General features: G+C 46.7%; 1 protein-coding gene across 1 annotated transcript; it reads left to right on the forward strand.

The window, feature by feature from the left end:
- The first annotated feature begins 6,661 nt into the window (after window positions 1–6,661).
- On the forward strand, window positions 6,662–115,584 carry LOC138293491 (voltage-gated potassium channel KCNC3-like). The gene is made up of 3 exons (XM_069232730.1): window positions 6,662–6,744; window positions 68,070–68,620; window positions 108,685–115,584. Exons 2-3 carry the CDS (start codon window positions 68,123–68,125, stop codon window positions 109,495–109,497), a joined length of 1,311 nt encoding a protein of 436 aa, XP_069088831.1. The 5' UTR covers window positions 6,662–6,744; window positions 68,070–68,122; the 3' UTR covers window positions 109,498–115,584.
- The last annotated feature ends 28,595 nt before the right edge of the window (window positions 115,585–144,179 follow it).

The raw sequence follows: 144,179 nt of genomic DNA on the forward strand, positions 1-144,179 counted from the left end.
CCGTCGCACAGCTGCAACACTGCCGGCTCCATTTGGAGCCGGCTCTTGTGTTGCGGCCGAGATCCCCGCTGGGCCGGTTTCTGCCCAGCGGGGATCTCATAATAGACCCCGCGGGAGTGCGGCTGCATTGGCGGCCGCCCGGCAGTTCAACCTTGGCGCGCGGCGGTTGCTGCCCGCCAAGGTTGTAATGAGGGCCTATGTCCTTTCCTCACACAAAGAGCTGCACAACCCCGTGTAGTGAGTCTGGAGCCAGGGCAGGAAGCGCAGGAACTGTGCGCACTTCAGAGACCTGTCTTTGAAGTCTTCTCCACTTCAAAGGCTCAACTGGCTATAAACATTGGACCTCTGACACCATCAATTCAGTACACCTTTGGATCTGTGAAGAATCTGTCAGGAATAAAAACTGTTGTGCTTCTGAAGGACTGCCACTCTGCTGGATTGCTGCTTTGCTCGACTCCTGCCTTGCTGTGTTGCCTGCTCCTTGTGACTCAAACCCCAGTCAACCAATAACCCAATTTCTAACAATCCAGAACACTCTTTAAGACCTTGCACCTTTTAAAAAGACATGCTCCCAGGTGCTTGATTTAAATGTGAAATCTATAGTATGAGAATAAACAAACCAACATAGAGCATAAAGTGGGTTTCAAAATATCTTTTAATCAGTGTAATGTAAGCTACTTTAAAAGCAGCTGCATTCAAAGTGTATGGCATTGTCTTTCTTGTAATGAACTGCTCCACTTAAATATATTGCCATTTATGTTACCTTATCAGTTACTGATTAAAATGTTTAGGTAAACAAATTGCTTATAAGTAAAATCTATTAAGCTAATTTCCCTTCCATTGTTAAACATATTTTAGTTCTGATGTGAGCCAGGAGCTTTTGACTTTTATATTTGGTGCTAGCCATGACCTTTTGATCCTAATACGATAATGTGTAAAGCATACTTACTTATAGGGATTTCTAGTAAACCCTCTTAATCCATTGGTCTGCTTTTGTGTCATTCACATGTTTCTTCGGACTACAACAGTACACAGCATGGGACAGTGGGTCAGCTCACTTCAGACACTGGCTAACGTCATTGTGAGTGAAGGGATTCTGCCCTTTTGAAGTGCACATCCACACAGAAAGTAGCTCCCTTCAGTGCCAGGGTCTGCTATAGAAACATGTGGTTTCTGAGACCAAAGATACGTTTGCTACTCAATGTTATTTTTTTTTACATTGATGAGGACTAGCAGCTTCCCAAACAATAACGATTTGCAAAAACCATGACACAACAAACAAGCATTGGCAAAGCCAAAAGACTGGCAGAAAAAGTCAAACCTATTGGCTTTGACAATGCTTGTTAATTTTGCTCGGTGGCCTGCCTTTCACACCTCTGTATGCCTGCTGATGACTTTGTGATGTCACAACTCATCTGTAGTAACTGATTGCAGTAGTGCTGTTATTTTCTTATTATAGGTGTCTGGAGATGTCATAACTGGGCTAATAAGAACATTAGAGACTGGTTACTATACACATATTGTAGACTTATTTGTATGATGCTTGTAGGCTTAATGTTCCTAATTTCAAATGCTCCACAATAGGGGTGGGAAGGGCACAGATCTTTTATGTGGTAGCTCCCAGATTGAGGAATGACATTTCTTTGTTGTTCAGAAGTGAATCTAGTGTGATTTGATTTAAGAAGTTGTCAAAACATGGTTGTTTGCATCCTGTGTTTAGATCACAGTAGAACCCATGGAATATAAGAGCTTAGACATTGTTGCTTACTATTATGGTATATGAATAATGTGCGCCTCTTGGAAGTAGCTTGTCTTTTGATCTGTAGAGGCTTGATACCATACAGTGATTGTGCCCTTCAAAAATATCCAAATAAATAACATAAAGAAATATAAAGAAATACATATTATTTGAAAGATTTTTTTTCATATAAAATTAGCCCTGGGTTGAAATTTTAGTGTATATTTTATTTTTACATTTAATATTGTACAAACTGTGTTAAACAAAGTACAGAAGACTTACCACAGCAAATTGTTATTGCAGGAGGAACAACTTAAACTTGAAGTGCTGGTTCAAAACTGTCCCAAAACATGCATGTGGGGTGTGATGTAAACAAGATTGTGTTATGGAGAGGGAAGCACCAGGGAAAGATGATCTTCCAGAATCACACATTTTTCCATTGAGTGTCGTTGATGTAGGTCTCCAGGTTAAATACAAACACAATATTTCATCGCTGGGCAAGCATGTCCATGTTTTTGGACAAATGTATATTTCTTCCAGTGTTATTAACACAAGGAAAGAGAGGCTGATTCAAGTGAAATGCCATTTTGGATGACCTTAAAAACACAATAGACCACAATAGGGTCGCTGCACTACATCCTTTGGACCTCTCAGCTGCGTTTGACACAGTTGACCATGACACTGTTATACAAAGACTATACAAAGCCAGCATAAAGGGGACTGTTGTTGTCCGGATCACATCCTACCTTCAAAATATAACAAATTTAACTATTTACTTCCCTATTCTCATTTAAACTGTATTTCAGAAAAGCAGGGGTCCCTCAAGGCTCAATCATCTCATTCATGAATTTTAACATCTACATGAAGTAATTACTGGCAATGATCAATGAATTTCAGCTCAAACGCTATAACTATGCAGATGACACACAAATACACCTTAAAATGGAAAGCCCCAAAGACATTGGAAATTCAAAAATCTTCAGTTTCCTCAGAGTTGTTCATCAGTTCCAAAACTGAAACACTCACATGTAGCGATTGGAAAAATGATGACCCACTTAGCACCTGGCTTGACAATCTGGGACCACCTCCTAAAGTATCTCAGGAAGTAAAAAACATTGGGAATACCAAGTTATCGATGAATACCCAAGAGAACAGATTGGCAAGATCAAGCTTCATTACTATGAAAACTCTGCAACGCATCTTCCCTCAGCCGAGATATCCACACAAGGGCCAGGCTAATATCTCTCTTGTACTGTCTAAACTGGATTACACCAATGGCCTCTACTATGGATAATAGCCATTAACTATGAAAAGACTATGAAGGATTCAGAACTCTGCTGCCAGACTACTCCTATATGCAAAGCCCACATCTCCCCTGCCTTGTGAGCCCTACATTGATTGTTGGTTGCTGCTTTGTATCACCCACAAAGCAATACATGGAACAGGACCACTTTTGATCAGGAATAAGATCACCAAATACATTCAACAAAGGAAACTTCGCTCCAAATTGCCGCCGCACCCCAAAATCCCACCGTACAAGAAAAAAAAAACATAGGTGGTGCATCTTTCTCTGTTTAAGCAGCCAAACTATGGAAGTCATTACCCCCAAACATAAGATCCACAGATAAATATCTTATCTTCAGAGGATTATTCAAGAGTTGGCTCTTTTTCTACAAAACCACCATACTCAAACACTAATGTTCAGCATATCCCTCTGTATATAAACATTTATAATTTGATTATATTCATGTTTCCATATAAATTCACTGAAAAAAACAAAGGTTACAGGGACGTTATAGTTAGCTCCTGAATTTACTGGTACAAAACCTTAGAAGTTCAGCATAACTTGTGCCCTAAGGCTAAGGTAACTATAACTCAAGCTCCTGCCATGCACATGTTTTTTCTTCAATAGTTTGACTGCTAATGATTCCTTGATATTTTTATTAATGTTATAAAGTTGTCATGATTGCTGTAATATCTGGAGTAATTATCAGTGCATGGCGATGGCACGAGTTACAGTTACCTTAGGGTACACAGGAGCCGGCATTGCTGGCACAGATAGGGAGTTGCTAATCTTGCAGCTCCCTCTCTGTGAGAACAATTGTTTCACCTGTTTCCCTTCCTTCATCTCTGCAGGCAGGGAATCAGGAAACCTCTGCTTCCAGCCAGCAAGAGCTGATTGACAGCTGGAACCAGAATGTTTGCTGTGACTTGGCAGGAACTGTCATAGTTCCCACCAAGTCACAGCAAACAGCTACGTCCCTGACATAGCAGGAGCCAACCTTGGGAGGTGGCAGTGCTCAGGGACATTATTGGCTCCTCGAGGGGGGCTGCACGGCCCCCCCTTCAATGATTGATTTATCCCCCGGGAGGTGATGGTCCCTGGGCCTGCAAGGGGGGCTGCACAGACCCCCCCCCATTAATTAATTTGTAGCCCCGGGGAGGTGGCAGTCCCTGTGGCTGCAAGGGGCCATCTGGCCCCCCTGCATGTAATTCAGCATTTGTCCTGGAGAGGTGGCGGTCTCTTGGGCTGTGGGGAAGCCCTACAGGCCCCCTGCATTATATTAATCTTTAGGCCCGCGGAGGTGGTGGTCCCCGAGGGTGTAATTTTGTTTAGCGGTTTGGGCTGTAGGCGTGTCTAAAGAACCTATAAAAAAATGAATGGGAAAAACACATTTTGGGACTCCCCCCTTTTTCTGGGGCCCTGCTTGTCGGATTCTGAAACATTCAAGACAGCAGCTGAAGTAAGTGTTGTATTCTTTTTGAAAATTTCGTTAAGATTCGTCAATCAGCCCCAAAATTATTAGCAACACAAAAACTGTTCTTCCTACAGAAACTAGGTCCTAACCATACCTACTGGCGACCCCAGTAGGTATTGTGTAGTTCTCTGTACAAATATTTCTAGTAATTATGTTTTTTAAAATAAAGAGATATTCTTAGGTCTGCTTAGAAAATGTATATATTACTTATGGTTAAATAATATATATATATATATATATATATAAATATATATATATATATATATATAGATATATATATAGATAGATATACATATATTATATATATAAATATATATATATTTTCTGTCCTTAACAAGTATACAGGTCACTGCACAGTTTTCATATATATATTTTATTTGATTAGATTAGATGCTTATGGTCCTCTATTTCATATATCTCCCACAATATGTAAATATTACCATAACTATTTTATCTATAAGTGCTTCATTATTGAAATATTGAGGAACATATCAAATAAAAAATAAAAAAAGTTATAAAATACACAAATAAATTAGCTGAAAGCACAGCAACACTTGAAAGTCTGAGTTGATAAAATACAGCTTTAAATCTCAATATGTTATCTTCCTTATACGTGTATACCCCCTCTATGTACTTATGGATCTATATATTTATTACTTTACCTCTATGTAAGAAGTAAAAAAAACTTTGACTGTCTCCAACGCACTACTCTGAGTCTCACTCTATACCTCTCTCAATATATCCTCTACCTTTACTCGCTGACTCACCCAAACCTCATTCAACTGCTATGATATCCAAAATAACCCTCTGTAGACCCTTACCTCCTCTATCCCTCCTTGGATCACCCCAAACCTAATTTTACTACTATGAACTCCCAAACCACCCTTTCTTAATTCCTCCCTCATGTATCCCTCCTTTGACTCATTCCAAACCTCATTTTATTACTGTGATGTCCCTAATACATTTCTAGAGGCTCTTCTCTCCTTTTACTTATTCCAAACCTCACCTTTCTACTCGCATCTCCTAAATAACACTTTTTAGACTTTTCCCTCTTCTATTCCTCCAATACCCTATTGAAAGTTTACAGGGAGAGGATGCGATGTAATGGCCAGAGCTGCTGACTTTTGAACTGGGAAGCCAGGTTCAGTTCTCAGCCTCAGCTCAACATCCTGTGATTCTGTGCAAATCACTTAATCTCCCTGTGCCTACCAAAAATAAATGTGTCCGTGTGTAACGTAACTGGTGCTTATGTCAATACCTTCGATCGACTTTGCGCTATATAAAACTTTAAAAAAAAAATTAAGCTAGCAGACTAGCATGTCCACCCTTAATTAACTCATATTTCCCTATCGTACCCCACCACTAATCCTTTTTCGGCTCTGAGGTAATGTGATACTTGCTGAAAAGCGCTTAGACTCCTCATCAGGGGTAGTAACTGGTATATATAAATACAATTACAATACAAAAACAAGCATTTACAATGCGAAGGGTCTCGCGTTTGCTCATGTTAGAGCTGATCGCGTTGTAAACTCTTAACCCGACTTTTCCCCTATCGGGCAAAAGTGCATTTATGTACAGAACCCGAAAAAGTGAATTCAAGTATGTAAAGCGCTCGACTTCTGCCAAGCGAGATCGCCCTCTAAATTAGAGAAAAAAAAAGTCCACGAGCCCGATGGAAAACAGCGAGCCTCGCATGTTTTCTCTACTTGGTCGCTGCGCTGGAGGAGGGCTTGCCATCGGAAAAGGCATGACATATGCGTGCCTTCGACTAATGAAAGCAAGCAGATTTTATTCGGGAAGCCCACGAACCAATAAAAAGCACTGACGTGAAGTTGACAGGGCTCCGAGCCCTTTTCTAAATACAAAAGAGTCTCCCTGCGATACGCATGCGCCAGCGCATGCAACGCAGGCTCGACCCTAATGAGAAAATGCAGGGCTAAGCGCCAGAGCACGTAAACCTGCACATAATTCTGTACCAAGATCCTAGTACTCTCACAGGACAAAATGTAGTTACGGCTTGAATGTTCTGTGGCTAAAACATCTGTTAACTCTTTTTTTCCTGGCTCCTCTTGTCACACTTTAGAAGTCAAGCCCTCTAACATCCTGTTTTCACTCTTCACTGAAACAGCTGCATTCTTACTCCGGCCCCTCACCCCACCCCTCCTCTGCACCCCGCTCTCTTTCTCCCTCGGCCCCTCTCCCCTCTCTGTCGCCTCACACTGCTACTTCTGCGCAGCTCGGAGAAAGGTAAGAAACTGAACCCTTTGAATGTAACGCGAGCATTACATGCAACGCAGTGGGGATGCATAAAAATTACAAATTTATCCTCCAGAATATAAACCAAACCCGAAGGCTCCCAAATTACTGTTGGGGGGACTTGGGGCGTAAGGGTTTTTCCTCTAAGGTCCCCACCTCTTCTCCCCAGAAGCTTTCGCTGCAGCTCCGCTCCGATTTGCGGAATGAAAAACAAGAGGCGTTTGTAACTTGTAAATGAGGTTGTGCGACGCTCAGAAATGGTGTGAGGGTAGTGCTGGAGTGTGTGGGAAGAGTCTAACTGCAACTATGTAAATAAGCTGTGTCCAAGCCAATAAGTCTGTCTTGCATTTTGAGCCCTGACTAAATCATTTCAAAAAGCCTTCAGTGAAAAAAAACACGCTTGCTTTCTAAATGCAGTGCGTCTGTCATATAACGAGTTTAATATCTGATGAGTCCGTCCACTTTTAAAATGTGAAAGTCAAGGATGTAGATATCAGAGGTGCATCCGGTGCAGTGGCACCGAAGCCCAACGGGGAGGTGGCTCCAGCATTCACTATAACAATTGCAATATATTTAGAAGGCTGCCTGCTCAGAATTTCTTGTGCGAGAACCTCCATAAGTCTGTCTCTTGTTTCTCTTTCATCAGGAAAGGATTGGGGCAGAGTCATTCTTATAGAGAGAGACATGCCCAATGCAGGCACTGAAATGAGCAGATCAGGACGCAGCTAAAGCGGAACAACCAGGCAAACGCTCAACTTCAGAAAAAAAGAATAAAACACCAAACAGCTACTGTCATGAAAAAAGAAAGTCACACACGTGTGGGCAATCCCATAGGCAGAATTATATTTTCAAAGGGGGCGTGGCTCTCAGCTATGACCAGATATTAAAGCTGTGTGCTATAAGTGCATTCTTTTCCAAATGCTTGTAGGGAAGCAGGTACAGTAAGTAAGGTCTTAAAGCACACAATGATTTTAGGTCGCTGCTGTGTGGCTTGCTAAAGACATCTTGGGGACTTTCAGAATCTTGACCTAGGAATGCATTCTGCTTATTGATTACCATTGGCCTTGTGGTCTGTAACTTGCATTTTCTGGCATTCTATTTACTGGCTTTTTTGCTTTAAGCTCGCCAGCTTCAGTTCTTCCCTCCCATTGCCTAAACCATTTTCGCTGTCTTCTTCCACAAACTCGCTTTCTGTAAACAGGGCTTTAAATATTGTTCTTTCTTGTCCCTTTGCTGTGCATTCAAAGACAGAGGTCAAATGTCAGGTTCTCTCTTCCAGGGAGCTTGGTGTTTATTTTTCTTTCTCTAACTTCAAAGTGAGAGAATGTATGTGACAATTCTGCTGAGTACCCATGTAAGACGAAAAGGGTTGTTCTTTTTTTCTTAGCACACAATAATGAGCTGTAATGATGCTTCAGAATATATCAGAATTAGTACAAATGAAGCACTTTTTTGTAATTCTGAAGTGTGGTGGAAACAAATATTTGAATATGATCAAAACACATCAATACAATCAGTGATGACATCTGCACACACTATGGTTTGTGTGCAGTAAACCCTTATTTGGGCGCAAATGTCACACCTTGCATACTCCACACTACACTACACCACTCAACTCCGCTCTATGCCCTACCACTCTATGTCACACCGTTCCATTCTATGAGACTCCACTCCACGCTTTGGTATTCCAGTCCACTCTATGCCCCTCCACTCTAAAACACTCTGGCCCAAAATATTTTACTTTTTGACGCAAATTTACCGCCGGCTAACACCATTCCAACGCGCCAGGAGGGCGCCTTATTTATGGAATGACTCTAACCAGGCAGCGCCGGCGTAGGGGAAAATGGGGGTTGTGCGTCAAAAAATGGTGCAAGTCAAGTTAGAGTAAAAAATCATGGCTCTAACCGGACTTGCGCCATTTTGTGACGCACAACCCCCATGGAAATGACTCCTGTCTTTGCTAACTTCTGTCCCCTGGGCATGGTCATTGGGCACAGTGGCATGTAGGGGAGCCCAAGTTAGGCCCCCCCTATGCCACTAAGTTAAAAAAAACAAAAAAAACTTACCTCAACATACCTGTACTTACCTGGGATGGGTCCCCCATCCATGGGTGTCCTCCAGGGGTGGCAGGGGGTGTCCCTGGGGGCAGGGAAGGGCACCTGAGGACTGCTTCCATGGTCAGAGACCATGGACATGAGCCCACAGGTCCCTTAACCCAGGCGTTAAAAAATGGGCCACAGCAGGCTGGGTGCCTTTTTTTAAGGCCCGCCCCCTCCTGTGCATCAAAATGACACAAGAGTATAAATAAGGCGCACAGGCCTTAAAGTCATTTTTTGCACGGGAACGCCTACCTTGCATGTCACTAACGCAAGGCGGTTTCCCGCATCCAGAAAATGACGCGCACGGAGGAATTTTGACGTTCGCGGGGTCGGGCGTTATAGTATAAATATGGTGCAAGGTTTGCACCGAATGTGCGTCAAAATGTTTGACGCACATTCGGTGCAAACAGAGTATAAATAGGCCCCTCTGAGTCACGCCACATCACTTAACTCTGCGCCACTCCTATCTATGCCACGCACTCCACAACATAACGTGCCACTCCATTCTATGCCCCTCCACTCCACACTACTTACGCCACTCCACTCTACCCCACTCCACTCCAATCCACTTCAATGTACCTCAATCTACCCAAGTCCACTCCACTTCACTACAATCTATCCCAATCTACTGCACTCCAGCCTACCCCAATCCTCTACACTCTACCCCATCCCACTCTAATGTACCACTCCAATTTACCCACAACACCTCAATCTACCCCACACCACTCCAATCTACCCCACACCACTTCAGTCGTCTCCACTCTAACCCAGTCTAACCCAATCTACCCCACTGTAAGCCAGTCTACCCCACTCCAACTCAGTCTACCCCACTCCAACTCATTCTACCCCAGTTCACTCCACAATGATCCAATCTACCCCATTCCACTACAATTTACCTCACTCCAATCTACCCCACTCCACCCCAATCCATTCCAATCTACCCAACTACAAACTACTCTAGTCCAGCCTACTCCGCTCCACTCAACTCATTCTAACCTAATCAATCCCACCCACTCAAATCTAATCTCCTTAACCCCAATCTACTGCACTCCACTCAAACCGACTCCACTCCAACCTACTCCAGACCAATCTATCCCAGTCCACCCCATTCCAATGTACCACAGTCCAACCCACTCCACTCCAATGTACCAGAATTCACTCCAATCTACTCCATTCCACTCTACCCCAGTACAATTTATCTCACTCTATTCCAATCTACCCCACTTCACTCCACTATATCCAACTCCTGTCCACTCTGTTCTACCCCATTCTGATCCAATCTACCAGAAACCACTCCAGTCTACTCCACTCCACCCTACTCAGTCCAGTTAACCCCACTTGTGTCCAATTTACCCCAATCCACTCCACTTCACTTCGATCTACCCCACTCCACTCCAATATACCACACTTCATTCCAATTTACACTATTCTAATCCACCCTAATCTAACTCACTTCCACTCCATTCTAGTCTACCCCACTCAATTCTACTCTCCCACACAATTTCCTAATCTGTCTCACTCCACTCCAGTCTATCCAACTCCACTCCGACCAACTGCACTCAAATCTACCTCGCTCCACTCTACCTCAATCTACCACACTCCATTCCGCTCTACCCAATATACCTCACTCCAATCTACCTCACTCCACTGTACACCAATCTGCTTCACACCATTCCACTCTACCTAATCTGCTCCACTCACTTGACGCTAGTCTACCACATGCAACTCAAACCTACCCCACTCCAGTCCACTCTCACCCACTCCACCCCAAATCACCCCACTCTAGTCTACCCTACCCCACCCCAACTACCCAGCTCCAATCTACCCCCATCCAATCCACCCACTCTAATCTACCCTGCTCCAATCTACCCCATACCACTCAATCCAACTCTGCCTCAACCTACTCCACTCCAATCTACTTCACTCAAATCCAATCTCCTCCAATCTACCTCACTCTGAACTATCCCACTCCTATCTATCTCACTTCATTCAACCCCACTCCACTCCAATCTACAGCATCATAATCCATAAAATCCATCCTACTCCATTCTAACCCAATTCATTCTACCCCACTCCACCCTAATCTACCCCACTCTACTCCATTCTATCCTACTCTTCCTCAAGCCACTTCAATCTACTCCTCTCCACTTCATTCTACCATGCTCCAATCTACCCCACTCCAATTTACCCCAATATATCTCACTCCACTATACCCTGATCTATCCCACTTCAATCTACCCCACTCCAATCTACCGTGCTTCACTCCACTCTATCCCACTCTACCCCAGTCAACCTCATCACAATCTAGCGCACATCATCTTAGTCTACCCCACACCACTTCAACCTACCCCACTGTCCCATTCTATCCCACTCCACTTTACCCAAATCTAACCCACTCCACTACAATCTAGCACAGTCCTCTCCAGTCTAACTCACTGCACCCAACTCTACCCCACTTCAATCTACCCCACCCCATTCGATCCAATCTATCTAGTCTACCCTAACCAAATCTACTCCACTCAAGCTATGCCGCTCCAGTCTATTCTACCCTATTCCACCCCACTCCAATCTATGCCATTCCATTCAAATCTACGCCACTCATCCCACTTCAGTCTACCTCACTCCAATCTACCCCACTCATCCCATTCTACCATACTCTAATCCACCCAATCTACCCCACTACACCCTAATCTACCCCACTCCTCCCCACTCTTCCACAATCTATCTCACTGCACTTCTATCTCAACTCCACTCCAATCTATCCAACTCCACTCCACTCTGCCCCACTCCAATCTAACCCACTCCACTCTACCCCAATCTACCACATTCCTCTCTACCCATTCCAATCTACCCCACTACTCCCTACCCCTGTCTACCACATTCCATTCTACTCTACACAATCTAACCTACTCCACTTCACTCCATACTACCACATCTACCCAACCCTAGCCAAATCTAACCCACTTCACCCAAACTACCCTGCTCCAATATACAGCATCCAATCTGTCCCACTCCATTCTATTCCAATCTACTCCACTCCACCCCACCCCACCCCACCCCATGCCACACTGGTGTACAACATGGCTAAACCACAATTGCATAGGCAAGCCTTGTAGACGTTGCAAGTGCTTGTTATGTAAATTTTTATTTTCATCACTGGTGTCAATCTATTTGAAGGAGTAAGTGGATTTTTGTAAGGTACATCTTAACGCACACTCAATCAACTTTTACAGTCCTACTTTAAATCCTATCAATTAGGCTGGATTTAAAGAAGAAGGGTATACATTTGTAAAGTCTGCGCACTGTCACCTTTCTGTTTTTTCTAAACTGTTCAAACTCTGTAAAATGCAAAGCTGGTAAAGTTCTTGAAAAAGTATACTAGTCTTATCTTGGGGTCCCCCTACTATACCTCTTTCCTGAGGTGGTGAATGCTCATCCTTCATACTCAACATTTTTTTGACAGAGAATGCCCAATCATCAGGAAATCATGACACCTGGAAGGGCAGAAGGGATAAACCTTTCCTCCACTGGTGTAACGTAACTTGAGGGGGCCCTCCTCCCCTTTGGCCCAGTGAGGGGCCCTCCCGCCCATGTGCTGTGTACTGTGCTGAGGGGACCCCCTGGTGCTCAGGGGCCTCCCGCACCACGGGGGCTGCAGGGGCCTTCATTACGTCACTGCTTACCTCTAGAGAAGTTAGGAAACTTCATCTGCTGAGTTTCCTAATATCCATCAACTTTGTAAGTGAAGTTTTAATTTAACTGCCACTAACTTAAAATAATTTTGTAGAGAGCTTGGATCAAATCCATCAAACATTTTGGGGAAACAGTGATGAACGGTGTGTTTTAAACATTTTAGGGTCACAACAATGGCAAGAACTGAATATAATTGAATTGTAATGTTACAGGGGAAGTTAGAAAGTTCCCACTATGAGTTTCACTGTAAGGCTGTGCCAAAAGGTGGACAGTTCATTTACATTTGTTCACAAGCACCAGTCAGAACTCCAGGGACTTGAAGCAGGCTCCCACATTGGCTCATAGATGCAGGCAGATTGTGTGAATGGTGCTGTACAAAAGGAGACCTTCTTCAGACATTGACCAGCCAGACAGGGAGGTATGGTAGAAGATAGATGAATCTGTGAGCCCAGGATGGGACCATTTGTGGCCTGTGGTCTGCCTGAGGAAATTAGTTCCATCTCCAGTTAGAGGAGCAATGGATGAGCAGGTAGCAGCACTGTCTCTAAGCACTGCATCTAGGATCCTGCTCTGTGATAATCATTCTTTCTGATGCTGCTTCCATGGGACCTTCCAATTGGATGGGTCAGATTCTTCCATTTCCAGGATTGTGGACATTCTCTTCTTTTTCATATGCAGTTGATTCCTTGCATATCATTCGTAAGATGGCATCCTCTATCTGCCAAACATTTCTTGGTTGAGCATGAACTTTTCTGATTGGTGAATATAAAAAGCTGAAAGCCTGGCATATGTACTAGAAACAGAAAATATTTACTTGTGGAGGGGTTGTTCAGGATTACTACAGGTGCAGATAAAAGTCATGCTTCATGTTATGAAATAGTTAAGAGACTGTCATGTTTGTGTTCACCTCCTTGGACTTCTCAGAAAGTATGGTGCACTTCCCAGTGCCAACAAATATATACATGGGTGATATAATTTAAGACAAGACATCAGTAGTGCTAAACAAGAGCGCATAGTAATGAATAACAATGGGTGCCAACAGCAATGTGGATCAAGTAACAATGGTTAGACCTTAATAGGGCTTCAAAGATCACTATACAAGTTGGTGATGTTTGGATCTTACATTAAGGTACCTTTTAAAAAATAAGTGCAAAATTGTGCATTAAAATAACATTGGGCCAGTACTAATGGCCAAAGCGTGATATACTATGAATTCCACTTAAAGCCTCCATTACCATTACTCTAAACTTATCGAACTCTCATTTTGCTCCTATAGGCTGTCTTTTACTTTCATCTTCTCTCCTCATCTCCTAATGTCTGCTACCACTGTCTCTCTCACCCTTTCTCCACTACTCCTTACTGTTTGCCACTGCATCTGTCTTTCCCTTCATGTCTCTCCTGTTAGGTGTAGCATTCTACCTCATCGTTCATTTGCCAACCATGCCACATCAGTTTAGACCTAGCCATATGGAATTCAGCTTTGATGCTGCTCCAGTAGGAACTGTTCAGTCTGAACTGCCAGACCGGGTCCTCCCTAAACCCAGAGTGATTTCCATTGGTTAGACTTATTGAAAGCATTCCTTTCATCATCTTACATGTGTTTCATGTAACACCCTAAAGGGCAAGAGTATATCCACATGTGGGTCCTGCGCTTTCTATGCCACTAGAACCACCTACAACTTACTGACGAGTACCAATTAGGGCAAAACTGATCTTGGGTTGCTTGTGTTCATTCGTGTTGGACTGTTCCTATTGGAGCAGGGTCAAGACTGATTCGCATATGGCTGTGTCCAAACTGATATGACCTGGTGGGCAAAAGAAGGTTGGGTTGGAAGGCTACCCTGAGCGATTGCCAATGGTTAGACATATTGCAAGCACTGTTCCCATCACATTCTGTGTGTTATATGTAAAAGATAATGGACCACTTTGACCATCATCTGAATCTGGGATTTGAAAGATAGCCTCTCATCAAAAATTATTCACAGGTTTTGGAATGTTTTGGGTCTGGCATAAGGATGATCCATTGAAATCGTTTAACTCAGGAGTCATTTTTATAAGTTTGAGCACAGAAACCTGACTTCCATTTTTCACTGCTTAAACAGTTTTCATCCAGGAATCAACTGGTGGTAGACAGTTCTCCAGCTGGGTTGACTCATCCGAATCCCCATCTATGTCCAGGAAAATATGGGTATCATCAATATACATCTGACACTACAGAACATAAAACAAGCTTCCCAATAAAATGAGAGCAGAGGACCATGCAGTGATTGAAAGGATAGTTAGAAAATACTGAGCCCTGAAAAACTATCTGAGCTGGCGGCATGATGGAAGATGTGAGAAGGCCCAAATGAACTTGTGGAACCCTACTTGTTAAAAAAGATGACAACTAGCTGAATTAAACCTGCTCATCCTTGCATGCAAAAAAAGATGTAGACTGCCTCTATCGAACTAGCAGACCCCTACATGTTAAAAAAGACAAGATTTGGCCCAACTGAACCTGCAGACTCCTATATGCTAAAAAAGATGTAACCTGGTCCAGGTGAACCTGCAGACCTCTCTATGCTAAACAAGCTTTGGCAAAGTCAGTGGGTCTCACTTACAGAAGGTATTAGCTTTGTCGATATTTTAGCAATGTTGGACAGCTGCAGTCTTCTAATTAGAATCTCATAGATAGAATGCCCGCTACATCTGTGGGGTTCAAGGATGAAAGTTCAGTATTCCATGCTACTTAAAGTGCACATTAATGTTTTTGAAGTGGGTATTATGATTGTGTCTGTCATTAATGCCTTACTGCGAATACGTTGTTACAAAAAAGAACTAACAAATGTGGCAACCCTGATTCCAGTTATGCCGGCCAGTTTCAAGTTTACCTGTGGTAGCAAGCTTGAAAAAGACTGAAGAGCAAAGAAACTGCTAATTCACATGGACAATGATTCCTTTTACTGATTTTCAATCAGGTGTTTGCCCAAGGAAAAGCTCAGAGATAACTGTTATGGCCACCAGTGAAATCTGTTAGGTCTGTGGGATAGAGGCAGAGTTATGGAGATCCATCATTTAGCGGCAGCATTTGACACTGTAGACCACTGGCTACAGATAGTCAAACCAAGAATTTCTCTCATTTCTTCAGCAACAAAATCAATGCCATTTAAAGAAACTTCAACCCAGATTAAGACCCAACAGACCTTGCCAGATGCCTCCTGATTTTATCCACAGAACTAACCACATGACCTGTCATCACTTGAGAGAAACTGCCCCTACCATGAAGTCCATAAATCTCAGTGGTCCCATCAGACTCCAGCCTCCACCATGCCTGCTACAAAGGACTGCAGCTCATCAGTGCCATGCTCACACCCATTCTGAATGCCTCTAATTTTTCTGCAACCTTCCCAGATGCATAGAAACGTACAACTCTTCTCACATTGCTAAGGAAACCCTCTATGGACACTTAAACACTTGCCAACCACAGATGGATTTTCCTAACCACAGATGGATTTTCCTACAACCATTCCCAGCTAAGGTCTTAGACAAAATCATCAACATAAACCTCACTGAAAATTTCAACGACCACCAACTCCTCAACACCACTCAATCTGGTTTCAGACCCAGCCACAGCACGGAAAAAGCCTTTAATGTAGCCATGAATGACAACAACATGGCCCAGGACAGAGGAAACACAGTGGACCTCATCCTCCTCGACCTCACCATAGCATTTGACACAGTTGCCCACCTTATCCACATCCAACACCTATCCAACATCGGAATCCAAGGACATGCAGTCCGATGGATCTGCTCCCTTATGACTGGATGGACTCAGTCAGTCAGCCTGGCACCATACATCTCGGACACCTATGACCTCATCTGCAGATTTCCACGAGGATCTTTCCTGAGCCCAACCCTTTTTAATGTATACATGATCCCTTTAGTCAGCAGCTTCAGCTCTCACACCATCAACCTCCTCACCTACAAGAAAAACACACAACTCATTCTCTCCCTCATGGACAAGACCCCTGGTACCCCGATCAAGTTCAATGCCAGCATGACTGAAATCGCCCACTGGATGAAGACCAACTCTCTAAAGCTGACCACGGACAAGACCGAAATTGAGATCTTTGCAAAGAGCACATCACTACACCTGCTGGCCAACAGAGGCAGGATGAACTCCCACACCTTCCTTCCACACCGAAATCCCGGGATCATCACCGGCAACCAACTCAACATGACCTCCCAAGTCAATGCTATTACCGCCTCATACTTCCATACCCAGAAGATGCTGAGAAAGATTTTCAAAGGGCTCGCAATAAGTACCCGGAAAACAATCACACACGCCCTGGTCACAAGCAAGCTAGACTATGAGAACTATGCAGAGAATTCACCTGCCAGAATCACTCTCAACCTCCTGCGCAACACTCACATCACACTACACGTGAAGGAGCTCCACTGGCTCCCCATTCAGAAACAAGCACAATTCAAACTCCTTATCCACACTTTCAAAGCACTACATAACACTGATCCAGCACACCTCAACAATTGTAGCTCCTTTCATAAATCTTCTAGACACCTCTGCTCCCTGTACTCCTTCTTGCACAAATCCCACTCATACTGAAAACAGTCACGGCTCTCTGCACAGTAAAGGGGTAGGGTGACATGCGGGTGGGACATAAAAACATTTAATTTTACAAAAAAAACAACTTACCTGCTCCACTGCTGTGCTGCTCCTCTTTTCTGGTCACTGCAGGCAGGCACAGGCTCCCAGCCTGCCCTGGGGCCAAACCTAATGCTGCATGAAAGTAGCCTTAGGATTGGCAGAAGTGCCCAGCCAGGGTGCTCCCAGGCAGACTGGGAGGCGGTGCCTGCTCTCTCCAGCCCGGCAACATAGTGCCGGGTTGGTGAGAGCACAGTGCGCATGTGTGTTTGGCCAGCCCGAGACGCACTACTCCTGTCATCCCCCATGGGCACGCCTCTTTAACAATGAAAATGGGCACTGTTAAAGGGTTGCAGCAGCTGCTGCTCGCACGGGGCGACACTCCTCCGCCACTTTTAGTTTCTGTCAGCCGCACCTTGTTGGAGGCTGTTAAAGTCAAGAATGAGGACCTGGGGTTGCAATCCCGGCACAATAACCTCCACATATTTGGTGTCCCGAATCAACAAATATTGACCAAATGGAATCCTTTGTGGAACACATGCTGTTTTCCTTGTTTGGGGAACCGCTGTCACTGGTTTTCATTGTCGAACATGCACATCATGCATTGGGCCCAGGCCCTCCGCCTGATGCACCAGTGAGACTCATTATCACTCGAATTCTTAAATATAGAGACAGAGGCACCATTCTGCATCTGGCCAGGGAATGCGAAACTATCCACCACTAGCGACACAAGGTCTCCTTTTACCCTGATTTCACCATCATTGTGCAGGCTTCCCGCCGGAAATTCCTCCCCATAAAATGTCTAGACGTCTGCAGTTGCATACTTGTTTCTCTACCCTGCCAAGCTGAGTATTCAAATCAAAGGGAGACAGCATTACTTCACTGACCCCAAGGCTGCAATGATGTTTTCTTGGAAGCTGGCACTTGCTGGACCACCTGCACTGCCGCTTCTGTGTTTGCTGCAGATGGCTGCCTCAGTGACAATGACCCACTGATTCTGTGCCGCTGCTGCGAGCTCCTAAATCCCCCTGCCTCACAGGGGGGGGCGGTTCCCATTGCTTTGGATATATACTATCCTGCATAAAGATATGAGCTCACTCCTTATGATTGTTGCCTGATTTGGGCATGTGTTGTTGATATTTTTTCATCATGTGTGTCCTTCTTCCTGTACCGACCCCTACTGGGGTATTGTTTTACCTTACTCGGCCACCCAGTCTGTGTCTTACTGAGGTGTTCACCTGGTTCTCTGATGCTTTGAGGGATGATTCCCATGTTACTTCACTGTTTTGGGGTATTTGGGTGGGTTGGGGAGGGGATGAGGGCCTTTCAACCAGTTATGTGGGTTGAAGTGAGTGGGGCATGTTATTTGTTTTTCTAGTTTCTGTTTTCAATCTACATGCCTCATGATTTGCTCTGGTGACCACTTCAGTTACGGTCAGGCACACTTGTTATATACCCTTCACAGCAGCAGCACTGTTTTCCTCTTTTGTTTTTCCTTGGTAGCAGATGGCTTCCATTAGATGCTTAACCAGGAATGTGTCCGCAGGTACCATGATAGGCGACCTTAACAGACATCATATAGTTAACTGCTTCCTCCAAGAACTCCACTTATCTCCGGCGACCACCCTCTGCCTACGGATGGGGTGGTCCACTGAAACCGATACTTCTCTTTACTCTAATTATGCTTGTGGCACTGCTATCTTACTTAATAGGGGGATCCGATGGCTCATTCTCCGAACCTTCTGCGATAAAAGTCTTTATAGTACATGGTGAGCTTCACAATTTAACGGTGACCTTGGCCTTGATCTTTGTCCCAACAAAACTGCCTGGAACTTTTTGCAGAGGTTTGACGCTAAATCATCATGATGAGCCCTGGCACTATACTCTGGAGGAGGGGAATTTTAATGGTATTCTGGACCCCTGTATCGACAGATACAGTGACACTAGACAGTTTCACTCGGCTGCAGGTGCTCAGCTGCATATAGTAATCCATGATAACTCTCTTCACAACATCTGACGCTTGCAACACATTGACTGCACAGAGGGTCTCTCCATCACTTCTACCCGTAACACCTGGTCCTGCATTGATTACAGGTTGATTACCCAGGGTGGTGTTACAGGGACCACTAATGTTGTTCATCTTTCTTGAACTGTCTGTCTCTACTCATGCACCAATACTGCTGGAGCATGCCCTCCCTTATGCCCTGCCTAGGTTCTTCACCTGCCAACTGGGTCCCAATGCCCTTCGAGATGCAGTCTTACGGGACAAAATCAGAATAGAGATCGTTGAGTTCTTTGCTCATAATGAAGGTTCAGTCACCTGTAAGTCTGTCCTATAGAAGGCTTTCACAGTAGTTATTTGGGGAGTTTGCATTGTGAAGCAGTTTGACACACTAGAAGCAATTTTCATATAAACAGTCGCTCTCGAAGCTGACATACGCACCTTAGAGCTTGACATTTCTGTCCCTAATAATGTGTGGGTGTAGGAGGCTGGCCTGGCTTGTAGTGGGTACCAAGGGGTACTTACACTCTGTGCCAGGTCCAGTTATCCCTTATTAGTGTAGAAGAGGTGTTTCTAGCAGCTTAGGCTGATAGAAGGTAGCTATAGCAGAGCAGCTTAGGCTGAACTAGGAGACATGCAAAGCTCCTACTATACCACTGGTGTCATATGCACAATATCATAAGAAAACACAATACACAAATATACAAAAAATAAAGGTACTTTATTTTTATGACAATATGCCAAAAGTATCTCAGTGAGTACCCTCAGTATGGGGATGCCAAGTATACACAAGATATATGTACACAATATAAAAAATATGCAGTAATAGCAAAAGGAAGTAATGCAAGCAATGTAAAGTTACAGTAGATTGCAATAGGAGCACATAGGTATAGGGGCAACACAAACCATATACTCCAAAAGTGGAATGCGAACCACGAATGGACCCCAAACCTATGTGAGCTTGTAGAGGGTCGCTGGGACTGTAAGAAAACAGTGAGGGTTAGAAAAATAGCCCACCCAAGACCTTGAAAAGTAGGTGTAAAGTGCACCTATATTCCCTAGAGAGCACAGAAGTCGTGATAGGGGAATTCTGCAAAGAAGACCAACACCAGCAATGCAACCAAAGTGGATTTCCGGACCTGAGTACCTGTGAAACAAGGGGACCAAGTCCAAGAGTCGCGACAATGTCGAGAGAGGGCAGATGCCCAGGAAATGCCAGCTGAGGGTACAAAGAAGCTGCCACCGGATGGTAGAAGCTGTGGATTCTGCAAGAACGAAGAGGACTAGGAACTTCCCCTTTGGAGGATGGATGTCCCACGTCGTGAAGAAGCTTGCAGAGGTGTTCCCACGCAGAAAGACTGCAAACAAGCCTTGCTAGCTGCAAGGGTCGCAGTTAGGGTTTTTGGATGCTACTGTGGCCCAGAAGGGACCAGGATGTCGCCACTTGGGTGAGGAGACAGAGGGGGTGCCCAGCAGTCAGGGAGCCCTCACAGAAGCAGGCAGCACCCTCAGAAGTACTGGAACAGGCACTTAGAAGAGGAGTGAACCGGAGTCCACGCGAAGTCACAAAAGGGAGTCCCACGACGCCGGAGGACAACTCAGAAGGTTGTGCACTGCAGGTTAGAGTGTCGGGGACCCAGGCTTGGCTGTGCACAAAGGAAATCCTGGAAGAGTGCACAGGAGCCGGAGCAGCTGCAAATCACGCGGTACCCAGCAATGCAGTCTAGCGTGGGGAGGCAAGGACTTACCTCCACCAAACTTGGACTGAAGAATCACTGGACTGTGGGAGTCACTTGGACAGAGTTGCTGAGTTCCAGGGACCACGCTCGTCGTGCTGAGAGGGGACTCAGAGGACCTTTGATGCAGTCTTTTGTTGCCTGCGGTTGCAGGGGGAGGATTCCCTCGTCCCACGGGAGATTTCTTCAGAGCTCCTGGTGCAGAGAGGAGGCAGGCTACCCCCAGAGCATGCACCACCAGGAAACAGGCGAGAAAGCCGGCAGGATGAAGCGATACAAGGTTGCAGTAGTCGTCTTTGTTACTTTGTTGCGGTTTTGCAGGCGTCCTGAGCAGTCAGCGGTCGATCCTTTGGCAGAAGGTGAAGAGAGAAGTGCAGAGGAACTCTGGTGAGCTCTTGCATTCGGTATCTGAAGAATTCCCCAAAGCAGAGACCCTAAATAGCCAGGAAAGAAGGTTTGGCTACCTAGGAAGGAGGATAGGCTAGTAACACAGGTAAGAGCCTATCAAAAAGAGTCTCTGATGACACCTGCTGGCACTGGCCACTCAGAGCAGTCCAGTGTGCCAGCACACCTCTGAATCCAAGATGGCAGAGGTCTGGGGCACGCTGGAGGAGCTCTGGGCACCTCCCCTGAGAGGTGCAGGTCAGGGGAATGGTCACTCCCCTTTCCTTTGTCCAGTTTCGCGCCAGAGCAGGGCTGGGGGATCCCTGAACCGGTGTAGACTGGCGTATGCAGAGATGGGCACCATCTGTGCCCATCAAAGCCTTTCCAGAGGCCGGGGGAGGCTACTCCTCCCCAGCCCTGACACCTTTTTCCAAAGGGAGAGGGTGTAACACCCTCTCTCTGAGGAAGTCCTTTGTTCTGCCTTCCTGGGCCAGGCCTGGCTGGACCCCAAGAGGGCAGAAACCTGTCTGAGGGGTTGGCAGCAGCAGCAGCTGCAGTGAAACCCCAGGAAAGGTAGTTTGGCAGTACCCGGGTCTGGGCTAGAGACTCGGGGGATCATGGAATTGTCACCCCAATGCCAGAATGGCATTGGGGTGACAATTCCATGATCTTAGACATGTTACATGGCCATGTTCGGAGTTACCATTGTGACGCCATACATACGTAGTGACCTATGTATAGTGCATGCGTGAAATGGTGTCCCCGCACTCACAAAGTCCGGGAAATTTGCCCTGAACGATGTGGGGGCACCTTGGCTAGTGCCAGGGTGCCCACACACTAAGTAACTTTGCACCCAACCTTCACCAGGTGAAGGTTAGACATATAGGTGACTTATAAGTTACTTAAGTACAGTGGTAAATGGCTGTGAAATAACGTGGGCGTTATTTCACTCAGGCTGCACTGGCAGGCCTGTGTAAGAATTGTCAAATCTCCCTATAGGTGGCAAAAGAAATGCTGCAGCCCATGGGGATCTCCTGGAACCCCAATACCCTGGGTACCTCAGTACCATATACTAGGGAATTATATGGGTGTACCAGTATGCGAATATGAATTGGTGAAATTGGTCACTAGCCTGTTAGTGACAATTTGTAAAGAGAGAGCATAACCACTGAGGTTCTGGTTAGCAGAGCCTCAGTGAGACAGTTAGGCATCACACAGGGAACACATACATATAGGCCACAAACTTATGAGCACTGGGGTCCTGGCTAGCAGGGTCCCAGTGACACATAACAAACATACTGAAAACATAGGGTCTTCACTATGAGCACTGGGCCCTGGTTAGCAGGATCCCAGTGAGACAGTGAAAACACCCTGACATATACTCACAAACAGGCCAAAAGTGGGGGTAACAAGGCTAGAAATAGGCTACTTTTTCACAGTGGGTGCTTACAGCACTCAGAGAGAAGGTTGCAGACTATGAGAAGAAGGTGACTTGGGAAGCCCACGGAAGTATACAGTGACGAGGAGGAGGTATGGAGAGGGTAATCGATCTTGTAGGATGCTTGTTGACCTGATCCATAAGCCAAGGACAGGTGATCAGCCTGTTGTTCATACGCAGCCTGACGAATTTATGCAGGTTATGAGATCTTTTCGTCCAACCTCTGCTCTACTACCATGCCTCCGGAGAACAAGGCACTTTTTTTGTAAATATTCCAACTTCTCAGGTTAGATAATGCCCATAAAGTGTACCTTGATGTCTTCCTCTTAGTTAAGGAAATAATTCCAGTAATTCAGAGCATGCCTGGCAATAAGATGCTGGAACTGGATGGATTAACCAAATTTTTATTTTTTTTTGCAAAGAATACACTTCCCTCCTAGCTCCTCATCTGTTAGCAATGTACGATGACTCCCTGTCCTAGGGCATTCTGCTTCCCTTCCTATCTGAGGCAGTCATTGTCACAGTCCTGAAGCCTAAAAAGCCTGCCATCCATTGCATTTTATATAGACCTTTGTCTATGATCAATGTTGATAACAAAATCTTTGCGAAATTGGTAGCCAATCGCCTCCTGCCCCTTCTGCCTGATATTGTTCGGCCGGACCAATCAGGGTTTGTCTGGGGGCACTTAACCGTTCACAACCCCCTTATGATGTTTGCCCTTATGCACACCTTAGATCCTCAATTGGAGGTGGCTGCAGTCCTTCTTGATGCCAAAAAAGGCATCTAACTCCTTGGAGTGGCCAAACCTATTCCTCCTACCACACCTCAGTTTCAATTCTCAATTTTTGCACTTGATTGGCCTTCTTTACACCTCTCACATGGTGCGATTACGCCTTAACAGTACCATTTCTGCCCCATTTGCAGTGACTAGGGCACTATAAAAGGATGCCCGCCGTCTCCCATTCTATTTGCAATAGCGATAGAGCCTTGCCTCCTCGGCTGAGTCAACTTCATGCTGGACAGAGTCTCAATTCCATGGCGTAGGTAGTACTGGTGGGGATTCAGGTAGATAACATTACTTTATATGTCCACGATCCATGAGAAAATCTCGTCCCCCATCATCCACCAATAATCTGTCCCCATCATTTGGGAAGTCATAAAGTTCGGTGGATTCTCTGGCATCCTAACCTATTGGCCCAATTCCTTCCAATTCCTTCTTATTCCCCCTTCCAGCAGTTACAGAGCAGTTTAAGGCAGAATTTACATTATAGCGGGCGAAGGAACTGATTTGTTACCTGCGCATATAGCTAAGGAGAGATGCAGATGAGTAATAGAAAACAAACTACAGGTGTGCTATGACCTGGCTTTAGGAGTGCCTACTAATGTGGTCCAGATTGCCATTGTCCATAGCCGGTAGGATAGCCATTGCCAAAATGGTTATGCCCCCTAAGTTCCTTTACATTTTCATCAATATACCGATCTCTCTCACCCAATCCTTCCTGAAGCAGCTTCACTACAATCTAGTGGCCCTGGCATGGGTGGGTAAGCAGCTGCAAGTGGTCTGGGAGACTTTAACACTGCCATTCCAGCATGCATTGCTAATGTAAATGCACACAAGCTCAATTTATACACTTCTCCATTTCAGTCACACACAGCTGTAGTGTCTGATCAAGCTGCTCCATGCCCCCCTGCTACCGACCTTTATCAGACATACAGATCACCTCGCACTGAGATCGACACAGTGACATGAGCTAGGTGGGCATGAGATGGCCTGTGGAAGCATGCCGGTCTCCCCTGCAACCAGGGTACCATTAACTAAGTATCATCTGCTCCCTGTGATGGTGGATGAGGGCACATGAAGGAGAGCCTGCTACTTGGGGCTGCATACATTTGGTGGCCTTTACCTGGCTGAGGATTTTTGTCCAGTATTTTGGGGATGCAAGCCTGCACTAAATTCTCTCAGTGCCCCTCCTATGCTTCATATCTTCGAACATTTGGGGCCATATTTATACTTTTTGGTGCAGTTGTGCGTCAAAAATGTTAACGCCGGCTAACGCCATTCCAAAGCGCCATGCGGGCGCCTTATTTATGGAATGACGTTAGCCGGCGGAGCTGACTGGTGTGCGTCAAAAAAAATGACCCACACCAGGCAGCGCCGGCATAGGGGAAAATGGAGCCTGGGCGTAAAAAAATGGGGCAAGTCGGTCTGAGGCAAAAAATCTGCCTCAACCCGATTTGCGCCATTTTTTTTTACTCCCACCCTCCAGTGACATGACTCCTGTCTTAGCAAAGACAGGAGTCATGCCGCCTTGCCCAATGGCCATGCCCAGGGGACTTATGTCCCCTGGGCATGGTCATTGGGCATAGTGGCATGTAGGGGGGCACAAATCAGGCCCCCCTATGCCACAAAAAAAAAAAAAAACAATATACTTACCTGAACTTCCCTTAAGTTCCCTGGGATGGGTCCCTCCATCCTTGGGCGTCCTCCTGGGGTGGGCAAGGGTGGCAGGGGGTGTCCCTGGGGGCATGGTAGGGCACCTCTGGGCTCCTTCCGAGCCCACAGGTCCCTTAACGCCTGCCCTGACCAGGCGTTAAAAAATGACGCAAAAGCGGCTGGACGTCATTTTTTTTTACCCGCCCACTCCCGTGCGTCATTTTTGCACGGGAGTTTAAATAAGGCGCACATGCCTTGGAGTCATTTTTTAGACTGGAACACCTACCTTGCATATCATTAACGCAAGGTAGGTGTCCACGCAAAAAAATGACGCAAACTCCAAGATCTTTGGCGCTAGACGGGTCTAACGCCAAAGTATAAATATGGAGTTAGCTTTGCGTCGGATTTGCGTAAAAAAAACCGACGCAATTCCGGCGCAAACAGAGTATAAATATGCCCCTTGATATCTAATCCTTCCCCCAGGAAGCTTATTACTTGTTTGTACAAGTGAATGCAAGTGAAGGCCCCTGTACAAGTCCCTGGGGCTTGGGCTGTATGGGAGCTGGATACTACGACGCTTATTACGGAGGCACAGTGCTCATAATCCAGTGATCGCTTACCCAACTATAGTCTACGACTTCTCCACTTTAAATTCCTCCACAAACTATATCACATCCCTGCTCAACTCTATCAGCTGGGGCTCATGGATGATGGCCACTGCTTGAAGTATGCTGCTCTGATAGCTACATTTCTCCCTCTGGCTTCAGAATGTCCAGCTGCTGCGTGCTTCTGGGCTGTAATCTTCTGAAAAGTGGCCCAGATTACTGGTCATCTCCATCAGCGGGTGCCACAGGTTGCTCTGTTGGGATATGTGAAGGATGTCTCTCCTGAATTGCGAAGACTCACCGCTATTTTACTCCTTTTGGCCAAATGAAGGATGGTGATTCACTGGGGATGGCCACCCACGCCCCAGGTTAAAAACTGGTTATGAGATGTTGCATACTGCCAGGAACAACAGGAAAAACCAGACCCAAGGACATTTGGAGGCCACTGGCTGGGCATTTACGGCTGAGGGATGTGGATGAGGCCTTAGAACCTATGAACGACCAGCAGCTCCTGGACCATACCTCTCTTCCGAGAGTGCTGCCTGTTGGGCCCCACTCGGGATTGGAGGATACTCCCTCCTGGTAAACTCCTCCACTATTAGGACTTTCATAGTTGCTGCTTTTGATGCATTGTTTATCATTATTCCTCTTTGAACTTCCCCACTGTTTTATCATTGCTATACCAAGATGCTATTAGGTTTGCAAGGCATGTACTTACTCTTCGCCCCTTCTCCCATTCCTATGTAATTTCTCTTCATGTCTTTTCTTTAAATGCAAATAAAAACAAAATATAAAAAAAATACTATGGGAATCTCTGACTGTTGCAGATTTCCAGGATACGTTGTGAAGCCCTTTCTGAATTCCTCGTTAGTTGTTAATTTATTTCAAACATAGGTGGGAATATACTGTAATACAATTCCGACTAATATATGTAAATTGGGTTGAAAGTAATTTGCTTTTCCACATGACTGGGATCGCTTGGCATTCTGAGTTGCAAATGGACAAGATCTCCCTTATAGAAGGATGAGGTCACTCAGAAGTGTTGCCATTTCGATTCGCCTGTGCTAGTGGGCAAGGATCTCCACACAGGCATGTGCTGACTAGGGGAATTTCATGCAACAAGTTTGGGAATCCGTGGTGAAGCAAACAAAGAAAATCTCCAGGCAGGGGAGCACTCCTTCATGCAGTTAGGGCCTAATGCAAACTCACCTGCACGTTGACGCAGGTTTTCAGGGTTGACCCTTTAGCTATGGGAGCTAACCGTTTAGGGGCATTTGAGGAGAAGAAGAACACTGTGGGGGTTGATGTCTTTTGCCGCCTGCCTATGGATTTTTAAACTGGGACAACTACAATCCTTTCCACACGACTCTCAGGGCAATGTGAGTGAGCAGCTAAAGGCTTTCCAGTGAGGTAGTGTGGGGGTAAAACCTCAGAACACAAACAGTCAAACCAGAGACACAAAGGCACTTTTATTCGTAAAAAGAGAAGAACGTTAGTCATGTACCAAAACCTAATGCTACACAGAGGGAATGTTAATCAGCTACAATGTTTTAAGACTGATGCCTTCGGGTTCTAAGCATACAGACATATTCAGGAGGAAATCTAGCATTCATGTGAGCTAACTGTAATATGATACAGCGAGCATCCCTGATTCTGGGCATATAAACTTCTCTGTATTTGTCTAAACTCCGCAGTTCTTTAGGGAGATTCAGTCCCTCTGGATTGAATAACTGGCTGGAGTCTTAGAAAAGTGAGTCGCAGTCAATATTCGAGTTCATGTGACTCATATTACCTGGTAGATTGGGCACCCGATAGGAAGCACACAGAGTTGATGAGTTAATGACTAGCGAACAGGCATGCTCCTAATAGTGTGGGCTGGCAGCTCTGCCTCCTCAGACTATTACTGTTGGTGCTTGGGTATGGTGGCTATGAGCAGGAACAGTGCAAGCCTGGTCGCAACCCCAAGGTCCCTTGCTGACAGTAATTCTTTTACGAGGAGATCTCGGCCTTGATCACAAATTCAGTGTAGCAGGAGAATCAGCATCTGCTTCTGGCAGAAGAGAGGTATGTTGTGGTTGCCCTGGCTAACTTGTACTATGGCAAAATAATTATTTGACTTGCGTGACTTGTTGTGGTAACATGTGGAAACTCACAGGGAAGGAGTGGTACTCTCCAGACAGAGGTCTTTACTGTTTACACTTCCAGGCACAGTGGATGGGCTTCTCCCCTTGGGCATTCTCTTCCTGCATGGTCAGGCATTCCTTCCACTCTCTTAGCAGGCCAAACCAAATGTAGACCTATAGCTCCCCAGTAAAATGCACAGATCTCAGTTGATGTATCCTCATCTCTGGGAGACTTGTTACCAAAGATACCAACTCTAGATCTCAGCAGTTCTTTGAGGTGACTGCTGAGCACCCCTTTCCCTCAGCAGTGAAGAATGTGGAACTGGACTTAAGTGGGATACATTGGGTCTCACTTTTTCCAGAAAGGGGTGATGATCAACAACCAATAACCAAATTGGTATGGTTCCTTTTCATCTTGCGTTTTCGTTCATTATTTGACAATGATGATGTAAGCAGGTAGTGAAGCACCCAAAGGATGAACACTACTATGTGTGAATACCCTGCACCTGGCTGTAGTGTCTGATCAAGCTGCTCCATGCCCCCCGGCTACCGACCTTTATCAGACATACAGATCACCTCGCACTGAGATCGACACAGTGACATGAGCTAGGTGGGCATGAGATGGCCTGTGGAAGCATGCCGGTCTCCCCTGCAACCAGGGTACCATTAACTAAGTATCATCTGCTCCCTGTGATGGTGGATGAGGGCACATGAAGGAGAGCCTGCTACTTGGGGCTGCATACATTTGGTGGCCTTTACCTGGCTGAGGATTTTTGTCCAGTATTTTGGGGATGCAAGCCTGCACTAAATTCTCTCAGTGCCCCTCCCATGCTTCATATCTTCGAACATTTGGGGCCATATTTATACTTTTTGGTGCAGTTGTGCGTCAAAAATTTTAACGCCGGCTAACGCCATTCCAAAGCGCCATGCGGGCGCCTTATTTATGGAATGACGTTAGCCGGCGGAGCTGACTGGTGTGCGTCAAAAAAAATGACCCACACCAGGCAGCGCCGGCATAGGGGAAAATGGAGCCTGGGCGTAAAAAAATGGGGCAAGTCGGTCTGAGGCAAAAAATCTGCCTCAACCCGATTTGCGCCATTTTTTTTTACTCCCACCCTCCATTGACATGACTCCTGTCTTTGCAAAGACAGGAGTCATGCCCCCTTGCCCAATGGCCATGCCCAGGGGACTTATGTCCCCTGGGCATGGTCATTGGGCATAGTGGCATGTAGGGGGGCACAAATCAGGCCCCCCTATGCCACAAAAAAAAAAAAAACAATATACTTACCTGAACTTCCCTTAAGTTCCCTGGGATGGGTCCCTCCATCCTTGGGCGTCCTCCTGGGGTGGGCAAGGGTGGCAGGGGGTGTCCCTGGGGGCATGGTAGGGCACCTCTGGGCTCCTTCCGAGCCCACAGGTCCCTTAACGCCTGCCCTGACTAGGCGTTAAAAAATGACGCAAAAGCGGCTGGACGTCATTTTCTTTTACCCGCCCACTCCCGTGCGTCATTTTTGCACGGGAGTTTAAATAAGGCGCACATGCCTTGGAGTCATTTTTTAGACTGGAACACCTACCTTGCATATCATTAACGCAAGGTAGGTGTCCACGCTAAAAAATGACGCAAACTCCAAGATCTTTGGCGCTAGACGGGTCTAACGCCAAAGTATAAATATGGAGTTAGCTTTGCGTCGGATTTGCGTAAAAAAAAACGACGCAATTCTGGCGCAAACAGAGTATAAATATGCCCCTTGATATCTAATCCTTCCCCCAGGAAGCTTATTACTTGTTTGTACAAGTGAATGCAAGTGAAGGCCCCTGTACAAGTCCCTGGGGCTTGGGCTGTATGGGAGCTGGATACTACGACGCTTATTACGGAGGCACAGTGCTCATAATCCAGTGATCGCTTACCCAACTATAGTCTACGACTTCTCCACTTTAAATTCCTCCACAAACTATATCACATCCCTGCTCAACTCTATCAGCTGGGGCTCATGGATGATGGCCACTGCTTGAAGTATGCTGCTCTGATAGCTACATTTCTCCCTCTGGCTTCAGAATGTCCAGCTGCTGCGTGCTTCTGGGCTGTAATCTTCTGAAAAGTGGCCCAGATTACTGGTCATCTCCATCAGCGGGTGCCACAGGTTGCTCTGTTGGGATATGTGAAGGATGTCCCTCCTGAATTGCGAAGACTCACCGCTATTTTACTCCTCTTGGCCAAATGAAGGATGGTGATTCACTGGGGATGGCCACCCACGCCCCAGGTTAAAAACTGGTTATGAGATGTTGCATGATAGTACACAAAGGGAGAGTATAAGGGAGCGGGAAAAAAACACCCACCGTACTCGACTCCCCAAACACAATACTAAGGGGGTCATTCTGACCTCGGCGGTAAAAGGCCCTTACCGCCGGTCAGAAGACCGCCATAACACCGCCGCGGCCGCGGTCAACCGCCACGGTCATTCTGACCCACAACGGCCAAACCTCCAAAATTCCGTCCTCCACTGCAGCCCGCCACATCAGCGGGCAGCGATAAACTGGAGATGACCAAACCTCCACCGTCACGCCAACAGAAATACGCCCATGCCATTACGACCCACGAATCCACACGGCGGTCATTCAAACGCGGTATTCCATTGGCGCTACACACCGCCGCGGTCAGAATACACACACAGCACCAAAACACAGCCACATTGGACAATTTGAAATACACACACCTGATACACATACACACACCACTCCCACACAATCAACCAACTATAAAACACACACCCACATCACCCACAAACCCCTGCGACCATAATTACTGAGAGAAGGAGAGAGAGACACAGCAGACAATCCAAAGCAAGACACACTGAGGCACACTACAACATCACACACACCACATAGTAGCACAAAGCACCACTGACCAACATACTCATCATCACATACACCACCCCACACCTCACCCACACCACCCCATGGCACCCCAAAGGCACCCACGCTTTTCGGACCAAGAACTCCGGGTCATGGTGGAGGAAATCCTAAGAGTGGAACCCCAGCTCTTCGGCTCGCAGGTGCAGCACACCAGTATAGCTAGGAAGGCGGAGCTATGGCAGCGGATCGTGGACAGGGTCAACGCGGTGGGACAGCATCCCAGGAATAGGGAGGACATACGCAAAAGATGGAACGACCTACGGGGGAAGGTCCGATCGATGGTCTCCAGGCACAACATCGCGGTCCAGAAGACTGGCGGCGGACCCCCACCCACCCCTCCCGAATTCACATCGTGGGAGCAAGACGTCTTGAACATCCTGCATCCTCAGGGCCTCGCAGGAGTAGCCGGAGGAATGGACTCTGGTAAGTCCAATCTCAACTACTATATCCCCCCCACCCCACCAGCATGCCAACCCACACCCCCACCCTCACCCCCAACCCCCCAGCACACATCCTCCCTGACAATGTCTCACCAGCACAACCCACCCATCCCAACACCAACTCCTGCATGCCAACACAAATCATGGGCACCCGACACCTAAGCATGACCACTGCACTAACCCCCCCCCCCACTAACTACCCTCACAACACCTCCCTCAAGGGAATGCCTGCACTGGGGGACAAGGGCACCCATAACACGCACGCTATTGTACACACAGAAACAATAACCAAACTCTCTTACCCCATGCAGGACCCGAACGACAACACACCAGCCAGGAGGGTCCAGAAGTGTCCATCCCACCACCGGAACAGGCCCACACTGAGGATAGCAGCTCTGTCGACAGTGAACCTGATGACCAGCCCGGACCATCGGGGACCTCTGGGCAGTCGGTTCCCCTCAGGCAGCCACAGGCCACACCAGACCCGACCCCCTCTGCCAACACCAGCACAGCTCCCACCCAGCGGGCCCATGCCTCTGTCTCTAGGACAGCTCAATCAGCGGTGTGTCTGCCACTACAGGGCACCCAGGCTAACCCAACACCCCAACAACAACAGGGACCTGGGGGCAGTGGTAGCGGGCACACCGTCCAGGGGACAGAGGCCGGGGGAAACCGGGCAGCTCGGAGGGCTGCTGTGCGACAGGGGGGGGAGGAGAGGCCCAGGGAACCCACTCTCCAAGAGGCCCTCACCACCATCATGGGGGCATACCACCACTCCCAAGAAACGATGGCGACGGTACTGGCCAGGTTCACTGAGATCCAGGCACAGCAGGAGGAACGCTACATGGGGTTCAGGGAGGAGCTGAGAATCATCGGGACCGCAATGGGGACCATCGTCCTGGCCCTCCACAGGATAGAGGACGCGTTGCGGGACCATGGTGCACCACACAGGGCCCCTGTCACTAGCCCGGACCAGGAACAGCCTACCACCTCCGCCGGCGCTAGTGGACAGGAGGTCCCAACACCTCGACAGCCCCCCAGAACCCCACCTCCTGCTGAAGAACAACCACCCCGTAAGAGGAGCCTGAGACCAAAAAAAAAGACAGAGTAGGATGTCAAGACCCCCGCCAGCAGGACATACCCCCTCAAGTCTTCCCACTGTCCCACATTGCCACCCTGTCCAACCATGAACTGCCTATGCTCCATCCTTCCACAGGCAAAAGGACAATGCACCTGTGAGACTGAGAACTGGACGCTGCCATGGATATTCCTCCACCCCCACCCATCACCCTTAGAATCACATGTACCGATATCTAGCACTGTAAATAAATCACATTTTGCACACATCTGTTTTGAGTCATGCTGTATTATTAACAAATGTATTACATATTACTGTTCGATTTCTGTTCTGTCAATTAGTCATGACAACATACCAATGTCAATACGCGGTATTTCATGGGCGAACCAAGCAGAAGTCAGGTACTGAGTCAGACAGCACTGAGAAGGGAAGGGAAAGGCAAAAATTAATGAAAAACATCTGTGGGGAACTACAGAAAGTACAGATGCAGGAGGCTATAAGCAATTGTGAAATGGCGTGGGTGATTCTTACCTGTGTGTTACTGGAAATACTGTTGTATCACTCTGTCCCTATTGTCTGTGTCGTCCTCAGAGTCTTCCTCCTCTTCACTCTCCACAGGCTCCACGGCTTCTACAACACCACCATCTGGACCATCCTCCTGCAGGAAAGGCACCTGGCGTCGCAAAGCCAGGTTGTGGAGCATACAGCACGCCACGATGATATGGCACACCTTCTTTGGTGAGTACATTAGGGATCCACCTGTCATATGCAGGCACCTAAACCTGGCCTTCAGGAGCCCAAAGGTTCGCTCAATCACCCTCCTAGTACGCCCATGGGCCTCATTGTACCGTTCCTCTGCCCTGGTCCTGGGATTCCTCACTGGGGTCAATAGCCACGGCAGGTTGGGGTAACCAGAGTCACCTATTAGCCACACACGCTGTCTCTGTAGCTGTTCCATCACATAGGGAATGCTGCTATTTCGCATAACATACGCGTCATGCACTGACCCTGGGAACTTGGCATTTACATGGGAGATGTACTGGTCAGCCAAACAGACCACCTGGATATTCATTGAATGGTAATTCTTCCTGTTCCTGTACACCTGTTAATCGTCATTTGGGGGGACTAAAGCCACATGGGTCCCATCAATTGCACCAATGATGTTGGGGATGTGTCCAAGGGCATAGAAATCAGCTTTCACTGTAGGCAAATCACCCTCCTCTGGGAAAATGATGTAGCTCCGCATGAGTTTCATCAGGGCAGACAACACTCTGGATAAGATCTTGGAAAACATAGGCTGAGACATCCCAGATGACATGGCCACTGTTGTCTGGAATGAGCCAGTTGCAAAGAAATGGAGGACAGACAGAACCTGCACTAGAGGGGGAATTCCTGTGGGTTGGCGGATGGGGGACATCAGGGCTGGCTCCAGCTGGGCACACAGTTCATGGATGGAGGCTCGGTCAAGTCGGTATCGTAGTATTATGTTGCTTTCTTCCATTGTGGACAGGTCCACCAGCGGCCGGTACACGCGAGGATTCCTCCTTCTCATCGCTAGTCCCAGCGGACGGTGCCTAGGAAGGAGAATATGGAGTACAGAGTCAATCCACTCACAGGTACGTACAACACAGCTTGCACAGTACAGGTAAATGTATGGTTTGATATGTTTGTATGTGTGCCATTGCAAGACCTAGGCCTGTGTGACGCATTAAAAATTAAGCCATGTGGGCCCTTGAAATGGCCGATGCCTGACCTGTGAAGTGGGACAATGGGATGTGAGGTCACTGCGCTGGCGGGGCACACCGTGGCGGTAGGCGGTCGAAGACCGCTGTGCGAAGACGCATTGGTTAACATTGAAGCCTATGGGTTTCAGGAGCCAATGACGATGTGCGCCGGCGGTCGTGGGACGCACCGCCGCGGTACGCACCGCCGCGGGCGTGACCGCCATTTTCTATCTGCTCAATCATTCGAGACCTGATCATCCACAGGAGAGGACCTATACTGCAAGTGCTGCTGTGAACTCGGTCTGGAAGTGACAATGGCTGCTGCTACTGGTGAAAGGGCCCCCGCATTCAGTTCAGAAGAGTTGGAGAAGCTCGTGGACGGGGTCCTCCCCCAGTATGCGCAACTCTACGGTCCTCTAGACCAACAGGTGAGTACACTCAGTGCACATTGAATGGGTTATGCCTGTGTGGAGGGGGGGGGATGTAAGTTGGTGGGGTGTGGAGGGAATGGGGAGTGCAACGCACGACAGATGAGAGAATGGGAACCATGACAAGGTTGGGGAGGGGGGGGCATGTACTCCAAACATGCAGATATGTGACGGTTTCTCTTTCCCACCCTGTACATGTCAAACAGGTGAGCGCCCACCAGAAAATCGATATTTGGCGTGCCATTGCCGAGGAAGTCCGGAACTTGGGGGTCCACAACAGATGGGGCACCCACTGCCGCAAGAGGTGGGAGGACATCCGCCGCGGAACGAGGAAGACCGCAGAAACACTGCTGGGGATGGCCTCCCGACCTAGGAGGGGTGCCAGTCGCACCATGACCCCCCTGATGTCCCGGATCCTGGCGGTGGCCTACCCTAATTTGGATGGGCGCTTGAGGACAGCACAGCAGACACAAGGGGGTGAGTATCCGCACATTCTCCTATCTGTATGCGCATTGGAGGCGTCTGGGTGGGGGAGGAGGGCTGTGGGTGACATTAGGCCAGGGCGCTCTCTGTAGTGTAGTCCTCTCCCTTAGGCATGGCCCTGTGCCCCCGCCCCCCACCTCTGTAGGGTGCCAAGTGCAGCTACCCATGCTCCAGCATCACACATGTGCGCGTGTGTTGTCCCTAGACCTGTTTGCCTAGTCAGAAGTACTGAGTAGTGTACCCCAAGTTCGCGACTTAGTGCACGAGGCACCTGTGTCTGTCCTCTCCGCAAAGGGTATTGCTAAGGCATGCACTCAACTTTGTTTAATTTCTCCCCCCACCCTAAATCTTTGTCTTCTTGTGTTTTAGCATCATCAGGCGGAGGAGATTTGGCGTCGGAGCAGGAGGGAGCTGCAGGTCACCAGGCCCCGGTGGGCACTGACACAGACACCGAGGGCACCAGTGATCCGGAGGGCGAGGGGAGCACCACAACGGGGGCCGGTGGAGACACCAGCGACACGGACACGTCCTCGTTTGGGAGCTCCCTAGCGGGGGCGGCACCATCTGTGCCCCCCGCAACAACAGGTACAGCCGCCACCCAGCGCACCAGCACCGCCCTCCCAGCAGCCCCTCAGTCTTCGCTCCGTGGCCGCTCGGCCAGGAAGGCGCGCGTCTCCTTCGCCCCAGGCACCTCAGCCCCTGCCTCTGTTACCCCTGCTGCCCTCAGTGCGGAGCTCATTGACCTGGTGAGGACGCTCATTGTTGGGCAGACTACCCTTCTGAATGCCATCCAGGGGGTGGAAAGGGAGGTGCATCGGAGCAATGCGTACCTGGAGGGCATTCATTCGGGTCAGGCTGCCCATCAACGAGCGTTCACTGCTCTGGCCTCAGCACTGACGGCAGCCATTGTCCCTGTCTCCAGTCTCCCTCTTCTATCTGCCTCCACCCTTTCTCTGTCTCCTGTACCTCAACCTATCCCATCCACACCATCAGACCAGCCTGCACACACCTCAACACCCAAGGCCAGCTCATCCAAACATAAGCACCACAGAAAACACAAGCATTCACCCAAGCAACACACAGATGCAGACATATCAACAGTCACTACCACCTCTGAGTCCCCGTCCTCCTCGTCTCCCTCCTCCCTCCCTGTGACGTCTACACTCACACCTGCATGCACCCCAACATCAGCCAGTTCTTCCACCACCAGCAAACCCTCCACTACAGTCCGCACACCTGCAGTCACCACCCCCACTGGCATTTACACGTCCCCTGTGTCCTCTCCCACTGTGTCTGTCACCCCCTCTTCCAAGACACATAAACGCAGGCAGACACCCAAACAACAGCCAACCACCTCACCACAGCCTACGTCCCAGTCACCTGCACCCAAGGACAGCACACCTGGCTCTCATACAACCACATCCTCTTCCTCCATTTCTCTCACCACTACTCCTACCCCTTACCTTGGTCCCAAGAAAAATTACCTCTCCAGTTTTGACCTCTTTCCCTCCCCCGACCCACCCCCTCCAACTGGGAAAAGTCCCAAGGGCACCTCAGCCACCACCAGCCCAACTACTACAGTGCAAGTGGTGCATGGCATGTGGAGTCCACCCTTTGGCAGCAGTAACACTTCGGTGAGCAGCAAGGGGACAGCCAGCCCCCCCCCCAGGCAAGAGGACCCGGAAATTGAAGGGCCGCCGTGAGCGGACAGAGACGGCTGCCCCCAAGGAGGTGACTCCGGCCACTTCACCGGCCACAGCAGCCAGGGGAGGCAAGGGCCCGAGAGCCCCATCTAAGGAGCGGAAGGACAGCAGGGCGGAGAGGACAACCACCAGGAGCGCGGAGCAGGAGGGCCCCACAAGCCCCATCCCGGCTGCAAGGGACGACACCAAAGGGCCCAGGACTCACTCCCCGAGGGGCCTGACACAGCACGGTCGGAGGGCGACTGAGCAGGGTGTCCAGGCCAGGTATGACTCCCTTGACATACTGCAAGAGCACCGCTGAACAGGGCCCCGCCGTGAAGACAGGTACCGCTGAACAGGGCCCCGCCGTGCAGAAGAGCACCGCTGAACAGGGCCCCGCCGTGAAGACAGGTACCGCTGAACAGGGCCCCGCCGTGAAGACAGGTACTGCTGAACAGGGCCCCGCCGTGCAGAAGAGCACCGCTGAACAGGGCCCCGCCGTGAAGACAGGTACCGCTGAACAGGGCCCCGCCGTGCAGAAGAGCACCGCTGAACAGGGCCCCGCCGTGAAGACAGGTACCGCTGAACAGGGCCCCGCCGTGCAGAAGAGCACCGCTGAACAGGGCCCCGCCGTGAAGACAGGTACCGCTGAACAGGGCCCCGCCGTGAAGACAGGTACCGCTGAACAGGGCCCCGCCGTGCACAAGAGCACAGCTGAACAGGGCCCCGCCGTGAAGACAGGTACCGCTGAACAGGGCCCCGCCGTGCAGAAGAGCACCGCTGAACAGGACCCCGCCGTGAAGACAGGTACCGCTGAACAGGGCCCCGCCGTGCAGAAGAGCACCGCTGAACAGGGCCCCACCGTGAAGACAGGTACCGCTGAACAGGGCCCCGCCGTGAAGACAGGTACCGCTGAACAGGGCCCCGCCGTGCAGAAGAGCACCGCTGAACAGGGCCCCGCCGTGAAGACAGGTACCGCTGAACAGGGCCCCGCCGTGCAGAAGAGCACCGCTGAACAGGGCCCCGCCGTGAAGACAGGTACCGCTGAACAGGGCCCCGCCGTGAAGACAGGTACCGCTGAACAGGGCCCCGCCTTGCAGAAGAGCACCGCTGAACAGGGCCCCGCCGTGAAGACAGGTACCGCTGAACAGGGCCCCGCCGTGCAGAAGAGCACCGCTGAACAGGGCCCCGCCGTGAAGACAGGTACCGCTGAACAGGGCCCCGCCGTGAAGACAGGTACCGCTGAACAGGGCCCCGCCGTGCAGAAGAGCACCGCTGAACAGGGCCCCGCCGTGAAGACAGGTACCGCTGAACAGGGCCCCGCCGTGAAGACAGGTACCGCTGAACAGGGCCCCGCCGTGAAGACAGGTACAGCTGAACAGGGCCCCGCCGTGAAGACAGGTACCGCTGAACAGGGCCCCGCCGTGAAGACAGGTACCGCTGAACAGGGCCCCGCCGTGCAGAAGAGCACCGCTGAACAGGGCCCCGCCGTGAAGACAGGTACCGCTGAACAGGGCCCCGCCGTGAAGACAGGTACCGCTGAACAGGGCCCCGCCGTGCAGAAGAGCACCGCTGAACAGGGCCCCGCCGTGAAGACAGGTACCGCTGAACAGGGCCCCGCCGTGAAGACAGGTACCGCTGAACAGGGCCCCGCCGTGCAGAAGAGCACCGCTGAACAGGGCCCCGCCGTGAAGACAGGTACCGCTGAACAGGGCCCCGCCGTGCAGAAGAGCACCGCTGAACAGGGCCCCGCCGTGAAGACAGGTACCGCTGAACAGGGCCCCGCCGTGAAGACAGGTACAGCTGAACAGGGCCCCGCCGTGAAGACAGGTACCGCTGAACAGGGCCCCGCCGTGAAGACAGGTACCGCTGAACAGGGCCCCGCCGTGCAGAAGAGCACCGCTGAACAGGGCCCCGCCGTGAAGACAGGTACCGCTGAACAGGGCCCCGCCGTGAAGACAGGTACCGCTGAACAGGGCCCCGCCGTGAAGACAGGTACCGCTGAACAGGGCCCCGCCGTGAAGACAGGTACCGCTGAACAGGGCCCCACCGTGCAGAAGAGCACCGCTGAACAGGGCCCCGTCGTGAAGACAGGTACCGCTGAACAGGGCCCCGCCGTGAAGACAGGTACCGCTGAACAGGGCCCCGCCGTGAAGACAGGTACCGCTGAACAGGGCCCCGCCGTGAAGACAGGTACCGCTGAACAGGGCCCCGCCGTGCAGAAGAGCACCGCTGAACAGGGCCCCGCCGTGAAGACAGGTACCGCTGAACAGGGCCCCGCCGTGAAGACAGGTACCGCTGAACAGGGCCCCGCCGTGCAGAAGAGCACCGCTGAACAGGGCCCCGCCGTGAAGACAGGTACCGCTGAACAGGGCCCCGCCGTGAAGACAGGTACCGCTGAACAGGGCCCCGCCGTGAAGACAGGTACCGCTGAACAGGGCCCCGCCGTGAAGACAGGTACCGCTGAACAGGGCCCCGCCGTGCAGAAGAGCACCGCTGAACAGGGCCCCGCCGTGCAGAAGAGCACCGCTGAACAGGGCCCCGCCGTGAAGACAGGTACCGCTGAACAGGGCCCCGCCGTGAAGACAGGTACCGCTGAACAGGGCCCCGCCGTGAAGACAGGTACCGCTGAACAGGGCCCCACCGTGCAGAAGAGCACCGCTGAACAGGGCCCCGTCGTGAAGACAGGTACCGCTGAACAGGGCCCCGCCGTGAAGACAGGTACCGCTGAACAGGGCCCCGCCGTGAAGACAGATACCGCTGAACAGGGCCCCACCGTGAAGACAGGTACCGCTGAACAGGGCCCCGCCGTGCAGAAGAGCACCGCTGAACAGGGCCCCGCCGTGAAGACAGGTACCGCTGAACAGGGCCCCGCCGTGAAGACAGGTACCGCTGAACAGGGCCCCGCCGTGCAGAAGAGCACCGCTGAACAGGGCCCTGCCGTGAAGACAGGTGCCGCTGAACAGGGCCCCGCCGTGAAGACAGGTACCGCTGAACAGGGCCCCGCCGTGAAGACAGATACCGCTGAACAGGGCCCCGCCGTGAAGACAGGTACCGCTGAACAGGGCCCCGCCGTGCAGAAGAGCACCGCTGAACAGGGCCCCGTCGTGAAGACAGGTACCGCTGAACAGGGCCCCGCCGTGAAGACTGTTACCGCTGAACAGGGCCCCGCCGTGAAGACAGGTACCGCTGAACAGGGCCCCGCCGTGAAGACAGGTACCGCTGAACAGGGCCCCGCCGTGAAGACAGGTACCGCTGAACAGGGCCCCGCCGTGAAGATAGGTACCGCTGAACAGGGCCCCGCCGTGAAGACAGGTACCGCTGAACAGGGCCCCGCCGTGCAGAAGAGCACCGCTGAACAGGGCCCCGCCGTGCAGAAGAGCACCGCTGAACAGGGCCCCGCCGTGAAGACAGGTACCGCTGAACAGGGCCCCGCCGTGAAGACAGGTACCGCTGAACAGGGCCCCGCCGTGAAGACAGGTACCGCTGAACAGGGCCCCACCGTGCAGAAGAGCACCGCTGAACAGGGCCCCGTCGTGAAGACAGGTACCGCTGAACAGGGCCCCGCCGTGAAGACAGGTACCGCTGAACAGGGCCCCGCCGTGAAGACAGATACCGCTGAACAGGGCCCCGCCGTGAAGACAGGTACCGCTGAACAGGGCCCCGCCGTGCAGAAGAGCACCGCTGAACAGGGCCCCGCCGTGAAGACAGGTACCGCTGAACAGGGCCCCGCCGTGAAGACAGGTACCGCTGAACAGGGCCCCGCCGTGCAGAAGAGCACCGCTGAACAGGGCCCCGCCGTGAAGACAGGTGCCGCTGAACAGGGCCCCGCCGTGAAGACAGGTACCGCTGAACAGGGCCCCGCCGTGAAGACAGGTACCGCTGAACAGGGCCCCGCCATGCAGAAGAGCACCGCTGAACAGGGCCCCGCCGTGCAGAAGAGCATCGCTGAACAGGGCCCCGCCGTGAAGACAGGTACCGCTGAACAGGGCCCCGCCGTGAAGACAGGTACCGCTGAACAGGGCCCCCCCGTCTCAAGCACCGCTCCGCTGTGCCCTTCCTGTCAAGCACCGCTCCGCTGGGCCCCGCCGTCTCAAGCACCGCTCCGCTGGGCCCCGCCGTCTCAAGCACCGCTCCGCTGGGCCCTTACTGTCAAGCACCGCTCCGCTGGGCCCTTCCTGTCAAGCACCGCTCCGCTGGGCCCTTCCTGTCAAGCACCGCTCCGCTGGGCCCCGCCGTCTCAAGCACCGCTCCGCTGGGCCCCGCCGTCTCAAGCACCGCTCCGCTGGGCCCTTCCTGTCAAGCACCGCTCCGCTGGGCCCTTCCTGTCAAGCACCGCTCCGCTGGGCCCTTCCTGTCAAGCACCGCTCGGCTGGGCCCTTCCTGTCAAGCACCGCTCCGCTGGGCCCTTCCTGTCAAGCACCGCTCCACTGGGCCCCGCCGTCTCAAGCACCGCTCCGCTGGGCCCTTCCTGTCAAGCACCGCTCGGCTGGGCCCTTCCTGTCAAGCACCGCTCGGCTGGGCCCTTCCTGTCAAGCACCGCTCCGCTGGGCCCCGCCGTCTCAAGCACCGCTCCGCTGGACATCGCCATGTCATGCACCGCTGCGCTGGGTCCCGCCGTCTCAGGCACTGTTTATGGTTCACTGTGCCCACCATGCCTCCTCCTTGACCAGTGGACTCTGTAATCCACCTGAGAGACTGTGGCTTTGCACTCCCCAGGATGGCACAGTGGGCAATCCACCCACTGTAGAGACTTGAGAGACTGTGGCTTTGCACTCCCCAGGATGGTCCAGTGGGCAACCCACCCACTGTAGAGACATTGAGAGACTGTGGCTTTGCACTCCCCAGGATGGTCCAGTGGGCAACCCACCCACTGCAGAGACTTGAGAGACTGTGGCTTTGCACTCCCCAGGATGGCACAGTGGGCAATCCACCCACTGTAGAGACTTGAGAGACTGTGGCTTTGCACTCCCCAGGATGGTACAGTGGGCATGGTGGCTCCTCGTGGATCTGGCGTCGTGGACTCATGTGGCTGTGGTGGCCCCCCCTTCCCTTCCCCCTGAGGTGCCTGTAGTTTTGACATCGGATGCCCCTGCAGTGTTCTCTCCAAAGGACTCAGGTCTCGTGTGTGGGCTTTGCCCTTGTTTCGCAGAACCTTGGCCCACGGACATGTTAGATTCGTAGGATGTGCAGGACTTGTTACTTCAGTGATACACTGATGTGTATATCTTTTTGGTTTTTGTAAATATTTTTCACGGTTGCTCAATTATTTCCAGGTGCTTTTTTTGTACATGAAAATGAATTCCAAATTTGGTTGTGTCATTGTATTTTTAAAGGGGCTTTGTGTGGTGTCACTGTGACTTCCTGCTCTGCATTGGTGTGTACATATTGGGGGGGTGGAGGGGTCGCATATGTGTATGCCCATAACCTTTCTTCCTCCCCCCTCCCGTGTGTCGTAGGTGCAGTACTCACCGTTGACGTCTGCGCCGAAGTTCGTACTCGTGGTAGATGAGCAGGTAGACGAGAGCAGGTATGATGTTCAATTCGGGTTCCATGTTGTCCGGATTCCGCGTGCAGTGTCTCGAGGTGAGCGTTTTCCATTGAAAATGTCTGTTTCCGCCGTGTTTTTATCGGCGGGGCTCCCGCCCCGGAAAAGGTGGCGGATTGGTGGGTCGTGATAGGGTGGGCGGTACATTGTCTGCCGCCTGGCTGTTGGCGGTGACCGCCGCGCTGTTTGTTTGTTCCGCCGTGGCGGTCGGAGTGTTAATGCGGCGGGCTGTGTTGGCGGTTCCCGCCAGGGTCAGAATTGCATTTTTTTGACCGCCGGCCTGTTGGCGGGTTGGCCGCCGCTTTATCACCGACCGCCAGGGTCAGAATGACCCCCTAAGTCACAAAAGAGAGTACGGGGTTTATTGGAAATACAAAATGGGTTGAAAGTGTGCTAATTGCGTCACTATACCAATCCTAAATCTCAACTAGAGATAAAACGAGGGGTGGTTTAAGGTCTGTGGAGGGGGATTTCCTTTACGGACTAGGTGGTCTCACACACTATATAGTGTCATGCTTCATCATATGACCACCTAGCCCCACCCAGGTAGGACAGTACCACCTGGGCGGACTCAACCTCGCTGTTAAAGGAACAGGAGGGAGTGCGTAAATTAGTTTGATTTATGGAAAGTAGGGATCCAGCTAAGCTATGGGAATAAAAACACCTACTCAGATACCAGGGTGGATTTAATAGAAGGTACTGTGTGGTGTGATTAAAAGAAGTGGGAGACCAGTGTGAGAACAATGACTCACTAGGTCACCTATCTAGCCGACATGTTTCTGCCCTTATGATTGAGCTATGGAGGGTCTCTGGGCATTCATCAGGGCGTTGGATCCCTGTTGCAGATGCTTATAGCGTGCTGCAGTTTAAATCGCAGTAGGAAAAAAACGTGGGGAGGGAAGGAAGGGCCTACCTTAGCCAAGGGAATACCTGGGGAGGACCTATAGTAAATATAATAACATAAACAGACCAAAATTGGCGGTGAGAAGGTAATTCACAGCAAACCACAGCACACGTGACAAAATTTCATGCATAACACAATAGTACTGGTTGCAGATAAAATGGTCGCAGCAATGCAGGTTATGAGCGGCGAGTGGTAGGCCAGGGAAGACAATTCCTTACCCTAACAATAAAGGCTATTAGCCTCGGGTATCCTGGAGAGGGAGCGTCCCCTTATAGTCAGACTCTAGGGTTAGAAGGGAGAGACCAGAAAGGAGGTGAAGATAAAGAAATATGTAAAAAGACATAGGAATAGGGAAAAAGAAAAAGACAAAGAAAGTGGAAGAGAAAGAAAGAAAAAAGAGAAGCAAAAGGAGAAGAAAAAGAGGGGGTAAAAAAGGGGAGAAAAAAAAGGGAAAGGGGGAGAGGGAAGGGGCAAAAGAAGGAGGGGGGCACAGAAAAAAGGAAGGAATAAGACATACATAGAAGAAAAAGAAAAAGAAAAGGAAATGGGGGAGGCAGCTGGGAAAAATGGAAGGTGGGCAAAGTAAAAAGAAGAAAAGAAGAGAAGAGAAAAGAAAGGCTTCTTATCTGTGTATCCACCGATGGATCCGCAGTTCTTTAGGGAGATTCAGTCCCTCTGGATTGAATAACTGGCTGGAGTCTTAGAAAAGTGAGTCGCAGTCAATATTCGAGTTCATGTGACTCATATTACCTGGTAGATTGGGCACCCGATAGGAAGCACACAGAGTTGATGAGTTGGTAACTAGCGAACAGGCAAGCTCCTAATAGTGTGGGCTGGCAGCTCTGCCTCCTCAGACTATTACTGTTGGTGCTTGAGTATGGTGGCTATGAGCAGGAACAGTGCAAGCCTGGTCGCAACCCCAACGTCCCTTGCTGACAGTAATTCTTTTACGAGGAGATCTCAGGGCCTTGATCACAAATTCAGTGTAGCAGGAGAATCAGCATCTGCTTCTGGCAAAAGAGAGGTATGATGTGGTTGCCCTGGCTAACTTGTACTATGGCAAAATAATTATTTGACTTGCGAGACTTGTGGTAACATGTGGAAACTCACAGGGAAGGAGTGGTACTCTCCAGACAGAGGTCTTTACTGTTTACACTTCCAGGCACAGTGGATGGGCTTCTCCCCTTGGGCATTCTCCTCCTGCATGATCAGGCATTCCTTCCACTCTCTTAGCAGGCCAAACCACATGTAGACCTATAGCTCCCCAGTAAAATGCACAGATCTCAGTTGACGTATCCTCACCTCTGGGAGACTTGTTATCAAAGATACCAATTCTAGATCTCAGCAGTCCTTTGAGTAGACTGCTGAGCACTCCTTTCCCTAGGCAGTGAAGAATGTGGAACTGGACTTAAGTGGGATACATTGGGTCTCACTTTTTCCAGACGGGGTGTTGATCAACAACCAATAACCAAATTGGTATGGTTCCTTTTCATCTTGCATTTTCGTTCATTATTTGACAATGATGATGTAAGCAGGTAGTGAAGCACCCAAAGGATGAACACTACTATGTGTGAATACTCTGCACCTGGCTATCATCAGCCTTCTGGAGTAGCACTCAAGGGAGATACAAATGGGGTAGTTCCTTCTCATTAACAACAGAATCTGCTGACTCACCTTTCCTTGATCATCACAAATGGCAGCTCTCATGTAGAGATAATCATCAGTCCCTTTCTAACAGGTCACAATTGAATAACTAAGGCAGCCATGTGTCCTCCCACACGTTACTGTCTGAAACCATACCTCTAGATAGGAATGTGACCAGTGCGCTTCTTCTGTCTGGGTAGGCTGTACCTCAGCCTCCATCATAAGCTATATTGTACCACAGGATTCCAATGCACATTCAGCTGAAAGCAAATAACCTGAAGACATGCTACCAATCATGCTACATGAACATATGACACATAGTAATGACTGTGCAAGGCCTGGGCATTACATTCTCTCATACCTTTACATGTGTGGAGCCAGTAGGCACCACAGTCATCCCTGAACAGAAAAAGGGTTTGCTTAGTACTCTCAATCAGAAACATGGTACACTACCACCACTGTTTACTGTATTTAACCCAGGACAAGGACAGTAGTTCCATGTTGACTAGAGTACACCACTTGTGTGCCCCTCCAGACTACACTACTAAGTGATAGTCTATGCCTCACTACAGCAAAGTATATATAATGATTTTATGCAGCTCAAAGTTATAAAAACCAGTACATAAACAAGGTGTTTTAGGTCCAAGACAGTAGTAACATGGTCTAAGTTCAACAGAACATCAGTAAACCATGCAAATAGGAGGGAAATGAGAGTTTATCAAGGTCAAGTCAAGACATTCATAGAGATGTAAGTACAGGTTATTGAACAATCAATCAAGTACAAAAGTGTGAAGTTCCATCAAGAAAAAAGGGTTCCAAAACCAGCTGTGAGGATCTGGGACCAACAGGTAATCTAGTAGCATCTAGTAACAGCTCCTTTTAGGAGCACAAGTCCTCATCCCCCAATGGTGGCATATTTCATCATTGGGCTGTGCTCCTCGTTGGGCTGGTGCTGCAATGGCCAAAGGGCCATCTCGAGGGACACTTTTCTGGTGATCGTATGTGTATTGCCTGTAGGATAGGAGTTTATGGCTAACAATCCCTTCAGAAAATGGTTTGAGAAGGGTTACAAGAATTGGTAGACTGATCTCAAAACAGAAATTTTAAATTGACTAAAGGTCCCCTTCAAACCTATTGTATTCGTTGGGCCTCAGCTAATGGGATAAAAATAATAATTGATTGATCCTCAGAATGTATCATGATTCCTAGATCACTTTACTTGGTTGACATGTTTCACGCCTAATCTGTCCTAAGATTAATCAACTGCACTTCTTCAGAACCTATCAGTAACCTAATCTTTTATGGTATGGAAAATATATCAGTTTTAAACTAGTATATCATTGAGCCAACATTAATGTGGTAAGATAAATGTACTTAAACCTCTACCCATACTCTGGATGTGTTCATTATTTTTGGTCTGATACATATTGTTTTCATATACAACTAAAACCATTTGAAATACACCCCATCTGGTCATGTTTCATGCAGATCATGTACAAAGTGCTTGTTGGCTCCTATAACAGCAGTTACCTCATGTAACATGAGAGATAGCCTGAGGTAGTTACATTACTCAGAACACTTTTCCATGCTCATAAGGAGATTTTTCTCTTCTATTCAACTGATTTTTCTGCATGTCGTACACAATACCCTAGATCATGTTTCCTACGTGATGCACACGTAACTCATAGGTTCCCAGTTGCCGCCTGCCCAATGTATTTATCACGTGGTATGGGAAAGAAATCAGGATATGCCATTCTTGATCGTGCATCAGCTCATTACAATGCGTTTACAACTAACATTTATCAATGACTCATGTATAAATAATTAGTCTTTGGAGAGTTCTTTTTCATAGAGTACTACAAAGTTTAGAATTTCATGCTTCCATCTTAATGCTTATTGTGCCAAAACTAGTGGTGATTTTTTTTTTTTCTACATCTGTCATGGTTGTTGTTTACATCGTAAAGCAAGTTTACCCTAATCCTAAGGTAGAAGGGTAGTTTGTGAGTGGTGGGATGCTAGGCTACCCTCTGGTCACCTGCAAAGTGTAGCACATTAAGAAATAAAGGCCCATATTTATGCTTTTTTAGCGCCCCATTCGTGCCGCTTTTTGACGCAAAAATTGAGCAAACGTACAAAATACAATGGTATTTTGCAAGTTTGCGCCGTTTTTGCGTTAAAAAATGACGCAAATGTGGCGCTAAAAAAGTATAAATATGGGCCAAAATACGAATCTCAGGAATAAATACATAGGGGGTCATTACAACCCTGGCGGACGGTGTTAAAGCAGTGGTAATACCGCAAACAGGCCGGCGGACAAAAAAAGGGAATCATGACCGTGGCGGAAACAACCAACATAGACAGCCACTTTAACACTCCGACCGCCACAGCGGTACAGACAAACAGCGCGGCGGTCATCGCCAACAGACAGGCGGAAGACAATGTACCGCCCACAGTATCACAACCCGCCAATCCTCCACCTTTTCCGGGGCGGATTCACTGTGGATAAAAACACGGCAGAAACAGCTTTTGCAATGGGAAAACGCTCACCTTCTACACAATCCACGAGGAAGGAGGACACCATGGAGCCGAAATTACAAATCCTACCTGCCCTTGTCTTCCTGCTCATTTATGAACACCAGCAACGGCGGCGGCGAAGACAACGGTGAGTACTGCACCTACGACATAGGGGAGGGGGGAGGCAAAAGTCAGGGGGACACACACGAAACATCCCCACCCTCGCACATTATAACACACACAGCTATGCATGTCAAAACATCACAGTAACAACCCACAACCCCCCCGGAAGAATGCAAAGACCAAAGGAAATCATTCGAAAAATTGTAATGTATCAAAATACAGTTACTAAATATATACAGATATATATATATACACATTCAAAAGTATATACATTACGAGAAGCAGTGCAGGTATGCACATATCAATGTCCGTGCACCACTGGTCCAAAAATGCATGGGCGAGGCCCACAAAAGATACCTGTCCACAAATGGAGAGAACACTGCTGGGGCATCAGATCGAAATACAACAGGCACCTCAGGGGGAAGGGAAGGGGAGGGTACCTCAGCCGGATTACAGCACCACGCCAGATCCACGACGGGGCTCCATGCCCACTGTACCATCCTGGGGAGTGCAAAGCCACAGTCTCTCAAGTCTATACAATGGGTGGTTTGCCCACTGTACCATCCTGGGGAGTGCAAAGCCACAGTCTCTCAAGTCTCTACAGTGGGTGGCTTGCCCACTGTACCATCCTGGGGAGTGCAAAGCCACAGTCTCTCAAGTGTCTCCAGTGGGTGGTTTGCCCACTGTACCATCCTGGGGAGTGCAAAGCCACAGTCTTTCAAGTGTCTCCAGTGGGTGGTTTGCCCACTGTACCATCCTGGGGAGTGCAAAGCCCCAGTCTCTCAAGTCTCTACAGTGGGTGGCTTGCCCACTGTACCATCCTGGGGAGTGCAAAGCCACAGTCTCTCAAGTGTCTCCAGTGGGTGGTTTGCCCACTGTACCATCCTGGGGAGTGCAAAGCCACAGTCTCTCAAGTGGATAACAGTCTCCACTGGTTCTGGAGGGGGAATGGTGCCCACACTGCATTTAGCTCCCCCGTGACGGTTCCTGTACCGTCACAGTCCCAGCTGTACATGGGATACCGATGCTTGATGTGGCGGTGTTTCCTTGTTCAGCGGTGCTTTGCCATGGCGGTCTCTGATCTTTTCAGCGGTTCTCTGCCCTGTTCAGCGGCGCTGTGCCCTGTTCAGCGGTCTTCACCATGGCGGTGATTCACTTGTTCAGCGGTGCTTTGCCATGGCGGGCTCTGACCTGTGCATTGGTGTGTGGCATGACGGTCCCTCATTTTCCAGCGGGGCTGTGGCAGCCGGGGCCCTCCTGGGCACTGACTCCGGTGGTGGTCTCCTGACCAGTGACGATACTTGTGCCCTCCTGCGCAATGACTCTGGCGGTGGTCTCCTGACCAGTGACGATACTTGTGCCCTCCTGGGCAATGACTCTGGCGGTGGTCTCCTGTCCATTGATGATACTTGTGCCCTCCTGGGCAATGACTCTGGCGGTGGTCTCCTGACCAGTGACAACAGTGCTTGCGGTGGCGTCCCGGCCGCCGGGGAGGATGGCGCCCTTCTCCGCCATGCTGCTCTCACCAGACTGTGCAGACTTCCTCTGGCCCTTCACCACCTTTGGAGGAGTGACAGCTGACTCTGCAATCCCCCTGGGACCCTTGTGAGCAGTTTTGCCGTCCGGAGTCTTCACCCTGTCCCGTCGGCCACTTTCCAACTTTAGATGCTTTACAGGGGGTGGACTGGCAGTGCTTTGGCTCCGTGTCACACTGCCTGCCTTGGTGGCCGGTGCACTCCACACACCTGTAACACGCACCACTACTGGAGTCTTTTTGGCTGAGGCGCTACTACGGGACTTATGAATTGGAGGGGTGGGGATGGGGGCAAAGAGGTCAACGTTGCTGAGGGAGAGTTTATGACGAACACTGGGATGGGTCGCTGGAGGGAGTCTGGGAGTGGAGGAAGAGGAGGTGGTTGTAGGAGGTGTCACTTTAGGTGTTTTGGGTGCAGGTGCAGTTACTGGAGGCTGTCGTGAGGTGGATGGATGTTGGGTGTGTGGGTGCCCGCGTTTGTGTACTTTGGGAGGGGGTATCACAGACACACTGGGAGAGGACACAGGGGACGTGTAAATGGGAGTGGGAGTGGTGAGTGCAGGTGAGCGGGGTGTGGTGCTGGGTGTTCTGGTGCGAGTCCTAGTGCCTGTAGATGTAGTGCATGCAGGTGAGAGTGTAGTCGACACGGGGAGGGAGGAGGGATACGATGAGGAGGGGGACACAGTGGAGGCAGTGGATGTTGCTATGTCTGTATGTGTCTGATGCTTGTTTGAGTGCCTGTGGGATGTGTGGTGCCTATGTTTGCCTGAGCTACTTTTGTGTGTTGAGGTGTGTGCATGCTTGTCTGTTGGTGTGCTTGGGATAGGCTGGGGTACAGGGTACTGGGTCTGGGTGGAGGAAGTTGGAGGGGGAAGGCTAGACACAGGGACAATGGCTGCCATCAGTGCTGAGGCCAGAGATTGCAGGGTTCGATGAAGGGCAGCCTGACCAGAATGAATGCCCTCCAGGAATGCATTACCGTGTTGCAACTCCCTTTCTACACCCTGGATGGCATTCACAATGGTAGACTGCCCAACAGTGAGTGACCTGAGGAGGTCAATGGCCTCCTTACTGAGGGCAGCAGGGGTGACAGGGGCAGGGCCTGAGGTGCCTGGGGCGAAGGTGATGCCCACCCTCCTGGGTGAGCGGGCACGAGGCGAATGCTGAGGGGCTGCTGGGAGGACGGTGCTGGTAGGGGAGGTGGCAGCTGTACCTGTAGAAGTGTGGGGCACAGATGGTGCCGCCACCACAAGGGAGCTACCATTGGCAGACGAGTCCGTGTCGCTGTTTGGTGATCCAGTGCCCGACGTGAAGCTCCCCTCGCCCTCCGTCCCACTGGTGCATCCTGAGTCCGTGGTGTGGCCCTCCATGGCCATGTGGGATGCAGCTCCCTCGTGCTCCGGTGCCACTGTACCTCCGCCTGATGATGCTGATGCACAAAAGAACAGGGAGAGCAGAAAAGGGGGGGGGGGACGACAGAAGAAAGTCAGGTTGAGTGCATGGCATACCGCTACCGTTGGCGGACAATACAGACACAGCAGCCCCCTGCCCTACAGATGCAATTCCTGGGATATGACCTACATGGCTATGGTGGACATCTGCACACATGGAAGCCACAGGGGCATGTATACCTGCACTTGGCACTCTACTGCGGTGGGGTGGAGTGCCGCATGGCCTGCATTATGGAGGGGCCTAGCCTATGGAAGTCGCCCTGGCCTAGGGAAACCCACAGCCCTCCTCCCACACCTAGACCCCTCAACTGCGTGCAAAGTCCCCAGAATGATAGTGTACTCACCCCCTTGTGTCTGCTGTGATGCCCTCAAGCGCCCATCCAACTCAGGGTAGGCCACCACCAGGATCCGGAACATCAGGGGGGTCATGTGGCGACGGGCACCCCTCCCACGTTGGGAGGCCCTCCCAGCTGAGCCTCCGCCGTCTTCTTGCTCCAGCGGCGAATGTCCTCCCATCTTTTAATGCAGTGGGTGCCCCGTCTCTGGTGGACCCCCAGGGTCCGGACGTCCTTGGCGATGGCATGCCAAATGTCCTTCTTCTGGTGGGCGCTGACCTACATGACATGTACGGGGAAGAAGAGAAGTCATTACCAACTCCACCGTCGATGTGAGTGGCCCCCATCCCTGCCCTTGCCATGTGGCACATGCATTCACACTCATTCATTTTGACTGCACTCTGCCCCCTTCCCTCTTACAAACAGCCCTCTCCACCCAGGCATAGCCCATACAACGTGCTCTCTGTGTACTTACCTGTTGGTCTGGAGGACCGTAGAGTAGCGTGTACTGGGGGAGGACCCCGTCGACTAGCTTCTCCAACTCCTGAGCAGTGAAGGCAGGGGCCCGTTCCCCAGACGCAGCAGCCATTGTCTCTTCCAGACCAAGGTCACAGCAGCACTTGCAGTGTAGGTCCTCTCCTGTCGAAGATCAGGTATCCAGTGATTGAACAGGTAGAAAATGGCAGTCACGTCCGCGGTGGTGACATCCGCGGCGGTGCGTCTCATCACTGCCGGCGCACTTCATCATTGGCTCCTGGGACCCATAGGGTCCAATGTTAACCAATGCAGCATTGCGCCGCGGTCTACGACCGCCTACCGCGACGGTGTACAACGCCAGCGCAGTTACCTCACATCCCACTGTCCCAGTTTAGAGGTCAGGCAGCCGCCATTTAAGGGGTCCACATGGCTTAATTTGCAACTGCGTCACACATACCTGGGCCTACACTCAACACACATACAGGAATAATTTTTGTCTTTGGTGTCGTGTTCTGTGTATCTGTGGATACATACCTGGGATTTTGTTGACTCTGTGGTCGCTGTCGTCCTTCCTAGGCACCGTCAGCTTGGACATTTGAGAAGATGGAGGAATCCTCCGGTGTACCGACCGCTGGTGGACCTGTTGACAATGGAGGAGCGACATTTACTCATCACCTACAGGTTTGACCGTGCCACTATCCAGGAACTATGGGGCATATTTATACTCTGTTTGCGCCGAATGTGCGTCAAAAAGTTTGACTCACAATCGGCGCAAACCCTGCCCCATATTTATACTTTGACATCCGACCCCGCGGGCGTCAAAATTCCACCATGTGCGTCATTTTTTAAAAGGGGGAACCAGCCTTGCATTAATTATATGCAAGGTAGGCGTTCCCTTCCAAAAAATGACTTTAAGGCCTGTGCCCCATATTTATACTCTGACGTCATTTTGACGCACAGGAGGGGGTGGGCCTTAAAAAACGACGCACAGCCTGATGGGCGCCGTTTTTTAACGCCTGGGTCAGGGCAGGCTTTAAGGGACCTGTGGGCTCGGAAGGAGCCCAGAGGTGCCCTCCCCTGCCCCCAGGGACACCCCCTGCCACCCTTGCCCACCCCAGGAGGACACCCAAGGATGGAGGGACCCATCCCAGGGAAGTAAAGGTAAGTTTGGGTAAGTATTTTTTCCTTTTTTTTGTGGCATAGGGGGGCCTGATTTGGGTCCCCCTACATGCCACTATGCCCAATGGACATGCCCAGGGGACAGAAGTCCCCTGGGCATGGCCATTGGGCAAGGGGGCATGACTCCTGTCTTTGCTAAGACAGGAGTCATGTCAATGGAGGTTGGGCGTAAAAAAAAATGGCGCAAATCCGGTTTGAGGTCAGAATTTTGCCGCAGACCTGACTTGCCCCATTTTTTGACGCACAACCCCCATTTTCCCATACGCCGGCGCTGCCTGGTGTGAGTCTTTTTTTTTGACACACACCAGTCCGCAGCGCCGGCTAACGTCATTCCATAAATAAGGCGCCCACATGGTGCGTTGGAATGGCGTTAGCCGGCGGTAAAATTTTTGACGCACAACTGCGTTGGTGCAGTTGTGCGTCAACAAGTATAAATATGGGCCTATGTACCCAGTTGGAGCCAGACCTGATGTCACCAATCAGCCATCCAACAGGAATCCCCCCTCAAGTGCAGGTGCTGTCAGTGCTCCATTTCCTTGCAAGTGGATCGTTTCAGACAACAGTGGCCATGGCATCAGGGATGTCCCAGCCTATGTTTTCAAACGTGTTGTCCAGAGTGTTGTCTGCCCTGCTAAAACACGTAAGGAGCTACATCGTTTTCCCTCAGGTGGAGGATTTGCCAACAGTGAAAGGTGACTTCTATGCCCTTGGACATATCCCCAACATCATAGGTGCTATTGATGGGACCCATGTAGCTCTGGTCCCCCCCCCACAGGAGTGAACAGGTGTACAGGAACCGGAAGAGTTATCATTCCATGAATGTACAGATGGTATGTTTGGCAGACCAGTACATCTCCCAGGTAAATGCTATGTTCCCTGGCTCAGTGCATGACGCCTACATCCTGCGCAATAGCAGCATCCCTTATATGATGGGTCAACTCCAGAGGCACCGGGTGTGGCTATTGGGGGACTCTGGTTACCCCAACCTGTCCTGGCTATTGACCCCAGTGAGGAATCCCAGGACAAGGGCAGAGGAACACTACAATGAGGCCCATGGGCGAACTAGGAGGGTGATCGAATGCACCTTCGGTCTCCTGAAGGCCAGGTTCATGTGCCTGCATATGACAGGTGGTTCCCTATTCTACTCACCAAGGAAGGTGTGCCAGATCATCATCGCCTGCTCGATGCTTCATAATATTGCTTTGCGACGCCAGGTGCCTTTTCTGCAGGAGGATGGTCCAGATGGCGGTGTTGTGGCAGCTGTGGAGCCTGTGGAGCCTGTGGACAGTGATGAGGAGGACGCTGAGGAAGAAGACATAGACAACAGTGAGTCAGTCATACGGCAATATTTCCAGTAACACACAGGTGAGAACAGTTTTCTTTTTACCATTACATTCACTTTCACACTTCTACCTCTATCCGGTCTGTCAGTTCATAGCAGTATTTGGTCACTGAGTTGTACCTTTCCATTACGGTTTCACAGGTGTGGTTAGCAACATGTGTCATCTGTCATTGATTATACATATTTACCAAATCACAGACTAACTCCAGATTGTTTTGTGGTTCAAGGGTGTTTATTTCAGTGCAAAAAAATGGAGGGGGGTAGTGATATGGTGATGGGGGACGGTGGAGGAATGCCCATGGCCATTTGTCACACAGGTGCACTGCCCATATGAGCATAGGAAGTGGAGCTGGGGCAGTTCCAATCGGGACAGGGTAACAAAGTGAGACAGTGGGAGAACAATCAGGGTGGTCTCATTTCCTGGTGGGGGTCTTGCCATCTTGCTCTGTCCTGTTCCTGGATCTCAGGGACCGCTTGCGTGGTGGTTGTCCGTCTGCAGGGGGTGGGGTGCTGGTGTGGTGGTCCTGTGGCGGGGCATCCTGTCCACTAGTGCCGGCGGAGGTGGTGGGCAGTTCATCGTCCTGTCTAGTGTCAGGTGCCCCTTGGAGTGCCACAGTGTCCCTCATGGTCTTTTGTATGTCCTTCAGCACCCCTACGATGGTGCCCAGGGCGGAGCTGATGGTTCTGAGCTCCTCCCTGAAGCCCAAATACAGTTTGTCCTGCAGGCGCTGGGTCTCCTGAAACTTGGCCAGGACCATCGCCATCGTCTCCTGGGAGTGGTGGTATGCTCCCATGATGGAGGAGAGGGCCTCGTGGAGAGTGGGTTCCCCTGGCCTGTCCACCCCCTGTCACACAGCAGCCCACCCAGTTCCCCTGTGTTCCTGTGCCTCCGTCCCCTGGACAGTGTGCCCACTACCACTGCCCCCAGGTCCCTGTTGTTGTTGGGGTGGTGGGTTATCCTGGGTTCCCTGTAGTGGTGGACACACCGCTGACTGACGTGTCCTGGGTAGGGAGGTATGGGTCCGCTGGGTGGGTGCTGTGCTGGTGTTACCAGAGGGTGAAAGGTCAGTGTTGGGCTGTGCCTGTGCAAGGGGAACCGACTCGCCCGAAGCCCACGATGGTCCGGGCTGGTCATCAGGATCCAGTAGGGCAGAGCTGCTGTTGTCACTGTGGGCCTCTTCTGTGGGTGGAGTGGAGATGTCTGGACCCTCCGGTGTGGTGATGTTCCGTAGTGGTCCTGCAGGGATATAAGAGCATGATTAGTGCATGTGTGTGAGTAATGGTGTGCAATGGGTGGGTGTTTGTGTACCCCAGTGCAAGCATTCCGGTGTGTGGGTTTGTGTGATGATGGTTGGGGGTTGTTATGGGTATGTGCAGTGAGCATGCTTTGGTGAGGGCTGACCATGCTTTGTTTTTGCATGCGGGGCTTGGTGTTGGGATGGGTGGTTTGTGTTATGAGTACATTAGTGAGGAGTTGGAGTGATAGGGGAGGGGGTGAGGGTGGGGGTGTGTGATGGCATGCAGGTAGGGTGGGGGATATAATAGTTGAGATTTAACTTACCAGTGTCCATTCCTCCACCGACTCCTCCGAGGCCCTCAGGATGCATGATGGTCAAGACTTGCTCCTCCCATGTTGTTAGTTGTGGGGGAGGAGGTGGGGGTCCGCCGCCAGTCCGCTGTACCGCGATGTTGTGCCTGGAGACCACTGAATGCACCTTCCCCCGTAGGTCGTTCCACCTCTTCCTGATGTCCTCCCGATTTCTTGGATGCTGTCCCACAGCGTTGACCCTGTCGACGATTCTTTGCCATAGCTCCATCTTCCTGGCTATGGATGTGTGCTGCACCTGTGAGCCAAATAGCTGTGGCTCTACCCGTAGAATTTCCTCCACCATGACCCTGAGCTCCTCCTCGGAAAACCTGGGGTGTCTTTGGCGTGACATAAGGTGGTGTGGGTGATGTGTGGGGTGGTGTAAGTGTTGATGTGTGTGGTGATGTGTAGTGGTGTGTAGTATATTGTGCGTGTAATGTTGTATGGATGATGGTGTTGTGTGCCTCTGTGTGGTGGGGTTCTCAGTTGCTGTGCTCTCTGTCTATCTGGCCTTCGTCTCTAATTTTTTGTCGTACCGTCAATTGAATACCGCGGTTGTAAGACCGCCTCGTGGATTCGTGTGTCGTGATAGCATGGGCGTGTTTCTGTTGCCGTGACGGTGGAGGTTTTGTTATCGCCAGTTTATCACTGACCTTTGGTGTGGCGGTCTTGTGTGGGTGTCTGAATTTCGGCGGATTCCGAGATGTGGGTCATAATAGCTGTGGCGAAATTCCGCGGCCGCAGCAGTGTTTTGGCGGTCTTCTGCACGGCGGTAAGCGCCTTTTACCGCCAATGTTGTAATGACCCCCATAGACTTTTAGCCATAGCGACAAGGTGTCACTTAGAACCCCATCCAAAAGCCTCAGCCATATACCTACCTGTCCACCACCATCCTGAATATGGATACTTTCAGCTGAGACACTAGAAAATATACCCTGGTTGAGTTTCTTGGGTCAGGTGATCTTACACATATCCGGAGTATGTACATCATCAAAAGATAGGCTCCATCTTAAGTGTGGGTTCTTAGGCTTTTGCTCCTAAAACAAGCTTCTCCTAGATGATCTGTTGGACCCAGACCCATAAAGTCAGGTTTGGAGCCTTTTTTCTTGATGGGACTGCACACTTATGTTGAAAAAACGTTTAGTTAGGAAGGAAGGGTGTGTGCTGGACTGAAACTCTCCCTGCCTCTTGTTGTATTTATTATTATTCAACAATCAATACATATTATATTTCGGACCACCATTGTTCTTTTAATGCATTACTTTTTCCCTTTTCTGTATCCAAATGAAGATGGGAATGACTTGTAACCAGAACTACAATGATGCTTTACTCCCAGGTTTCTAAATGTAAAAGCCATTTTTACTGAACATGATTAACACTTTGGACCAATGAAGAGGCCTATGGCACTCCATAGTTTAACTCTTTTGACTTTGACCTGTAAGGGGAGAGAGTTATCAATTACCTTTTATTATAGAGAAAAGATTTTATCCAGCTAAGACCCAACCCATTGACCCCCACACTCGCTAGCCGTAGGATGGAATGTGACAGGGCCTGATTTAGAACTCGGCGGGCAAATTACTCTGTCACCTTTGTGAGAGAGTAACCCATCCTCTGAGTTCTAAATCAGTCCCACAGTGTTGAATGCTGCAGATAAATCCAGCGGCACCAAAGCAGCAGAATGACCTTGATCTAAGCTAAGCCTAATAAATGTAGTCACTTTCAAGAGAGCCATATCTAGTGAATAACTAGCATTCACAGCTTCTTTGAAACTGCAGGAAGGAAAGCTATTGAACGGTAGTGGGATAGCAAATCAGGAATAGCCAAAGGTTTTTGAAGAGTGGAGCTGCATAGGTATGCTTCCAGACGTTAGGGACCATCACAGTCTCCAAGGAGTGAGTGAAAATAAATTCAACTTCTGGTTGATGATCTGCAAATCTTTCTTGTATACTCGCGGGGAACCACAGTCAGCCGGGGAGCCTGACCTACACTTGAGCTGAATCTGCCAGGGAACTAATGTTGAATTGGTATAGGAACAGCTCTTTAGAAGAAGCATTCAACGCCCAAATACGCAAAGAGTTGATAATGTCTGGAGGAACTGAGAAATCCAGGTAGTTTTCAGTGGCAGGGGTGTAGCTTGCAGTGGGGGAGCACCCGGGCAGTCAGGAATAATGAAAGCAAATAAAACCACTTATCTGCCACATGCCCCCTTAGTGTTCCTCTGCACCTCAGTGCTTCTTTGCTTGCTCCCTTCCCTAATCAATCCAGACACTTCTCTCATGCTGTTACCCAGCATGAGAAAAGCGCCAGGATTGGTCTGACTGGGCTGAAATGCTGCTCAGTTGGGGACTGGGAGCCTGTGGTGGTTCTCCACCTGGCTATGCAACACAGCCTGGGTGGAGAGTTCTAAGTGCGCATGTCGGTTTGTCCGGCCTAAGGCAGTTGTCCAAACCAACCTGTGCACTTAGAGTGCACTGACTACTTCTCCCCTGCTGATGCAGAGGATGGCACTGCCCCACCCTAGACTGGTGGACTTGATAGTGAAAAATAAAATGCTAATAAAATAGTTTTATTATCATTTTATTTATCTGCTTTCTTTGGCCTTTCCGCAGTGGGGAAATGCTCCTCTGCCATAACGGAGGGGCCACCCTTGGTAGTTTTTCTCTAAGTTATCATAAAAGAACTCACGCCATGGAGGCTGGTGCAAGTAAGGGCAACAGCCTCTTCAACTGCTGTTTGGTAGTAAAATACAACATTTTCAAGGTTCATTGGGCCCTCAGGTCCTGGGCATCAGTGTCACTGCAGCTGCTACATCAGTGGTAGCTCCGCCCCTGCACAAAGATCAGCAGAGGGTGCAATGGCAGCGTTGCAGGCTTAGGATTGAAGTAGATTTTTACAGGAGTAAAATTGTACTTTGGGCCACTGGTGCCTCAATAGTTTTGTGCTTGTAATAATCTGCCTGTATCTTGCCAATTAATTTGTGTTACTTTTTTAACACTGCCTTGTAAATGGTTTAATCGTAGGTAGATCACTTGTTCTCCAATTTCTCTCCAATGCTTCACACTTAGGGGCTCATTTACAAGCCCCTTGAGCTGCTGTAGTGTAATTGTTTTTATGCTGCATTGGAGCAGAACAATCTACCACCCCATGCCATATTTACAAACTAGCACAAAGGGACCATTCCGCCAGTTTGTAAATCCTTGTGCCACATTATACCTGCGCCAGGTATAATGTATGCAAAAGGGATGTATGTAGGAGGCCCACAGGAATGACACATTCGAGCATCATTTTTAATGCCTGCTCAGGGCAGACGTTAAAGTAACACTGTGCTGTTTTCAATGGGGCCCCCTTGGCATTGCTCGACTAGCGTCAAAATATTTTACGCTAGTCCAGCAAAGCGCCACAACTGCATCAAAAATTCTGGCACAGCTGTGCTAACGAGCACCATTGTGCACTGTATTGTAAATACAGCGCTACCATGGTGTAGTTAGGGGGGCGCAGGATGGCGCAAGCAAAGTGGTGCATCGTGATTGATGTGCCAATTTGTTGTAAATGAGGCCCTTAGTTCATTCTTGTGACAAGGACTGTGAGAACTACTGGGCCAATGTAGAATGGCGAACTGCAGCTTTTACCTTAAGTGGGGCTAGATTATTAGGAGTTGAGGCAAGCCAATTATTGACACAGTTGACTTTTTTTATTAGCCTTTTCACAACAGAGAAGATGCAGTTAAAAAGTTAGTAAGGGATTGTCCTCATATCTAGGCTCATGCACTGGAAATTTGAAGTCAGAATGTTGTTGGAGAAGGATAATGAGATCCTTAAAATAAGATATGAGAAAGTGCTCAGAACAAGTAATCGAGCGACGCTCGCCAACACAATTGGTAGCCTGTTTGAAAATCACATATAGTGTTTGTCTCACTTTAAGTGGAAACAAAGAGCGAACTCAATGTGTTTCTCTCACACAATCCCCCCACAAACATTTTTTTTTTTAAATGGCTAAATTGTGAGAGTTAGTAAAATCAGTTGCGCTACTAACATAATTAGCAGCAAAAATATTCAAGCTTCTCCAATTTATATCAACAGTGCTCCCTGCTTTAAATAGGGCATGGACAGAGTGAAGAAGAAAGCAAGAAGAACTAGAGTGCACCTCCCTTTAAAATGCTTGCTTCAAAATGGCGGCCCTTATGAAACCTTCTAAAACTACATGTACATACCAAAGAGGGGAGAGAGGAAACATTTCCTTATCCGTCCTCCCAAACACTCAGACCACTACCGTAGAAAGGGACAAGGAAAAACCAGCAGACTCTCACAGGCCAAATCAGAGCTCTACCTTAATAAGAAATAGAGCTGGGTTGTTAAAAATTGCCCCACCTGCTTATCATGGCATGCTTCATAATCGGGCTTTGCTCCAACATCCCCGTGATAGCAATCATCAGGGATGGAGCATTAGGGGAGGGAGGTTGAGACAATACAAGACAAGCATACAGAGATCTACTGTACAGAACATAAAAAACTGTTAAAACTATCTCATGGGTATCCAGACAAGTTTTTTTTCATGGATCCCCTGGATAGGATTAAAACTTGTAAACTGGTGGTGATATTGAGAAATTACTGCCCATTCACCCCTAATTGTCTGCTATTGTGTCGACATGTTTCAGCCAATCAACAGTGCCCTTTAGGGTCTGGCGGCTTTCATCAGGACATTGGATCTCATCATCATTACCCTGTACCTATTGTTATGGAATCTCAGAAAACAGGGTGGCTTTGGCTCAATAGTCCCTTACCAGTACACACAATTAGAATGACCTAAAATAGGAAACAAAAACAAACATATAAAAATGCACACATGGAACAAACCCAGAGTTTTCACATGTGTGTAACTCATGTACCCAAATCTCCCTCACCTTTAGAGATGAGCAAACAAGATCTGGCCAGTCCCACATTGGGACCCCCCATAAAACTACATATCATCTCCATCATAGTGCACAGCCATCACCAGATGCATATCACCCCAAGCAGTGTAGTGCTGGAACTCCTCATAGAAGCGTTCACTTACTGAGTTTCATTTCCCCTGTCGCTTAAACTGGAGTGCCTCCCTGTATTCACACACTGGTGCAAAGATTAATGACAACATTTTATCACTATACAAAAGCATGTAAACATTAAGTAGTCAATGTTGTATGCCCCTCATTATCAGGATTGATTTTATAGCTACTAAAAATGGGTATCACTATACAAAAGTGTGTACACATTAAGTAGTCAATGTTGTATCCCCCTTGTTATCAAGAGTCATTTTATCGCTATAGAAAAGCAATTAGAATTATTGGGCACAAATATAGAGGCCTTTTAGCTTTTTGCAGCCAGTGAATTCCAGCTAAGTGAAATGTAATGGAAGCACAAGAAGGCTAGTTCAAAATGAGCTGGGCAGCATAGTTTCGACCTGTTTGGAGTCAATAAATGCAAAAGGCAGCAAGACATAACTATAACGAGTTGCCATAATCAAGGAGGACCACGATTGGACAAGTGTCTTCTGGTAGTAAAGAAGAGAGCCAGAATTGGAACTGTTTTCAGTAATGTGTGAAGATAATATAAATAGTATGAACCACCTTTATTGATTTTCTGAGCAAAAAGTAAACACTAGTCAAACCTTAAAACAAGATTTCCTGCTGAATCCACAGGAATGGGAGCAGGACCAAGCACCCCCGGCCAACATATTAAGAATCACAGAGAAAACAGGGATCCCTGTGTAAACCATTGTAGACCATTGAATGGTCCAATGGTGTAGACCATTGAATTTAACCAGGCATTCAGGGCCACCAGGACCAAGACCATGAAAAGAAACTATGATCTGATATTCATCTACATTAGACAAAAACGACAGTCCAAGGGAGTGAATCAGTGAAGCAAGAAAGGTGCAAGTTAAATTAGGAGAACTTAAGGAAAAAACCTTAGGCACACCATAAGCAGGAGATCTGAGGTCTGGCTGGAAAGGAGGAAGATGAACAACTCAAGATCTATCAGAAAGAAACTAAGAAATCCAGGCTAGAACAGCACCCTGAGTTTTCAGATGAGCACACAAGACAGTGTTGAAGACATACCGAAGTACCAACACTGCTTTGCGGCCATACCCAAGAATCATTCATTAATTGTCTGCCACTATTAAAAGAGCAACTTCAGTTCCATGCAAGGCAAGGAAACCCAGATTGGGACAGGTCCAGAAAGGACTTTGGAACAAATAAGTTGGCAGTCAGTGGAAGGAGAGACAAATATCTGTAATCAGATAGGATCCGTTCACAGTTTCAACAAGTTTTATTTCTTTTGTAGTCATCCTGAAAAACCGTTTGGAACAGGGACAATGGCCTCTTGAGCAGTGTGTAAGACATATGCCAGACATGGGTAAGGCAGTGACCCATATCTAAATTTAAAACCCAAGGCCATTTTGACAAAAGAAAGAAAGGCAAACTTAGACAGGAATATAGTCGCTAGTATTTCCCTATCAAAATCGACAAAAACCAAGGTAATTTTCATTAAATGGGTGTTGAATCTAAACAATTGTGTATGAAAACATTTGAGTTGTAGACCTGCAATGATGGGGTGATGGATACAGTGGTAGAGCTACGCTCTAGAAGGGTTACAAGCTCATATCTTACTTCTTTTAGGAAGGCAAACAAATATCCTAGAGGTTTTAAAGAGCTTCTCGTATTTTTAACAGCAGAAAGGAAAGAGGCTGACCCCAATACCCTGGGCAGCACATATACAAGTAGATGATGTGTAGTGACTGTGATCAAACATTTTGGTTTCTCAATAATGTGAAACTGGCATATTTTATGGCATGAGGGGATATATGCTAAGGCAGCATTTGTCCAAATTTGCAAGCCAACACCAGAAGTAAAATAAGGGGCTCGCATTTGATCAATCATTACTGTCACCAGGATAACATCTACAATCCTTGCATTTTCAATGCATGTGGCTCAGCACATAGATATACTTACTGAAACTGTAGTCCGCACAGTGCATATTTGCCGCCATTCAATGAGAATGTAACTCAATCCTTTGTGGAGCATATCTAAGATTATATACTGAAAATCATAGATCAATGTATTAACTTCCACAACTATTTAATTAACCTCTGGGCATCCAACTCTTCCAAAGCCTTCCAACCGTTTAGAGTTTGAACTATTAACTTATGTATAACCACTGCAGACAGCTGGCTAACTGTGACCTGATCAACTCTTGAACCATCTGTGTTCCACTAAGCTGCATGCTAACTACCTTGGGAAAAAGGGGGTTCTTAACTGACAATTGGAGAATTTGGGTTACTGGTTGAGGGGGTGAAACCCTACTCAAGAAGGAACCACAATCCTAAATAAGAGTGACGCACAAGCAAAACTCCAAATTAACCTGTGCTCAACTCTCTGATAGCTTGGCACAGAACAGTCAGGCTTAATTTAAAGGATATGGGCCCAATTCACAAAGGTAAACTTGGACCAAAAGTCTAAGTTTAGACCAAAAGTCTAACTTTACTCGTAGTAAAGTTAGAATTTTTGTCTAAGTTTAGACCACAAGTCTAGGTTTAGACTAAGACCAATATTTATACTTCAATTGCGCCAGATTTGTGTATTTTTTTTTTATGTAAATTCGACGCAAACCTAACTCAATATTTATATTTTGACGCTAGACAGGACTACCATCAAAATATAGGAGCTTGCACCATTTTTTGTATGCATGCACCTACCTTGCGTCAATGAGATGCAAGGTAGGCGTTCCCATCTAAAAAATTATGCTATCCCCATAGCCCCCTATTCATCCCCCGTGCTAAAATGATGCACGGGTGGAAGGAGGGGCTAAATAATGGTGCAAAGCTTACTTTGCACCATTATTTAACACCTGGGTCAGACCAGGCATTAGGGGACCTGTAGACCCATTTCCATGGTTGGAACCATGGAATGGGTCCACAGGTGCCCTCCCTAAGCCCCAGGAACAAGTTTAGCACCGGCTTGCGATATTCCTTTAATATTGGCTCAGCTGGCACTGTGGAATGGCACAAGCTGGCACTATACTATTTGCCACAAAACTGCGTTTGCACAGTTTTGCAGCAAAAAGTATAAATCTGGGCCTAAAAGTCTAAACTTAGACCAAAACTTTACTACAAGTAAAGTTAGACTTTAGGTCTAAACTTAGACTTTTGGTCTAAGTTTACCTTTGTAAATCGGGCCTAATGTGTAAAGTATTTATGCAGCACTTAAAACAGTAATGAAGTGAAAACACAACAAAAGAAAAATCCCACACCAATTTATATAAATAGAGCAAATTTTAATAAATAAAACAAGACTAAAATGACAAAAATCCAGTCGGTAGAACCAGAGATATGCAAAGGTTTCAGTGAAAAGAGTGTCAAAAATCGCAAAGCGACAACTGTGGAAATCAGGTCATGCTGGACCGGGACAATGTCACAAGTTCAGGCTGACTGTGATGAAGGGTAGGCCTGCTACAGGGACCCAGTTTGATCCACTGAACAAGAGCACCTTAAATCATGCCTGTGAAGCATTGCAAAATCCTGCAATAGGAGTGCGTTGACTACTGAAGAGGGCTTGCAATATGAAGTCTGGCTTTGAGGACGCATCGCACAGTCAAGGCTAGGCGTAGGTTTCGAAGAGCTATGACTCTGCCATCAACAAGAGATTTGCGATGCAAGGGCTTGCATCAGTGAAGCTTCGCACAGTGGCGGTTCTGTTGTAGGCTGCAAGGCTGATGCGGAGTCCTTGCACCGGGACAACCCTTACAGAAGAGACTATGGGCCTGATTACAACTTTGGAGGAGGTGTTAATCCGTCCCAAAAGTGACGGTAAAGTGACGGATATACCACCAGCCGTATTACAAGTTCCATAGGATATAATGGACTCATAATACGGCTGGTGGTATATCCGTCACTTTACCGTCACTTTTGGGACGGATTAACACCTCCTCCAAAGTTGTAATCAGGCCCTATGTGTTGGTTCTACTCAGGATTGTGCCGCACAGCAGAGGTGATGCGCAAGTTCTGCTGGGACTACAGATGGATTGGTATACCACCTTTAGGCATATTTCCAAGGGTACAGAGCTGGGGTGCCACCACTTGGCAAGGAAGGACACACAGATGGTAGAGTCCAGGTGCTGGATTCAAGGTTATTTGAGCCTTCTGTCCTTGAGGTTCTTCTTAGGAGGTGAGCCAACTCGCCCTGAGGCCCAGGGTTCAACAGATGTAGTTCCAGTCCTTCTCAACCAGGTAACAGAGCAGCAGGTCAGCACAGCAGGGCAACAGTCCTTCAGAGCAGCAGTCCAGCAGAGTGTTAGTCCTTTCAGCAGACAGCAGTCCTTCTTCCTGGCAGAGTATCCACAGGTATAGAAGTGTCCTAAAAAGTTGGTGTTTGGGGTCCAATATTTATACCCAGACCTTCATTTGAAGTAGGAGAAACTTATAGAGGTTTCACTTTTCAGGTACCCAGGCACCCTGCTTTCCTTGCCCTGGCTCCAGACTTACTACACAGGTATGCAGCGCCTGTAGAGCAGAGACAGGACACAGGCTACCCAAGTGTAAGTAGGGCTGTGCCCAGCTCTGCCCTCCCATCCTGCCAGTGGTGACCCATCCAGATACACCTAAGCTCTCTATTGTGTGTGACTGTCTAGGAAGCATACACAAAGCCTAACAGTCAGCTACACCCAGTTATGTGACCGAGAGACAGGTTGCAGGCACTAAATGGTTAAGGCAGGAAAATGCCAACTTTCTAAAAGTGACATTTTCAGAATTGTATTTTAAAATCCGACATTAAAATGAGAAAAGATTTTTCATTACAAATCCAAAGGCACGAAACATGAACTGGTTACCTGCTCCTGTTTAGAAATTACCATGTATTAATTGTAATAAGATAACCCCAATGTTACCCTACGGGAGATGCAGGCCTTGGTGTAGTGAAAAACGAATGTAAGATTTTGTCACCTAAGGACATGTAAAACTTAAAAGTACATGCCCTACTTTTTAAATGCACTGCACCCTGTCCTCTGGGCTCTTCAGGGCTTTAGGGGTGACAAATATGTATTAAAAAGGATGGTTTGGACTTGGCAAAAGGTTTATTTGCCTGGCTGACACGGCAGTTTAAAAACTTTACACACAAGCTGCAACAGCAGACCTCGTAAAGGTTTAAAATGCTTCTTAAGTGGGTAGCACAATTAGTGCTTCAGGCCCACTAGTAGCATTTAGCTTGCAGACCATGGGCATTGACATTATACTTGTGACTTACCAGTAAATAAATATGCTAATTGGGGTAAAGCCAATTCTGCCATATTTTAAGGCGAGAGCACAAGCACTTCAACACTAGTTAGCAGTGGTAATGTTTGCTGAGCCCTAAAGCCAGCAAATTCAAAGTCAGCAAAACAGGAAGGTTGAAAGCAAAAGGTTAAGGTGAAAAGCACCCCAAGGAAGCCAGATATAGCAACAATACTTTCTTTCCCCATTGTTTTTTAGCATGCATTTATATCTAAATAAATCAAGGTAGTGTAATGAATCATCTACCTTGCAGCTTTTATCCAAAATATGGCTTGTTTAATTCCTCTTTTCAGTTGAATTTATTTTCTATTTTGACATATGATTTCTGCAGACAGAGGTGGCCAGATGGATGTAGATAAATTTGACAATTGAAGTGTTATTTTAAAACCTTGTTTCCTTTAACATTTCCTTGACTGGAGTCAAAGATTGACAAGTGTTCATTGGATTTTAAAATATCAACACGTGTTAGTTACAACACTTGAAATGGTGGTGCATTTTGAAGCTCTATAAAAACAAGTTATTAATATTATTGCATTTTGAATCTCTCTTTGTGAGAACCATCTTTCATCAACACTATTAGCATTAATTAGATATTCTCCACCAATAAGAAGTTTTGAAGCACAAAAAACTACAAGTTTGTCTCAAGGCAGCAATATTACTATGCAATTCTTGCTATATTTGCTGCATCTAACTAGAAGTAGCATAAGCTTGAAAAGCTTCAGGAGTCGATAATTATAACATGAGGAGAGACACAACCGGTTGTGAATAATTTTCATGGGGATTTACTTAAATGAATACTCCAGTAGTCAAATAACAAGTCACATCAGAAAAAGTAAGAACTGGACATTACACACACCAATTATTTGCACTTTACCAACAGAAATGTGATTGATTTAATAGTAAATTATTTGTACGGTGGGTATATATTTCTACCAGGTAATACCCCCTCCATGAGTGTAGTATAACTTCATGCTTTAAGGTTTGATTGCTTTTCAGAAACGCACAAAACTGTAGGGTATTAGACAATTTCTATCAGAAGTGTAAGAACAGATAATGTTGTAATTGTGATATTTAGGTACCAGAAATAACACGTGTCACAGTGCTTCATTTACAAAAATGAATCGATTTTGTTTTTTATAGGTAACACCTTTGATGTGTATGTACATATTTTTGTGATTCACAAAGCTGACAGGCTTACTGCTGGTGTGAACGTTTCTAGTTACCCTAATCACCGTGAGCACTAACACTACAACTGTGGATTAACTGCAGAGAAGACGACACCACGGTTGTAGGGATATCATAAATTCGCAATTGCAAAGTTATTGTTTTCGCTATTTTCTCACCATGATCAATTTTTTTTCTCATCTTAATAGATCCTTTTTTACACCTTTGAAACAAAATGGCATGTTTAATGCAATATCCCACACTTAATGCACCACATAAGCCTACCTAGCAGTAGAAGTAAGCTTACAAAAGAGTGTGGAGAAAAGCATTTGTACTGTTTGTGGATGCCCACAAAATTAAATCTTTGGGTGTGCATCGCATTGCTAATACTACTGACCGTGGCAGCTCTATGGTTGATGTCAGTGGCATGCTTACGACTGCAGAAAATCCAGGTACCTGGTTGATTTTGAGCAGCAATGTGTTATTAACACCCACAAAATTCCTCCAATGCAACTTTTTTCACTTCGAGGTCTGAATTTCGGCCCAGATTCACTAAAAAGTAAAACAGCGCAACACAGCAACTAAAATTGCGGCTTTGTGTTGTGTGAAGGGGAGAGAGAGAGAACAGTGCCATATCTAGTAGGATGTGCTGCTGTTTTCCTCTCTCCCTGAGCTGGTGCACTTTTGCTTGCCATGTACCAAGGCAAACACCCTTGCACCATAGTTCTGTGAGGAATAGGTTTTGAACTGGAAGGGCATCCTTCCAATACAAAAACTATTCCTTAACACGTTTCCTGCTGTATATGTGTTCTGTATAATACAGCATTCATGCCAAGTAGGCAAAATGAGGACAAATTGAAACATTTCCCCTGGTTGCATAGTGTTCTGTCTACAATTGTTTTAGATAGGGATTGCATCGAACCACATGGGTGGTTGCCTTTGCACCATCCATGGAATGCCCTCCTGATACATTGTAATGCAAAATACCTCTTTGATTTGAGTTGTACAGTAGTTCCAGACATAACACTTTGCATTAGGTTTGCATTACAAAGGTAATGCAAACCTGGTGCAAAGCATTCACAAATCTGGGCCTCAGTTTGCATAATGTGTTGAGAATCAGCCCAGCACGTCTTTTAAATAAAGTCCCAACAGTTAATTGTTTCGCAGCCTGTAGATTGCTGCAGTATTGCAATGTAACAGTCACATATAGTTCAAAGTAATGACCTGTCAGAAGAATCACTTTAATACCCCATTACTTACTAGATTACAGATATATACATAGCAACTTAAAAATGTTGTGTGCATTTCAGGTTGACTGGATGAGGAAGACCATCACGTGTATGAGTACTTCACAGTGCAGAAAATGGAGGCCCCAGACAGCAAAATAACCATTAACGTTGGAGGTGTCAGGTTTAAAACACACTCCAGCACACTTAAGACTTTCCCAGGGACCAAGCTTGCCAACCTCACTGAATCTCATGCCTCCAGCATCTACAACTTTGATCCCAATCTGAAAGAGTTCTTTTTTGACAGAAATCCCAGTGTTTTTGGTTACGTGTTGGAATATTACCGAACAGGTCGACTTCACTTCCCAAGTGAAATATGCAAGTCTGTATTTATCCAGGAGCTGGAGTTTTGGGAGATTAATGAATCACAACTGGCACATTGCTGTTGGCTAAATCTGAACAAGAAGGACTGTGATGTGGAACATTTCAACGTCTGGGATGATAAAGATCAAACCGATGGGGAAGGGCTTCTCACCACAAATTCAACAGGAAGGACAGACTTCAGCTGCAGAGCAAGATGTCAACCAAAGATCTGGGCACTCTTCAAAATACCGCCTTCTTCTGCATCTGCTGTGGTGATGTTCCTCTTGTTTTATATGGACACTTGCATGCAAGCTCTATTCCACTGTTTTATACATTTATTTGAGGTTGGAGAACTCAAGTGTCTCTCATTGCATGTGAATTTTACACTTCATAGGTCAGACTGAGCTCTCACTCACAACAACCTGAATGCCATACTAGTTTAATAATGTTAGTCCTCCAAGTTTGGTTCTGTTATAATTTCTGCTGTGTACAGAGCAGATCCCAAGAGCTGAATAGTCTGCAGGAAGCACTTCCAGCACATAGTAAATCCAATTAAAGCTCTTGGGAGAAAATGCCCTGGACCTATCAGAGCTTGGACGCATCACTCGAGTATGACATAGTTTTCATATGTAATGTAGACAGTGGTATACTTTATCCTTTGTAAAATTTGGTATTCTATTCATTATATGTGTTTTACTTTTTCAATAGTTTATGAATGGCACTCACTATCTCCCCAGTCATGTCAAATGTTGTGTGAGGTGATGTCTGCAAATATAGTAATTAGTTTTGAAAACTTTAGAGCTCAGCTCAAGTACAACTACAGCATAGAATTAATCTAATGTGAGACAAAGTGAAGTCAGTGACAAATCTTACAAAATGTGTGTGGTTGGAGTTCAAAGCTCTGAATATTATTGTTAGTATTTCACTGCTGCTAATATTTCATAATGAGACTTTGTGCCATATTGTGATGCCTCTGCTTGCTCAGTGCAGAGGAAAGGGACTCTTTTATGCATCTCCAGTTGTACAGGCAATTCATTTAACCCAATATTTCTTTGAGTTAGTTCATTCACTTTTGACAACACAGCTAACAAACAGAAAGAGACAAACGTAGCTCTCTGTACTGTCTGAAAGTGAAACTCTACCTCAAATGAATTGACATTACACACTGCAGTTGCAAAAAGGGCACAAGTTCTGCACTGTGTCCTTCATGATATGGCCCTACATGATTCCCCACTGTACCTTCCTGTTTACCTCAAGGAGCTGTCAGAATACAAATGCAATGCAGAGTTACCTTTAAGCCTCTACAAGACACATGTCTCAACAAGGAATGGAAAAACCAATAGGTATCCCCATTATAATGAAAGTGCCAGGATATTTTGGCTTTGTCAATGTTTGTCTTTAAGGTATTGTTTAAAAAAATTAAAAGATAAGCATTTCAAAATATTATCGGAAGTGCAAACACGTCTTATGGTATCTCAGGCCGTACAGTGAATTCCACAGTGGGCAAAAATTCCACCAAGCTGCTTCCAGATATAAAGGACTTGAATTCTAGTTTGTATTGAAGCGCTCGTAGTTTCGCACAACTATCTCATATGTGGTCTAATTGCTCATGTGTGCTGAGGGAGGTGTTGGTAAGATGGGTGCAGCATTCAGAACCTACAATAGCACAAACACCTACTTTTGCTGCTAAAATGATATCCAGTGTCATCTATTCTGAAATCAGCATCTTGGCAAGAGTACTTAGCTGATCTAACATTAATCTTAAAGGCAATGCAGTCGATTAGCAAACTCTTCCATGCTTTCTGCATTTCATCTTGCTACTTCTAAAGCAACAGTTATACAATATGTTGGGACTAAGGCAGAAACAAGTCTGTTTCTAGTTGGAACAGCCCTTCTACCCAGCTTTTGCTGTAAGGGTAGTCACTAAAGTGACTCATTGCAGAAATGACATATCTGGGATAACAGGTCCCAGTCCTGTCTAGAGGCAACCATGGATAGGCTTGGGATTCACAAATAAAATATTCAATAGCTTCTTTGCTGTTGACGTTTATGAAAGAACAGTTTAGTGAGAAGACAGAGTTTGTAAGGGTGTGCTTTGAAAGGATGACATGCTCTCTACTACAAGGTCACAGACACTCTTTTCAACAAAAACACTGGAGCCATTTCCCTTTCTGTAGTCACAGATAATTCAAGATGAGTCACATCTGGCCTACTCCACTCAAAGGATTGTTAAACTTTTCAGGGCCCTCATATGAAGTGGGGTATACGCTGATGCACCTGGAATTTGATGCCCATGGTAAAAGAGATCAAGGCAAGTCTTATAATGATTCCCATCTAGAACAAATACACACAATTACCAAAACATATGAGTAGGTAGCACACCTTTGCATCTGGATAAAATGCATATGAAGGTGCACAAAGAGGCCCCTTGAAGGAGTGTAAGTAGCATGGGGCCCCATGTTCGAGGGTAAGTGGCGCAGGGTGCTCTTTGTAACTTTTTTGGCATGAAGGTTTAGACAGATGACAAAAATTATGAACTAACTAAAAGAAGAGAAGGGCACATACTAATGGGTTGCTGCATCACATATCATTCTGTTTCTCCCACCCTGGGATGCTCTAAGGTACAAGCAAGCTGGCAATGTTGCAGTGACCACATATCCAGTGCTGTATCTCTTTTCCCATTTCTCCTTGTTCCTGTAATTGGGACAAATCTTTTAGTGAAGACACAGGAACTTAATCCGTTCTTACAATATAGATAGCAACATCAGGTGTTCTAGACAATGCTGCATTTCTAGTGGCTGAATTGGCTTTGGTGTTAGACCTTGAGACATGATTACCTGATGCTGCTGCTCAGCAAGCTTTACCAAATCCACCTTCTTGCATAATTGAAGTGCATATAAGATTTTAAACATACTGGCCATTCTTAATGGGGGACTGGCAAATGTTAAGCACCCCCTCTGCATCCAGAGGAGCCAAGAGACAAGAAAGACTCCATACACATACTCTGAGTCTGCCTACAAGTCAAGCAACTTTCCAGATTGATATAGAGTATATACGTCATAACCAGCAACTAGGAAACCGTCATTATTTCTGAGATGTAATATACATCATTTCACAGTTAGCAATAGGCACATGTATTAAATCAATTAAGGGTTTGGTAATATGAAACTAGGATACAGTTGTGGGCTTACCTCTTCCCAAGGGTGGACATTTCAGGGCTGAGCACTGGATAAGGGTGATAGGAGAAGCAGACAACAATACAATCTTATACCAAAGTACCATGGAAAGGACTTTGTTCCGTCATTGTTAGTAAGCCCCCCCAGTTCTCTAAATATATGGTCTTATACTGTATTGATAAGGTATCGTATGGGCCGAAGTCCATTTCGGTAGGGCTGTTTGTGTACTGTTCATGCACCCAGAGTTAGCAAGGAAAAGGGTCTGCCAGCTTTGTACCCGCAGGTCATTGCTTGGAAGGAGGTAGGGAGGGAACTTGTGGATGTGACAAGTGGAGGTATTGTGCATGCACAAGAAAAGGTCCAAACCCACCTGGTGTGTTTTTTCCTTCTTCAGTCAACACCCAGTGGAGCTCATGAAGGTGCTTTGGTGTCTGGATCACAGCACCTCTTTCTCACACACGTTGGGGCATATTTAAGAGCCCATAGCGCCTCCTTGCACCACATTAATGTCATTTTTTTAACCTTAATGTAGCCCAACGAGGCCCAAATCCCTGTGCCATATATACAAAGTGGCACAATTCATGCATTGCACCACTTTGTAACCCTTTTGCCTACATTATGCCTGCACCAGGCATAATGAATGCAAGGGGGGCCGAAAAAATGGTGCAAAGAAATATAAGAGATTTAGCGTCAACATTTTTGATGCCAATCCTGCAAAGCTCCAGACTAGCGTAAAAAATGCTGATGCTAGTCCCCTCACTACCACTGTGATACCCCTTATTTTAGATATGCGCACACATGGTGGCGTTAGGGGGGCACTAAGGAGCAAAAGAAAAGTTTTTCTTAATTTTGCCCTGTTGTTTCTTCAAGGGTATCTGCTTCAGGTCATCGTGCTTCAGCCTGTCTTCCCTGTTTGCGGACTATTTGTTGAGCTGACATTTTCTAAACCATGGATCCACACTCAAACACATTCACTAGTTCACTGAACTAACCCCAATCCCACTTAACCAAGTAACTTATTTTCCTCAACACTTTTCTAGACGCAATAACCTAATACACATTTACATATACTGACATATTTGTATGTGTTTATCAATCTAGTGGCATGCTAATTACATTTGGGAACCACCTTTCTCAATGTAATATTGCATATTCATTTATTAGTTTATTTAAGGCACTCACATGGTTTAAAACACGTAGGGGCATAGTTACAAGGAACTGGCGCATTGGGTCCCATGCACCAGTTTCCTAGCGTCACCCTGCACTCCTCTAACAACACCATGGTAGTGCTGTATTTACAATACAGCACACCACGGCGCATGTTCGCACAATAGCGTCAAAGTTTTTGATGCTATTGTGAGTCTTTGCTGGACTAGCGCCAAACATTTTGATGCTAGTCCAGCAAAGCTCAGGAGCCCCATAGGAAATAGCCTAGCGTCACTGGGCAGGAACAAATTACGCTAGAATGGCGCAGGTGAAATCTTGTAAATTTCACTGCATCATTCTTTTGGGCCTCCCTGCTGGGGAACGCCCCCCTTGCAAGCATTATACCTGGCGCAGGTATAATGTGGCACAATGTGGCACAATGGTTTACAAAGTGGTGCACCACTTTGTAAATATGGCGCAGGGTGAGGGCCTCTTTAGTGCTGCTGTAGCATTAAAAAAAATGACGCTACAGCAGCGCTAAGCGACACTAGGGGCTTGTAACTATGCCCCTCAAACTCTTGCAAGCAATGATAGAGTCTGCATTCTGTATATTAAGAAAGGCATTTCCCCCATAACCACGTGGTAATGTAGGCATAATATATTATACAGTAAGCACTTTCCCTTTACAATAAACCACATAGAGTTCATCCTAAAACAATAAGGACGATTATTATTGTATTGTTTTACATATTTCTCAAATGTATTCAGCTCATTATAGATCACCCTTTTTGTAGCCACTGATAACAAAAAATCATCCGTCGCACAGCATTGTGATCACTTAGGGCCATATTTATACTTTCCGATGCACAACTGCGTCAACGCAGTTGTGCGTCAAGAATTTTACCGCCGGCGAATGCCATTCCAACGAGCCATGAGGGCGCCTTATTTATGGAATGACGTTAGCCGGTGCTGCGGATTGGTACGCCTAAAAAAAAAAGACTCACACCAGGCATGCGCCGGCGTATGGGAAAATGGGGGTTGTGCGTCAAAAAATGGTGCAAGTCAGGTCTGAGGCAAAAATCAGGCCTCACACCGGATTTGCGCCATTTTGTTTTACGCACAATCCCCATTGACATGACTCCTGTCATAGCAAAGACAGGAGTCATGCCCCCTTGCCCAATGGCCATGCCCAGGGGACTTATGACTTATGTCCCCTGGGCATGGTCATTGGGCATAGTGGCATGTAGGGGGGCCCAAATCAGGCCCCCCTATGCCACAAAAAAAATACTTACCCGAACTTACCTTTACTTCCCTGGGATGGGTCCCTCCATCCTTGGGTGTCCTCCTAGGGTGGGCAAGGGTGGCAGGGGTGTCCCTGGGGGCAGGGGAGGGCACCTCTGGGCTCCTTCCGAGCCCACAGGTCCCTTAACGCCTGCACTGACCCAGGCGTTAAAAAACGGCACCCATTAGGCTGTGCGCCGTTTTATAAGGCCCACCCCCTCCTGTGCGTCAAAATGAGGCCAGAGTATAAATAAGGCGCACAGGCCTTAAAGTCATTTTTTGAAAGCATATAATTAACGCAAGGCAGGTTCCCCCTTCCAAAAAATGATGCACATGGTGGGATTTTGACGTCCGCGGGGTCGGGCGTCAAAGTATAAATATGGGACAGGGTTTGCGCCGAATGTGTGTCAAAATTTTTGACGCACATTCGGCGCAAGCAGAGTATAACTATGCCCCTTAATTTCAAGAATGGTGAAAAACACAATAATCCTAGGTTATTCCGTATGCTATATCCTATTAAATATATCTACATGCTTGACACATTTCCTCCGGTGTCTTTTACCTGTACCAAGAGGTAGTAATAAAACCTGAAAACTATCCTTTATCATGGACTTGTTTAGGGAAAAGTCTTTTAAATTGCGCGTTGTACTGCAATGCTCTCCATAAAGCTCCAAATTTCTATAAACCACATGTAAACACTTTCAAACGATTTCCCATTCAATAAAAAAACAACCATTTAGGATAAGAGGTAGCACGCATTGAACTGTTTCAAATGAAAGGGGCCATACGCGATATCTGAAAACCCATACAGGGTACATGTAGCTGATTATGTTACTGACCTTTCTGTCTGTCGGAAAAGTTCAATCACACAAGCTATCCGAATCTCTCTTTAAAATATCAATGAGGGAAGCTGGTACATTTATCAAGAGAAATCAGGTTCCTTGCCATAACTGGACTCCTTCTCCATCATATTAAAGATTGTTGGAACGGTTTAACCACAGGTGTGCCTTCTTTAGAGATCACTGACCCTGAAGAGAGAAATATGGACAAATAAAATACCCTGAAACTTTTTCTTTTCGTTTGAAACATTGTGGCTTTCACCAGGCTCTTCGTCGGATTTGTTGCCTTTTTAAAAATGGTGTTAGTAACTCGAATACTTCTAACATTTTCCAGTTTGTTTTTAAACATTTTGTTGATCTTTGATGGCACACGTATCCTTTCCGCTGTATACATGTCATCGAAAGGTGCTTGCCGGAAGAGAATAGTTATTTGTCTCAGAGGACAATGTTTTTTTGTCCTCTAATGTCCTGCCCTGTAATGGCAGTTTGCCAAATTCCTTGTGAGGTCAGACCAATCCAATATGGCCGAACCTTGCCCTGCACCTGATATCAGATACTTATTGTATTAAACATAGATTATATGTGATTTTCTGCTGCAACTCTTCAAGTCTGCTTCTGTGAGCGGGATGACACACTTCAGTAGCTACATAGACACCAATGTCTAGTATGAAAAAGGCTGTAACTTTAGTGGCTTAGGTGCACAAACCATATCAACCTGGCACATAGCCTTACAACTGAGACTCTCACTATACATTAATCTAACCTGCAACCTTTCTCCCACCCTATCCCTTGCAGACCACCCAAACACATCACTACATCAAGCGAATCTCTCTTCCCTAACCCCTACAATCCTAATTTTAGACAGTTACTTAATGATTTAAAACCTTCCAGATTCTGTCAGATGCCAAACCATCAACACAACATCTAGCCATCAGCAACAACCCAGCGTATTTAGAAGATACACAATTATTTGAGCACCTGAATCTTTGAAGCACCCTTGAAGCACACCCTGTCCTAATTTTGCATTAATTTATCCACCTTAAACAATGGGGAGGGAGCGCGGGGCTCGCGTAAACTGCCCTAATAGCCGCAGTCACCTTAGTACCTCCTTGCGAAAGGTAGCAACACCCTGAGACCTATCTCCTATATTACCTCTGGAACTATGGTCACTACCAGGACATGTGATATTTAAATGTACATCCCAAACTTTTTAAATACACTACACCCTGCCCTATGTCTCTTCAGAGCCTAATCTAGGGGTGACATATGTATTAAACATGGAGTTTTAGGCTTGGCAAAAGGTTTATTTTGCCAAGTCGAATTCACAGTTGAATACTGTATACAGGCTGCAGTGGCAGGCCTGTGGCATCTTTTAAAGGACTACTTAAGTGAGTGGCACATTAAGTGCTGCAGGCACACCAGTAACATTTAATTTTCCAGCCACAGGTGCATGGTATACCGTTTACCAGGGACCTAGTGCAGCAGGCTCACTAGTATTGTTAAATTTAACAGCCCTGGGTATATGGTATACCACTTACCAGGGACCTATAAGTAAATAAATATGTCAATCAGGTATAAGCCAATTTTACCATGTTTTAGGGAGTGAGCACAAGCAGCACTAGTCAGCAGTGTTAGAGTTCATAGAGTCCTATGGCCGACAAAAATGGGTTTGGAAAAGAACAGCAGTGAAGGTAAAAAGTATGGGGGTGACCCTGCAGAGAGTGCCAAGTCTAATATAGCTCTATTACAGTTTGTGTGCAGTATAAATACTTTAGACAGTGCCTCTAAGTTAAGCCTGACTGCTTTTGTGCCAGGCTACCACAGGGTTATGCATAAGCTAATTTAGTGACTTTTGTGGTTGACCCTCTAAAGGATTGTGGTTGTTGCTTGAGTATGGTTTTCACCCCCTATATCAATAACCCAATTTCTCACGTTGGTGGCAGTGGTGGCATAAAGTGCTTCTGTTTGTGCAGTTCCACTGAGTGAGTTTATCTAACATTAAAATCCCGTATAAATATTCTGAGATCTGATCTCAAACTCTTTTTAAATTCTCCTTGGTTGGCCTCTTTTGTTTTTTTCAAATTCACTTCCATTCCACCTAATTTTGTACATCTGTGACTCTTGCCTGCAAAGATGGAGTTGCAGCTCGACAACCTTTAAATCTTCAGTATGGCTAAGCTGCAAATATGTAGAGGGAGAGGGGGCAGAAGTCAGCCAAGGGCTACATGAAGTTGGAGTATGAATAGCTCTCTTGGATCACTGACAAGACATCGTGGTAAACAATATTGTTGATTAAAAATATTGTATGTAAATTATTGTTTAGCCACAATATCATGCTCCTATACTTGGTAATGTGCAGAAATATTTGGTAAAAAATATAGTTGACACTAATATCAACCAATAGTATTGATGGTTTAATGTAAATAGAGGTTAAAGTAGTAAATGTTAAATATATTAAGATATGTTTAATATAATGTAAACTAAATATATTCCACTAATATTTAGTACTATAAATATAAATATATACTTATATGTAAACATATAAAAACATATATATATGTGTATTAATATAAATGTATATAGCGTAACAGAAGTAATAACACTATATATACTGTACATATATGCATACACAATAGAACCATAAAAAATAAACAATTGAATAACATAAAATATATTCAGTTAATGTAGACAATAAGTAAAATATTAACAATTGAAACATCCAAAAAGACACATTAAAAATATACTATACATATTAAAATAAATGAAAATGTTTAATATAAAAAATAAAATAATTAATGGTATAAAATCTTTTTAACCAATATTATGAAAACTATTGCAGTCTAAGAATATTAAATGTACCATTCCCACTCTAGTTTATGCAACAGTAAGGAAAGTGTTGATCTCCGGAGGAGTTAGATTTACTATTCCTACTCCAGTCACCGCAATAATAGGGGAAGCTTTAGACTTCAGAATGGTGAAACCTCCTAATTCCACTCCAGACAACACAACAGTAGGTAAAGTGTTTAACTTCAGAGGGGTAAAATTTACTATTCCCATATTCCACTCCAGACTCTGCAACAGTAGTGAAAGAGCTGGACTTGGGAGGGGTGAAATTTACTATTCTCACTCCGATTTATACAACAGTATGGAAAGTGTTGGACTTTGGACGGGTAAAATGTACTATTCCCTCTCCAAAAAGCGCAACAGTAGGGAAAGTGTTCGAAGGGATAACATTTACTATTCTCACTCCAATCTGTCCAACAGTACGGAAAGTGTTAGACTTCGGAAGGGTGACATTTACTATTCCCATTCCAAACAACACAACAGTAGGGAAAGTGTTGAACTTCAGAGGGATACAATGTACTATTCCCTCTCTAATCTCTGCAATAGTAGGGAAAGCATTGGATTTTGGAGGTGCAAAGTTTCCTGTTCCCACTCCAAACAGCACGACCGTAGTGAAACTGTTCAACTCTGGAGGGGTAACATTTACTATTCCCACTCCAGTCTGTGTAACAGTAGGGGAAGTTTTGAATTTTGGAGAAGTAAACCTTACTGTTCCTACCCCTGTCAGGCCAACAGTATGAATGAATACTTTATTGTACAGATAATAAAAACCAACACAATTCAAACATAAGAAAAAAAACAATCAAGAATACAAGTACATTCAATAGATGAGTTCATGCTAAAAACACACCATGATTTAAACACACATGCCATAATAAAAGAGAGACATTCCTGCCTAGTAATATAAAACCATCAATGAATATAAAAATGGAGCCAAACCACCAAGGCGCAGAACCCCACATGATACATAATAAACAAAAGGGGTTGCGATACATATGCCCTAAATTGCATTAGTGCGTTAAATAACCTTTAAGTTAAATACCAATGGTGATTGAAGTCCTACATTGAATGTTAGGGCTCCACAACCTAACCAATAACAGGCAGTTGGGCAAGAGCGGGAGAGAATTCCAATAATTTTTATCCATTGCTCGCAGTGCCACTACATTTAGTTTGAGCAGTTTTGACTAACAGTAAGGAAAGTGTTGGACGGAGGGGTAAAATATACTTTTCCCACTCCAGTCTATGCAACAGGAGAGAAAATGTTGGATTCCGGAGAGGTGAAATTTACTATTCCCACTGTAAACAGTGCAACAGTAGGGAAAGTGTTCAGTGCAAAGAGGTTAATTTTCCTATACCTACTGCGGACTAAGCAAGAGTATGGAAAAATACTTCACTTCAAACACATTCATATATGAGTAATTCCATGAATGTAGAAAAAAATATTAAATCCTTAAAGAAAAAAAAAATAAGAATATATATATAACAATGTTTACATAATTACTGTCCGATAAAAAATAGGTTTCAATGAATAGATATTTGTTATTTAATTATTATTTCATTAACTTCCCATCTCATACCTCTACAAACATAGCAGCCCACACCTAAAATACAACTTATAAACATAAATATTCTATAACGTAGATATTTAAAATAAATTAAATAATTAATTTACAAATAATTCATAGTTAAATAATTACCAATTAATTAACATCCCAATTTGAACCTCTAAAAACCTAGCAGCCGGCTTCTAAAATAAAACTAAAAAAATAACCATTGCATAACTTAGATATTTAAAATAAATTAATTAACAAATATTAGTTAAATGTTAATGTTTTATTACTTAACTTCCCATCCTAGACCCTACAAACCTAGCATTGCACAGCTAAAATAAAACAAAACATATTTAAAATCCAATTGATGAGTTCTATACATACAAAGAATCAATGAAAGAAACAGTGGACAACAAATGCATGAAACTGAAACAAAATAAGGGATAATAGCTGCCATCTTGACACATATCCCCAAACTGAATATAATATACTGTAATCAAACATCAATTGCATTAATAGCTGACAGCACACTCCCAATACTAAGGGAAACCATTGAAATGTGAGTGTTTGGAGGTAAACATCAAAAACAGCGAGCACTCTTAATGATGGTTGCTTAAACCAATAATCCAATAATACACAAATGCTAATTACAGTAGGTAATAACTATTGTCTATATTTCCACTGTAAGGAAATTCCCAATTTCAGTAAAATAACAAATAAGAGTGCGTTAGTATTTCCCTCTGTGCCTTGATACAACTCAGGCAGCTATATGGTCATAGTAAACCATAATGTATTGTGGGAATCCCAGTCCAACAACCTAGACATCAAAAAAGCATTTATATCTATTTGAATCCACATGAGATGTTAAAAATGTCATACACCAACATAATAAAACACATCTAGATGTAACAATACTAATTAAATGTGCCTTATGTCTAGAATCCGAATAGATACAGTTCAATAAATAACATTTGTAACTGAAATGCTAACATGAAATTGATGATATGTAGAGTCCCTTCATGCAACCCTTCTCCAGTGGTACTCATGCAAGGATCCCCAAGTCATTATAGCAGACATAAAGAGTGAAAGACATGCATCACTTCATGTAACTGCATTTACTCTCAAGTGGGCTTCTCGAGGTTTACGATTACAGTCCTTGCACCAATATTAACATGCCTGTCACACACCACCAAATGCTGGAGGATGATGAGGGTAAAAAAAAATCTTGAAGTAGCTGCCCCATGCAGATTCCTGCCCAAAAAGGCCTAATAAATGTAGTAGTAGTTCTAAGTGGGGGTAATTTTCTCAACAACAAAGGAGAAATGGAGTGCTCAGCTCGCTATTCAACAGTAAGTGCAGGGAAAACCTTGTGAAATAATTAAACTTAATGGATTAAAACTCAGTTCAACATATCAATATACTTCTGATCCAATATTCATGTTTCCACATACACATATGTCTATTTACAAATTTAAAAATCATCCTACATGCACCCACATCTCCTCACTAGACTTCAAACTTGTGGGTATCAAGATGTCAAAATCCAAAATATATTTGGACTCCAGCACTCTTAGTTTGTGTCCTCTGTCACCACCCCTGGGATGTGGGGTGTAGCACCAATCACTACAAATCTCAACAGGCTTTCATTCTGATAATGCAATTTCACAAACTGCCTGCTACAGGGAACTGCTGATCATTGTGATGGATTGCTCGCTTCTGCTCCAATATCTGTTTTCTGGCACGGTGGATAGTACTGCCTATATACATCTTATCACATGGGCACAAAAGACAATATACGGAGTACGTCGTATTATAGTTGTAATTGCCTTTAATGTGATATGTCCACCTCATACCAGGAATGTCTATACTCCGACAGTTCAAGCTGCTTTTACAAACTTTACATTGTAAGCAACAACAACACAAAATTAATTGGTAGCTTGACAATGTTTATCCCGAGCATTTTGAGTAACATGATTATACCTCAACATGTCTCTAAGAGACATACTCCTCTGAAAAATAATCTGAGGAGTCTCATATATATATATATATTTGTTTTTGAGGATGTGCCAATTCCTGGTGAATGTCTTCCTAATCCAATATGCCTGTCCAGAGAAAGTAGTAATAAATCTCACCTGGTCATGTGTTTCCAAGGTGATCTTATTTTCCGGATGGACTAAGCCAGTTCTAGACACTTTATCAACTTTCACACAGGCTTCCCTACTGATTTCTTGAATATACCCCATTTCCCTGAATCTGGTGCACATAACAGATTCATCATACTCAAATGCTTCTGGGCTGCTACAATTTTGTTTGGCACGCAACACCTCACCATAGGGTGTGCTATTAAGCAAACTAGATGGGCACTTACCACTAAAATTAATAAAAAGTTATAAATCATATCAAAATTCAAGCTTTATTCTAAAAACAATCAATGACATGTAACTAATGGTAACAGATACAATTACTATAGAGACTAAAACACATTAAAATAATTAAAAATGATGTTTTAACCACTTTATTAGTGAAAACAAAATTAACAATATCAATATTATTTACAATTTACAAAAGTTTTACTTACCTCAAAAAACATTATTCTTGTCAACGATATTTGTGTGCCATGATATTCAATTTCCGATATTTTTAAATCAATATTTTGTCCAAACACCACCCTCTGAGCCTGGAAGCAGGTGTGCGGAATAGAAGCTGCAGCACAGGCGTGGAAAGAGGATGATGATGTGAATAATGAAATTAATGAGGAGGCGAATGAGATGCAGGATAAGGAGGATAACTTTGCATTAGCTCCATAGTTAGAAGGAGAGCAGAATCTTCTGCCCCTGGCCTCAGAACCAGGGGAGAGCGGAATACCAACAGCAGAGAGTTCCTTTACTGGGTCCAGCACAGGAAGCATTGTGTCCTTCTACCCCTGTCACCTGAGGAACTGAAGGACAGGAAAGCTGAAAGGGAATTCAAGCTGCAGCTGGCCCAGCTGGAACTAACTACAAAAGTAGCAAGGGTTGGGACAGAAAGAGCGCAGGAGAAGGGTGAGGAAGAGAGAGTCCTGCCGTGGAGGAGTGCCAGCTATTTAAAGGAATACCCTGTTGTCCTTAGAGGTGGTTGATCAGATATCTTACACCCCCATGAAAGGAGCCCTCGTCCCAAATTTTCGTCTCACCCCAGATGGATACCACTTAAGGTTTAGTGACAGTCACAAACTGTGTGCAGGGTGACTCATGCCCATGAGCAGGACATTTTCCACCCTATGGTCTGGTGTCTCTGGAATGGGGTGAGAAAGCGGTCCAGTAGAGGGTCATAGTTTGTCCCCAGATGCGCACTGACTGCATTCTGGGAAATTAATTACCACCAGAGTTCGGAGATATAAGAGGGGCAACCACCCAGGGTGCCCTGAAAGCTCTGGTTTCTGGGTGCACTATTCCCAACAGGAAAGAACAGAGGCCCAAATTGAGGGCCAGGAGATGAAAACTGTCCACTGTGGGAGGATCAGGGGATAAGGGGCTGCCACCTCTGAGAGCAGTCAACATTCAAAAATACCCCCACACCATATATTTCCTATGTTATTTGTGTAGGTTATGTAGCTATACTGCACCTCTCATTGCCATTATTTCTTTTAAAAAATGTTTTAAAAATTATTACTTTTCAAACAGTATCCTCCCGCTACTGTACTTTTGATGTTCATATGATATTTAAACATCAATAAAGACATACACCAAAAAAGTTCTTTCTCCTGGATTAGTTGATCTATAGACTGTGTTCATAAAACTTTACAAAACATGATAATATAAAAACAATATTATAAGGAAAGACTTCATTCTTTATGCAAATCACATCACATTATGTTCTGTATAAGTTTCTAACATATAACTTAAGCGAGTTCTTCTTAAAATATTCAAGGTGTCTGAAAGGTATGAATCCTCTCAGTTTTTGTGATATACTTTTTGACCTTATATGGGTGTACAAGCCCTCAGTCTGCACTTCAAAGTATGCCTAGGCATTTGGACCTTCTGTGTGGGCCTATAATTCTTAATGAAGGTCTTCCTCAGGGCTATGTGCTTTAAGATGAAAAAGGACACTTTGGGCCCGATTATGATTTTGGCGGTTTGACCGCTGGACTGCCAATATGACGGTGGGGAGGATGCGTCTAAGCCGGTGGCCACCCCACTGCCATATTATGATCTCCCTGTTGGGCCGGACGGCGGAGACAGTAGGTTGGCATTAGCTTTGGCTCTAAGGGAGAGCTGAGGTCAATGGTGCTGCACTGTCTGCACTACCAGCACAGTCGGAATGCGCACATTGCATACAGTGCGCATTCCAACTGTGCTAACGGGGGGGCCTCTACACTGCCCATGACATGGGTATGGGTTGTGCAGGGGCCCCCCATGGCTCCCTCTCTGCCTTTCCACCAGTCTTTTCATGACAGTGTCCCCTGCCATGAAAAGGTCAGCGGAAAGGCAAGTTGTGATCATCACAGCGGGTTGACATTGGCACTGCTGTGCTTGACCATGGCGTTCCCCACAACCAACGCATCGAGATCCAAGATCCTGGAGGTGGCAGCAGTCTTGTGGTGGTCCGACTGCCAGCATCATAATCTGTCAATCAGACTGCCAAGGATGCAGCAGTTAGATGGCCACTGAGGTTACAGAGGACTTAGGACCACTGTACTCGTAATCAGGCCCCATATATGGGACTTAGAAATAAGGGAAACAAAATGAATGTCATCTTACAATAACGAGTCATAAAAGGAGTACTTTTAGCCATACTCTTCACACCTACCCTGTTACTATGAGAAATCCAATGGTTCCTCGTGGTGTAAAGGCTACTGCATAGCTTCTAAGGTTCATCCATTCGGCAAAGAGATGGAGCTTTCTTAGGCCAGGATTGGTCACTCATAGTGTACTGAAACTAAAAATACAAAAATAAATATAATAAATATAAGTCAAGTGACAGGGTCTTACTTACAGAGGCGTGGGTCCTCCTATTGTGAACCACAAAGCTGTGTTACATATAATGGAACAATAGTGCCAAAAATTAGGTAGAGTTTCTGTGTAAGAACAAGAATTCAAACAAATCAATAAATGCCTTTTCTCAATTAAGTTATCTTCGTTTGTGACTGTGAGCATTGTTCAAGAAATGCCTACATTAAAAACATAGGGTAGACTGTGTGAGGAACTTGTACAATCACATTATGGCTTCCGAATATAGTAGTGGGCAGCAGCACTCATTCTGCCACCCACTAATATTAGCCTCTTAAAATATGTCTCAGGCCTGCAATTGCAGCCTGTAGTGCAGTTTTAAACTGCCAATTTGACATGCCAAATAAACCTTTTGATAGCTCTAACCTTTTGTTTTAATACATATAAGCCATCCTTAAAGTAGGACCTAAACGGCCCATAAGAAAGGGTGCACTGTATTTAAAAAATAGGACATGGGTTTTTTAGTTTTACATTTCCTGGTAATGAAACCCCCCTAAATTTGTTTTTCACTACTGCAAAGCCTACTTCTCTTATAGGATAACATGAGGTTACCTTATCACATGTAATAGGTGCTAACGTTTGGTTGGGAGCAGGTGGAAATGTCATGTTTGTACTTTAAAGAATTGCAATTTAAAATCCTCTTCGTGGAAATTGCCCTTTCTGCAGGATCACCCCCAAACGTGTTGCCTTCCTCCTCCCCTTTATGGTAAATTTGTATCTGTTGGCTTAAGGACGCTGGGCACTTTACCACTGCTAACCAGTGCGAAAGTGCATGTGTTCACTCCCCTAAAACATGGTGACATTGGTATATACACAATTGGCATGTTTAATTTACTTATATGTCCCTTGTAAAGTGGTATACCATTTACCCATGGCCTGTAAATTAAATGCTACTAGTTGGCCTGCTGCACTAAATGTCCCACCTCAGTAGCCCTTAAACATGTCTCAGGCCTGCCATTGCAGAGCCTGTGTGTGCAGTTTCACCACAACTTCGACTCAGCATTTAAACAAAACCTCTTGCCAAGCCATGAGCTCCCCTTTTACCACATATGTCACCCCTAAGGTAGGCCCTAGGTAGCCCATAGGGCAGGGTGCTATGTAAGTAAAAGGCAGGACATTTACTTGTATGTTTTTCATATCCTGGTAGTGAAAAACTCCCAAAAGGCATTTTTCACTACTGTGAGGCCTGCTTCTCTCATAGGCCAGCATTGGGACTTCCTTAATATACTTTCAAGCTGTAATTTCTGATCAGAAAGGAGTAGCCGCACCATGTTTTATATCTTTGGAATGGTAGTGATAAATCCTGTTTACTGGTAAAATCAGATTTAACATTACTATTTTAGATTGCCAATTTTTGAAAGCAGGCATTTCTCTAGTCTTACTGCTCTGTGTGCCTTTCAGCCTGTCCCCAATACACATCTGGGGTAGGTGACAGCTACAGTTTATGCATTTCTTCTAAACAGCCTCAAGCACAGAAAGGTTAGGTGTGCCTGAGCACTCATCTGCATTCATCTACATTCTGATTGGCCTTCCTGGGCAGAAAGTTGGAGGAGAGTTGACACTAACACATGAATTGGGAAATGCCTGTTACCACACAAAGGGCTCTTTACCCCATACTGATAGTCTGGAGCCAGGGATGGGATGAAAGGAGCACTGGGCACTTCAAGGAGCTACTTTAAATTCACCCCCACTTCAAAGGCACATTTGGGTACAGTACTGGGGCTCTGACCCTAGCAAATCAGTACACTCCTGGACCTAGGAAGAACTCTGCTGGAGTAAAGGCTGCTGTGCTGTAAAGATTGCCACTTTGCCTAGACTGACCATTCTGAGGAAACTCTTCTCTGCTTTGCTGAGCTTCCTTGCTGCCTGCTGATCTCTGCCCTGATGAGGACATGGACTGGACCCATCTCACTAGATACCATAGTGACTCCAAGGGCTTGGTGGCTTTCCCCCTGTTTTCTGAAGTCTCAGGGACACAAAAGACTTCTTACTACTCTCTTGGTGCTGCTGGAATTTGCCATCTGTGTAGTCATACCCTTGCTTGAAGTGCCCCCTCCTGTCCAGGCCTCACAAGTGGGTTCTGCAGTTATTTACTGCAAAACCTGATGCATCGTCACCATTGTGCTGGATGGAACCACTGCAGCACCCTTTGACATCGATACAAAGTCTGTTCGATGACCACGGATCCTCAGCCTGCATGGTCCGACAACAACACTTTGTGCAGCTCAATGATGACGCATTGCCTGTATTCCAATGGGGTCCAATGCTGATGCAGTGACCCCACTGTTTGGAAAAGATTGACACATCCTACCTCCGGTTTCTACGTTATGCTGCATCAAAGGTACTTTTTCAGTGGACCCTGCATGGGTTCTGTAGCTGGCCTAGCCTCCATCACAATCGGCCTCAACCTTGGATTTGCTCCGGTCCCTTGTGACCTCAAGTAACCTTTTGACCGCTAGTGACTCCTAAGCACTATTTTTAGTTTATTCTTTAAACATTCATATCTCAACTTCTACTGATTGAATATTTGTAATTGTGGTCTTGTTATTTTCTAAACCTGTGTGGAGTCTTTTTGTGGTGTTTTCATTGTGTTACTGTGTGTGTCTGTTGCACAATACTTTACACGTTGACTCTTAAGTTAACCCTGCCTGCTCTGTGCCAAGCAACCAGAGGGTGAGCACAGGTTAATTTAAAGTGTGCATCTGACTTATCCTTGGACAGGTTGCATATCTCTGTCAACTAGAGACACAATTTCTAACACCTCTTTAATGGTAAAGTCAGATTTTAGATTACAATTTTGAAAAGAACACTTTTAGAAAGTTGGCATTTTCCTGCCCTAAACTTTCTGAGGCTTTCTAGGAGTTTCCAGCTGCCTGAGCTTGTTGATTGCTCTGGGTGTAGCTGGGAGAGAGCCCATCCTGCCAGGATGGGAAGGGTGGAGCTCTTCCATGCTGTGTGGGCATTGCAGAAGTAGAAGTCTCCTATTCCCCAGAAGACTACCCTGCTTCTTGAGCTCTGCCTTACTCCACAGTGGACTGCGTAGGGGCTTGAGGCCTGCCTTTTTCTTTGGAAGCCTGCTCTGGTGCTACCATTGGATTTCACTGCTGCTTGAGACCTGCCTTATTCCCCAGAGGACTGCCTTGCTGCTTGAGGCCTGCCTTGTTCTTCAGAGAACTGCCTTGCTGCTTGAGGCCTGCCTTGTTCTTTAGAGGACTGGTCTATTGCTACCAGAGGTTTGCCCTGCTGTTTGAAGCCTATATTATTCCCAGAGACCTTCTCCCTTGACCCGAGGCACACTTGAGTGGCTCCAAGTGTCAGTTGTCTGACCTACTATTCTGAGCTACAAGGACACAACAAGCTCCATAGATATCCCTACAACTGGCCTGCTGATCTGGCCCATCTAACATGCTGCAACTGGTCCTGTCTGGATCTGCAACTGTACCTGTCTAGGCCTTCAAGTCGACCTGCCTGACACCTGCATCCCTCTGCCTCCCACAGTCCCAGACCCTTGTCTGGCATCACTTGAGCTCCGCCTGTGAAATTCCGAAGTTTTGAACTCTGCATGCCCGACTTTGGGAAGATAGCTTTTTCAGTGGGAATAACCAGGTCCCTATATCCGGCCCGCACTCCATGACATTCCGCCTGAACTTGTGACTTTGTCCTGGTCTAGCATGACCACATATACATTGGAGTTTTGTTGTTTTGGTCTTATTTTATTTATTAAAATGCTCTCTGTTCTAAATTGTTTTGGACTTATGTTGTGCTGTATAAATACTTTACACGGTGCTTCTAAATTAAGCCTGACTGCTTTTCTGCTAAGCTACCAGAGGGTTAAGCACAGGTTAAGTGAGATTTGTGGTTGACCCTGTGGTTGACTCTGACAAGGATTGTGATTGTTGCTTGGGTAGGGTTTTCACCTCACTCAAACTATAACCCAATTTCTTACAGTGTGTCACCTAAATATTGAAGATGTAATATAGTTATATAGAAATATCAAGGACAAAAAATAAAAATAAAAATCTCAAAAGGTAAGCAAGTATAGATTTTCTATACCTAGCTTCGAATGTATGTACTGTGATGATATTTCTATCTTCAAGACACACAGATGTGGAGTTAGGATTAGTAAATCTTCACTTCCTATATATCCACTTATCTTTTGATATTTTGGTCTTCATTATTTTGTCCACAATATTCTTATAACATGATTTTCATATCCTCGATATTCAGGAGGTGTAGGAAGTTGGCTCTGTATGTGCTATTTCAAAGTAAGGAATAGCATGCACAGAGTCCAAGGGTTCCCCTTAGAGGTAAAATAGTGGTAAAAAGAGATAATACTAATGCTCTATTTTGTGGTAGTGTGGTCGAGCAGTAGGCTTATCCAAGGAGTAGTGTTAAGCATTTGTTGTACATACACATAGACAATAAATGAGGTACACACACTCAGAGACAAATCCAGCCAATAGGTTTTTATATAGAAAAATATCTTTTCTTAGTTTATTTTAAGAACCACAGGTTCAAATTCTACATGTAATATCTTGTTCGAAAGGTATTGCAGGTAAGTACTTTAGGAACTTCAAATCATAAAAATTGCATGTATACTTTTCAAGTTATTGACAAATAGCTGTTTTAAAAGTGGACACTTAGTGCAATTTTCACAGTTCCTGGGGGAGGTAAGTTTTTGTTAGTTTTACCAGGTAAGTAGGACACTTACAGGGTTCAGTTCTTGGTCCAAGGTAGCCCACCGTTGGGGGTTCAGAGCAACCCCAAAGTCACCACACCAGCAGCTCAGGGCCGGTCAGGTGCAGAGTTCAAAGTGGTGCCCAAAACACATAGGCTAGAATGGAGAGAAGGGGGTGCCCCGGTTCCGGTCTGCTTGCAGGTAAGTACCCGCGTCTTCGGAGGGCAGACCAGAGGGGTTTTGTAGGGCACCGGGGGGGACACAAGTCCACACAGAAATTTCACCCTCAGCAGCGCGGGGGCGGCCGGGTGCAGTGTAGAAACAAGCGTCGGGTTTTCAATGTAAGTCTATGAGAGATCTCGGGATCTCTTCAGCGCTGTAGGCAGGCAAGGGGGGGATTCCTCGGGGAAACCTCCACTTGGGCAAGGGAGAGGGACTCCTGGGGGTCACTTCTCCAGTGAAAGTCCGGTCCTTCAGGTCCTGGGGGCTGCGGGTGCAGGGTCTCTCCCAGGCGTCGGGACTTTAGGTTCAAAGAGTCGCGGTCAGGGGAAGCCTCGGGATTCCCTCTGCAGGCGGCGCTGTGGGGGCTCAGGGGGGACAGGTTTTGGTACTCACAGTATCAGAGTAGTCCTGGGGTCCCTCCTGAGGTGTTGGATCTCCACCAGCCGAGTCGGGGTCGCCGGGTGCAGTGTTGCAAGTCTCACGCTTCTTGCGGGGAGCTTGCAGGGTTCTTTAAAGCTGCTGGAAACAAAGTTGCAGCTTTTCTTGGAGCAGGTCCGCTGTCCTCGGGAGTTTCTTGTCTTTTCGAAGCAGGGGCAGTCCTCAGAGGATGTCGAGGTCGCTGGTCCCTTTGGAAGGCGTCGCTGGAGCAGGATCTTTGGAAGGCAGGAGACAGGCCGGTGAGTTTCTGGAGCCAAGGCAGTTGTCGTCTTCTGGTCTTCCTCTGCAGGGGTTTTCAGCTAGGCAGTCCTTCTTCTTGTTGTTGCAGGAATCTAATTTTCTAGGGTTCAGGGTAGCCCTTAAATACTAAATTTAAGGGCGTGTTTAGGTCTGGGGGGTTAGTAGCCAATGGCTACTAGCCCTGAGGGTGGGTACACCCTCTTTGTGCCCCCTCCCAAGGGGAGGGGGTCACAATCCTAACCCTATTGGGGGAATCCTCCATCTGCAAGATGGAGGATTTCTAAAAGTTAGAGTCACCTCAGCTCAGGACACCTTAGGGGCTGTCCTGACTGGCCAGTGACTCCTCCTTGTTATTCTCATTATTTTCTCCGGCCTTGCCGCCAAAAGTGGGGCCTGGCCGGAGGGGGCGGGCAACTCCACTAGCTGGAGTGTCCTGCTGGGTTGGCACAAAGGAGGTGAGCCTTTGAGGCTCACCGCCAGGTGTGACAATTCCTGCCTGGGAGAGGTGTTAGCATCTCCACCCAGTGCAGGCTTTGTTACTGGCCTCAGAGTGACAAAGGCACTCTCCCCATGGGGCCAGCAACATGTCTCGGTTTGTGGCAGGCTGCTAAAACTAGTCAGCCTACACAGATAGTCGGTTAAGTTTCAGGGGGCACCTCTAAGGTGCCCTCTGTGGTGTATTTTACAATAAAATGTACACTGGCATCAGTGTGCATTTATTGTGCTGAGAAGTTTGATACCAAACTTCCCAGTTTTCAGTGTAGCCTTTATGGTGCTGTGGAGTTCGTGTTTGACAGACTCCCAGACCATATACTCTTATGGCTACCCTGCACTTACAATGTCTAAGGTTTTATTTAGACACTGTAGGGGTACCATGCTCATGCACTGGTACCCTCACCTATGGTATAGTGCACCCTGCCTTAGGGCTGTAAGGCCTGCTAGAGGGGTGTCTTACCTATACTGCATAGGCAGTGAGAGGCTGGCATGGCACCCTGAGGGGAGTGCCATGTCGACTTACTCGTTTTGTCCTCACTAGCACACACAAGCTGGCAAGCAGTGTGTCTGTGCTGAGTGAGAGGTCTCCAGGGTGGCATAAGACATGCTGCAGCCCTTAGAGACCTTCCTTGGCATCAGGGCCCTTGGTACTAGAAGTACCAGTTACAAGGGACTTATCTGGATGCCAGGGTCTGCCAATTGTGGATACAAAAGTACAGGTTAGGGAAAGAACACTGGTGCTGGGGCCTGGTTAGCAGGCCTCAGCACACTTTCAATTGTAAACATAGCATCAGCAAAGGCAAAAAGTCAGGGGGCAACCATGCCAAGGAGGCATTTCCTTACACAACCCCCCCCCAAACGAAAGAGGATGAGACTAACCTTTCCCAAGAGAGTCTTCATTTTCTAAGTGGAAGAACCTGGAAAGGCCATCTGCATTGGCATGGGCAGTCCCAGGTCTGTGTTCCACTATAAAGTCCATTCCCTGTAGGGAGATGGACCACCTCAACAGTTTAGGATTTTCACCTTTCATTTGCATCAGCCATTTGAGAGGTCTGTGGTCAGTTTGAACTAGGAAGTGAGTCCCAAAGAGGTATGGTCTCAGCTTCTTCAGGGACCAAACCACAGCAAAGGCCTCCCTCTCAATGGCACTCCAACGCTGCTCCCTGGGGAGTAACCTCCTGCTAATGAAAGCAACAGGCTGGTCAAGGCCGTCATCATTTGTTTGGGACAAAACTGCCCCTATCCCATGTTCAGAGGCATCAGTCTGCACAATGAACTGCTTAGAATAATCTGGAGCTTTGAGAACTGGTGCTGAGCACATTGCCTGTTTCAGGGTGTCAAAGGCCTGTTGGCATTCCACAGTCCAGTTTACTTTCTTGGGCATTTTCTTGGAGGTGAGTTCAGTGAGGGCTGTCACAATGGATCCATATCCCTTCACAAACCTCCTGTAGTACCCAGTCAAGCCAAGGAATGCCCTGACTTGAGTCTGGCTTTTTGGAGCTACCCAGTCCAGAATAGTCTGGATCTTGGGTTGAAGTGGCTGAACTTGGCCTCCACCTACAAGGTGTCCCAAGTAAACCACAGTTCCCTGCCCTATCTGGCATTTGGATCCCTTGATAGAGAGGCCTGCAGATTGCAGAGCCTTCAAAACCTTCCTCAGGTGGACCAGGTGATCCTGCCAGGTGGAGCTAAAGACAGCAATATCATCAAGATAAGCTGTGCTAAAGGACTCCAAGCCAGCAAGGACTTGATTCACCAACCTTTGGAAGGTGGCAGGGGCATTCTTTAAACCAAAGGGCATAACAGTAAACTGATAATGCCCATCAGGTGTGGAGAATGCTGTTTTCTCTTTTGCTCCAGGTGCCATTTTTATTTGCCAGTACCCTGCTGTCAAGTCAAAGGTACTTAGGAATTTGGCAGCACCTAATTTGTCTATGAGCTCATCAGCTCTTGGAATTGGATGAGCATCTGTCTTGGTGACAGAATTGAGCCCTCTGTAGTCCACACAAAACCTCATCTCTTTCTTTCCATCTTTGGTGTGAGGTTTGGGGACCAAGACCACTGGGCTAGCCCAGGGGCTGTCAGAGCGCTCAATCACTCCCAATTCCAGCATCTTGTGGACTTCCACCTTGATGCTTTCCTTAACATGGTCAGACTGTCTAAAGATTTTGTTCTTGACAGGCATGCTGTCTCCTGTGTCCACATCATGGGTACACAGGTGTGTCTGACCAGGGGTTAAGGAGAAGAGTTCAGGAAACTGTTGTAGGACTCTCCTACAATCAGCTTGCTGTTGGCCAGAGAGGGTGTCTGAGTAGATCACTCCATCTACTGTGCCATCTTTTGGGTCTGATGACAGAAGATCAGGGAGAGGTTCACTCTCTGCCTCCTGATCCTCATCTGTTACCATCAACAGATTCACATCAGCCCTGTCATGGAAGAGCTTAAGGCGGTTCACATGGATCACCCTCTTGGGGCTCCTGCTTGTGCCCAGGTCCACCAGGTAGGTGACCTGACTCTTCCTTTCTAGTACTGGGTAAGGGCCACTCCATTTGTCCTGGAGTGCCCTGGGAGCCACAGGCTCCAGAACCCAGACTTTCTGCCCTGGTTGGAACTCAACCAGTGCAGCCTTTTGGTCATACCAAAACTTCTGGAGCTGTTGGCTGGCCTCAAGGTTTTTGGTTGCCTTTTCCATGTACTCTGCCATTCTAGAGCGAAGGCCAAGTACATAGTCCACTATGTCCTGTTTAGGCTCATGGAGAGGTCTCTCCCAGCCTTCTTTAACAAGGGCAAGTGGTCCCCTTACAGGATGACCAAACAGAAGTTCAAAGGGTGAGAATCCTACTCCCTTCTGTGGCACCTCTCTGTAAGCGAAAAGCAGACATGGCAAGAGGACATCCCATCTCCTTTTGAGTTTTTCTGGGAGCCCCATGATCATGCCTTTTAATGTCTTGTTGAATCTCTCAACCAAGCCATTAGTTTGTGGATGGTATGGGGTAGTGAATTTATAAGTCACTCCACACTCATTCCACATGTGCTTTAGGTATGCTGACATGAAGTTGGTACCTCTGTCAGACACCACCTCCTTAGGGAAACCCACTCTGGTAAAGATACCAATGAGGGCCTTGGCTACTGCAGGGGCAGTAGTCGACCTAAGGGGAATAGCTTCAGGATACCTGGTAGCATGATCCACTACTACCAGGATATACATATTTCCTGAGGCTGTGGGAGGTTCTAGTGGACCAACTATGTCCACACCCACTCTTTCAAAGGGAACCCCCACCACTGGAAGTGGAATGAGGGGGGCCTTTGGATGTCCACCTGTCTTACCACTGGCTTGACAGGTGGGGCAGGAGAGGCAAAACTCCTTAACCATGGTGGACATATTGGGCCAGTAGAAGTGGTTGACTAACCTCTCCCACGTCTTGGTTTGTCCCAAATGTCCAGCAAGGGGAATGTCATGGGCCAATGTTAGGATGAACTCTCTGAACAGCTGAGGCACTACCACTCTCCTAGTGGCACCAGGTTTGGGGTCTCTGGCCTCAGTGTACAGGAGTCCATCTTCCCAATAGACCCTATGGGTTCCAGTTTTCTTGCCCTTGGACTCTTCAGCAGCTTGCTGCCTAAGGCCTTCAAGAGAGGGACAGGTTTCTTGTCCCTTACACAGCTCCTCCCTTGAGGGTCCCCCTGGGCCCAAGAGCTCAACCTGATAAGGTTCAAGCTCCAAAGGCTCAGTTCCCTCAGAGGGCAGAACTTCTTCCTGAGAAGAGAGGTTCCCTTTCTTTAGCTGTGTTGCAGTTGGTTTCCCAACTGACTTTCCTGTTCTCTTGGTAGGCTGGGCCATTTTTCCAGACTCCAGCTCTACTTTTTCACCCTGTGCCTTGCACTGTGCTCTTGTTTTCACACACACCAGTTCAGGGATACCCAGCATTGCTGCATGGGTTTTTAGTTCTACCTCAGCCCATGCTGAGGACTCCAGGTCATTTCCAAGCAGACAGTCCACTGGGATATTTGAGGAGACCACCACCTGTTTCAGGCCATTGACCCCTCCCCATTCTAAAGTAACCATTGCCATGGGATGTACTTTTCTCTGATTGTCAGCGTTGGTGACTGTGTAAGTTTTTCCAGTCAGGTATTGGCCAGGGGAAACCAGTTTCTCTGTCACCATGGTGACACTGGCACCTGTATCCCTCAGGCCCTCTATTCTAGTCCCATTAATTAAGAGTTGCTGTCTGTATTTTTGCATGTTAGGCGGCCAGACAGCTAGTGTGGCTAAATCCACCCCACCCTCAGAAACTAGAGTAGCTTCAGTGTGGACCCTGATTTGCTCGGGGCACACTGTTGATCCCACTTGGAGACTAGCCATACCAGTGTTACCTGGATGGGAGTTTGGAGTGGAACCTTTCTTGGGACAGGCCTTGTCTCCAGTTTGGTGTCCATGCTGTTTACAGCTATGACACCAGGCCTTTTTGGGATCAAAGTTTTTACCCTTGTACCCATTGTTTTGTGAAGAGGCTCTGGGCCCACCCTCCTGTGCAGGTTTTTGGGGGCCTGTAGAAGACTCTTTACTATTTTTAGTTTTGGTTGTCTCATCACCCTTCCCCTGGGGAGTCTTTGTGACCCCTTTCTTTTGGTCACCCCCTGTTGAAGTCTTGGACACCCTTGTCTTGACCCAATGGTCCGCCTTCTTTCCCAATTCTTGGGGAGAAATTGGTCCTAGGTCTACCAGATGCTGATGCAGTTTATCATTGAAACAATTACTTAACAGGTGTTCTTTCACAAATAAATTGTACAGCCCATCATAATTATTTACACCACTGCCTTGAATCCAACCATCTAGTGTTTTCACTGAGTAGTCTACAAAGTCAACCCAGGTCTGGCTCGAGGATTTTTGAGCCCCCCTGAATCTAATCCTATACTCCTCAGTGGAGAATCCAAAGCCCTCAATCAGGGTACCCTTCATGAGGTCATAAGATTCTGCATCTTGTCCAGAGAGTGTGAGGAGTCTATCCCTACACTTTCCTGTGAACATTTCCCAAAGGAGAGCACCCCAGTGAGATCTGTTCACTTTTCTGGTTACACAAGCCCTCTCAAAAGCTGTGAACCATTTGGTGATGTCATCACCATCTTCATATTTAGTTACAATCCCTTTAGGGATTTTCAACATGTCAGGAGAATCTCTGACCCTATTTATGTTGCTGCCACCATTGATGGGTCCTAGGCCCATCTCTTGTCTTTCCCTCTCTATGGCTAGGATCTGTCTTTCCAAAGCCAATCTTTTGGCCATCCTGGCTAACTGGATGTCCTCTTCACTGGGGCTATCCTCAGTGATTTCAGAGGTGTTGGTCTCTCCTGTGAGGGAACCAGCATCTCTGACTATTATTTTAGGAGTCAGGGTTTGAGGGACCCTGTTCTCCCTAGATAGGACTGGTAGGGGGGAATTGTCCTCCAAGTCACTATCCTCTTCCTCTGAGTTGCCACCCTCAGAGGGGTTGGCCTTTTCAAACTCTGCCAAAAGCTCCTGGAGCTGTATTTTGGTAGGTTTGGGGCCCATTGTTATTTTCTTTAGTTTACAGAGTGACCTTAGCTCTCTCATCTGTAGATGGAGGTAAGGTGTGGTGTCGAGTTCCACCACATTCACATCTGTGCTAGACATTATGCTTCTAAAAGTTGGAATACTTTTTAAGAGACTAAAACTGATTCTAGAATCTAATTCAAACTTTTAACAAACTTTTAAACTCTAAAAGAAATGCTAAACAGGATCTAACACAAGGCCCTAGCAGGTCTTTTAAGAATTTAGAAAACTTTTCAAATTGCAAAAATCAATTTCTAATGACAATTTTGGAATTTGTCGTGTGATCAGGTATTGGCTGAGTAGTCCAGCAAATGCAAAGTCTTGTACCCCACCGCTGATCCACCAATGTAGGAAGTTGGCTCTGTATGTGCTATTTCAAAGTAAGGAATAGCATGCACAGAGTCCAAGGGTTCCCCTTAGAGGTAAAATAGTGGTAAAAAGAGATAATACTAATGCTCTATTTTGTGGTAGTGTGGTCGAGCAGTAGGCTTATCCAAGGAGTAGTGTTAAGCATTTGTTGTACATACACATAGACAATAAATGAGGTACACACACTCAGAGACAAATCCAGCCAATAGGTTTTTATATAGAAAAATATCTTTTCTTAGTTTATTTTAAGAACCACAGGTTCAAATTCTACATGTAATATCTTGTTCGAAAGGTATTGCAGGTAAGTACTTTAGGAACTTCAAATCATAAAAATTGCATGTATACTTTTCAAGTTATTGACAAATAGCTGTTTTAAAAGTGGACACAGTGCAATTTTCACAGTTCCTGGGGGAGGTAAGTTTTTGTTAGTTTTACCAGGTAAGTAGGACACTTACAGGGTTCAGTTCTTGGTCCAAGGTAGCCCACCGTTGGGGGTTCAGAGCAACCCCAAAGTCACCACACCAGCAGCTCAGGGCCGGTCAGGTGCAGAGTTCAAAGTGGTGCCCAAAACACATAGGCTAGAATGGAGAGAAGGGGGTGCCCCGGTTCCGGTCTGCTTGCAGGTAAGTACCCGCGTCTTCGGAGGGCAGACCAGAGGGGTTTTGTAGGGCACCGGGGGGGACACAAGTCCACACAGAAATTTCACCCTCAGCAGCGCGGGGGCGGCCGGGTGCAGTGTAGAAACAAGCGTCGGGTTTTCAATGTAAGTCTATGAGAGATCTCGGGATCTCTTCAGCGCTGTAGGCAGGCAAGGGGGGGATTCCTCGGGGAAACCTCCACTTGGGCAAGGGAGAGGGACTCCTGGGGGTCACTTCTCCAGTGAAAGTCCGGTCCTTCAGGTCCTGGGGGCTGCGGGTGCAGGGTCTCTCCCAGGCGTCGGGACTTTAGGTTCAAAGAGTCGCGGTCAGGGGAAGCCTCGGGATTCCCTCTGCAGGCGGCGCTGTGGGGGCTCAGGGGGGACAGGTTTTGGTACTCACAGTATCAGAGTAGTCCTGGGGTCCCTCCTGAGGTGTTGGATCTCCACCAGCCGAGTCGGGGTCGCCGGGTGCAGTGTTGCAAGTCTCACGCTTCTTGCGGGGAGCTTGCAGGGTTCTTTAAAGCTGCTGGAAACAAAGTTGCAGCTTTTCTTGGAGCAGGTCCGCTGTCCTCGGGAGTTTCTTGTCTTTTCGAAGCAGGGGCAGTCCTCAGAGGATGTCGAGGTCGCTGGTCCCTTTGGAAGGCGTCGCTGGAGCAGGATCTTTGGAAGGCAGGAGACAGGCCGGTGAGTTTCTGGAGCCAAGGCAGTTGTCGTCTTCTGGTCTTCCTCTGCAGGGGTTTTCAGCTAGGCAGTCCTTCTTCTTGTTGTTGCAGGAATCTAATTTTCTAGGGTTCAGGGTAGCCCTTAAATACTAAATTTAAGGGCGTGTTTAGGTCTGGGGGGTTAGTAGCCAATGGCTACTAGCCCTGAGGGTGGGTACACCCTCTTTGTGCCCCCTCCCAAGGGGAGGGGGTCACAATCCTAACCCTATTGGGGGAATCCTCCATCTGCAAGATGGAGGATTTCTAAAAGTTAGAGTCACCTCAGCTCAGGACACCTTAGGGGCTGTCCTGACTGGCCAGTGACTCCTCCTTGTTATTCTCATTATTTTCTCCGGCCTTGCCGCCAAAAGTGGGGCCTGGCCGGAGGGGGCGGGCAACTCCACTAGCTGGAGTGTCCTGCTGGGTTGGCACAAAGGAGGTGAGCCTTTGAGGCTCACCGCCAGGTGTGACAATTCCTGCCTGGGAGAGGTGTTAGCATCTCCACCCAGTGCAGGCTTTGTTACTGGCCTCAGAGTGACAAAGGCACTCTCCCCATGGGGCCAGCAACATGTCTCGGTTTGTGGCAGGCTGCTAAAACTAGTCAGCCTACACAGATAGTCGGTTAAGTTTCAGGGGGCACCTCTAAGGTGCCCTCTGTGGTGTATTTTACAATAAAATGTACACTGGCATCAGTGTGCATTTATTGTGCTGAGAAGTTTGATACCAAACTTCCCAGTTTTCAGTGTAGCCTTTATGGTGCTGTGGAGTTCGTGTTTGACAGACTCCCAGACCATATACTCTTATGGCTACCCTGCACTTACAATGTCTAAGGTTTTATTTAGACACTGTAGGGGTACCATGCTCATGCACTGGTACCCTCACCTATGGTATAGTGCACCCTGCCTTAGGGCTGTAAGGCCTGCTAGAGGGGTGTCTTACCTATACTGCATAGGCAGTGAGAGGCTGGCATGGCACCCTGAGGGGAGTGCCATGTCGACTTACTCGTTTTGTCCTCACTAGCACACACAAGCTGGCAAGCAGTGTGTCTGTGCTGAGTGAGAGGTCTCCAGGGTGGCATAAGACATGCTGCAGCCCTTAGAGACCTTCCTTGGCATCAGGGCCCTTGGTACTAGAAGTACCAGTTACAAGGGACTTATCTGGATGCCAGGGTCTGCCAATTGTGGATACAAAAGTACAGGTTAGGGAAAGAACACTGGTGCTGGGGCCTGGTTAGCAGGCCTCAGCACACTTTCAATTGTAAACATAGCATCAGCAAAGGCAAAAAGTCAGGGGGCAACCATGCCAAGGAGGCATTTCCTTACACAACCCCCCCCCAAACGAAAGAGGATGAGACTAACCTTTCCCAAGAGAGTCTTCATTTTCTAAGTGGAAGAACCTGGAAAGGCCATCTGCATTGGCATGGGCAGTCCCAGGTCTGTGTTCCACTATAAAGTCCATTCCCTGTAGGGAGATGGACCACCTCAACAGTTTAGGATTTTCACCTTTCATTTGCATCAGCCATTTGAGAGGTCTGTGGTCAGTTTGAACTAGGAAGTGAGTCCCAAAGAGGTATGGTCTCAGCTTCTTCAGGGACCAAACCACAGCAAAGGCCTCCCTCTCAATGGCACTCCAACGCTGCTCCCTGGGGAGTAACCTCCTGCTAATGAAAGCAACAGGCTGGTCAAGGCCGTCATCATTTGTTTGGGACAAAACTGCCCCTATCCCATGTTCAGAGGCATCAGTCTGCACAATGAACTGCTTAGAATAATCTGGAGCTTTGAGAACTGGTGCTGAGCACATTGCCTGTTTCAGGGTGTCAAAGGCCTGTTGGCATTCCACAGTCCAGTTTACTTTCTTGGGCATTTTCTTGGAGGTGAGTTCAGTGAGGGCTGTCACAATGGATCCATATCCCTTCACAAACCTCCTGTAGTACCCAGTCAAGCCAAGGAATGCCCTGACTTGAGTCTGGGTTTTTGGAGCTACCCAGTCCAGAATAGTCTGGATCTTGGGTTGAAGTGGCTGAACTTGGCCTCCACCTACAAGGTGTCCCAAGTAAACCACAGTTCCCTGCCCTATCTGGCATTTGGATCCCTTGATAGAGAGGCCTGCAGATTGCAGAGCCTTCAAAACCTTCCTCAGGTGGACCAGGTGATCCTGCCAGGTGGAGCTAAAGACAGCAATATCATCAAGATAAGCTGTGCTAAAGGACTCCAAGCCAGCAAGGACTTGATTCACCAACCTTTGGAAGGTGGCAGGGGCATTCTTTAAACCAAAGGGCATAACAGTAAACTGATAATGCCCATCAGGTGTGGAGAATGCTGTTTTCTCTTTTGCTCCAGGTGCCATTTTTATTTGCCAGTACCCTGCTGTCAAGTCAAAGGTACTTAGGAATTTGGCAGCACCTAATTTGTCTATGAGCTCATCAGCTCTTGGAATTGGATGAGCATCTGTCTTGGTGACAGAATTGAGCCCTCTGTAGTCCACACAAAACCTCATCTCTTTCTTTCCATCTTTGGTGTGAGGTTTGGGGACCAAGACCACTGGGCTAGCCCAGGGGCTGTCAGAGCGCTCAATCACTCCCAATTCCAGCATCTTGTGGACTTCCACCTTGATGCTTTCCTTAACATGGTCAGACTGTCTAAAGATTTTGTTCTTGACAGGCATGCTGTCTCCTGTGTCCACATCATGGGTACACAGGTGTGTCTGACCAGGGGTTAAGGAGAAGAGTTCAGGAAACTGTTGTAGGACTCTCCTACAATCAGCTTGCTGTTGGCCAGAGAGGGTGTCTGAGTAGATCACTCCATCTACTGTGCCATCTTTTGGGTCTGATGACAGAAGATCAGGGAGAGGTTCACTCTCTGCCTCCTGATCCTCATCTGTTACCATCAACAGATTCACATCAGCCCTGTCATGGAAGAGCTTAAGGCGGTTCACATGGATCACCCTCTTGGGGCTCCTGCTTGTGCCCAGGTCCACCAGGTAGGTGACCTGACTCTTCCTTTCTAGTACTGGGTAAGGGCCACTCCATTTGTCCTGGAGTGCCCTGGGAGCCACAGGCTCCAGAACCCAGACTTTCTGCCCTGGTTGGAACTCAACCAGTGCAGCCTTTTGGTCATACCAAAACTTCTGGAGCTGTTGGCTGGCCTCAAGGTTTTTGGTTGCCTTTTCCATGTACTCTGCCATTCTAGAGCAAAGGCCAAGTACATAGTCCACTATGTCCTGTTTAGGCTCATGGAGAGGTCTCTCCCAGCCTTCTTTAACAAGGGCAAGTGGTCCCCTTACAGGATGACCAAACAGAAGTTCAAAGGGTGAGAATCCTACTCCCTTCTGTGGCACCTCTCTGTAAGCGAAAAGCAGACATGGCAAGAGGACATCCCATCTCCTTTTGAGTTTTTCTGGGAGCCCCATGATCATGCCTTTTAATGTCTTGTTGAATCTCTCAACCAAGCCATTAGTTTGTGGATGGTATGGGGTAGTGAATTTATAAGTCACTCCACACTCATTCCACATGTGCTTTAGGTATGCTGACATGAAGTTGGTACCTCTGTCAGACACCACCTCCTTAGGGAAACCCACTCTGGTAAAGATACCAATGAGGGCCTTGGCTACTGCAGGGGCAGTAGTCGACCTAAGGGGAATAGCTTCAGGATACCTGGTAGCATGATCCACTACTACCAGGATATACATATTTCCTGAGGCTGTGGGAGGTTCTAGTGGACCAACTATGTCCACACCCACTCTTTCAAAGGGAACCCCCACCACTGGAAGTGGAATGAGGGGGGCCTTTGGATGTCCACCTGTCTTACCACTGGCTTGACAGGTGGGGCAGGAGAGGCAAAACTCCTTAACCATGGTGGACATATTGGGCCAGTAGAAGTGGTTGACTAACCTCTCCCACGTCTTGGTTTGTCCCAAATGTCCAGCAAGGGGAATGTCATGGGCCAATGTTAGGATGAACTCTCTGAACAGCTGAGGCACTACCACTCTCCTAGTGGCACCAGGTTTGGGGTCTCTGGCCTCAGTGTACAGGAGTCCATCTTCCCAATAGACCCTATGGGTTCCAGTTTTCTTGCCCTTGGACTCTTCAGCAGCTTGCTGCCTAAGGCCTTCAAGAGAGGGACAGGTTTCTTGTCCCTTACACAGCTCCTCCCTTGAGGGTCCCCCTGGGCCCAAGAGCTCAACCTGATAAGGTTCAAGCTCCAAAGGCTCAGTTCCCTCAGAGGGCAGAACTTCTTCCTGAGAAGAGAGGTTCCCTTTCTTTAGCTGTGTTGCAGTTGGTTTCCCAACTGACTTTCCTGTTCTCTTGGTAGGCTGGGCCATTTTTCCAGACTCCAGCTCTACTTTTTCACCCTGTGCCTTGCACTGTGCTCTTGTTTTCACACACACCAGTTCAGGGATACCCAGCATTGCTGCATGGGTTTTTAGTTCTACCTCAGCCCATGCTGAGGACTCCAGGTCATTTCCAAGCAGACAGTCCACTGGGATATTTGAGGAGACCACCACCTGTTTCAGGCCATTGACCCCTCCCCATTCTAAAGTAACCATTGCCATGGGATGTACTTTTCTCTGATTGTCAGCGTTGGTGACTGTGTAAGTTTTTCCAGTCAGGTATTGGCCAGGGGAAACCAGTTTCTCTGTCACCATGGTGACACTGGCACCTGTATCCCTCAGGCCCTCTATTCTAGTCCCATTAATTAAGAGTTGCTGTCTGTATTTTTGCATGTTAGGCGGCCAGACAGCTAGTGTGGCTAAATCCACCCCACCCTCAGAAACTAGAGTAGCTTCAGTGTGGACCCTGATTTGCTCGGGGCACACTGTTGATCCCACTTGGAGACTAGCCATACCAGTGTTACCTGGATGGGAGTTTGGAGTGGAACCTTTCTTGGGACAGGCCTTGTCTCCAGTTTGGTGTCCATGCTGTTTACAGCTATGACACCAGGCCTTTTTGGGATCAAAGTTTTTACCCTTGTACCCATTGTTTTGTGAAGAGGCTCTGGGCCCACCCTCCTGTGCAGGTTTTTGGGGGCCTGTAGAAGACTCTTTACTATTTTTAGTTTTGGTTGTCTCATCACCCTTCCCCTGGGGAGTCTTTGTGACCCCTTTCTTTTGGTCACCCCCTGTTGAAGTCTTGGACACCCTTGTCTTGACCCAATGGTCCGCCTTCTTTCCCAATTCTTGGGGAGAAATTGGTCCTAGGTCTACCAGATGCTGATGCAGTTTATCATTGAAACAATTACTTAACAGGTGTTCTTTCACAAATAAATTGTACAGCCCATCATAATTATTTACACCACTGCCTTGAATCCAACCATCTAGTGTTTTCACTGAGTAGTCTACAAAGTCAACCCAGGTCTGGCTCGAGGATTTTTGAGCCCCCCTGAATCTAATCCTATACTCCTCAGTGGAGAATCCAAAGCCCTCAATCAGGGTACCCTTCATGAGGTCATAAGATTCTGCATCTTGTCCAGAGAGTGTGAGGAGTCTATCCCTACACTTTCCTGTGAACATTTCCCAAAGGAGAGCACCCCAGTGAGATCTGTTCACTTTTCTGGTTACACAAGCCCTCTCAAAAGCTGTGAACCATTTGGTGATGTCATCACCATCTTCATATTTAGTTACAATCCCTTTAGGGATTTTCAACATGTCAGGAGAATCTCTGACCCTATTTATGTTGCTGCCACCATTGATGGGTCCTAGGCCCATCTCTTGTCTTTCCCTCTCTATGGCTAGGATCTGTCTTTCCAAAGCCAATCTTTTGGCCATCCTGGCTAACTGGATGTCCTCTTCACTGGGGCTATCCTCAGTGATTTCAGAGGTGTTGGTCTCTCCTGTGAGGGAACCAGCATCTCTGACTATTATTTTAGGAGTCAGGGTTTGAGGGACCCTGTTCTCCCTAGATAGGACTGGTAGGGGGGAATTGTCCTCCAAGTCACTATCCTCTTCCTCTGAGTTGCCACCCTCAGAGGGGTTGGCCTTTTCAAACTCTGCCAAAAGCTCCTGGAGCTGTATTTTGGTAGGTTTGGGGCCCATTGTTATTTTCTTTAGTTTACAGAGTGACCTTAGCTCTCTCATCTGTAGATGGAGGTAAGGTGTGGTGTCGAGTTCCACCACATTCACATCTGTGCTAGACATTATGCTTCTAAAAGTTGGAATACTTTTTAAGAGACTAAAACTGATTCTAGAATCTAATTCAAACTTTTAACAAACTTTTAAACTCTAAAAGAAATGCTAAACAGGATCTAACACAAGGCCCTAGCAGGTCTTTTAAGAATTTAGAAAACTTTTCAAATTGCAAAAATCAATTTCTAATGACAATTTTGGAATTTGTCGTGTGATCAGGTATTGGCTGAGTAGTCCAGCAAATGCAAAGTCTTGTACCCCACCGCTGATCCACCAATGTAGGAAGTTGGCTCTGTATGTGCTATTTCAAAGTAAGGAATAGCATGCACAGAGTCCAAGGGTTCCCCTTAGAGGTAAAATAGTGGTAAAAAGAGATAATACTAATGCTCTATTTTGTGGTAGTGTGGTCGAGCAGTAGGCTTATCCAAGGAGTAGTGTTAAGCATTTGTTGTACATACACATAGACAATAAATGAGGTACACACACTCAGAGACAAATCCAGCCAATAGGTTTTTATATAGAAAAATATCTTTTCTTAGTTTATTTTAAGAACCACAGGTTCAAATTCTACATGTAATATCTTGTTCGAAAGGTATTGCAGGTAAGTACTTTAGGAACTTCAAATCATAAAAATTGCATGTATACTTTTCAAGTTATTGACAAATAGCTGTTTTAAAAGTGGACACTTAGTGCAATTTTCACAGTTCCTGGGGGAGGTAAGTTTTTGTTAGTTTTACCAGGTAAGTAGGACACTTACAGGGTTCAGTTCTTGGTCCAAGGTAGCCCACCGTTGGGGGTTCAGAGCAACCCCAAAGTCACCACACCAGCAGCTCAGGGCCGGTCAGGTGCAGAGTTCAAAGTGGTGCCCAAAACACATAGGCTAGAATGGAGAGAAGGGGGTGCCCCGGTTCCGGTCTGCTTGCAGGTAAGTACCCGCGTCTTCGGAGGGCAGACCAGAGGGGTTTTGTAGGGCACCGGGGGGGACACAAGTCCACACAGAAATTTCACCCTCAGCAGCGCGGGGGCGGCCGGGTGCAGTGTAGAAACAAGCGTCGGGTTTTCAATGTAAGTCTATGAGAGATCTCGGGATCTCTTCAGCGCTGTAGGCAGGCAAGGGGGGGATTCCTCGGGGAAACCTCCACTTGGGCAAGGGAGAGGGACTCCTGGGGGTCACTTCTCCAGTGAAAGTCCGGTCCTTCAGGTCCTGGGGGCTGCGGGTGCAGGGTCTCTCCCAGGCGTCGGGACTTTAGGTTCAAAGAGTCGCGGTCAGGGGAAGCCTCGGGATTCCCTCTGCAGGCGGCGCTGTGGGGGCTCAGGGGGGACAGGTTTTGGTACTCACAGTATCAGAGTAGTCCTGGGGTCCCTCCTGAGGTGTTGGATCTCCACCAGCCGAGTCGGGGTCGCCGGGTGCAGTGTTGCAAGTCTCACGCTTCTTGCGGGGAGCTTGCAGGGTTCTTTAAAGCTGCTGGAAACAAAGTTGCAGCTTTTCTTGGAGCAGGTCCGCTGTCCTCGGGAGTTTCTTGTCTTTTCGAAGCAGGGGCAGTCCTCAGAGGATGTCGAGGTCGCTGGTCCCTTTGGAAGGCGTCGCTGGAGCAGGATCTTTGGAAGGCAGGAGACAGGCCGGTGAGTTTCTGGAGCCAAGGCAGTTGTCGTCTTCTGGTCTTCCTCTGCAGGGGTTTTCAGCTAGGCAGTCCTTCTTCTTGTTGTTGCAGGAATCTAATTTTCTAGGGTTCAGGGTAGCCCTTAAATACTAAATTTAAGGGCGTGTTTAGGTCTGGGGGGTTAGTAGCCAATGGCTACTAGCCCTGAGGGTGGGTACACCCTCTTTGTGCCCCCTCCCAAGGGGAGGGGGTCACAATCCTAACCCTATTGGGGGAATCCTCCATCTGCAAGATGGAGGATTTCTAAAAGTTAGAGTCACCTCAGCTCAGGACACCTTAGGGGCTGTCCTGACTGGCCAGTGACTCCTCCTTGTTATTCTCATTATTTTCTCCGGCCTTGCCGCCAAAAGTGGGGCCTGGCCGGAGGGGGCGGGCAACTCCACTAGCTGGAGTGTCCTGCTGGGTTGGCACAAAGGAGGTGAGCCTTTGAGGCTCACCGCCAGGTGTGACAATTCCTGCCTGGGAGAGGTGTTAGCATCTCCACCCAGTGCAGGCTTTGTTACTGGCCTCAGAGTGACAAAGGCACTCTCCCCATGGGGCCAGCAACATGTCTCGGTTTGTGGCAGGCTGCTAAAACTAGTCAGCCTACACAGATAGTCGGTTAAGTTTCAGGGGGCACCTCTAAGGTGCCCTCTGTGGTGTATTTTACAATAAAATGTACACTGGCATCAGTGTGCATTTATTGTGCTGAGAAGTTTGATACCAAACTTCCCAGTTTTCAGTGTAGCCTTTATGGTGCTGTGGAGTTCGTGTTTGACAGACTCCCAGACCATATACTCTTATGGCTACCCTGCACTTACAATGTCTAAGGTTTTATTTAGACACTGTAGGGGTACCATGCTCATGCACTGGTACCCTCACCTATGGTATAGTGCACCCTGCCTTAGGGCTGTAAGGCCTGCTAGAGGGGTGTCTTACCTATACTGCATAGGCAGTGAGAGGCTGGCATGGCACCCTGAGGGGAGTGCCATGTCGACTTACTCGTTTTGTCCTCACTAGCACACACAAGCTGGCAAGCAGTGTGTCTGTGCTGAGTGAGAGGTCTCCAGGGTGGCATAAGACATGCTGCAGCCCTTAGAGACCTTCCTTGGCATCAGGGCCCTTGGTACTAGAAGTACCAGTTACAAGGGACTTATCTGGATGCCAGGGTCTGCCAATTGTGGATACAAAAGTACAGGTTAGGGAAAGAACACTGGTGCTGGGGCCTGGTTAGCAGGCCTCAGCACACTTTCAATTGTAAACATAGCATCAGCAAAGGCAAAAAGTCAGGGGGCAACCATGCCAAGGAGGCATTTCCTTACAGGAGGACAATCAGATAAGTTAAATTATGACTTGAGGTTGGGAAGGGTCTTAAAGTTGCATAATCATCAGCTCCATTGGTTTCGAGATAAAGAGACAGTGGGATGATTGACGTTTTCATATGGTATAGATATGTTGTTGTGAGTCTGTTGGACTCATACTACTGAAGTGAAAGAACCCTTAGAGGCCATTTAGATAGAGTCTTTAAGAATGCTTGCACTTGAATGATCACTGTGTAATCCAGAAATGTGGCAGGAATGCCTTGTGGCCTTGTAGAAGTTAATAATAAGTTTGCCAAAACCATCTTGGAACATTCATAAGTGACGTAGGTATTGGCAACCTAATTGATGGAGCAGCGGAGCTAGCGCCAAGACACTTACGAGTAATTGAGTGATCTACAAGTATTTATAACATAACATAACATAACCTGGATGCTTTTTTTAGCAGAGTATTGGAACAAGTTGCTTACACTTGAGTGGAAGCTGAAGTGTACGAATGGAGGAATTGACAAGATGAAGCAAGTAAATACTGTGTTGCTTATGGCATCCTTGTGGCAGCACACCAGGAAGGTGGTACTGGGGAGGGCCCACTTCCCCCACGAAGTTTACGTTCTGGGCCTGGCCAGCACTCTACACTTGCGGAGTCCGTGGATGTCACAACATGGCGAGGAGGCGGCTATGAAACCCTAGGTGACCGATACCCTGGTGAGGATTTTATTTCCCTCAAATCAGCCCAGGAGGCTCTTGACATATGGAATGGGCAATTCCTGATGCATACCAGTGTAGCTACTATAGCCCAGGACCTGTGTCCCACATACCCGGCTGCCCAGCCCCCTCACTTCTGTTTCGGGCACTTTTAAAGGCTGAGGGCAGAGGAAGGCATCTTGTTTCACTTTTATACAAAGCTATGATGGCTAATAAACCCAGGACCCCCTTTCCGGCCAGGACTGAATGGGAGGAGGAACTGGGAATGCCCCTTGAGGACGCTCGCAGGAGCAGGGTCTGCTGTATGATCCGGACAGTGTCCTGTAGTGCACACTTTAAGTTAGTGCATTTCAATTCTTTGCACCATAGATATATCACCTCTGCATTTCTGCATAGAATAGACCCCACAAGGTCGAGAGGATGCCCTCGATGTCAGGAACAGGATGTCAGGAACAGGAGATCTCTTTTTTGCACCTTGCATGGCACTGCCCAGCAGTCGACGCCTCTTGGGATGCGGTGGTACAGCACATAGTGGCAGTGTGTGGTAGAAGTATAGAAGGAGACCCAGTTGCCTGCTTGCCGGGAGATGTCAAGAAACATAAAGGCAGGAATATGGAATTTAAACTCCTGCAATTGTTCCTACTGTTAGCGAAAAGGAGGGTTGCAATTACGTGGATGGATCAGACGTGTCCTAGTGTGGATGGCTGGATAAAAGACATTAGTGAGTGGGCAGTGGCTGAGGAAGTACACCTTCGTAAATGCAGCCGAGATGCCAAGGTGGCGAATTATCTACAGGTCTGGGGGACGTTGATAACCAAGTCTGAGGGTGGCGAGGGAGGGTCACCGGATCACTCCACTGTGGATGAGGAGTAAGTAACGAGTACTGTGTCAGCTGTGGCACTTGAAGGGGAGAAGGCAGGGAAATATATATATGTGGGTAATGCCTACTGTTATGGACTCTAAACGGAGATAAGTCACTACTGCAAGTCACTTGGATGGGGATGGCTGTAATGTTTAGAATTGATTTATTGTAATGTTATTGTTTGTGGTGAACAACTACAATAAAATATGTCTTAGAGAAAATACAGTGTCCCTTGGTATGCCCTTCATCAGGACCGAAGGCAAGGGTCCAGAGCAATGGAAGAGTTCATGGGAAACTTGAAGAGGCTGTGAAATTGGATCATAATGTGTTTGACTCCACAGATGGAACTTCATATTCTAACGTTTTATCATTTAATGGCCACTGTATTTAGTTAGTTATTCTTTAACCAGTCTCTGCCATTAAGACGTCAAATCACTTTACGCCATCTTAATGCTTTCAAATAAAATAAAATACAGAAAAATGGAAGAAACTAATCCTGTGTTCTTCTTTTCAGTGCATGATGCTGGTCTCCCTACTCATCACCATCGGAGCAATCATGATATTCTTCGCAGAGACAAAAGAGCAGTTTATGTACGAGGCTAATGTCACACGGCCCACAATAACTTACCTTCCCAATGCTACCACCAGCATCTGGGTGCAGCTACAACTCACCCACACCACGTCACTGATTTTCCTGGAGCTCTTCTGTGTCATCTGGTTCATCGCTGAGCTCTGCTTGCGCTTTGCCTTCTGTCCAGACAAGAAGAAATTTATGAAAAGTATCCTGAACATTATAGATTTTATCTCTATTTTCCCAGTATTCATTGAGTTTCCTGCTAGGGGGCACCATAACGTAATAGCAATTCTATGGATAGTTCTCGGATTCATGCGTATAAGTTACATCTTCAGATTACTTAAATTCTTCATGCTTTTCAAAGACAGCTTGATCATCAGGGTCCTATTGGGTTCACTTAGATCCATTGTTAAGGAGATCCTTATTTTGATGCTTGTTTTGACTTTTGAAACTATCTTTTTTTCTACACTAATGTTTTATGCAGAGTATTACGCTACAGACCATTACGTCTATGAGGACCTCCAGTTTTTAGACATCTACACGGCCTTCTGGTGGGCTATGGTGACCCTCACTACTGTGGGCTACGGAGACGTGATTCCAAGGACCAATTTTGGGAAGGTGGTGGCAGCCTTGACATCAATGGCGGGCATCCTAACAATTGTGATACCAATTCCAATCTTGATGGTCAAGTTTCAGCATTATTACACTATTGCAATCGTACATGAGAAGCTGAAACTTAGTAGAAATAAATAGTACAGTCGAGCTATCCAGAAATTAGTGTACTATATGTTATTTCTTAATACAAATGGAAATTTACTATATGGATGACTCCAATTTATATATAAGAAGTATAGACAAATCCAGTAGGTCTTTCTCTAATGTGCTAACACATGCAGACAGGAATCCACAGAGATGCCCTGTACGTTACTGTATGGGAACCAGACCTCTTGATTTTGCCAATGCCTGCTTTCATATCCAATGAGCTCTGACAGACAGCTAAAACTGTTTCTAGCCATACAGATGAAAAAGGAGCAAAGCAGGAATAAACAGAAGACGGAGGGGTAGAAGAGGGAAAAAGAGAGGGGGAGATTAAAAGGCAACAACAGGGGAAACAAAAAGATTTTCAGAAAAAGAGGGCTGTTGCAGTGCTCACAAATAGATGCTGATGACTTCCCGCTCTCTTTGGTCTTCTTAACCTTTCCTTCCGTACTGCTGTGCCCATGACTCTTTCTGAAGTCTGTCCTATGACGAGCTCCTCCTGTGCACTTGCAGTTTCTTCAGTCCACTTGTATTCTGCACAGGGCTTCTGAAGTCTTTGACATGCCTTTGCATTCTTGGTCATGACCCTGCAGTCTGTGCTTTGCTCGCATCTAAAATCGCCTCTAAGCTATGCTTCTGCAGTCTCTCTGGGGCTCCTGCAGTCTCTGCTGTGCTACAGTAGTTTGGGCTACACCCAGTAGGCTGACCTGTGCTTTGGAAGTCTGTGTTGTGCTCTGGAAGCCTCTGCTATGTTCACGCGGTTTGCGCTGTTACCCATCAGTCTATGCTGTGCTCATATAGTCTATCCTGTGGTCCTGCAGCCTCTTCTATGCTCTTGAGGTCTTTGCTGTCAACCAACAGTTTGTGCTATACCTCGGCACTCTCAGTTGTGCTCCAACACTTTTCTTCAAAGAAACAAAGAACAAAACTGCTGGTCTGTCAAATGTTGAAGTGCTGCAAAAGGGCTGACCCATGAAGGGGCAAAGCCAAACCTCCCTCTGTTTACATTTTTTTGTATGCCATACACTTAAACAATAAGATGAAGCTGTCTCTAACCAACTTGATGACCTAAAAATGTGTAAATAATATCTGATCTGACACAACTCATCCTGTGACAGTCATAGCTTCTATTTTTCCCCAGTGGTGATGCTCTATTTACTAATGTAATTGCATTCCTGACCACTGGATTACAAATATAGGCCCAGATTTAAGACAAGCATTTGCACTGCAATAGGTCTCGCATTTGTTTGAGTTAGAGCTATTGGCCTTGAAAATGCATAACTGGACTTTTCTTGCCACTTAAATTGGTCAACCCTGCCGCATAATTTGGTCCTCTCTGCCACATAATTCCAGTGGCCCTGCATAGTAAAGCACTTCCATTAACCTTTTCCTCTATCTCCTGAAAAAAATGTAAACATTGTCATTATATTTTTGTAAATATTATTATTTGGTGCAAGTGTAACTGTATTGCAGAGGATTAAAATTTTTAAGGAGGTGCGCTAAATATTTTTTTCCAACTAGGCTCATTTTTAACACTTCTGGGTTATGACATTTGCAGAGACGTTTTGGACTTCTGTGTTTTCTCGATTCTGCTGTGTGCATAATGATAAAACCTGCCGCAAAGAGTCAAGAGTCAACACTGAACCAAACGTCCTGATTCCAGTAGACATGTGGTCACAGTCACGACTGCAGTGCACACCCAGAACCGCACTGTCTCAAAAGCCAGAAGTCTGGGGATGCTTGTCTCTGCCATGCTGGGATAATGCACCCCACCGCCCCTTCCCTCTCTCCCTGGGAATTGAGGAATTCTCAAAATGCCAACTCTGGGCTCCTAACATTTTGAAGAAGAGCAGTAAATCTTCACCCTGCACAACTCTGAGGAAGCTAAGCTTCAGTGAAGAAGCCTTTGCTAACAACTCTAGGCTGTGTGCATGAAACACCAATATGCCAGTCGCTTCCCGTAATATTAACAGCTGCCCCGGAAAGGTACTGTTTCTGCAGCTTGACGACCTCCAGCCTCCACTCCTCCTACACAACACAAAATTCTGATGAAACGAGGCTACTTTTTAAAAATCAGGCTGGAGGTTTCTTTTCTCCAGAAGCCTACGTGCGCGGGAGGGGAGCGAAGAGCGATGCAATGTAACTACTTACTCAAATGTCGTTGCTTCAGATGTAAAAAAATATATATCCCAGGGAAACATAGACATCTGAAGCAAGAAACATTTGAGAAACAAAAAGCGCGAGGCTAATTCCCAAAAAGGCTGCTTCTGTTCTCGCTCCGCGCTCCTCCCTCCCCCTTCAGAAGCCGTGAAGTTGTTTAATTGCAGTGCTCCTCGATCCCATCCCCTGCAAATAGGCTCCAGGAGAAAAGAAACCTTCTAGCCTGATTTAAAAAAAGTCTTAGAGAAAAACTGAAAGTGCGCCTTTGGCCATGTTGGCAGCAGGGCTGGCTGCTTGGAAGCAGTGCTGTGCACGGCACCCCCTTGCCTTACATGCCGCCTGATCTGAGGACCCCGGGTGTAGAAGCAAAGTCGTCCCAAAACACATGCTGTAAAAATGACAGCGTATTGATTGGGTACTTGGTCGCTGCGCTCGGGGAGGAGTGAAAACAGGAAAAGGCATGACAAATACATGCCATTATCAAATGGGAAGCAGAAATAAAAGAGTGACAATGGAAGCAGCCAATTGAAAAAGATGGGTGGTATGTAAGCCCACAACTCTATCAACAACAGGTCGCTTAGCGACAGCGCATGCGCTGTCTAGGCTTGACCTAAACAATGCCGCACAACTGCGCTAGTTGTGTGTCCAAAAATGTACAGCAAGCTAACATCATTCCCTAGCGCCATCAGTGCACCATATTTAAAAAATGATGCAGGCTAAGGAATGGTTAGTGTTAAAAATGTTTTTCTTAAATATGGGCCATAGTTTAAAATAGATTGCTGGGCATCTGCTACCAGGTGTTTGGGAAGCACCCAAAAACTGAAACCTTGTGATTCTACTACATCCCCTTCAACTTCAGCAAACATGCCTACGATATTGTACAGTCAGCAGCATATCCTATTAAACATTTCGAGGTACCAGCTTTTCTTACTGAGTCGGCCGTGGTGATGAGGTTTAGCAGTGTGCACTCCATGTGTGAGAGCACTAATGCCGTTGCAAACGAGCTATGGGTTAACACTCAGAGCACGGGAGATGCTAACTACTCGCAAAGAGCTTCCCTTTTGGCCTGCCACTGATCAGGACATTAGGAGTAGCCCTCAAGGCATAGACGCCTATTTTCTGATACCTGCTTCATAAAGTAGTGCACTAAAGTTATGAGTGATTGCTGTCCTGGTCCATAGGACTCAGCACTTAGATCTTGATGTGCACCCTCATTCATTTCCTCCCCTTTTAGCCCACTCCACATCACCAGTTAACCATGACAGAATGACTGCTCTAGTTCATCACTTCTGCTTCAGTGCAACATACCTGACTGCCCACTCATTTTGTTTGCCACTCAGGCTACTATTCAGAGTGGCCCAATATTTAGGGAGTTAATATTCTGGACGGTAAAAACTGAAACAGCAGGGTGCAGTATTTCCTGGGTGCAGTATTACTTCTCCATAACGAGGTTGGCCAGTTGAACTAGGGGAAAATATGTAGCTCTACATGTATCCTCATCCCAAACTGCAAAACTTAGACTCATGCCTTCTTTTCCTTGCACAGATGTCCGACGGTATTACCTAGGTAAATAGTGGAGGGAAAAACTCTTGAAATGTGCACATTGCTCATAAGCACTTATTGAGGAGCAAACAGGGGAACGAGGCATTGAGTGCTTACTCCTTCCTTAGTTCATCATACTCACCCATATGCGTCTTTTCTCACAACATTGTAGTAACTTTTTGCCTCAATATCCAAGGCACAGTAAACATACATCTGTCCACTACCATGCCATACGTATTTCCAGCAGAAACATACACATCTCTAAACTTTATAAATCTCACACACCCCTTTTCGTTTCAGTTCTATCACTCTGACCTTGACTGAGTACAAATCACTGCTATTTCGACTGTTCATGACTCCTTTTTTCACCTTCCCAACCCTCTTACAGGACCAGAGGTTTTGGAATCCACTTAAGCAAATGCCTCACTTTCAACCCATAGACACCCTCTGACTCTCACACATATCTCCACCACAATTATTGTTTGTTTTGCTTTATATCATTGTAGTCTGTCACACTCCTAGTGCCACAGATATTTGTTTTTACAAACCTGGACTCCATTTTTCTCTCTACTCCTCCCAATTTTCCTATCAAAGTCCTCTGGGATTTCAACTTCGTTTTGAAATAAAACAAGCAGGCACAACTCATCAACCAACTTCTATCCAACTATGCACTCTCCAACACTCATTCACACATTATTCATTTGCAGAACAACCCACATGATCTCATCTTACAACTTGGCCTACAGCACCACATCTCTGCACCCTTCAAGGACTCCACTGATTATCTATAATTGGACTCTCTTCCATCAAGACACTCTGAATTGCTCATTTCTAGCATCAGCCCATCCTTCATTAAAGTAAAACTGCAAAGATATCCACAGAACACAATGTTCCTCTCCAGACTGGCACCATAACTGATCCCACCTACGAGAAGGAATTGTTTAGTGAAACTGGATCTCATTCTCCATACAAATAACAAAAACATAGCATTTCCTCCTGACTAAGACAAGAAGCACCCAATATCACCTTCAATTTGTGCAGGCAGTAAATAACTTACTATCTCCCAAAAGATGTTGAAGGGCTCGAGCAACCAGCAGAAATAACTTTTTATCACAATGAGGGAATGGAGATCAGAGATCAGAGATCAGAGATCAGAGATGGCCTAGAACCGGAACCACACCTCCCTCAAGGATTATGCACTCAAGCCCTTACACAAAAACCTCTTGCTCTTCTTTGCTCCAGTCCATGTATTAACACAGCTATTCTCTCGTAGCAGTACAATGTGAGTAGTGTCTAGAGACTAGTGAATATTCGTATTTACCTTGCTTTTTCTGCAGCCTTTACAGTTGATCACCTGTCATGCTAATAGCATTCTTGTGCCTCAGATTTAAGTTACTAGACTTCTTTTCTAACCTCTCAAAATAGTTATTTCCTGTCTCCTGGTGCACTTTGCTTCATCACAGACCCTCCTCCCTGCTGGCATTCATGAAGGGTCAATCCCGGGGCCTATTCTTCCTTAACATGACCTCTCTTAGTCATATTATCTCCTTTTAGTCATTTTATGTAATCCATATGCTGTTAAACAGAGCTTGCTTTCCTTCAATATATTCTCAGTAGACCAGCTACACATGTGCATGCTCATGGAACCATTCGTCTCCTCTACTGCTGCTTCTTCCCAACTATTTGATATCAGGAACAGGTGCTCCCACTACCCCCCTTTCCACCTATGTGCCTGTTCAATTTTGCAGAGGTGAATAAAATTGGTTACCTTAAAACATTTCTCAGATCTACATGACTTCCCCTGTTCGACAAAATCATATGTTTTGCCTGCAGAATACTCTACAACCTGCAACATCGCCAAAACTCTTCATGATGGTGCTGCCTCATTGGACATTACACATTTCCTCAGTCATTATGATTAGCCAATCTCCACCTGCTAGATTACACAGACCAACTTTATGTTGCACATCTTTAGAGTTATTTGGATACTATTAAATTCTTTCTCCCCTCTGCGGAGAAAAAATCAGTCTATTTCTGACTTCATATGGACCCTGAGACACACTATTGTGCACTTGACACCCCTCCCCCATTTAACGGATTCATCCTGCTTACAATAGCTAAATATTCCAGTGATCCTTACAGTGGCTTCTATCATTACCCAAATGCATGGTCTACTGTATATATTCACCTGTAGGTATGCAATCCATGTAAATATCTGGCTTTTGTATGCACTGTGATTCAGATGTTTGTGTTCATGTGACTTCATGTATTAGCTACAGTTATTCGTGTAAACATCATACAATTACAATTACCAACTTGTAACTATGTACATCAATTGTTAGAACTGCTCAAATCGGAATAAATGAAATCTTTTAAATGTATCTTGTATTTCAAGTTGAAAGCAGAAGTAAATATGTTTCAGCATTTGCAACTAGTTTCACTGAGTCACACCTTAGTGATGAGTTTTACTTCTACATACACCTCAATAGGCAGATGATTTTTTCTAATACCAAATTTATGTACCCAAGTCTGGTACTGAAGAGCTATAAAATAGATGTGTTGCAACAAGGAATAACAATATATTTGTATCTAATGTATTCTGAATGTAGAAAATGATAACATCCTTAAGGGAAAAAAAAACACCAGCTCTGTATATACCTCGTGGTGCAAGAGCATTGCAAACCTTAAGTCAAATATTTGAAGCCATGCAAAGTCACTTTGCACGGCTCTCAGTGGTTCACAAAATCTGGAGTAACCAAATGTAGCGCAAATTGCTGCATTGCGTTACTGTGCCCTAAAATAATGTTCCATGGGCATTGTGTGGGTGTTGGCACACAACTCCCTTAGTTTTTGATGCATTCCCAGATTTACAAGAACTTGGATACTTGGGAATGCGCAAAAAAAGTACGCCTCCCCAGTTGAGGAGTAATGAGGAGAAATGTCTTTATTTCTCCTCGTTTTTCCTTTTTCTGTGTGTGCTGCATCCTATGCAGCACACATAGAAAGAGGAAAACCCATCAGGGGGTTGTTTTGGTGCAGGAAGGTGCCCCTACCTGCACAAAAACAATCCTGCATGCAATGCAGGCATCCTTGTACCATCGTGCAAGGGTGCCTCTGTGAGCGCTAGGCAGTCCATTGTGCCCCAGTACAGAAAGAACAGGAATGTGCTGTATTGTAATATGAAAACGGGTATAACTTTAAAGATACATATATTCTGAAACTGCAATTTAATACTGTTATTTCCAAATGCTTTATATTCCATTCAAGGACATTTGCTGTTTGCCCAATGTCCAGGTACCTTCCTAATGCATTTTGGGTTATGTAGTGCCATACATTTGTCTTTCTATTTCCGCCCTAAAGACAATTACTGGTTTACCCAGTACCACCAAACACCCTCTGATCTAGGAGTTCTTTACATTGATTTTGCATATCCTTCAATCGATTAAGATAGATAATTCTTGGCACTCATGCCTCCTACGAGTTTCATATGCTTTTTACTAATCCATATGGCTCAATGGATGCTAATTGTATTTTATATGCGTATACTATCTAGCTCATGAATTATGTACTCCTTGTTGATGGCAAAATGAAACGTTTTGCCCTCTGGGCAACTACACTTATGGCTACTTTATTTCTTGGCTCAATTGCCCCCCATAATGCCCAATATAATTAATTCCTAACTATTAGTAAATGATTCTACATCTCTGCTAACTTGATTATATTAAAAGAATAAACCCCAGTTTTCAAAACATAACAAACTCTCATTTTATGAAAACCAAACTACCCTTGTACTCTATTTTTTACTAAATGTATTTATCTTGAGAGACCAAATGAAACCAGTGCTGCATTTCATTTATGCAATCTCCTGTTTTGTGCCTGTCATAAATGTACATATAACTCCTCATCAGAGTTCAACCCCAGGGTTATCAGGGTTTGCATTTCTATTATATATGTTGATTCTTTTTGTCGGAGCAGTTTTCTCACGATCCCTACTATGTTCCATTTTTGGGATGTGATCAATTGTGCAAAATATTTTAGCGCTTGCCAATCACTCTGGTGTTCGATTTCCATATGCTTTGCTACTGCGTAGCATCTATCTAAATTAACTGTTGCCCGTATGTGTTCCAAGATCCTTTTTCTTGTCTCACAAACTATGCTCCCTACCTATCTAAGGGGGTCATTACGACCCTGGCGGTCGGTGGTAAAGGGGCGGTAAGACCGCAAACAGTCATACGCCACTTCACCATTCCGACCGCCATGGCAGTGAAGACCACTGGGTTGGAGATTGCGGTCTCCAGCCCGGCGGTCGTCACTAGACCGCCAACGGTATCAGGGCCCTGCATACCGCCATGGATCTCAGGTGGTTGGGAACCGCCATGAGATCCATGGCGGTAGGCACTATCAGCACTGATAGGGGTCTCCCCCACCCCTGCTACCCCCTACGAATCCTCCCCCCACACCCCGCACCCACCTGCTACCCCCCAAAGGTGGCACAACCCCCCTCCCTACCCCGACCCCGAACATGCACATATACACACCCCTACACAAACACACCCCAACATGCACATATACACACCCCTACATGCACACATACACCCCGACAACACAATACCCGCACACATACAGACATGCACACTGTCCGACCCGCACACATTTCCCATACAGACAGCACCCCCTGCACACATACACTCACTCACTCACCCCCTCTACACTCTCACACGCACTCCCTTATGCACGCACACAACACTCCCCCACCCCCTTCTCTAATGGACGATCAACTTACCTTGTCCGTTGATCCTCCGGGAGGGGACGGGATCCATGGGGGCAGCTCCGCCACCAGAACACCGTCACCAGAACACCGCCACGCCGAATCATGGAACGTGATTCAGTGGGCGGTGTTCTGTTGACATGGCGGTGGAGGTTGAGCAACCTCCACTTTCCCGCCGTCCGCCAGTATGGCTGCTGGCGGCTTTTCGTACAAAAAAGGACGGCGGCCTGCCAGCGGTCATAATACGCGGCGCGGAAGACCACCACCACTGGCGGTCTTCAGCACGGCGGTACCTCGGCAGTCTTGCGAAAAGACCGCTGAGGTCGTAATGACCCCCTAAGTCCACACAGTCACTCAATGATGTATACAGTAAATATGCTTCTGCATGTGATGTGTTGTTTAATTGGTTTGATTTTTCCCATTCCTGTCAAGTATTCCATTTTGTTTATAGTTATAGTTAGTTGTCCACATAGCCAGGCCCAAGATACCTCATCATTGAATGATTCCTGCCCCATAAGCTTGCTAACACATTTCCAAAAAATACTATGATCACACATTTAAAAATAAAAACAAATAATATAGAATATTAAACAAAGTGTAACAAGTGATTCTATTAAATCTAACCACTTATGAAAAATATAGGAGTCTTATAACATTAAATGCACTAGTCCTACGGAGTTAGATTTACTAAGCCACAGTAGGCAAAGTGTTAGACTTTGGAGGGATGTAATTTACTATTTCCACTCCAGAGTAAGCAACAGTAGAGAACACATTGGACTTTAGGGGGGTGAAATTTACTATTCCCACTCCAAACAGTGCAACAGTGAGGAAAGTGTTGGACTTTGGAGGAGTAACATTTATAATTCCCATTCATGTCTGTGCAACAGTAGGGAAAATGTTGGACTTCGGAGGCGTTACATTTGCTATTGCCACACCAGAGTGTGCAACAGTAGATAATGGGTTGGAGTTCAGAGGTGTTAAATTCACTATTTCCACATTTGAGTAACCCCATGAATGCAGAAAAATTATTAATCGCTTAATTAAAAAGATCAACATGAAAAATGTATATACATATATATATATATATATATACTGTATATGTATAAAAACAATTTACATAATTACTATTCAATAAAACATTAATTATCAATAAATATATAATTGTTTTCAATTATTAATTAACTTCTCATCCTGCACCCCTACAAACCTAGCAGTCCTCACCTAAAATGTAACTGAAAAAACTATTCCATAACTTGCATACTTAAATAAATTAAATAACTAATTTACAAATAATAATAATGAATTAATGCTTAATTAACTTCACACCCTGTATCCCTACAAATCTAGCATCCCACAACTAAAATATAAGTAACATAACTAAATATTCCATAAATTACATGATTACATATCAATTAAATAATTAAATCACAATCAATATTTGATTGTTAAATAATTATTAATTGGGGTGTGGCCAAGCAAGATGGCCGACGGGACTCGCTCTGAGTGAGCTCCCTCTATCTCGGCCCAATCCTGTGGTGCTCGGGACAATAAGAGCCCCCCTTCTCAGCAAAGTTGGGTGCCCTGAGGGTAGAGGCGCATTCCAGTCGCTGCTCGTGGCTCTGGATCTCCGGATTGCTTCCACGTGAGAAAGCCCGTCTTGGGCCGTGAGGAGTGCTGCCGAGTGGGGCACGGGAGAGGGAGTGGCTCGGCTTCCATTGTTGGACTTCCTGCCCCGTGCTGGGGGCGTGCGGGGGATCGGACGGCCCCCGGACATGGAGTTGAGGGCCTGCAGGCCCTGTGGTGGGCGTTACTACACCACTTGGGTTGGTGCAGCAGCGGGGCTTGTATCGGCCCACTACGGAATTGAGGAGGAGTCCGAGGCACAAGGTTTTGCTCCGGTTGGTGGTCCGGGCCGCCCCTGGGGCTGACGCAGTTCGGCGGTGCAGAGAGCGTGCTTGGCTGGCGACTGTGGAGGAGCGGCTGAGGGTCGGCCTGGTGGATTGAGGTGCGGCCCAGAGGAGGAGGGCTGGTGTTCCTTGATGGAGAGCTGGCCTGGAAGTGCATGATTCTTGGCCTGACCGTGGGCCCATTGGGGTGTAGAAGTATTGGCCCTGCTGTGTGGCGCTTTTGTGGGGTGGTCGGATCGCCTGAACCTGGCGCTGTCTGTGCAATACGGCTACATGGTCACTTGCTGTGGATGTTAAGGGACCACACAATTGGTTTGCTTTACTCAGGAGTGTCGCACCTTAGCGTGCTTTATCGCCACCCTCTGAGTCAGGTACAGTGGTGCTACATCCTATTACTTTTAAGTGGATAATGAGATGGGGTGGCATCGGCAAACAACTACGTCGCAAGGGAATACTATGGAGCAATATACTATGCCTGCCCAGTTGCCACAGTGCCAAACTCATATGGGGGTCCTGGAGAGGTTTGAGAAATGCCAGCTACTGCAGAAGAACCTTCATGTGCTGAACTACTAGCTGCAATACAGGGCTCCAGGGTGATCCTGGAGGGAAAGATCTAAGCTGTGGCTGTGGAGGTGAACCTTCTCAAGACGGACCTTCGCAAAATCTCTGATAAGGTCAAGGTGGCGGAGGGGTCCATTGTGGACTTACAGACGGAGGTAAGCACTTTGCGCAAGCATATGTCACAGGGCACTTCCACGGGTGGGATGTTGGAGGCGAGATTGGAGGACTCAGAGGGCAGATCCCGAAGGAACAACGTGCACCTCCTTGGGTTTTTGGAACGTGCGGAAGGCCCCACAACGGAAGGTTTCGTGGAGCAATGGATTAGAGATGTGTTGCAGCCTGAGGGGCTGTCCAGGGTGTTTGTGGTGGAGCAAGCGCACAAGTGTGTGCTCCTAGGCCTGGAGCACCTCCAAGGGCCACCATCGCACGCCTCTTGAACTATAAAGATAGGTACTGTATCCTTACGACTGCTCGAGAAACCGATAGGGCTGTGTTTGAGAATTGCAAAATCTCAATTTATCTGGACTATACGAACAAGGTCCAGACCTCCAGAAAGGGTTTTTTGGAGGTGAAGGCTAAGTTACACTCCATGAACATCAGATATATGTTATTATATCCATCATGTCTGAAGGTGCTCTCCGGGGGCAAGTCGCACTTTTTCGAATATCCTGAGGTGGTATGGAGATGGTTGGAATTATGGGACAAAGTTGGCCTTGGACGTTCTGGGCGGTCTAGCACGGGGGCTGCTCATACTTCTGGTGTGGATGACACGGACTGGAGGAGGCGCAGGGAGAGCCATATACAGATCTCTACACAAAGGAGTGACAACTCTAACAGCAGAGTTGAAATTCAGCAGGATGGTACTATGACTGTTGTGGTCCCTGAGATATCTGTCAAAAGCATTGAGCCATCGGATAAGCGAGTGGCATTGATTTCTGCTGGCACTTGATATTGTTGGCTCCTGGCTGGTGCGGCCCTAACGGAGAGTACTGGGTGGCCTGAGTTTGTGTCTGAGGCACGCGCCCTGCATAGTATGGGGCTCCAGAGACTGTAATGGATATGGATTCCAGGGGGCACTTTATAAATCTGATCAATATGATGGGGGGATGTACTTTTCCTAGATTATAACTGATAAGGGTCATATGCAAAGCAAATCTGTTTACATGATGGGGGTGGGTACTTCCACTGTGGTGGTAGGGATTAGGACGTTGGGGATTAGGCTGTTGTCCTGGCACTATACATACACATGGATCTACAGTATGTTTTGATGTGTCTGTTTTACTGCTTATCCAGGGTGGGTTTAGGGGTTCGGGGCTGTTTAGTTCGTGCATGTTTGCATATGTTAGTTATTTACATCAGCAGTGCATTTTTGGGTGTGGGATATAAAGTACAGACTTGTATTGCTTTCTCTTCGCTGGAGGGAGGAGCGGGAGGAGGGGCAAGGGGGATGGAGTATTTGCACCTCTAACATGGGAAGACAGATTAACACATTGACATGGAATGTCAGGGGGTTGAAGAACTATATTGTGCGTTATAGGGTGCACTCTTTTCTAGGGTGACATAAGATTCATGTAGCCTGTCTCCAGGAGACGCACATGACTGAGGAGGAGTCGTAAAAACTGGCTAAGAAGTGGCAGGGTCAGATGTTCTCCTCTTAAGCAAGGGGTGTGATGTTATGGATTGCGCCGGGTGTCCCATTTACACATTTCTATAACAAAGTGGATGTGGATGGGAGATATATACTTATACAGGGCACATTGGAGGGATTACCACTTACTATTGTTAACACTTATGCACTTAACGTAGACGATCAAGCCTTTTTTGACAGTGAAGTGTTGTGGGAAGGAGTTGACGAGCCTCTAATATGGGTGGGAGATTATAATTGCATATTGGATGGTGAAAAGGACCATTATCCGAGTAAATTGGGCACCAAACCATTGATGGTGAGATCTCTCACAGAGGTTATGCATAATTTAGGGCTCTGGAATGGATGAAGGGAACTGCTCGCAGAGAGCAGGGAGTATACTTGTCATTCTAAGACGCATAATACATATAGTTGTCTGGACCGTTTCCTCCTGGGTGGATTGACTCTCTCACAGGTGATGGATATCAAGCATCTAGGGAGGTTTTTGTCTGATCATGCACCGGTGTTGCCGCAAATGCAGTGGGGATCTAATACTAAGGTGAGACGCACCTGGCGCATACCCACGAATTTCCTGACGGATGCTAGCTGTCATGATAAAATGGCGGTGGCTCTTAGAGACTATATGGACTTAAATTGGGGTCTGGCAGACTCCCGGAGAGTGGAATGGGATGCCCTGAAGGCTGTATTGAGAGGGGTTTGTATAGGCACTGCCTGTGGGGTATGCAAGGAACTTTCTGAGTCTGAGGGGGAGCTGGAGGCGATGCAGCACAAACACCAATAACAAGAGAGGTACAACAAGAGCAGCTCCGATTGTATAAGAAGGTTAGTAGCTGCTAGGGGAAACATTGGATAAGGTCACACTTAGATCATATAGGCAGCGCCTTCATAGGGAGGGAGATAAGTCTGGTAAATTACTAGTGTGGATCCTCAAGCGGGAAGTTGAATATCCTCCCATTTTATGTGTTAGGAATGCGGATGGTGCGCAGATCAGCAATCGGAGGGATATCTTTCAGGTTTTAGTGAAGCACTTACAGGCTCTGTCCAGCGCTGGCGCATCGGTCTCGGATTTTGATTTAGAAGGGTTTCTGCAGCAGATGCGTCTGGAAAGTCTAGATGCCGAGATAACAGTAGAGGAAGTGACTGCGGCAGTGGAGGCATTATCGAAAGTTAAATCGTTGGGCGGGAATGGATTCCCGATTGAGCTGTATCAAACATTTTCTCTTCATTTGAGAGAGAGGTTGTTGGAGGTGTTTGAGGAAGCCCAGGTGCAGGGTATACTGCTGGAATCCATGCGTCAAGGCATCATCAGTTTAATGCTTAAGCCTGGCAGGGATCCTTGTGACCCCTCTTCTAATCGCCCATTCACTATGCTGAATAGCGATATTAAGATTCTATGTAAAATACTGGCCACCCGGCTACATGGAGTGATTCGGGGCTTGGTGCAAACCTCTGATCTGTCTTTTTGGTGTGATGTGGAGACCAAACGGCAGGCGCATACCATATAGACTTGCACAGCTTGCTCTGGTACTAGCTAAGTGTAGAGTGGCTATTGGCTGGATGAGTACTCAGAGCCCTTTCATTCCTTATTGGATCTGAGATTTACTGGAATGAGGCACTGCTGAAAAGCAAAATATGAGAATGACAAGCAGAGAGGAAGGGGAGACTGAGGGACATAATGGCCTGGGGGGCATTATTGGAACGCTTCACGGGTGTAGAGGAGTCCAGTTCTCACTGTAGCACTGATGGTGAGGGCTGACTCATGGGGTGTTGTGTGGTTTAGAAGAGGTGACAACCAACTGTGGTGAAGTTGTACTGCTGTGCTCATGGCATATAAATGAATTTGTTACATAGGGAATCCTTGGTAAGGGAAGTTGAAGGTTTCCACTGTTGCAATGCTTGGTTTTGCTCAGATTTCTGTGTGTATTTGTCTTCTTCCTCCACTCTGGGGTTCAATAGATATTGTGATGTCTCGCAATGATATGCATGCACTGTTTTTATCTTCTTTTGTTGTTATGTATAACAAAATTAATAAAAATAGAGTTAAAAAAATATATATTAATAATGAATTAACTTTCCACCATATACCCCTACAAATCTACCAGCCTGCAAATAACATATAACGGAAATAAATCAGTATTTCATAAATTGCATAATAAATATAAATCATATAATTAAATAAAATTAAATAAAGAATTTAAAATTAATTATTACCTAATTAACTTCCCACTCTATCCCCCTTCAAACCCAACAACCTGCTATGACACTATAAATTGCTATTAAAAAACAATAACATATTCGAAATAACTGAATTTTACAAGCTATGTTATAAAAACAATAACATTTATATAAAGAACAGTAACACATAAATTAATATATCTACTAAAACACATTTAAATAATTAGGAAAACAATATTTTTAATGACTATATTAATGAAAACTATATTAACAACATCAATATTATTTTCAACAATATTACATATCTAACAAAAGCAATATTCTTGTCAACAATATCAGTGTGACACAATGTTTCTGTGTCACAATACTTTTTAATACTTTTTAATCAATGTTTTGTACCTTTTGTTCCTTAAACCCTGAATTGCTTTGCTCTGCAATTCAGTTTGATTCAAAAATACTTTCCTTGATAATATATTAATTTCTTTGGAAAGCTCTGTATCTATGGTGTCTGTGTATCCACAGTATCTTCTTTTTTGTGTTTTTTCAAGGCTCATGATTTCCTCTGTAACCCTAGTGATATATTTCCCAAACTCTGTCATTATCTAACACCAAACCTCCTGAAATGTTTTCATTAAACAATTGTATAGTTCCAATAAAGACAACCCTGCTTAGGAGCTTCATTAGCCTGTCCATTACCAAATTCCAGAGACCAAACCAATGTGTACTGGAAGAGGAGCTTGATCACAACTTTCAAGATTGTATGATAACTTTAGTTTTGATCAACCCTGCTCAGTTCATATATAAAACCAAAATAATCACAACTTGATATTATATAGTCAACTGTTGATGATCCAGTTATGCCGGTCCTAGTAGGCCTTGTTTGAACATCCGGTGCGATTCTTCCATTGATTATGATTCCCCTAATTATTTGTAGGAATTCGAGCAATTGTCTACTCGTACTATCAGGTGAGCATTTAATTGAAAATAATGATTCAGTTACATCCCAGGCATCCTCGATCTTTTTATTTCTAAAAGTTCTCAGGAAAGTATTGGATATTTTTGCATTAAAGTCTCCCACTATTAGAACCTAAGAACTAGAGTTATCATCAAGTGTACTTTCAATGAAATCAAAAGAGCTGACCAGAATCGAGTAATTTTCTTTTCCTGGGAAGTATATAAAAATTAAATAGAAGAAGTGTTTTTTTTAAATCTCAATGATTCTGGTCCTGCAATTAAATTTTTATGCATTGAATATAATTACTTGGATGTAATAGAGGCAGAAATTTCAATCTGTACAATGTTGATAATGATAGCTAAACCTCCCTTTGTATGGCCTTTATTTGAACGAAATGCAAGACTTGATTACATCAACGTTATCGAAATCTAATTTGTTTAAACACCAGGTCTCCTGTAGACAAATAATAGATGCTTTCAGGCTTGTTAAAAAGTTCATTGTTTCACCATGAAAGCTCAGTAAGTTCCATGATAGAAGCTGGAAGCTCTTGTTTAAAAGGCAACAAAGAAGCCTTATTTATTTTATTAGTAGTTAGTTTTCCACATAGCCAGGCGCAAGATACCTCATCATTGAATGATTCCTGCCCTCTAAGCTTGCTAGTACAGACTCTTTGGATGACCAAAGAGTTAGATGACGCATTAGCTTTAGCATTATTAGGTAATAGAGAGCTGTGAGCTAAGATTATATTCATATCTGTTGCTGTAGAAGTATTTGACTCTATTCCCACAGAAGGTTGTTGATTGGAAGAAATGTCAAACCCACTCCTTACAAAATCCTCTTACTTTGTGGTCAGGGAAAAAAAACTTAACATCAGTTTAAGTGTTAAGAGAATAAGCAGCAAATTGTCAGATGACATAGCCTGGGATTTGCCCTCTGCCTTTTAGTGCATAGAAAATGTGACAAGATAAAAATACAAGTTAAAGCCATCTTTATTGCTCATTCACCTTCTGTGCTCCAGCGTGGTTATTTTGGGGGTGCTACAGCCCTAGTGTATGGTCAGCAACAAGGTATGTAAGCAAATATTTAAGAGACAAATGTGAACCTAGCTCTAGAACTCATGCATAAGATCCATGACCACACACGATCCGTACTTCCAGATTCTTGTAGATTAAAAGAAATAATTTTCAAATACGTTTTTCACATTTTTTATGACCATAATTAGTGAGCAATATGATATGCGTTACTACAGCCATGTCCCAGCTAGTTCCTACTGGTATTTCTTCATTTTTGGCAAGTGTCATAGTTGAAACTTCTGTATGAACCAAATGAATGTTCTTTAAAACCATTCATCTGACTGTTGAATGTGATTCACCATCCAATTGGTTTATTATGGTTCTACAACAGCCACTTAACCAATGACAAACTGAGAGAGCTTTTTCACTTAGTGACACTTTGAAACCTAAATAGCCCTAATATCTGGTGTTAGTCTATCTGGTGTGTCAGGCGGAATGGCATATCCAGGAACAACCGACTACTTGATAGTGCGGAAAAAGCTGCTTTAATGAAACAGATGCAAAAGATTTAATACAAAATGCCATACATACTAACCATCAAACCATCACAATACATCTTAATAACTATCAATCCTCCTCCCCTCCACTAAGTAACCCATTACAAACCAAATGTTCAATCAAAACTGTCCGCTCTCAAGCTCCCTGCATCCAACCATCATGCATACACCCCTGTTGCCATTTTATGCCATTCAGAAACCCTCCTTCCCAAATCCTCGACTGGGTCTCAACATGAGCAACGTTCCTTGACATAACTTTCAACTTGTGTAACCCACTGCAAAAACAGAAAAACCACCAGAGTTTTTTCTGCACTCCCCCCCAAGCCATGAAAACACTCTACCTCCCCATTGGCAGATGCAGCCTTCTGACCAACACATTTCTCACCTGCATCAATGTAGGAAAGTACCATCTTGCCTGGCATGTTACCCCCATTTTTCACTGTATATATGTTGTTTTAGTTGTATGTGTCACTGGGACCCTGGTAACCCAGGGCCCCAGTGCTCATAAGTGTGCCTGTATGTGTTACCTGTGTAGTGACTAACTGTCTCACTGAGGCTCTGCTAATCAGAACCTCAGTGGTTATGCTCTCTCATTTCTTTCCAAATTGTCACTGACAGGCTAGTGACCATTTTTACCAATTTACATTGGCTTACTGGAAGACCCTTATAATTCCCTAGTATATGGTACTGAGGTACCCAGGGTATTGGGGTTCCAGGAGATCCCTATGGGCTGCAGCATTTCTTTTGCCACCCATAGGGAGCTCTGACAATTCTTACACAGGCCTGCCACTGCAGCCTGAGTGAAATAACGTCCACGTTATTTCACAGCCATTTTACACTGCACTTAAGTAACTTATAAGTCACCTATATGTCTAACCTTTACCTGGTAAAGGTTAGGTGCAAAGTTACTTAGTGTGAGGGCACCCTGGCACTAGCCAAGGTGCCCCCACATTGTTCAGAGCCAATTCCCTGAACTTTGTGAGTGCGGGGACACCATTACACGTGTGCACTACATATAGGTCACTACCTATATGTAGCTTCACCATGGTAACTCCGAATATGGCCATGTAACATGTCTATGATCATGGAATTGCCCCCTCTATGCCATCCTGGCATTGTTGGTACAATTCCATGATCCCAGTGGTCTGTAGCACAGACCCTGGTACTGCCAGACTGCCCTTCCTGGGGTTTCTCTGCAGCTGCTGCTGCTGCCAACCCCTCAGACAGGCAGCTGCCCTCCTGGGGTCCAGCCAGGCCTGGCCCAGGATGGCAGAACAAAGAACTTCCTCTGAGAGAGGGTGTGACACCCTCTCCCTTTGGAAAATGGTGTGAAGGCAGGGGAGGAGTAGCCTCCCCCAGCCTCTGGAAATGCTTTGTTGGGCACAGATGTGCCCAATTCTGCATAAGCCAGTCTACACCGGTTCAGGGACCCCTTAGCCCCTGCTCTGGCGCGAAACTGGACAAAGGAAAGGGGAGTGACCACTCCCCTGACCTGCACCTCCCCTGGGAGGTGTCCAGAGCTCCTCCTGTGTGCTCCAGACCTCTGCCATCTTGGAAACAGAGGTGCTGCTGGCACACTGGACTGCTCTGAGTGGCCAGTGCCACCAGGTGACGTCAGAGACTCCTTGTGATAGGCTCCTTCAGGTGTTAGTAGCCTTTCCTCTCTCCTAGGTAGCCAAACCCTCTTTTCTGGCTATTTAGGGTCTCTGTCTCTGGGGAAACTTTAGATAACGAATGCATGAGCTCAGCCGAGTTCCTCTGCATCTCCCTCTTCACCTTCTGATAAGGAATCGACCGCTGACCGCGCTGGAAGCCTGCAAACCTGCAACATAGTAGCAAAGACGACTACTGCAACTCTGTAACGCTGATCCTGCCGCCTTCTCGACTGTTTTCCTGCTTGTGCATGCTGTGGGGGTAGTCTGCCTCCTCTCTGCACCAGAAGCTCCGAAGAAATCTCCCGTGGGTCGACGGAATCTTCCCCCTGCAACCGCAGGCACCAAAAAGCTGCATCTCCGGTCCCTTGGGTCTCCTCTCAGCACGACGAGCGAGGTCCCTCGAATCCAGCGACACCGTCCAAGTGACCCCCACAGTCCAGTGACTCTTCAGCCCAAGTTTGGTGGAGGTAAGTCCTTGCCTCACCTCGCTGGGCTGCATTGCTGGGAACCGCGACTTTGCAAGCTTCTCCGGCCCCTGTGCACTTCCGGCGGAAATCCTGTGTGCACAGCCAAGCCTGGGTCCACGGCACTCTAACCTGCATTGCACGACTTTCTAAGTTGGTCTCCGGCGACGTGGGACTCCTTTGTGCAACTTCGGCGAGCACCGTTTCACGCATCCTCGTAGTGCCTGTTTCTGGCACTTCTCCGGGTGCTACCTGCTTCAGTGAGGGCTCTTTGTCTTGCTCGACGTCCCCTCTCTCTGCAGGTCCAATTTGCGACCTTCTGGTCCCTCCTGGGCCCCAGCAGCGTCCAAAAACGCCAAACGCACGATTTGCGTGTAGCAAGGCTTGTTGGCGTCCATCCGGCGGGAAAACACTTCTGCACGACTCTCCAAGGCGTGGGGGATCCATCCTCCAAAGGGGAAGTCTCTAGCCCTTGTCGTTCCTGCAGTATTCACAGTTCTTCAGCCTAGAAAGAGCTTCTTTGCACCAACCGCTGGCATTTCTTGGGCATCTGCCCATCTCCGAGCTGCTTGTGACTTTTGGACTTGGTCCCCTTGTTCCACAGGTACCTTCAGACAGGAATCCATCGTTGTTGCATTGCTGATTTGTGTTTTCCTTGCATTCTCCCTCTAACACGACTATTTTGTCCTTAGGGGAACTTTGGTGCACTTTGCACTCACTTTTCAGGGTCTTGGGGAGGGTTATTTTTCTAACTCTCACTATTTTCTAATAGTCCCAGCGACCCTCTACAAGGTCACATAGGTTTGGGGTCCATTCGTGGTTCGCATTCCACTTCTGGAGTATATGGTTTGTGTTGCCCCTATCCCTATGTTTCCCCATTGCATCCTATTGTAACTATACATTGTTTGCACTGTTTTCTAAGACTATACTGCATATTTTTGCTATTGTGTATATATATCTTGTGTATATTTCCTATCCTCTTACTGAGGGTACACTCTAAGATACTTTGGCATATTGTCATAAAAATAAAGTACCTTTATTTTTAGTATAACTGTGTATTGTGTTTTCTTATGATATTGTGCATATGACACTAAGTGGTACTGTGGTAGCTTCACACGTCTCCTAGTTCAGCCTGAGCTGCTTTGCTAAGCTACCATTATCTATCAGCCTAAGCTGCTAGACACCCTATACACTAATAAGGGATAACTGGGCCTGGTGCAAGGTGCAAGTACCCCTTGGTACTCACTACAAGCCAGTCCAGCCTCCTACATTGGTTGTGCAGTGGTGGGATAAGTGCTTTGAGACTACTTACCACTCTTGTCATTGTACTTTTCATAAGAGAAAAATATACAAAACAAGGTCAGTGTATATACACATAGCCAAAAAGTTTTGCATTTCCTCTTTTCACTCTTTTCTAAGTGCTGAAAAGTACTTCTAAACTTTCAAAAAGTTCTTAAAAGTTTAAAAAGTTTTTTTCTGTCTTTCCAAAAAGTTCTGAAAACTTTTTTCTCTTTGTCTATCACTTTAACTCTCTCAAAAAAAATGTCTGGCACAGGCCAAAAAGTTGAACTGTCCAAACTTGCATATGATCACCTTAGCTGGAAAGGAGCAAGGAGTCTCTGCATAGAGAGAGGTTTGAGTGTAGGGAAGAATCCTTCCTTAGAACTGTTAATTAATATGCTTAGAGTACAGGATAAGGCCATAAGTGCCCAATCTGTAGAAAAAGTAGCTAATGGTTCTCAATCTGATCCAGGGACTCCCCCAGGAAAAGGTTCAGGAAAGAAACTTCTCAGCCTGCCCATTACTAGACAGTCTAGCATAGTTGGTACAGAGGTTGAATCACATCATACTGATGATGTGCTCTCACATTATACTGGTAGCCAAGCTGTTAGGGTGCCCTCTGTAAGGGACAGGTCTCCTTCTGTTCATTCCCATCATACCTCTGTATCTAGAAATGTCCCTCCCACCCACCCTGATGACAGATTGTTGGAAAGGGAGCTCAATAGATTGAGAGTGGAGCAAACCAGACTGAAGCTCAAGAAGCAACAGCTGGATTTGGATAGACAGTCTTTAGAAATAGAGAGGGAAAGACAGAAAATGGGTTTAGATACCCATGGTGGCAGCAGCAGTATTCCCCATAGTCATCCTGCAAAAGAGCATGATTCCAGGAATCTGCATAAGATAGTTCCCCCTTACAAGGAGGGGGATGACATTAACAAGTGGTTTGCTGCACTTGAGAGGGCCTGTGCTGTACAGGATGTCCCTCAAAGGCAGTGGGCTGCTATCCTATGGCTATCATTTACTGGAAAAGGTAGGGATAGGCTCCTTACTGTAAAAGAAAATGATGCTAACAATTTCCAAGTTCTTAAGAATGCACTCCTGGATGGTTATGGCTTAACCACTGAACAGTACAGGATCAAGTTCAGAGATACCAAAAAGGAGTCTTCACAAGACTGGGTTGATTTCATTGACCAGGCAGTGAAGGCCTTGGAGGGGTGGTTACATGGCAGTAAAGTTACTGATTATGACAGCCTGTATAACTTAATCCTGAGAGAGCATATTCTTAATAATTGTGTGTCTGATTTGTTGCACCAGTACTTGGTGGACTCTGATCTGACCTCTCCCCAAGAATTGGGAAAGAAGGCAGACAAATGGGTCAGAACAAGAGTGAACAGAAAAGTTCATACAGGGGGTGACAAAGATGGCAACAAAAAGAAGGATGGTAAGTCTTCTGACAAGGGTGGGGACAAATCTAAAAATGAGTCTTCATCAGGCCCACAAAAACACTCTGGTGGGGGTGGTGGGCCCAAACCTTCCTCTAATCAGAACAAGGAAAGGAAACCATGGTGCTATTTATGTAAGATAAAAGGCCATTGGACAACAGATCCCAGTTGTCCAAAGAAAGGCACCACAGCTCCTACCACTACAACCCCTACTGCTACACCTAGTGTCCCAACTAATAGCAGTGGTGGTGGGAGCAAACCTACTAATAGCCAATCCAAGGGAGTAGCTGGGCTCACTTTTGGTAATTTAGTTGGGGTTGGTCTGATTAGGGAGACCACAGAGGCTACTTTAGTCTCTGAAGGGGCTATTGACTTAGCCACTTTGGTTGCTTGCCCCCATAACTTGGAGAAGTACAAGCAACTAACCCTAATAAATGGTGTTGAGGTCCAGGCCTACAGGGACACAGGTGCCAGTGTCACAATGGTGATTGAGAAACTGGTGCACCCTGAACAACACATACTTGGACACCAGTACCAAGTAACCGATGCTCACAACATAACACAAAGCCACCCCATGGCTGTTGTAAATCTCAACTGGGGGGGGGTATCTGGTCCAAAGAAAGTTGTGGTAGCTTCAGATTTACCTGTAGACTGTCTATTAGGGAACGATTTGGAGACATCAGCTTGGTCAGATGTGGAGTTGGAGGCCCATGCAGCAATGCTGGGCATCCCAGGGCATATTTTTGCTTTGACAAGGGCTCAGGCCAAAAAGCAAAAAGGACAGGGAAGCTTGGATCCTGGAACAATGGACCAAGTGCTCCCTAAAGCTAGGGCTAGTAGAAGCAAACCACTTCCTACTATCCCTCCCTCTACAGTGGATTCTACTTCTGAGGAAGAAGAATTCCCTCCCTGTGCAGAACCTACACCAGAGGAGCTGGAAGCAGACACTGCTGAGCTTTTGGGTGAAGGGGGGCCTGCCAGAGAGGAGCTGAGTGTGGCACAGCAAACCTGTCCCACATTAGAGGGTCTCAGACAGCAAGCTGTCAAACAGGCTAATGGGGATGTCAGTGACTCACACAGAGTTTACTGGGAGGACAACCTCTTGTACACTGAGCAAAGGGATCCTAAACCTGGAGCTGCCAGGAGATTAGTGATTCCTCAGGAGTACAGAAAGTTCCTCCTAACACTGGCACATGACATTCCCTTAGCTGGACACCTGGGTCAAATGAAAACTTGGGACAGATTGGTACCACTGTTTCATTGGCCTAGGATGTCTGAGGACACAAAAGATTTTTGTAAGTCCTGTGAAACCTGTCAAGCCAGTGGGAAGACAGGTGGCACTCCAAAGGCACCCCTTATCCCACTGCCTGTGGTTGGGGTTCCCTTTGAAAGGGTAGGGGTTGACATAGTTGGCCCCCTTGACCCTCCTACTGCTTCAGGCAATAGGTTTATCTTGGTGGTAGTGGACCATGCCACAAGATATCCTGAAGCTATTCCTTTAAGGACCACTACAGCTCCTGCAGTGGCAAAGGCCCTCCTGGGAATATTTTCCAGGGTGGGCTTCCCAAAGGAAGTAGTATCAGACAGAGGAAGCAATTTCATGTCTGCATACTTAAAGGCCATGTGGAAGGAGTGTGGTGTAACTTACAAGTTCACAACACCCTATCATCCACAAACAAATGGACTGGTGGAGAGATTTAATAAAACTCTCAAAGGCATGATTATGGGACTCCCTGAAAAACTCCGCAGGAGATGGGATATCCTTCTACCATGCCTCCTTTTTGCCTACAGGGAGGTACCCCAGAAAGGAGTGGGCTTCAGCCCCTTTGAACTTCTTTTTGGACACCCTGTTAGGGGTCCACTCACACTTGTAAAGGAGGGTTGGGAACAACCTTTAAAAGCTCCTAAGCAGGATATTGTGGACTATGTACTTGGCCTCAGATCAAGGATGGCTGAGTACATGAAAAAGGCCAGTAAAAACCTTCAGGCCAGCCAAGAGCTCCAGAAGCAATGGCATGATCAGAAGGCTGTTTTGGTTCAGTACCAACCAGGGCAGAAAGTGTGGGTCTTGGAGCCTGTGGCCCCAAGAGCACTCCAAGATAAATGGAGTGGTCCACACACAATTGTTGAAAAGAAGGGTGAAGTCACCTACTTGGTTGACTTAGGCACTGCCAGGAGTCCCCTTAGGGTGCTCCATGTCAACCGCCTGAAACCCTACTATGACAGGGCTGATCTCACCCTGCTCATGGCAACAGATGAGGGACAGGAAGAAGACAGTGATCCTCTACCTGATCTCTTCTCTTCCACAGAACAAGATGCTCTTGTGGAAGGGGTAGTTTTGGCTGATTGTCTTACTGCTGAGCAGAAAGATAATTGCATAAATCTCCTAGGACAATTTTCAGAACTCTTCTCCATTGTGCCAGGCACCACTTCTTGGTGTGAGCACACTATAGATACTGGAGACAGTTTACCTGTCAAAAGTAAGATCTATAGGCAGCCTGACCATGTCAGGGACTGCATAAAGCAAGAAGTTCAGAAGATGTTGGAACTAGGAGTGGTTGAGCACTCTGACAGTCCATGGGCTTCTCCTGTGGTACTGGTACCAAAACCCAATTCTAAAGATGGAAAGAAGGAAATGAGGTTTTGTGTAGACTATAGAGGTCTCAACTTGGTAACCAAAACAGATGCTCACCCTATACCCAGGGCAGATGAGCTAATAGATACACTGGCATCTGCCAAGTATCTAAGCACTTTTGATTTGACTGCAGGGTATTGGCAGATCAAAATGTCAGAAGATGCTAAACCTAAGACTGCATTTTCTACCATTGGAGGACATTACCAGTTTACTGTAATGCCTTTTGGTTTGAAAAATGCACCTGCCACTTTTCAGAGGTTGGTGAACACAGTCCTGCAAGGGCTGGAAGCTTTCAGTGCAGCATATTTGGATGATATAGCTGTCTTTAGCTCCAGCTGGGATGATCACCTGGTCCACCTTTGGAAAGTTTTGGAGGCCCTGCAAAAGGCAGGCCTCACTATCAAGGCTTCAAAGTGCCAGATAGGGCAGGGTAAAGTGGTTTATCTGGGACACCTTGTTGGTGGGGAACAGATTGCACCACTTCAGGGGAAAATCCAAACTATTATTGATTGGATTCCCCCTACCACTCAGACTCAGGTGAGAGCCTTCCTAGGCCTCACTGGGTATTACAGGAGGTTCATTAAGAACTATGGCTCCATTGCAGCCCCTCTTAATGACCTCACATCCAAGAAAATGCCTAAAAAGGTATTATGGACAGCAAACTGTCAGAAAGCTTTTGAGGAGCTGAAGCAGGCCATGTGCTCTGCACCTGTCCTGAAAAGCCCTTGTTACTCTAAAAAATTCTATGTCCAAACTGATGCATCTGAATTAGGAGTAGGGGCAGTCCTATCACAACTTAATTCTGAGGGCCAGGATCAACCTGTTGCTTTTATTAGTAGAAGGTTGACCCCTAGAGAAAAGCGTTGGTCTGCCATTGAGAGGGAGGCCTTTGCTGTGGTCTGGGCTCTGAAGAAGTTGAGGCCATACCTGTTTGGCACTCACTTCATTGTTCAGACAGACCACAAACCTCTACTTTGGCTAAAACAAATGAAAGGTGAAAATCCTAAATTGTTGAGGTGGTCCATATCCCTACAGGGAATGGACTATACAGTGGAACATAGACCTGGGAGTAGCCACTCCAATGCAGATGGACTCTCCAGATATTTCCACTTAGACAATGAAGACTCATCAGGTAATGGCTAGTCTTATTGTCCTTCGTTTGGGGGGGGGTTGTGTAGGAAAGTACCATCTTGCCTGGCATGTTACCCCCATTTTTCACTGTATATATGTTGTTTTAGTTGTATGTGTCACTGGGACCCTGGTAACCCAGGGCCCCAGTGCTCATAAGTGTGCCTGTATGTGTTACCTGTGTAGTGACTAACTGTCTCACTGAGGCTCTGCTAATCAGAACCTCAGTGGTTATGCTCTCTCATTTCTTTCCAAATTGTCACTGACAGGCTAGTGACCATTTTTACCAATTTACATTGGCTTACTGGAAGACCCTTATAATTCCCTAGTATATGGTACTGAGGTACCCAGGGTATTGGGGTTCCAGGAGATCCCTATGGGCTGCAGCATTTCTTTTGCCACCCATAGGGAGCTCTGACAATTCTTACACAGGCCTGCCACTGCAGCCTGAGTGAAATAACGTCCACGTTATTTCACAGCCATTTTACACTGCACTTAAGTAACTTATAAGTCACCTATATGTCTAACCTTTACCTGGTAAAGGTTAGGTGCAAAGTTACTTAGTGTGAGGGCACCCTGGCACTAGCCAAGGTGCCCCCACATTGTTCAGAGCCAATTCCCTGAACTTTGTGAGTGCGGGGACACCATTACACGTGTGCACTACATATAGGTCACTACCTATATGTAGCTTCACCATGGTAACTCCGAATATGGCCATGTAACATGTCTATGATCATGGAATTGCCCCCTCTATGCCATCCTGGCATTGTTGGTACAATTCCATGATCCCAGTGGTCTGTAGCACAGACCCTGGTACTGCCAGACTGCCCTTCCTGGGGTTTCTCTGCAGCTGCTGCTGCTGCCAACCCCTCAGACAGGCAGCTGCCCTCCTGGGGTCCAGCCAGGCCTGGCCCAGGATGGCAGAACAAAGAACTTCCTCTGAGAGAGGGTGTGACACCCTCTCCCTTTGGAAAATGGTGTGAAGGCAGGGGAGGAGTAGCCTCCCCCAGCCTCTGGAAATGCTTTGTTGGGCACAGATGTGCCCAATTCTGCATAAGCCAGTCTACACCGGTTCAGGGACCCCTTAGCCCCTGCTCTGGCGCGAAACTGGACAAAGGAAAGGGGAGTGACCACTCCCCTGACCTGCACCTCCCCTGGGAGGTGTCCAGAGCTCCTCCTGTGTGCTCCAGACCTCTGCCATCTTGGAAACAGAGGTGCTGCTGGCACACTGGACTGCTCTGAGTGGCCAGTGCCACCAGGTGACGTCAGAGACTCCTTGTGATAGGCTCCTTCAGGTGTTAGTAGCCTTTCCTCTCTCCTAGGTAGCCAAACCCTCTTTTCTGGCTATTTAGGGTCTCTGTCTCTGGGGAAACTTTAGATAACGAATGCATGAGCTCAGCCGAGTTCCTCTGCATCTCCCTCTTCACCTTCTGATAAGGAATCGACCGCTGACCGCGCTGGAAGCCTGCAAACCTGCAACATAGTAGCAAAGACGACTACTGCAACTCTGTAACGCTGATCCTGCCGCCTTCTCGACTGTTTTCCTGCTTGTGCATGCTGTGGGGGTAGTCTGCCTCCTCTCTGCACCAGAAGCTCCGAAGAAATCTCCCGTGGGTCGACGGAATCTTCCCCCTGCAACCGCAGGCACCAAAAAGCTGCATCTCCGGTCCCTTGGGTCTCCTCTCAGCACGACGAGCGAGGTCCCTCGAATCCAGCGACACCGTCCAAGTGACCCCCACAGTCCAGTGACTCTTCAGCCCAAGTTTGGTGGAGGTAAGTCCTTGCCTCACCTCGCTGGGCTGCATTGCTGGGAACCGCGACTTTGCAAGCTTCTCCGGCCCCTGTGCACTTCCGGCGGAAATCCTGTGTGCACAGCCAAGCCTGGGTCCACGGCACTCTAACCTGCATTGCACGACTTTCTAAGTTGGTCTCCGGCGACGTGGGACTCCTTTGTGCAACTTCGGCGAGCACCGTTTCACGCATCCTCGTAGTGCCTGTTTCTGGCACTTCTCCGGGTGCTACCTGCTTCAGTGAGGGCTCTTTGTCTTGCTCGACGTCCCCTCTCTCTGCAGGTCCAATTTGCGACCTTCTGGTCCCTCCTGGGCCCCAGCAGCGTCCAAAAACGCCAAACGCACGATTTGCGTGTAGCAAGGCTTGTTGGCGTCCATCCGGCGGGAAAACACTTCTGCACGACTCTCCAAGGCGTGGGGGATCCATCCTCCAAAGGGGAAGTCTCTAGCCCTTGTCGTTCCTGCAGTATTCACAGTTCTTCAGCCTAGAAAGAGCTTCTTTGCACCAACCGCTGGCATTTCTTGGGCATCTGCCCATCTCCGAGCTGCTTGTGACTTTTGGACTTGGTCCCCTTGTTCCACAGGTACCTTCAGACAGGAATCCATCGTTGTTGCATTGCTGATTTGTGTTTTCCTTGCATTCTCCCTCTAACACGACTATTTTGTCCTTAGGGGAACTTTGGTGCACTTTGCACTCACTTTTCAGGGTCTTGGGGAGGGTTATTTTTCTAACTCTCACTATTTTCTAATAGTCCCAGCGACCCTCTACAAGGTCACATAGGTTTGGGGTCCATTCGTGGTTCGCATTCCACTTCTGGAGTATATGGTTTGTGTTGCCCCTATCCCTATGTTTCCCCATTGCATCCTATTGTAACTATACATTGTTTGCACTGTTTTCTAAGACTATACTGCATATTTTTGCTATTGTGTATATATATCTTGTGTATATTTCCTATCCTCTTACTGAGGGTACACTCTAAGATACTTTGGCATATTGTCATAAAAATAAAGTACCTTTATTTTTAGTATAACTGTGTATTGTGTTTTCTTATGATATTGTGCATATGACACTAAGTGGTACTGTGGTAGCTTCACACGTCTCCTAGTTCAGCCTGAGCTGCTTTGCTAAGCTACCATTATCTATCAGCCTAAGCTGCTAGACACCCTATACACTAATAAGGGATAACTGGGCCTGGTGCAAGGTGCAAGTACCCCTTGGTACTCACTACAAGCCAGTCCAGCCTCCTACAATCAAGTACAATTCAACCCCGTAGGTCAACAGATACATCCTGTTGCCGTGGAAAAACTGTACGGTTTCCTATTTAATATCACTGTGCTTGAGAAGAAATAGTCCTTCAGTCTTATAAAACTTCCTACGTTCCTTGTTCCTTCTTGCTCAGTCAATTGCCCCATGTTTCTTCGCCCCTCGCCATGCCCTTCTTTGAATGAACTCCTTCCACACTATGGTGATACCAGACCAGAGACTTTTGATCTCAAACAAGTTCTCTTTTATATACTTTAGAAGTGCCAGTCCCTTCATCTGTACTAAATCATTTTCTACTAGATGCAGGAGCAACACATCTGGACACGGGCATCCATGGGTAAACAAATTTAATTTTGGGAGCAATTCATGTCATCGCATGGCCTTTTTCCAAACCATTGAAGCTGCATCATACTGTCCACGAATTCAGGTTTATTTCTTTTATGCCTGGTTTCTGCATGCCGAACCGCCCATTTTATGAATGAATGCCCACAGTATCCAGACTTCAATGTGCCCTCTCCCCAAGCCTGCAATACAACCCAAGATGAAAATAACAACATTAATGCAGGTTGTGGAAAACCCATCCCAATTGTAGATAATGCTGGTAACAGTCAGACCACCATCTCCGAATACGCCTGATTTCCACCACCGACCAACCCATGCTCTTTGCTTCCGTGGCCATCCCAATCAGGAACGAAATCCTGTGATTGATCACCCAGTGCACCCAAAACATTCCTCAAAACCCACAATAGCTGCTAAGCTGTAAACCGGGCCCTGTTCACATGCCAAAAAACCTCCACAACTCCTTTCCCAATCCCACTCAATGCCACCCACCAAACACATATGCTGATCCATGCATCTGGATAAGCCCTCATCATGATACAAGTGTCCCTGTTTGATTGATCCATCTTAGAACTCGGAAGCGCACTTGGATCTCCACTGGAAGCATCCACACATTGCTCCATCAAACCCCTGACCTGAACTTTTAACCCATTACCTCTGTAAACCTGAAAGCCCTGAAAAACAACCAGACCATTGTAGTGTCTTGCATGATTTAGAAAGGAATGTTTATCACTCACCGAGGACTATGTATCATTGAGTAATTTGTAGAATAGAATGTATGACAGTTTGCTTTAGAATGTTGGGGTTTATTTGTACATGCAAAGGAATAAAGATGTATGATTTACAGCTCTGTGTGCAGTCATTTAGTGGATAAGAGGCTGGGGAAGACACTACAATTGGCTACGAGATAGGGGATAAGTAAGATGACACAGAAAGTGCTCTCCTGGAGAGTTTTCAGTGGTCCAAGCAAACTGCTTGTGTGTGCCACGTGTGCCTTTGTTGAAGTGCCAAATCAACGGTTGGCATATGTGAAGTCAAAGTGCAACCCCAGCTGATGTGAAGCGTGTGAATGGAAAGAGAGCTACACAGAAAAGTGTATGCATCGTTGGTCAAGAGACTATGGACAAGACCGTGCAAAAAGGTACCACACTGCCACACAATGTAAAGTAATGCAATATATGGAGCATTAACGTAAAGGCAAACTCAACCACGTTTACAAAACAAAGTTAAAGACAAATATCACGTATCAACTAGCTCTAAAGGTGGATCAACCAGGTGTAAAACAAAGCAAATTGAAGTATACAAAGAATAAAGTGAAGGACTTACCTAGCCCGCTAAAGAGAATAGCTGCATCACAGCCAACACTGGGCCCAAGAAGAAGCACAGGGGTTGTGCTAAAGTAGCAGTTCTTACTTCCAGCTGCCAGAATCTCAGCAGAAGGCCGTAATGCCAATCAAACCCATCAAGGGCAATTCTGAGACTGGCCCATCGCAGGGCACGGCTGGGGCATTTATGGAACGTAAAGTGATGTTCAGTCGGAGAGGACAGGGAAAGAGCTACTCTCAACGTCAGTAAGTGCCACACCAGTCTACAATGATGCCACCTTCCTCAAACCAGAGATTGTAGTTGATGATAGTCCTGTTGGGCTAGGTGCTATACTTTCACAGCATAGTGGACACCCAAATACAAGAAGACATACTGGTCAAAGTTCATCCCAAACAGAGGCCCACATTTATAATTTTTCACGCAAAACTGCGTTAGTGCAGTTTCGTATGAAAAAATATAGCGCCGGCTAGTGCCATTCCAAGGTGCCGGCTGGGAGCCATATTTATGGAATGGCGCTAGCCGGCGTTAATGCCCTCTTAGCATCCTAGTAAAGGACACAAATAGGGTGGAGGAGGCGTTGGGGAAACCGGAGCTTGTGCACCGAATTATGGTGCTACACTGTTTAGAGGCAAAAAAATGCACAACCCCCTTAGTAAAGACAGGAGCCATGCCCTCTGACCATTGGCGCCAGCGCCATGCAGGGAGCCCCAAGTCAGGGCCCCCGCGTGTGAAAAAAAACACTTACTGGGACTTACCTGGGATTGGTCCCCCATCCTGTGGTGTCCCTCTGTTGTGGGTGTGGGTGTCCCTGGGGCCAGGAAAGGGCACCTGTGGGCTCTTTCCATGGTCTCTGCCCATGGAAATATGGCTACAGGTCCCCTAACGCCTGCCCATACCCAGTCGTTAAATAATGGTGCTAAGCAAGCTAAGCGCCATTATTTATGGCCCCCATCCCCCCATGCTGGATTTTAGCACGGGGGGATAAATATGGCGCTAGGCCATATTGTCCTTTTCTGGACGGGAACACCTACCTTGCATTGACGCACGTCCAGAAAAGACGTTAACTCCATAACTTTGGTTCTAGACATGTCTAGCGCCAAAGTATAAATATGGAGTTAGAAAAAGAAAAAAAATAATAATAATTAAAGTTAAAAAAATGACGCTAATTCAGCGCAAACCGAGTATAAATATGGGCCAGAATGTGTATACTCGTAGCCTGGACATTTTTGCTGTAGTATGGGCTTGTGAACATCAAGTTTTCCTTATCTTTGGCAATCCATAGGCAGTGGCGGCCAGCAGCTTTAGGAGGGAGGGGGGGGTGGGAGGGAAGCACACACACAGACACACCCACAAACTCATTCTTTCACACACAGACACGCATGCACTTCCATTAACAACAGTCATAACATTCAAACATGCACACACGCACCAAACATTCATTTTAAAAGTTCACACACACTCATTCTTTCACACACACACGCACGCACGCACATCCATTAACAACACTCATACCATTCAAACATGCACACACGCACCAAACATTAATTTTAAAACATCACACAAACACTCATTCTTTCACACACTCACGCATGCACATCCATTAACACTCATAACATTCAAACATGCACGCAAGCACGAAACATTCATTTTAAAACATCACACACACTTACCTTCAGCCTCGAGGTCCCAGGAGGGTTGGGACTGCTGCCTTCTTCTTCACAGAGTGGGATGGGGTCAGTGAGACTGCTGACCCCACCCCACTCTTTGACAAAGTGTCACTGATTGACACTCTCCCTGGGCGCTTCAGGGCTTAAACCTGAAGCGCCCATGGCGAGTGTCAATGGGTAACGCTTTCCTCGTCATCCAGGGGAGGGCCTCAAGCCACCTTTGCTGAGCCGAGGAAGTCACGCCCATAGGAGCTGTGACCTCCTCAGCCCAGCAACTTTCAGCTCAGGCAGTCAGGAGTCTGCGCAAATCGCGCATGTCTCACTCCTGGCTGTCTGAGCTGAAAATGAAGAGTATCTGTCAGGCTGACCTTTGTTCAGCCTGACAGACACTCTTCATGAGGGGCAAAAGGTGGGGGGGCGTGGCCATTCCGCCCTAAAGGACGGGCCGCACTTGTCCATAGGCCTAAATGCCTCCTCAAATTGAACGATGGGCATGGCGGTTGCAAGTGTACAATTATTAAATTGTGCATCGACCAGGAAAATATCAGAATCCTGCTGACTACTTTTCGAGGGTGCCCATTCAAGGTCATAGCACTCCTTCCAAAAATGGCTGAGGCTTACGTCAATTTCATTGTCAAGTCAAGTACACCAATCAAACTGTCCCATGCCCAACCATTCCAGAATCCCCCTCCCCATTTCCCTTGCCCATGGTTCGTAACCCCACAACATTTTCCCATAGAATACCACAGCAGCCAACTTACTCGCTATGGTGACCACCAACAAACCTTTGACAATCAAAGACATAATGAATTGTGCCACATCATCATCCTTATGGGCATTTGTCCATCAGTGCCGCACCATCTCACTGCCCCGGACCAAAGAAATTCCTCCCATGCAAGCCTGTATGCTCTGCAGGTGGAGACTGACAAGGAATCGAGGATAAGCTCCATCGCGTGCTCTCGCCGAAAGACCACAGATGGACCTGCATCGCTGTCTTCCTCTCGTTGGTGCAAGTCCACAGAACCTCGTCCACTGAAAACAAGAAAGAGCATCAGCAATTTCATTGTTCACTCCTGCAAGGTGTCTTGCCTTATAAGTCACATTCTCACAAAAGCACTCCTAAACAAAAATGTGCATCAACTGCAAACCTTGGGTCACAAGCCGATTGCTGGTTGACAATGCTCACCACGGCCATAATGTCCATGTTAAAAATGACCATCTTGTTAGCAAAGTGGTGCCCCCACAGACAAACTGCCACCACCAACAGTAGAAAAACTCAAGGAATGCAATGCTTCAGCGCCCGTGCTTCCACACCTCGGGCTACTCCTTCGCACACCACTGACCTTTCCAAAATATGCCAAATCATGGCCGCAGGCTAGGTCAGAAAACAGCTCAATCAGCTACTCCACACTCCAGCCATGGGGATGCCATTGCATTCACTCAAGAAAACCTTCAATACTCTACAATCTTCCTTAATCCCCACCTTGGGGTGCATGCGGCGGTGTGGAAGTGATGCCCTGGCCAATGACCAACCTAAATCTTCAACAAAAAGTCCTGCCGGCCCTCACTGCTCTGTACCAGAAATTCAAATGGCCGAGCAAATTGTGAATGTCCTTCACCTGAACTTTGCCCCTTTCCAACATCCTGTCCAGCAGTTCCATACTTTTCTGCTTATTTTCCTCCGGCAATCAAATCTCCATGCTGGAAGCATCCAACTCAATACCCAAAAACAGGATCACCTGAACCGGCCCCACCTTCTTTTTCTGGTGCCAAAGGAACACCCACGTCAAACAACAATAAATCGCCTGACACTCCTGTGACTCCGGAGACACTAACAAGAAAAAATCATCCAAATAATGCATCACAACCTTTTTCCCACCACATGCCTGAACATCTTCTGGAGAAATATAATGAAAGCCTCAAACAACAAACAAGAAATTGAGCCCCCCTTGGGCAATGCTTTGTTAACAAAAAACTTCCCCCGAAAATGCATACCGAACACCTTGTAATCCCTAGGCTGAATGGGTGACAACTGAAAGGCCGACTTGACATCACATTTAGCCATCAAAGCATCCTGGTCAAACATATTCACCAACCGTATAGCTGTATCAACAAAGGCATAGTGCACTCTACTGAAAGCCTACAGGATGACATCAGTGACTGGTTGTCCCTCTGGTCATGACAAAAGCTGAATCAGCCGGAACTCCCGAGGCTCCTTCTTAGGAACCACCCCAATTGGCGATTCTCATAGATTTGCCAATGGCCAGTCATCAAACGGCCCCTCCATCCTCTCTTCTCTCACCTCCTTCAACAATCTGCCCCATACCAACTCCTCATGCCCCTTCACCGATCGTAAATTGTTCACCCAGCACCACCCCCTGGCACCCTCATAACTAGGCCCA

This window comes from Pleurodeles waltl, chromosome 4_2, assembly GCF_031143425.1.
Source record: "Pleurodeles waltl isolate 20211129_DDA chromosome 4_2, aPleWal1.hap1.20221129, whole genome shotgun sequence".
NCBI classification, from domain to species: Eukaryota; Metazoa; Chordata; class Amphibia; order Caudata; family Salamandridae; genus Pleurodeles; species Pleurodeles waltl.

Coding starts and splice junctions, on each gene's coding strand:
- LOC138293491 (XM_069232730.1), top strand. CDS start 68,123: ATGGAGGCCCCAGACAGCAAAATAACCATTAACGTTGGAGGTGTCAGG. Junction 68,621..108,684: donor CTTCTTCTGCATCTGCTGTG/GTGATGTTCCTC, acceptor TCTTCTTTTCAG/TGCATGATGCTGGTCTCCCT.